At 45.0% G+C, this 144,179-nt stretch overlaps 3 protein-coding genes across 10 annotated transcripts in view; all 3 read right to left on the reverse strand.

Moving 5' to 3' along the window:
• Positions 1-11,579: 11,579 nt before the first annotated feature.
• On the reverse strand, positions 11,580-48,359 carry SERPINB1 (serpin family B member 1). 2 transcript variants are annotated; one of them, XM_050787252.1, is made up of 7 exons: positions 48,159-48,359; positions 19,452-19,627; positions 17,292-17,429; positions 16,634-16,751; positions 14,556-14,698; positions 14,304-14,471; positions 11,580-12,568 (listed from the first exon to the last, which is right to left on the reverse strand). In XM_050787252.1, exons 2-7 carry the CDS (start codon positions 19,617-19,619, stop codon positions 12,164-12,166), a joined length of 1,140 nt encoding a protein of 379 aa, XP_050643209.1. In that variant the 5' UTR covers positions 19,620-19,627; positions 48,159-48,359; the 3' UTR covers positions 11,580-12,163. The 2 variants fall into 2 exon arrangements, with proteins under 2 accessions (XP_050643209.1, XP_050643208.1); XM_050787251.1 differs by lacking the exon at positions 48,159-48,359 and adding an exon at positions 20,821-20,934.
• Positions 48,360-51,469: 3,110 nt separating this feature from the next.
• SERPINB9 (serpin family B member 9) lies at positions 51,470-84,983 on the reverse strand. 3 transcript variants are annotated; one of them, XM_050787262.1, is made up of 8 exons: positions 84,743-84,983; positions 78,660-78,837; positions 74,274-74,411; positions 73,286-73,403; positions 71,370-71,512; positions 69,812-69,967; positions 61,207-68,589; positions 51,470-52,395 (listed from the first exon to the last, which is right to left on the reverse strand). In XM_050787262.1, the coding sequence occupies exons 2-7, from the start codon at positions 78,825-78,827 to the stop codon at positions 68,182-68,184; spliced, it is 1,131 nt and encodes a 376-aa protein (XP_050643219.1). In that variant the 5' UTR covers positions 78,828-78,837; positions 84,743-84,983; the 3' UTR covers positions 51,470-52,395; positions 61,207-68,181. The 3 variants fall into 3 exon arrangements, with proteins under 3 accessions (XP_050643219.1, XP_050643218.1, XP_050643220.1); XM_050787261.1 differs by lacking the exon at positions 84,743-84,983 and adding an exon at positions 81,869-81,967; XM_050787263.1 differs by lacking the exon at positions 84,743-84,983 and adding an exon at positions 81,865-81,967.
• A 39,025-nt stretch (positions 84,984-124,008) lies between these two features.
• SERPINB6 (serpin family B member 6) overlaps positions 124,009-144,179 on the reverse strand; it is a 24,835-nt gene continuing 4,664 nt past the window's right edge. The window contains exons 1-8 of one of the 5 annotated variants that reach the window (XM_050787256.1): positions 138,407-138,498; positions 136,249-136,363; positions 135,149-135,323; positions 131,487-131,633; positions 130,565-130,682; positions 129,020-129,162; positions 124,760-124,915; positions 124,009-124,544 (exon numbers count right to left, since the gene is read on the reverse strand). In XM_050787256.1, coding sequence (XP_050643213.1) covers positions 124,143-124,544; positions 124,760-124,915; positions 129,020-129,162; positions 130,565-130,682; positions 131,487-131,633; positions 135,149-135,313 — 1,131 coding nt within the window. In that variant the 5' untranslated portion in view covers positions 135,314-135,323; positions 136,249-136,363; positions 138,407-138,498 and the 3' untranslated portion in view covers positions 124,009-124,142. Of the gene's footprint in view, positions 124,545-124,759; positions 124,916-129,019; positions 129,163-130,564; positions 130,683-131,486; positions 131,634-135,148; positions 135,324-136,248; positions 136,364-137,543; positions 137,605-137,978; positions 138,499-144,179 lie in introns of those variants that run through there. The other 4 variants (XM_050787258.1, XM_050787255.1, XM_050787260.1 and 1 more) reach the window with 4 other exon arrangements.

Genomic DNA, 144,179 nt, shown 5'->3' on the forward strand with positions numbered 1-144,179 from the left:
GCAATAAATCTGTATCACACAACTGCATTTGTACCCCATACATCTACAAAAATAAAAATTAAAAACATAAATAAATTGGGCTGTTTGTCTTCGTATTATGTAGTATTCTTTATGCAGTCTACATACAAGTCCTTTGTCAAATATATGTCTTGCAAATATTATCTCTATTATCTCCTAGTTTATGGCTTGCTTCTGAGGAGAAAAGAGTTTTTGGTTCTGATAAAATCCGATATACTGTTTTTTTAAAAAATAGTTTGATTGTTTTATATCATACTGAAGATTTCCTTGACAAACCCAATGTCACTAAGATTTTCTTATATATTTTATTCTAGAAGTTATGCTTTTTTAAGCTCTTGCATTTGGGTCTATGCTTCATTCTGGAGTTCATTTTTGCATATTAAAATTATACACAAGGAATAGTGTTGAGATTCATATTTTTGCATATGACTGTCAAATTGTCCCAGAACCATTTGTTGACAAGATTTTACTTTCCCCATAGAATTGCCTTGGCACACTTTGTAAAAATCAATTGACCGTATATGTGTGGGTCTATTTCTGGACTCTCTATTCTGTCCGGTATGTATATATAATATGGAATACATATATATACGTGTACATATATATCCTTAATCTCAGCATCACACTACTTTGATTACTGGATCTTTATAACATGTCTTAAAAGAAGGCATTTTAGGCTGGGCACAGTGGCTCATGCTTGGAATCCCTAGACAACGAGGGTGCTCACATGAGGGACAGTCTTAGGGTCAGTGTTTTCTCCGGAGTTTGCGCTTCAGGCCTGTTATTTTGTCATTGTATCCAGAGTGCAGAGACTTCATTCTGTGTTTCTTGCCACTCATATCTCGCTCTCAGAGTCTTCATTCCTACAAAGATATAAATGACTAATCTTTACTAAGATGTAAAAGGTGGCTAAAAACCATCATTCCTGTAGTAAGCATTTTTATAGTAAAGAAGACTCAAGATTTTAAGGTAACAAGGTGTAGCTTCGCCATGGAATTTCAGGCATTAGTCAGAGGATAAGCAAGATCTCCGGAAGCAAAGGAACTGGACTCCTCTGGGAATCGCTGTAGACTATCGACATTTCTTCTTGGCTTAGATGAGCCTGGTTTCAGGTACAATAAACACTCAGTGTTCCCAAATCCTCCAACATTTTCACACTCTGTAAAGGAAACACGCCTTGTTGATTTGTGTTGAAAATTCAAAGGTTATCATAACCTTCCTGCTCTCCAGGAAAATCCAGTTCTGACCGAATCACTTACAGCACACGAACCTGAACTCTGAAATTTTATCTTTGCTTTCCCCCAGTATACCTGCTTGCTCTGCCACGGGCCTCGCAGGTAGCGTTTTCAAAAATCATTAGGAATTTTGACCCATAATGCTTCAAACTCGGGCCAAAGCTGAGACTGCGGAAATAGCAGAAAAACTTCCAGAATCTTATCTTATAATTAAGCCTGATGAATCTATCACCTTTCCTTCTGCTGCCTCATAATTCAGGAATGTAAAGGGATTTTATCTTGTGTGGGAGAGAACAGAATATGGATAGATTTGCTGAAATTACCGAGACAATGATAAGAGGAGAAATGAAATCAACAAGGAAGTTGTTGCCCAGCAACATGGTTGTCAAAGAGACAGAGCAACCTTCACCAATAACCACGAGCAATCTGTAATAATAACTCGTGAATCCCTGAGTTAGAAAATATATATGTTGTGATTGGGTTACGCCAAATACTTTCGCCCAAAAAACCAGAGCATCTAACTGTCCCGTTCTATTCCATAAACATGAACTGTGCTTCCTGTCCAAGATCCCTTCCATTTGGAGTGCAGTCTCTTTGCTAGCTGGGACATTTTGTGGCTTTTGCTTTTTTATATTTTGTTTTTATTACATGCCCGGGCTGTGTGTAATATTCTTACTCAGCACAATGAACTGCAGTGATGTGATGTATCCAAATTATGCCAGATACCTTGTTTTGCCTGCCTGGGGAAGCTTTGCTGGTTTGATCACCAGCATTTGGCCAGCGTGTCCCATCCCTTAACAGGATCATGAACACTAGTGAGGACCACAGGGTGGTATAGCTTGAAGGACCCTTACAGAACATTCTTCATTTTTGCCCATGGGGAATGTGGCTTCTGTGTCTGATACGCTAACGACCATCTCCTTTTGCTCTTTGAGTCAACAGCTCCAAATAGAATCTGGTCCCTATGTTCAGAGTCTTGTGCAGTCGAGCTCCTCCTGCCCTGTCTTTTTCCTCTGTTAAAGGACTTCTTGCCAGCAAGGACTCCACTATACTTATTCCTGGTCCCTAGCCACTAGCAGTTTCCAGGATTCAGAAACATTAATACGTGGATCTGAGCAACAATCTTCAAGATGCATAGTAGACTTTGGTCTGCCACAGGCTGCCTTGAGCACGTGAAGAAGTGCCACTCCTCCCTTACCAGCCTGTGTTATGCTGGGGGCAGTAAAGTGGATAAGAGCACAGACTTTGCAAAAAACAACGGACGCTGGTAAGGCTGAGGAGAAAAGGGAAAACTTATACACTGCTAGTGGGAATGTATATTAGTTCAGCCACTGTGGAAAGCAGCTTGGAGACTTCTCAAAGAACCTAAAACAGAACTACCAAGTGACCCAGCAATCCCATTAGTGGGTATATACCCAAAGGAAAACAAATCAATCTGTGAGAAAGACACGTGCACTCGGATGTTCATTGCAGCACTATTCATAATAGCAACGATATGGATTCAACCCAGGTGCCCATCGACAGTGGATTAGATCATGAAAATGTGGTATACACACACCATGAAATACTACTCAGCCATAACAGAAAAAATAAAGTGACGTCTGTTGCAGCAACATGACTGCAGCTGGAGGTAGTTATCCTAAGCGAATTAACACAGGAATAGAAAACCGAATACCGCATGTTCTCACTGGTAAGTGGGAGCTAAACATTGCGTACACATGGTCATAAAGATGGGAACAATGAACACTGGGGACCACTAGAGTGCAGAGGAGGGAGAGAGTAAGGACTGAAAAACTATCTCTTGGGTACCATGCCCACTGCCTGGGTAATGAGATCAATCGTACCCCAAACCTAAGTATCATGCAATACATTCATGGAACAAACCTGCAGATGCACCCCTGAATCCAAAATAAAAGTAAAATTATTATTATTATTATTATTATTTTGAGACAGAGTCTTGCTCTGTTGCCCAGGCTGGAGTGCAGTGATGCGATCTCAGCTCACACCATTCTCCTGGGTTCACACCATTCTCCCGGGTTCACACCATTCTCCTGCCTCAGTCTCCAGAGTAGCTGGGACTACAGGCGCCCGCCACCACACCTGGCTAATTTTTTTGTGTGTTTTTAGTAGAGACGGGGTTTCACCATGTTAGTCAGGATGGTCTCGATCTTCTGACCTTGTGATCCACCTGCCTCGGCCTCCTAAAGTGCTGAAATTACAGGCATGAGCCACCAGGCCCGGCTGCAAAATTATTTTTTAAAGGATGAAAATAAATAAGTGAATACAGATTAAAAAAAGAAAACAGCATAGGCTTTGGGGCCAGACAGTCTAGGTTGAACCCTGGCCCTTTGTGACTGTTGGCAACATACCTAACATCGTGTGTCTCAGTGTCACCATCCATCAAACGAGGACGCAGGTCACACCCAACTCATCAGATTGTTGAGAGGATTAAATACGCTCCTAGAACTTAGAAAAGTTCCTGCCACCTCAGCACTTTGTAGTGTGAGATATTATCTTCCTCTTAGAGTTCAATCTATGTCAATGTCATCGTCGATCATGTCAACACAAAGCCTCCACAGGGTGACAGATTAGAATTTGGAAGGGCTGTGCTCAAAACTGAAGCCAAAGGAAACAGGGAGTGGGTAGGCTTGGGGGAACACAGGCACCGTTCCTTTTCTTCAGGGTTTTTAACTTTCCTCCCTTGATCCACTTGATTGCTGGCGTGGTGATTCTTAGCAGAAGAAATTAAGCAATTGTTTGTCTTTTCTTCACTGTGGTTTTCTGTGTCAGTGTTGATTTTGACATGTAATAAAAGTAAGCTTTTATTTTTTCTAAAAAGTAACAGGCAAAGAGGCCTTCCTGAGAGTTTGATGGGTCATCATGACAAAACTGTGGTTGAACCGTTCAGGAAGAGAATGGTTTCCTGCTTAACTGGTGCTGGATTGCTCACATCTAGAAGGGTTTGTTAACATCCAAGAGAAAAGAGCAGGCTAGGGAAAGAAAAACCAAAGATGGCTAGAATTTGCTACGAACTTATATCCACCTAAAAGCCAAATACAGAACTTCAGTCCTAAAGGATTTACTTTCTTTACAAGGGTAGTTGGTCATTCAAAATAGATTGATCATGGATGCCACACACATGTATACACAAAATATAACAGTAATACATTTAAGACAGTATATAGATAAAATTTTTCTATGCTCTTTAGAAGGAGTCTCTGGTCCCCAGAGTGCTGGAAGAATTCGATTTCTTGATCTGGGTGCTGAATGCATGGGTGTGTTGATTTTTTTTTTCATTTGTTTGTAAAGAGCTTTCTAAGTTTCATGAAGTCAAATAAAAGCATTCCCTTGCTAGAAAAATGGATGGTTGCAAAGATTAAATAAAACCAACATCATCAAACAGCAAAGAGGGCCAGGTGCAGTGGCTCACGCCTGTAATGCCAGCACTTTGGGAGCCTGAGGTGGGCAGATCACGGGGTCAGGAGATTGAGACCATCCTGGCTAAGATGGTATAACCCCATCTCTACTAAAAATACAAAAAATTAGCCAGGCGTGGTGGCGTGCACCTGTAGTCCCAGCTACTCAAGAGGCTGAGGCAGGAGAATCACTTGAACCTGGGAGGAGGAGGTTGCTGTGAGCCGAGATCGCACCATTGCACTCCCGTCTTGGTGACAGGGCAAGACTCCATCTCAAAAAAAAAAAAAGCAACAAAGAGAATTATAGTAATGTGTAGAACCCAGTTCCAGGCTTAACTGACCTCCCCAGGGCAAAGTGAGTCACTTCCCACTTTGTGCTGCAAAATGCAGTGGATGTCCCTGCCTCCAGCTTGTGGTATTTATCTCCCCAGATAGATGACCACCTTCCAAAGGAACCACCTTTTCTTACTCATAATGCTAATCTTCAGCATCTAGGGCAATGAGGGGTAGACAGAGGACTTACCATCTTGGTCCTGGTGAGGCAGCTTCCTGGGATCACAGGACCACAGGGACAAAGGCATCTGAGGGGTCGTTCACACAACCTCTGTCCCCGATGGCGGGACACAGTGATCGCTTCTCCTGGCACATGTCTCAGGGGTACCACACCTTTGTTACATATTGTGCAATTATTTTATATGGGTAGTAGAAAAAATTTATGGAATCAAATCTTTAAATCTCTACTTTATGGCTAAATTTCTACTTTCTGGATCTTTTGTCTTCTTTGAGAAGTCCTTTCCCCACTCAAGGATTTAAAATATATTCTCCAGTATCTTGTTCTAGTACTTTTGTGGCTTTATCTTCTAAATTGATCACTTTGATCTTCTGAAATTTGTTCGGGGTACAAAGTAGAGAACTACTTCTTCCCAATGAACAGCCTCAATACCCACTTAGTCCACCCTTTCCCCAAATTTGAGGTGGCACATTAATCACAAAATGAACTCTCACAGATTCTCACAGATTTTATTACCTGATGGTTTTTTACTCTATTGGTTTGTCTATTTCTGAGTCAGAGCCACAGTGTTTCACTGAGGACTAATTCTTTCTCATTTCCCCCTCTTTCAAAAATACTTTTCCTATTTTTCTCATTTACTCTTCCAGAAAAGCCTTAGAATTGGTTTGTCAAATTAGGATTGGAATTACATCAGAACTACGGATTAATTTGGGGAGATTGGTGTCTTTGCCATTTTGAGTCTGTCTTCTAATAATGTGGTGCTCTACTCACTGTCTTCTGTACCTTTCACTAACGTTTCGTCCTTTTCTTCCTACTCTTGCACCTCTCTTAATATCTAGATTTTTTTTCTGATATGGTAAATGGGATTTTTTTCTAATTTCTACTTTACCACTACTGTTATATAGCAAAGCTACTAATTTTTAAACAGTTACCTTGAATCTTGCTATCCTATTGGTCTCCTTTATTCGTCATAGCAGTTTATTAATTGATTCCCTAATTTTCTAGATATTTTCTTTATCTTTTTCTAATATTCATACTTCAGTTCTCTTTCTTGACTCATTTCACTGTCTGCAACATTTAGAAAAATTTATTGCTGTTGGTGATAGCAGGTATCCTTAACAAAGGTCTTGACTTTAATGGAAATGCCTATAATATTTTACCACTAAGCATCTTGTTATGGGTTTCTAGCAAAAGTTCCTTATCAAGTTAGCGTGTTAAGTGTTTTCAAATGCTTTTTCACCGTTTGTCATAATGATTATAATTTTTTTCTCATTATATTGTTTTTCTTCATACTAGATTGTCTAATGCTGAATAGCATTTGCTTTCATGGCATAGAGCCAACTCAATTATATCCATTAAACTGCTTTATCTTATTCTCTGCAGTTTTAGAATAAGTCTTGATTCAGTTACGACCGTCTTCTTACTAATTCTTCTTCCAGATTGTCTTGGGTATTTTTGACTTTTACATATTTATATAACCATTAGAACAACTTGGCCGGGTGCAGTGGCTCACGCCTGTAATCCCAGCACTTTGGGAGGCCGAGGCAGGCGGATCACGAGGTCAGGTGTTCGGGACCAGCCTGACCAACATGGTGAAACCACATCTCTACCAAAAATACAAAAATTAGCTAGGCCTGGTGGTGCGTGCCTGTAGTCCCAGCTACTCAGGAGGCTGAGGCAGGAGAATCGGTTGAACCCGGGAGGCAGAGGTTGCAGTGAGCAGAGATCATGCCACTGCACTCCAGCCTGAGTGACAGAGTGAGACTCTGTCTCAAAAAAAAAAAAAAAAAAGAACCACTTGCCATATTTCACAGAAAAGAAGACCAAACCAAACAAAAATAACTACTGCGTTTTTTATTGGGATTGCATTGATTCTATAGACCAATTGTCTATTTTTTTTTTTTTTTTTTTTTTTGGACAGGGTCTTGCTTTGTTACCCAGGCTGGTGTGGTGCAGTGTCATGATCATAGCTCATTGCAGCCTCAAACTCCTAGGCTCAAGTGATCCTCCTGCCTCAGCCTCCAAAGGAGTGGGGATGGTCACGTGTCACCATGCCTGGCTAATTTTTTTGTTTTTATTTTTAGTAGAGACGAAGTCTTCTGCCCAGGCTGGCGTAGAACTCCTGGGCTCAAGAGATCCTCCCCCCACAGCCTCCCAAAGTGCTGGGGTCACAGGCGTGAGCCACCATGCCCAGCCCAATAGACATATTTAAGGTATTGCATCATAACTATGGCATAGCCCTTCATTTTTTCAGATCTCTTTCATTTATTCTCAATAACATTTATAGTTTTCTGTATAGAGTCCCAAACAACTTGTTGGATTCATTCCTAGACACTAAAGTATTTTTTGATGTCATTATAAATGGTATTAAAATTTTTTAAACTGCAGATGTTACCTAGAAATACAAACTAGCTTTATAATTTAAACTTATAACCAGCAACCTTACTTAACTTACTTAAATTATAATAATTTAGATTTTCTATAAAAATAATCTGAAATATTGTGAGATTTGTTCTTTCTTTCAAATCATTGTATTTTTTTTTCTTGAGTTAGTGTATCAACTAGGATCTTCATTAAATTATTAAGTGGTGATAGCACATCCTTGTCTTGTTCTCAAACTTCAGACCAATTTCTCCTTTAGTTTCTTTCTATTTTTGTTTTTTCATTTTGAGGGCATGTTGTTGGGTATATACAAGTTTAGAATTGTTACATTTTCCTAGTGAGCTGAATCTTTTTGTTGTTGTTATGAAGTGTCTGTCCTTATCTCTAGAATAGGAATAGGAAATATGTAATTGTAATTGTACTTTATTCTCTTCCCAGACAGTGCAAGGACTTTAGAACTTTTAACCCCATTTCCCTCCCCAACTTCTATGTTATCATTTATTTTAATTCTGGATATATTTGAGACTCTGTACATTATCACTAATGCCGTTATGGCTACACTTACTTTTATGGTTAGCATTTGCATGATATGTCTTTTTCTATTCTTTTCTTCTCAAATTCTCCCTAGTCTTATGTTTTATATCTATTTCCTCTAAATAGTGTATAGTATTTTTTTCAATCCAGCCTGATCATCTTTGTCGTTTAACTGGAACGGGGACATTTACTCAATGTTCATTTTATTTAGAGTCTACTATACCATCTTGCTAGTTGTCATACCTGCTCTTGTATCATTTTCTTGTCTTTCTATTCTTCTTTCAGACAGATGATGGTATTCTTTGTCATTCTTTATCAACCTCTAATGTAATTGTAATTGTACTTTATTCTCTTCCTAGACAATGCAAGGACCTTGGAACTTTTGACTCCATTTCCCTCCCCAACTTCTGTTATCATTTATTTTAAGTCTGGATATATTTTAAACTTCGTAGCCATCACTTCTGTTTTACATGGTCAATATTCATTTAAACTTATTATATTCACTAATTTTTCTTGCTCTTTTTTTTGTTGTTGTTAGAACTCTGACATTTCTTGTGCATAAAGAATCTCCTTTAGACTTTTTCTCAGGGTAAGTCTGCTGATGGTGAACTTTCTCAGTTTTTGTCTGAAAATATCTTGAAGGATGTTCTTCCTGGGCATATAATAATTCTAGGTTGGCCGGGCTTTTAGGTTTTGTTTTTTCCAACATATTGAGAGAATCATCCTATGGTTTTCTGGCTTTTATTATTTCTGTTGACATATGTGTTGACATTGTAATCACTGCTTCTTTAAAGGTACTTTGGCCTTTTCTTCGGTTGCTTTCATTTTGTGATTTTCCCTAGTCTTTGGATGAATGCAGTTTAACTAGGATGCGTCTAGAGATGGATATCTTTGTATTTTCCTGCTTGGGGTTTGAGTAGGGTTTCCACACTCTGTGAATTGACATTCTTTATGTGTTTTAGTATAAACATTTGAATGTTAGATTTTAAAATATGATTCTGATGCCAGGTGTGGTGGCTCACGCCTGTAATCCCAGCACTTTGGGTGGCCAAAGTGGGAGGATCGCTTGAGGCCAGGAGTTCGAGACCAGCCTGAGCAAGACAGCAAGATCCTGTCACTGCAAAAAATAAATTAAAAATTAGTCAGGTGTGGTGACACACTCCTGTGGTCCCAGCTACTAGGGAGGCTGAAGTGAGAGGATTGCTTGAGCCCAGGAGTTCAGGGCTTCAGTGAGCCATGAGGACCACTGCACTCCAACCTAAGAAACAAAGTGAGACCCTGTGTCTAAAAATTAACAGTTAATAATAAGTAAATAAATAAAATATGATTCTGCTCTATACTTTCTCTTCTCCCATTAAGCATCTTCTTATTGACTACCTTAGGTCTCTTATCCTCTCTTTTGTATTTTCCATTCTTTTACCTTTTGAGGTTTCATTTATCATATCTGTCTTTCTAGAAGAAACTATGAATAATTTCTTTGAACTTTAAAATTCACAAATTCTCTCTTTAGCCATCTAATTTTTTGTTAAATCTTTGAGTTCACTTATTATTGTATTTTTGAGCTCTGGAATTTCTGTCTTATTTTTATTCAAATATGCAGTGTCTCTTTTAAGTTTCCAATTATCTGCTGAAATGTTAAACCTTGTCTTTAATCATCTTGATCATAGAAAACAGTGTTCTTTTCTGTTTGTGTGTGACAATTCTGGTATTTGGAGCCCCTGTACTGGGGTTTCTGTTGTCTATCTTTTGTGCTGGTATTAGTTTACATTGTCATGGCTCCTCAACTGTCCAATTATCTTTGATTATGTGTCAGATATTGTATTATAAAAGCTGATGGTAAACATGATTTGTGGTTTATGGGTAATTTTCCCCAAAATGTGATTTTTGTTTGCTTCTGCAGTGTGCCCATGAGTAGCAGCAAACTAGAATGAAAATAATCTACTTCTAGGGATTGGAAATTTCTGGGCTCTCCAATGACTCATCGAAGGGCTGCATTCTGAGCTGACTCTGTCATACCCATAGGGCATAGGTCTTAAAATGCCAAACAAAAGCAGAGGCAGTATAATGGGGCCCCCACTCTTGAGGGGCTCAAACTCTGTCTACCACTTCTCATTTCCCTCTTCTGGATGGCAGATGGCCCTGGGGCAGAAGTGGCCCCAATTTCCAGATTCACCTCTCTGAATTTCCAATTTGTTCTGGATCTTGGCCCAGTAATTCTTTATGTTCAGATTAGCCCTCCCTTGCCTTTGGGCTGATGCTTGTTTTATTTGTTGGGTTTCTAATTGTCTTCAGAGGCCTGAGGTAACTATCTCGCCACTACATAAATTAGATGCTCTCCACATAAAATGCGAATTGGATTCTAGTCTCTGCCCTGGAACTCACCAATTGTTTTGACCTTCAACAATGTACCTATAGCCTATAGGCCTGTTCCCTCATATATAATTTGAGCAGGCTCACTTGGGCCCCTACAATTCAGTTTCTACGTAATGAACATGATTTACTCCAAATCAGAGTGGATTTTAGGATGAGGAACCAAAAGAAAAGACTTACAGAAGGCAGTGCTTTTCCTGAAAACCTGAAATATGGTAAGTATTTTAAGAAAGGGGGAAGAAAGAAAGTGTGATGACAAGAGAGTTGCTAAAATCTTGTTGTTAACCTATGGAATTCCTTACTCCCAGCAATGTTGCAAGGCCAAGAATCCCCACTGGCAGCCTTCATTTGTCGAGGATAAGAGCAGTAACAAGAGGCCCGAGACCAGGCTGGCTTGCAGAATCCTCGGACATTTTATTAATTCGTGGTGCCCACTATCCTTGTGAGAGCAAGAAAATGCAGTGTTTCAAGCCCCATTCAAAGAACTACATTTGACAAAGTTTTATATTAGTCCAAGAGCCCCCACCCCATCTCCCCACATAGCCCCGCACAATACCATCTTATTGGCATAACAACCTGTATGGATGAAGGAAGTCAAGAGCCTTAATCAGAAAACACATGAGAAGGCCACGCACGGGAGCTCATGCCTGTAATCCCAGCACTTTGGGAGGCTGAGGTGGGCGGATCACCTGAGGTCAGGAGGTCAGGACCAGCCTGGCCAACATGGCAAAATCCCATCTCTACTAAAAACACAAAAATTAGCTGGGCCTAGTGGTGCACGCCTGTAATCCCAGCTACTCAGGAGGCTGAGGCAAGAGAATCACTTGAACCCAGGAGGCAGAGGTTGCAGTGAGCTGAGATCCTGCCACTGCACTCCAGCCTGGGTAACAGAGCAAGACTCTATCTCAAAAAAAAAAAAAAAAGAAAAAAAAGAAAAAAAGAGAAAATACATGTGAAGGTGGCTAACAATAAAACCTTTGTTCAGCAGTTTATCTTACTACATGGTTATTTTTGTAGACTCTTGGCATCTTTTATCCTAAGACACCCACTTCTTGATTTCATGCACTGCCACATTAACTACATATTATACATAAAGAAGAACAAAAAAAGGAATGCAGGTTATTACCATTGGCCCTTTAATTGAAGAGTCTAAAAACTAAAGGGCTGTAACAGAATACTAATCCTGCAGAACAACGGATAGAAACATCAGGCGAGACAAGTTTGTCTTCATAACCTGGGCTCTCAGTTGGGGTGCTCTCTTATATTTCAATTGAATATGTGTTTTTAAACCTCCCTTCAACAGTCAGGGTGTCTGTCTATTTCACGGCTCCCAAAATTCTAACTGCAAAATAAATGACCATCTTATCATGTTTCCCCATAGCTGTCAGGAGGATATAGCAATTTCATAGATCACAACATGGTCAAGAATCTACACATCTGATGTATTCTTTTTTTCTCTTTTACTTGATGCATTCAAAAGCAACCACTGGATTTTTTCTATGTAAAAAAAGAAAAGTAGATACCCATGCCAAAATTCATGGGTGTAAACAGCCAACAGAGCCGAACTTAAAAAGAAAATAAAAGATTTGTTTCTGGATATTGGTTTTATTGGTAAAGATAGAAGAACGTTGGCACCATTAAAAACTCAGGTAATAAAGCTCTAAGCTTGATTTTTGTATTGCTACAGTCTCTTTCTTCTAAGGGGAAGAAAATCTGCCCAAGAACAGGATGCTACCTGAGGAATTGTGCCGAATAAAGAAAAGGAATGGATGGTCGGCAGTGAAGTATTCCTCTGGCATCAACATGCAGAAGGTGGCGACGCCCGCTGTAGCGGCTGCCGCCTCTGTTCCCTCTTCATTCACTTCCACGAAGGACTTGTGGACAATTTTTGATATAAAAATATCTCTGGCTCCTGACATGCCAGACAGATCAGCCTTGCTACTGTCAAAGAGATCCTGTACACCTAGGAGGGCAAGGTCTGAGTTGAGGGTGTAACTCTCTTCCAGTTTGAACCTGGGCAAGCTGACATTAACTTCAATGAAATCAAGATTCTCAGGTTTGGTCCACTCGTGCAGCTTTTCCAAAGTCAACTGTTCCTCAATCTGCAATTAAAATGAGGCGAAAGAAGAAGTGATATCAATTTTACATAAGTAAGGCAATAAAGTATTATTTGAATCAAAGGACCCATAATATCAGTTGCTAGTTAGTTTCCTTCATGTTTTGTACCAAAACAGATTCCATTTGGAGAATTTTATTTCTTTCTGGCAATTGATGAAATAGGGCAGAGGTGGTGTTCCAAGTCATCAAAGGTTCAAGTACAGGAACTTTGTACATTGGGTCCATCATCCACTCACTCACTCATCCATCCATCCATCCACCCAGCTACCCAGCAACACAGTCACTCATTCATCCATCCATTCATTCACCTATCCACCCACCCACCCATCCAACAATCTATCTACCTATCTATCATCCATCCACCCATTTACTCATCCACCCATCCACCCATCCATCTACCCATTCATCCATCCATCCATTCATCCAGGGTTTACTAAACTCCTACCACAATGGATTACTGTGATAGGCCATGACAGCTGCTATTACTTCCAGGTCGAGTAGTGCTAGAAGAAATTTAAAGTATTTCTTCTATTTAGTCTGGATCCCACTGAAGCTGTGGTAATCGGTGAACCTCACTGGAGCTGAAGTAATATCTAATAACTTTAGCTCCTAGGTAAAAATTTAAAAGGCAGATTATGCACTGGATCTAGTTCCTCATCTGAAATGTGACGTGGACATTACTTATATCTACCTTATAGACGGTCTAGAGCATTAAATGAAATGATGTATATAAAGTACTTGACCCATAGTGCTATATAAATGTCAGCTATTATCATTACTATTGTTATAGCTATTGGACTGGAACAGAATCATCACTCTACTTGTTCTAATGGTGCTGATCATTCCTTTTATGAGGCTAGAGATTTTCACTTTACAATCAGAAAAAAAAACTAATGCAAAAATACAACTGAAAGAAAGACCACATTGATTTTTATACAATATATTAAAAGTCTGTACATGCAAATGATTAATATTAGACCCCCTTCCTGATGGCAAGTTTAGCTGGGGAGGAGACAGAGAATACAGAGCAGGCTAGGGTCCCTACACATAATGGAAACCTCATACAAAGTTCACATGAGTAAATAGGCCTAACGTGTCACATGAGGCTTTTTCTGTCTTGTACCCATTGAAAATTTAATTCACTGTCTACATGAATTGTGATGAGAATGAACAGGGTAATAATAGAATTGTATAGTACATGATGAAGATAGAGGCTACACTATTTGGGGCTTTTCAATCTTTTTCCTCAGTAAAACAATCCTCATCTTACTGTAATTTCCTCTAAAGTTAATTCAAGAGCCTGTCCATGGGCTGCCACTAACCAGTATTATATTTAGTATAGATCTTTGATGACCCCATCACAAGGGTCCACTGAAAGTAGCTGGCCGTCTTTCTTGAAAAATGAAACGTCAGCCGGGCACAGTGGCTCCCAGCTCTAGTCCTAGCTACTCAGGAGGCTGAGGCAGGAGGATCGCTGGAAGCCAGGAGGTCTAGACAAGCCTAGACAACATAGTGAGACCTTGTCTCTATAAATAAATGTAAAAAATAAAAAAAAAAAATTAACTTGGGCTTTGGTGTAGCAAGTGTTGATGGGCTACATTTACAAAGGAATGACAAACTATTGGAAAATGAGCCATCAGTGAACACTTAACAAGCACCTGCCTACCATGCAACACACACACCGGAGGAACCACAAAGCACAAAGCCCAGGAGCCATACCTTCTTCAGGCCCGTGGACTCGTCCTCAATGTCATCCGGCAGCAGGATGACCATGCTGAGCTCCTTGCCTTGGTAGGGCAGTTCCAGCACACGGCACTTAAGGTCTTCGATGTAGCCATATGCAAATTTTTTCTTCTGATACATCATTTTCACAGTTTTTGTGTCTTTCTGAACAGTTAAAACAAATCACTGAAATTATTCTCTGCATTCTTTTAGAGCAACGCATGACTCTGTACAGTTACCTCACCTCACCTTATTCAGTCTGAATGGTGCATTCGTCGTGGCCTCTTTCATGAATTTATCCTGCCAGTTTCCCTTGAAATAGATGGCATTTACTAGCACAAGTTTAGTCATGTCATCAACCGTGCCTGAAGCCAGCAGTTCTGGGATTTTCCCTAAAAAAAATCAAGTTAGCTTAAAAAAAAATCCAAATTGGAATTTCAAATTTGAACTGACAATATATTAGCACGGAAATGCAATTCAAATATATACTTTCTACTTAATTTTCATTTAACAAGATACTAAATTAGGAAAGCCCTACTCACTAACACGTCTCTACTTTACATATAACAACCTGTGGGGCAGACCAGGATGACACACAAACTTCCCACAAAGGACTTGACATTTTAAACCAGTCAAATGTGCTGAAAGACTAAAGACAGGAAAATTCTCCTTTTCTGGACTGTATGATAAACAATGAGCCTTATTTTGTAACAACCATTCTTTTTCAGAAAAAAAAATTCTTAATGAAGATGTCTTTAGTCATCAGTAAATCACTTCTTCAAATCGCTGAGTAGATGCCTACTCTCACAAAAAAAATTTAAACAATATCGAAAAGGCAGAACAAGACCAAGCATGGTGGCACACACCTGCAATCCCAGCGCTTTGGGAGGTGGAGATGAGAAGATTCCTTGAGCCCAGGAGGTCGAGGCTGCAGTGAGCCATGATCGCACCACTGCACTCAAGCCTGGGTGACAGAGCAAGACTCTGTCTTTTTTTTTTTTTTTTTTTTTTTTTTTTTGAGACGGAGTCTCGCTCTGTCGCCCAGGCTGGAGTGCAGTGGCGCAATCTCGGCTCACTGCAAGCTCCGCCTCCCGGGTTCACGCCATTCTCCTGCCTCAGCCTCCCGAGTAGCTGGGACTACAGGCGCCCGCCCCTGCGCCCGGCTAATTTTTTCTATTTTTAGTAGAGACAGGGTTTCACCATGGTCTCGATCTCCTGACCTTGTGATCCGCCCACCTCGGCCTCCCAAAGTGCTGGGATTACAGGCGTGAGCCACCACGCCCGGCCGACTCTGTCTCTTAAAAACAAAAAACAAACAAACAAAAAAACCCAGCAGAACATACTCCATGGAAATAAAGGTCACCTTGGTGACCACAAGTATGGCCGGGAACAATCTGCATAACGGAAGACACGCCTACTGGAGTGGGTTGACTAATACAGGACTAGATAAGAAGAGAGATGTAGTAAAGAAATAAATTGCACCCTAAGAGCAAGTCAGTCCCCACCTACCACACCTTTTTTACTGGACAAGATGTTGGCAAAAAATTTATGACCACAGTAGTTTGTGAATATTGATTTCAGGTATTTCCGTGAAATTCCAGGACATTTCTTCCCATATGTGTATTAGGTAATTTTTGGCAGGCTGGATTCTCCTCAAAATTTTAATTCCTTTTTTTTGCTGTGTTCAGTGTTGGTTTTAACTTTATGTTTTATTTTTTATTATTTTTATTATTTTTTTTTAAGATGGAGTCTCACTCTGTTGCCTAGGCTGGAGTGCAGTGGCATGATCTCGGCTCACTGTAATATCCGCTTCCCGGGTTCAAGAGATTCTCCTGCCTCAGCCTCCAGAGTAGCTGGGGTTACAGGTGTGCGCTACCACACCCGGCTAATTCTTTTTGTGTTTTTAATAGAGACAGGGTTTCATCATGTTGGCCAAGCTGGTCTTGAACTCCTGACCTCAAATGATCCACCTGCCTTAGGCTCCCAAAGTGCTGGGATTACAGCCATGAGCCACCGTGCCCCGCCAATGTTGGTTTTAACTTTAAAATGTAACTTTAAAAGTTTTGGGGAGCTGGTAAGAAAAAAGAATTTAGCTGCTTGAGTGAAATCATGTTTAAGTTTCCTCTCTGGTGAACTTCTAACATGTGAGAGCTGTCCAGCAACGTGCAGTGCAGAGTGCACACACCGGGAGTGTCCTCTGACTGTAATCACAATGTGTGCCAGGACTGTGGGAGCTGGGGAGGGAATAACTGCAGGTGTGAAAGGCGGACTGAGGAAAGGAATGACACGACCAGCGCATAATGATTCCATTCTGCCCAGGCGCTCACCTTCTGTCTGTCCTTTGACCCACTGGTTTATGGTCTTCCTTGCCTCTTCAGTGGCATGCTGAAAATCCACACTGGCCAGGTCAGCACCATATGTTTTCTGAGTCGAAGCCAAGAACTCCTATTTAAAAAAAGAAAAAGGAAATATACTCCTACTCCATGTTGAAATTGTTTTCTACAATCCCGAAAAGCAACAGAAATTGTCCTAAAAGGCTACAATTCCATATAACACAAAATTTCAAACTCTTATAGTTTTTCTTATAGTAGTAAAAAACATTTAACATTAAATTTAGTATCTTAGCCATTTTTAACTGTGCATTCCAGTAGTGGTAAGCCTAACCCTTATACTGCTGTTGTTATATAAAAATTACCACTCTTTTCTGATCTTTGACTAAGATTTCACAAATACTGATTGTACTCTTGCTTCAGTAAAACCTCCAGGAGCTATGTTTTCACTAAGACTGTAACACAAAATCATCAAGTCACTTAAAGTTTGCATTCTGTCATGTTTGCCTTCCGGATTGTTTTTGCCATGTTTGCCTTCTGTATTGTTTTTCTGAAAGTTTACAAATATTAAAACTGACTTTCATGACTTGATTGTGCTAGAAAAATATCTGCACTGTCTAGTGGGGTTTTAGAATGTGAAGGGCAAAGTACTTACAGGGAGGAAATTGTAAGTTTTCTCTCCATATAATCTATTAGCAAGTTTCAGAATATAAGACGCTCCAGGTTTGTTGATCTCAGCGTTCAGACTCTGGAATCTTGAATGAATCTCTTCAACCGTGTTGAAATGAAAAGTCTAAAATAAAGAAAACATTTCTACAGCCATTTATTTTGAAACTATAAAGTGATTCCTTGGTGTTTCCTTCTATCAAATTAATGTGTTTTTATTACTAATTATTGATGATCCCAAACCCAACACTTCATTAATTTGTCACTGCAGAACAAACAATAGGAAATCCAAAATGTATGACTTTGTGAGACAGAATGATTACAACTTTAGACATTGCTTTTACATCACTCTTTGTTACACTAGCAGGTCCACAAATGTGGGTGGTTAATACACTAAATATTTATATATGTCTGCCTTTTCCAAAGAAAATAATAAATGGTATGTTCATATTTATATTCTGTATCAAATATAATTTTACTGAACGTTCCCAGAAATAAGCAGTAAAAATAGGATTCATCCTCTATTCAGAACCACAAAGATATTAGACTGAGGCTTTTAAAATTTTATTACCCTATTAACATCAGTAACTCACTTATTTTAAAATAACTTCCTTAAACTTAACATTCTGGCAAAAGTTTAATTCTCCATGTATCAGTTACAAATCAAGTGGCCCTTTGTGGTTTTATGAGACCTAGGCTGGTTCCTTTATGATTATGACACAAAGAACAAAATTGCGTAGGGTAGGAAGTCCACATTACTCACTGAGATATGGAATGTTTGCACTGTGCCTATGCTCCATCTGCTTTAATGGAAATGAGGGAGGAGTCCTTAAAACTATTCTTTGCTGAGGTTTTCAAGTCCCTGGAAAGCCTCAACCTAGCAACTGATATAACCCCGCAAGAAGCAACTAACAATGAGTAACAGAGGTTTTTTTTTTTTTTAAATGGATTTAAAAATATATTTAGGCCGGGCGCGGTGGCTCAAGCCTGTAATCCCAGCACTTTGGGAGGCCGAGACGGGCGGATCATGAGGTCAGGAGATCGAGACCATCCTGGATAACCCAGTGAAACCCCGTCTCTACTAAAAAATACAAAAAAAAAAAATTAGCTGGGCGAGGTGGCGGGCGCCTGTAGTCCCAGCTACGCGGGAGGCTGAGGCAGGAGAATGGCGTGAACCCGGGAGGCGGAGCTTGCAGTGAGCTGAGATCCGGCCACTGTACTCCAGCCTGGGCGACAGAGCGAGACTCCATCTCAAAAAAAAAAAAAAAAAAAAAATATATATATATATATATATATTTAAAATGCTTTCATATCTAACGCGATGAGTAATAGAAGCTTCGCAGCCCCTTGAACTTGAATCCCGGGCTGCACCTTGTCAAGTAACAGGGGCCGTGTCATTCACAGCAGGTATGTTAGAAGAGCCCCTACTTTTACCACTCTTTTCTGCTGGCCTTCGAGAGAGCGAGCTAGAGTTCTCTTCTCAGAATTAAAGAGTATCAAACACAGAAGGACAAGAAGTGACCTGTCACATTGCCAAGGGCTGGGTCCTGCTCCCAAAGCTGCTGGGTGTCCCCCTCACCTCCCCTGCAGGGCGTGCTATGCCACAGCCCACTAAGCCATGCTCAGCACCCTGGGACTATAGAACCACAGGGTCACTTTTTCTCTTTTCCTTGGAAAAAAGCAATGCCACTATCTCCACTATAATGCATTCCCTATGTCTCACTCCTCTCATTATGCTTGAATCATGTTACGTAACAGGCAATATTTATGAGTTGCATATCATCCATCATATGCAAAGCAAAAACTGGAAGCTGCTAGCTCAGGAGGATGTAGTATGGCTTTCAGGAAAGTTGCCAGGTTCATCCACTGGAACAGAAGACTCGCCCTGCAGGGATTTTTGTCAGCTTTGCTCACTGCTATCTCCGCAGCAACACAAAAAAACAGTTCCTGGTATGTGGTAGGTACTTAGGAAAAACCTGATGATGAATGAAAGCCTGCCTACAAGTGTGACTTTTCTGACAGTCTGATCTCATAAAAATACAGTTTCGAAAACACACTGTAAGGGCTCAAAGGCACAACCTTTCCATAAAGACCGTCCATTCGTAGGGAGATGGAAGGAAAGCAGACCCTTTCTGTCGTTTCTGCTGACCTTGGACAGCTGTGCTGCCGTGTTCCCTCTGGTCCCCAGAAAGACCATGGCCATCGCAGATGAAATGCTGAAGGGAGAGATGAAGATATTTCCAGCCGGATTGTGCTCACTCAAGGCCAGGAACAGGTCCAAGGCGAAGCGGGTGTTTGCTGAGCTCAGCTGCTCCATGGTGAAAACTGCAACACAGAACAGGGTCCCCCTGGTGCCCACTGCCCATGCCAGCAGATTAGGCAGCACTCGTTCCCCCAGAAGCTTCCTCCACTTCTGCCAGCCACCCTGTGGCACCCTTGATCTTGTACTTTCTCTCCGCCTTTTTATTCCAGCAGGGCAAGAACACTTTCCCAGGCCCACAAATGTGGGACCATGCTGGCCAAGGATTCAGCAGTTACAGGGGATTTTAGGGCACCCAGGGGAGCCCTAAAGGGCTCTGGCCTTGCGGACAGGTGAGTCTGGGGGGTGGGGTGGGGTGGGGCAGGCCCTAGCCACCCCAGCTTTAGCATAGCCACCCAGCCCTGGGTCCTCCCAACCTATGTTTGGGAGCGCAGGTGCTTCTGAGCCTTTGATTCAAGTCTGATTCACTGAGCAATGAATCCATTGCCTACCTTCACCTGAACTAACAGCATTCTATCAGAGACTCATAGCTACCTACTATGCATTAAAACTCTGGCAAAGGTATCACTGTAATTATTATAATAATATAAGTCTTCCTTATTTTTGAGGTTCAAAAGGCATAAGAGGTCCAGTGCCCAAAGTCTCAGAGCCGGTGTAGGATGTGCCAGTTTGGAAACCCACCACCGTCCAGGGTCTGGCGGTGCAGCATCCCATCCGCCACCCACTAGCCCATCTGGATCTCCACTCTCAGAGCCCTAATTTCCCCAAGGACAGGCAAAGAAGAACGGTACTGCCCGCTGGGCAGCTGACTTCTCCTTGTTGTGCAATCGTCTCTAGAATCGCACGGGGTTCCTCCTCTCTCTCCCTGCAGCTGCAGATAGGAGCAGTGCTCGACCCTGAGCTGCCTGGAAACTGTCACAAACAGCTCTGGGAGGAAGGGAATTCAGGGAGAAAGGACAACATTCTAATCTCGGGTTTCAGTCTTGCCCTTCCGCCTGCATCTGTCGTCCTCCCTCCTCCCTCCCAGGCTGGCCGGGCCTGCGCCCAGGCAAGGGCGGGGGATCAGAGGTCGCCTGTCTCAGACGCGGCGCCCGGAAGGGATGGGGGCGCCAAGCGGGTGGGGGGCGCGCAGGGAGCTTCCGGGCTGATGGGCCTGAGCCTGGGGCGGGGGTGGGGTGCTGGGCTGGAAGCTGAGCGAGGGGGCCTGGCCTCTCCCCCCAGCTCGCCGCCGCGCCACCGCTCCGAGTCCCGGCCTTACCCGATACGCTGCCAAGGCACGCTCCGGGCTCCGAGCTGGGTGCGAGCTGTGGGAGGAAGCACCGAGGGCCGCTGCCCTTATACCATGCGGAAGCGCCAGACCGCATCCGCGCCCAGAAATGAGTTGGCTTCAGTTCAGTTAAGCCTTTCCCGGAATCGCTGGCAAGGACCTGAAGAGCTTTTTCTTACTAAGGTGTGAATGACTGACACGACATAGTGTGACACCTCTTAGAGGGCAAATGACTCCCTTTGAGTCCTATCTATATTGGAAGCTTTCTTTGAGAGAAGGAAGAAAATTTGGGGATCTTGCATAGGGAAAAAGAGGGACCCCCAGAATCAGATAAAACAGAACCAGTTCCAAACACCTGCTCTCTGTTTCCAAGATGACAGCTTGCTGCTGCATCCTCAATGGTGGAAAGTGGAAGGGCAAAAGGGGCCAAATCCCATGTGAAGTCTCTTGTACAAGGGGCTAATCCCACTCATGAGGAAGGTGTCCTCATGATCTCATCACCTCCTAAAGGCACCACCTCTTAGCATTGCATTGAGGATTGTTTCAGCATGAATTTTGGAGGGGACACAGACATACAAAGCATAGCATTTTGCCCCCAAAATACAGTGGTGAGACAGGCATAGGACGGACATTCCCATTCCCAAAGGGAGAAACAGGCCAGAATAAAGGAGTATCTGGTCCCAAGTAAGTCCAAACCCAATAAGGCAAACAGCATTACATCTTGGGGCTTCAGAATCATCTTCTTCGATGCTGTGTCCCCCATTCCGAGCACATGGGGGTGGGGACTGGGTCCCCTAGGCCATGCAAAACCCATCAGCATCCAGTATGTAAAATGTCAATCCAGTATCAACTTTAAAATGTAAGTCCAAAGTCTCTTCTAAATATCTTCTAAATTGGCCGGGTGCGATGGCTCAAGCCTGTAATCCCAGCACTTTGGGAGGCCGAGACGGGTGGATCACGAGGTCAGGAGATCGAGACCATCCTGGCTAACACGGTGAAACCTCGTCTCTACTAAAAGATACAAAAAATTAGCCGGGCGAGGTGGTGGGCGCCTGTAGTCCCAGCTACTAGGGAGGCTGAGGCAGGAGAATGGCGTGAACCTGGGAGGCGGAGCCTGCAGTGAGCCGGAGATCACGCCACTGCACTCCAGCCTGGGCTACAGAGCAAGACTCCATCTCAAAAAAAAAAAAAAATTTCTTCTAAATTAGAAAGGCATAAGATTCAAGGTACAATTCATCCTAAGTGAAATTCCCCTCCAGCTATGAGCCCGTGAAATCAAACAGGTTACATGCCTTCAAAATACAGTGGTGAGACAGGCATAGGACGGACATTCCCATTCCCAAAGGGAGAAACAGGCCAGAATAAAGGAGTATCTGGTCCCAAGTAAGTCCAAACCCAATAAGGCAAACAGCATTACATCTTGGGGCTTCAGAATCATCTTCTTCGATGCTGTGTCCCCCATTCCGAGCACATGGGGGTGGGGACTGGGTCCCCTAGGGTCCAGGGGGCCCACTCCCATGGATTTGCCCAGTGCAACCCATGCAGCATCTCTCACAGATTGAAGTCTAGGCTCTCCCAGGATAGACTTGCATGCTCGTGGCTGTACAGTTCTGGGTTCTCAGGGACAGCCCTGTTCCCACAGCTCCACTAGCTATTACCCTAGTTGGGGCTCTCTGCAGTGGCCCCAATCCCACTGCTCCACTAAACATTGCCCTAGTGAGGGCTTTCTGCAGCAGCCTCACCTCAGTGACAATTCTCTGACTGGGCCCCCGGGCTCCCCAAGACATCCTTCAAAATCTAGAAGGAGGTGGCCGTATCTCCACAGTTCGTGCACTCTGTACACCTGCAGAGTTAGCATCTCGTGGACACGCCAAGGCTTACAGGAAGGGTAGCCTGACAAGGGCCTGCATGAGCCACACCTGAGATGGTGGCCAAAGAGTGCTGCACCAGAATGTGGAGGGACGGGGGTGGGCAGAGACTTGAGGCAGCCCTAGGCAGCAAGCCCCAAGGTTCCATGGTGTCCTGAGTCCTCCCTTAAAACCGTCTGCCCTCAGGATCCTGGCACTCTGAGATGGGGATGGAGATCCAGCACCGGTAACCTCTGAAATGCCTTTGGGTTCATTCTTCCATTGTCTTGATAAATGGCATCTGGCTTCCTTCTATACATACTCACCTTATTATCAAATGTGATCCTGACCACACTCTTAGTGTTCTCTCCCAAACATGCCTTTTCATTCTTTACATGGCCAGGCTGAGAATTTTCCGAATCTTTAAGCTCTGCTTCCCTCTTGATTATAAACTCCATTTTTAATTCATTCTCTCTGCCCACATTTTACTATAAGCAGTCAAGAGAAGCCATGCTGCACTCTCAACACTTTGCTCAGAGATTTCTTCCACCAAATATCCTAGTTTATTGCCTTTAAGTTCTGCCATTCAGAAAACACTAGGACACAGACACAATTCAGCCAAATTCATTGCCACGGTGTAACAAGGATGACCTTTCCTCCAGTTTCCTTTTAAGATCTCATCAAAACTGTCTTTACCATCTATACTTCTAACTGCATTCTGATCATGACCACTTAATTAATCTCCAAGAAGATTTAGACTCTCCCTACAGCTCTCCTTGTCTTCTGAGCCCTCACCCTTAATTTCCCTTAATGCTCTGTTCATGTCTATATAGGCTTTTTCCAGCATGCATCTCCAAATTTCTTCCAGCCTCTACCCATTAGTCAGTTTCAAAGCTGTTTCCACATATTTAGGTATTAGTTATAGCAACATCCCACTTCTCAGTATCAATTTCTGTCATCATCCATTTTTGCTGCTATAAATGAATACTTGTGATTGGGCAATTTATTAAAAACATAAATTTATTGCTCACAGTTCTGGAGGCTGGGAAGTCCAAGAATAAGGCACCAACATATTTGGTGCCTGGTGTGGGCTGCTCTCTGCTTCCAAAATGGCACCTTGTTAATGCATCTAAGGGGGAAATACAGTGTCTTCACGTGCTGGTGGGAGGGATGGAAAGGGATGAATGCACTCCTTCAGGGGCCCAAATTCCACCCACGAGGGTTCTGCCCTCATGACTTCATCACGTCTTAAGGCTCTACCTCTTAATATTATCACATTGGTGATAAAGTTTCAACATACGAATTTTGGGGAGATACATTCAGCCCATAACATCTCTTCTGCCATGTGAGGACACAGCACTTGTCCCTTCTGCCTTTCCCACCAGATGAGAACACCACAAGAAAATGCCTTCATCAGACACTGAGTGCGCACCTGCAGATCTTGAACTTCCCAGCCTTGGACTTCCCAGCCTCCAGAACTGTAAGAAATCCGTGTCTAGTGTTTACAAGGTGCTTTGATAAAGCAGCAGGAAAAGACTACGACAAGGGCTCTTCTTGAGAAGCTGGTCTTGTTCTTATCCCCCTCGTCTAGGAGAAATGTGTGGACACTGCCACATTACTGCCCCCTTGAGTCTTCCTAGCTCATCTCATCCGACAATAATACGGAGAAGTGTCAGTCTCCTAAGCGTTTTTCCTTATTCTCCTTCACCTGGAATTATTCCTGAATTATTCCTCCTGCTCCCAGCTCCTGAAAGTAGAACTTAGACTTTTTCTGGCCCTTCAAACTAGCTGCTACTGATCACCCAGAACTCTCAGAAGCATCTTGAGAATTTTTTTCTTCACTCTTCAAAAGTCATTTTGAATTAGCTTGTTTTCTTGTTCAGTTTAAGAAAGTGCTATTAAGTGAATTGTGACACTTTTAGTAAACTTGCAGCATGGTGAAATTAAAAGTCTCACAATAGAGTTTTGTAAATATGTTAAATATAATTCTTGTGGGTAAATTTTTCCATATTGTGCTCGCTGGATAATGTATTTTATTTTAGGTGCTCAATTCCTCAAAACACAAAATTTGTAGTAATCCACTAGCAGTTCAGCAATTGGAAACATTTTAAACTAAAGAAAAAGCAATTTTTATGTGCCATAGCCTGTATTTACTATAGCAAAGGAGAAATATGAAAATAATTATTAAACTTATTTTAATAAATAATTTTTCCAGCCTGGGCAACATAGGGAGACCCCATCTCTAAAAAACTTTAAAACTTAGCTAGGTGTGGTGGTACACACCTGTGTCCCAGCTACTTGGGAGGTTGAGGTGAGAGGATCACTTGAGCCCAGGAGTTGCGTGAGGCTGCAGTGAGCTAGGATCGCGCCACTACACTCCAACCTGGGTGACAAAGTGAGAACCTGTCTCAAAAACAAAAAAACAAAAAACACCAAAAAACTAATTTGTAACTTATAAACACAACTAGAAAAATAACACAAAATTATTTTACAGATAATGTTTTCTTATAACAGTCTGAGAATTTTGGGTGAGACTAATTTCATGACAGTGAATAATTTTGGCCCCTGGACAGTGGTTGCAGATAACAAGACACTCCAGGAAAGTCTAAAATCAGTTACTTTTTCCTATCTTAAGCAGCTTACGTGATTGAAATGAAAGAAACAGATAAAATAATCTCTCAGGGTTTCTTCTTTTTTCTTTTTTCTTTTTTTTGAGACAGAGTCTCGCTGTGTTACCCAGACTGGAGTGCAGTGGTGTGATCTTGATTCTGCTCACTGCAACCTCCGCCTCCCAGGTTCAAGCGATTCTTCTGCCTCAGCCTCCTGAGTAGTTAGGACTACAAGTGTGCATCACCATGCCCAGCTAATTTTTTGTGTTTTTGGTAGAGACAGGGTTTCTCCATGTTGGCCAAGCTGTTCTCGAACTCCTGACCTCAAGCAATCTGCCTGCCTCAGCCTCCCAAAGTGCTGGGATTACAAGCAGGCCACCGCGCCTGGCCAGGGATTCTTTTAGTCCTTTTATTTTCTGCCAAATAATGGAACAAACCTAGCATTAAAGTTTCAGCTGTGCAACATAGCTTCATCCTCCAGAGGGCAGAATTCCATCATTTATAAAATACAAATCACTGGCTTCTGCTGAGACGTAAATGCCAGGACATCATGTAATTTTTCCTCTTCAGTCAAGCTTGGTCCTCTCACTGGGGTAGCTAGAAGGTCTATAATTTAATTTTCTATTGCAAATATCCATGTAAGCAGTCCACTGGGGACTTCCTCTGACCTTGCATCCTTTTCCTTTCCCCCTCATTTCACCAGCTTCCTTTCAGTGTCTCACCTTAGAAGGCTCATTTTCTTTCAGATCTTTGTCCCTGATATTGCCTCTTTCTAGATGGCTCACCCCTTCCTCTAATTCTGGTCTCGGCTCAATGCCACCTCTTCCCTGAGCTCTTCCCTGGCTTCTGTTCTCATCCCGAGTTACTTTCTGTTTGCTTTGTAGCCTCAGGCACCATCAGAAACTGGTTGCCTATCTCCTTCAAGAGAACATAGCATCAGGAGAATAAGACTTTGACCCAGTTGTTCACTGCTGCATCCCCAGTATCTAAAACACCTAGCATATAGTAGTTGTTTAGGAAAGTTTGTCGAATAAGTGAATGAAGGTTATAGCTCAGAACAAACCAAGCCATGTGGACAGATGATATGGCATTGCTCAGTTCAGTTTCTTGATGAATAACAAGGAGAATAAAAAGCTCTCTAAACTGCGTGGATAGAATAACCAATTTGAATGAAAATGGAGCTTCAACAAGAGGAATTCAGGTCCCAGTATAAATAGCAAGATACCGGAAACAAAGGACATGACAGAAACGATATGCATGGCACAATCATCGTGCAAAAAGTCTGCCTAGGAATTCAGAACGAAGAAAGAGGCATTTACCGAAGCCTCCGATTATTACTCTGAGGACAAGATAAACAAGAGTAAGCTGATGTTGGAATAAAGGATTGACCGGGCGCGGTGGCTCACGCCTGTAATCCCAGCACTTTGGGAGGCTGAGGCGGGTGGATCACCTGAGGTCAGGAGTTGGAGACCAGCTCGGCCAACATGGAGAAACCCCATCTCTACTAAAAATGCAAAATTAGCCAGGCATGGTGGCGCATACCTGTAATCCCAGCTACTCAGAAGGCTGAGGCACGAGAATCGCTTGAACCCGGGAGGCAGAGGTTGCAGTGAGCTGAGATGGTGCCTGGGCAACAAGAATGAAACTCCGTCTCAAAAAAAAAAAAAAAAAAGGATTGTTAGCTGGCTATAGAAATGACCCAAAATTGCCAGACGTGGTGGCTCATGCCTGTAATCCTAGCACTTTGGGAGGCTGAGGCAGGTGGATCATCTGAGGTCAGGAGTTTGAGACCAGGCTGGCCAACATGGTGAAACCCTGTCTCTACTAAAAATACAAAAATTAGCTGGGCGTGATGGCATTCGCCTGTAATTCCAGGTACTTGGGAGGCTGAGGCAGGAGAATTGCTGGAACCTGGGAGGCAGAGGTTGTGGTGAGCCAAGACCGCACCACTGTACTCCAGCCTGGGCAACAGAGTGAGACTCTGTCTCAAAAAAAAAAAAAAGAAAGAAAGAAAAGAAGTGACCTAAAATTGTGGCTCACTTGGGAGGGAGGTGTCTGAAGGTATACCAGGGGGCTCTGCCTGTGTGTGCTCCTGTCTCACCCTCTCACAAACAACTCTGATGGAAGCGTAGCGAGCCACGAAGAGGAAATTTTCAGATCGCACAGGCCTATTGCAGTGGATGACAGAATCGAGACTTGAAAGAACTCCACTAGCTGAAATGTCATCCCAGACCAATACGAAGAAATGTAATAATGATAATATAGATGTTTTAAATTCAGATTTTAAAAAAATCAATTCTGCCAATGACAGAAATGGGGGGCCTATTTTAGTAGCACTTCACATGAAGAAAAATCTGAAATTTTAACTGTTCACAAACTCAATATTCACCAATATGGTGAGGAAAGTTTTAGCACTGATAGAAGCATAGCAGCCACATCCAGTAAGGGGGGAGGGGCCATGCCCCACACTCTGGCCTGACCTGACCTGAGATGGCTTTCAGATAAGGGTGCCACCCGTAGTCAGAGGGAGACGAGGGTGATATTCTGTGGGGGAATTTCGGAAGGAATTGGATTTGCTTCATTCAGAGGATAAGATGCTGAAATGAGAGAAAACCATCAGGAAGATCTGGACAACACAATACGGAAATTTGAAGGAAGCTTTCGTGGCAAGAGGACCTGGGTCTGAATCCCAGTGCTGCCTCTTACAGGTTGGGTCCTTGAGGCGAATTTCTCACATCCTCACAGACCCGGCTGCATCATCTACGATTGGGGATAGTAACGGCAATCTCCTAAGGTTTTTGGGTAGATTAAATGAAATGTCTGTAAAGGTTAGGATCAATCTAGACACAGTCCAGAAGGTGCAAGAGCACTTGCGTCGCCCGCAGTCCACGTGCAATAACTGCTTGTTGGAGCTTAGGCTGCCTAAGCGTGTTTCAGGTATGGCAACAGGAAGCTGAATGCAAATGAGAGCACGGCCCAGGAGCCACAACCTCTAGCCCCACCCACTGGCGACACACAGCACAATTCACGACAGACACTTACCAACCAGTGAGATTAGATGACAGACAGACCAGAATGCTTGTTCCAACACCACCTGGGTGGGGAACACCTAGTCAACCTTCCACAAGTGTAGGTGCTGTCGCATGGAGCACCGTGTCATGGCCAGCAGGCTCCTTCTGCGTGGCTCTGGGGACTGATGATGGATGTGTCAGAAGCAGTGTGATGTCAAGAACTTTCTCATACACGAACGGGAAGCCCTCCATGGAAATGCGATGCTCGTTTTTGTCACTGAAGCCAACTTGATAATCTACTCAGGGATAGTGAGGAGGAAATTTTTACTTTGGACCAAGAGTGAATGAGTTAACATCAAAGTTCTAAATGTTATTCTTAATTCTAAATTGTCTATGAATTCAGCAACTTGGGCTACATTTTTGTAAGGAACCCAGCAACAGCCCAGCACTCCGGACAGATGCAAGGGACAAAGCAGAGGCGGACGCATCTGCTTTTTAAAAACACCTGGGACCGGGCGCGGTGGCTCACGCCTGTAATCCCAGCACTTTGGGAGGCCGAGGTAGGTGGATCATCTGAGGTCAGGAGTTTGAGACCAGGCTGGCCAACATGGTGAGACCCCGTCTCTACTAAAAATACAAAAAGTTAGCCAGACATGGTGGTGCATGCCTGTAATCCCAGCTACTCAGGAGGCTGAGGCAGGAGAATTGCTTGAACCCAGGAGGCAGAGGTTGCAGTGAGCTGAGATCAAGCCCCCTGTGCTCTAGCCTGGGCAAGAGAGTGAGACTCCGTCTCAAAAAAAAAATTATCTATCTATCTATCTATCTATCTATCTATCTATCTATCTATGCACCTGGGAGCCTTGATGTAGGACTCTGTGTAACAGCAGCATTGTAGGGGATGGCTCAGACCTGAGCTCCACACCAGGGTTCTCAGCTCCCACCCCAAGTGTTGACCTGGTGATCTGCCAGGGGACAGCCTTTGGGACCCTTTCCCTGTCTCTTCTGACATTTCCTTTACAGGAAAAGCAGAGCAGAATATGTAACTCATTTCATTTCCTTAAGCACTTTCTCCTCGGTATATGTTTTTTAATAGTTTTTAATTTTTATTTTAGTTTTTTGAGACCAAGTCTCACTCTATTGCCCAGGCTAGAAGGCAGTGGCACGATCTCAGCTCACTGCAACCTCTGTCTCCCAGGTTCCAGCAATCCTCCTGCCTCAGCCTCCCAAGTAGTTGGGATAATTTTTGTATTTTTTAGTAGAGACAGGGTTTCGCCATGTTGCCCAGGCTGGTCTCGAACTCCAGAGCTCAGATGATCCACCCACCTCGGCCTCCCAAAGTGCTGGGATTAGAGGCATGAGCCATCACACCCAGCTTGTTTAAGATATTATGAATTTCAAGGGTACTTATAGTTTCAGTAAGTTCTAGCTAAAATGTAAAAATTTAAGCCATTTTTTTTTTTTCTTAGAGACAGAGTCTTGCTCTGTCAACCAGACTGGAATGCAGTGGTACCATCATAGCTCACTGTAGATTGGACCTCCTGGGCTCAAGTGATCCTTCTGCCTTAGCCTCCTGAGTAGCTGGGACTACAGGTGTACATGCCTGGTTAATTTTTTTTTCTGTACAGACAGTATCTTGCTATGTTGCCCCGGCTGGTCTCAAATTTCTGGGCTCACGTGTTCCTCCCACTTTGGCCTCCCAAAGCACTAAGATTATAGGCGTGTATCAGCCAGTGTGCCAGGTCCCTATACTCATTTAAAAAAAAAAAAAGAGACAGAGAGGGACAAATAAAATTTAGTCATGTAAGCAGGAATGACCTCAGTGTCTAATCCCTCTCCCCTCTGCAGAGGTCGGGTGGGGCTGAACATTCTGGCCCTTTAAATATGGACTTGATCTCTCTGGCATGGCCAGCCCCTCTCTTGAAGCTCTCTAAAGGCCACTTTGAGGCACCTCGTTGGCATAAGCTCAGGCATAGTCAGAAGGAGCTCCTTACAAATAAACAGACACCCTTATCACTTGGGAAATTCCAGGAAGTGTTGAAGCTCTGTGCCAGGAACCAAGAACTAAGACCAAATATATTTTCGTTTTTATTTTACGTATTTATTTATTTATTTTTATTTTTTGAGATGGAGTTTCACGCTTGTTGCCCAGGCTGGAGTGCAATGGTGCGATCTCTGCTCACTGCAACCTCCACCTCCCAGGTTCAAGCGATTCTTATACCTCAGCCTCCTGAGTAGCTGAGATTACAGGCACCTACCACCACGTCTGGCTAAGTTATTGTTTTTTGTTTTTGTTTTTTTGAGAGATGGAGTCTTGCTCTGTCACCCAGGCTGGAGTGCAGTGACACTATCTCAGCTCACTGCAACCTCCACCTCCCAGGTTTGAGCGATTCTCTTGCCTCAGCTTCCCAAGTCACTGGAACTACAGATGTGTGCCACCACGCCCAGTTGATTTTTGTATTTTTTAGTAGAGTTGCAGTTTCACTATATATTGGCCAGCGTGGTCTCAAACTCAGGTGATCTGCCCACCTCGGCCTCCCAAAGTGCTGGAATTACAGGCGTGAGCCACCACACCTGGCCAATTTTTGTATTTTTTGTAGAGACGGGGTTCCACCATGTTGGCCAGGCTGGTCTTGAACTCCTGGCCTCAGGTGATCTGCCTGCCTGGGCCTCCCAAAGTGCTGGGATTACAGGCGTGAGCTACCACACCCAGCCCAAATATACTTTTCAATATCCCACGCCTACACTCCGGGATAACTCAGCTCTTTCAGGCACTAATCACGGATCAGACCGGCGCTGTCTGTTGGAAGACCTGAGAACTCATGAAACAGAACACTTTACAGTCTCAGAAGTCCTTCGCCATTATCCAGTTCAGCCCATTTAATTTGACAGACACCTGGCGAATGAGACATGCCGGGACTCTTGTCCACCTTTGCCCAGTTGGCTGATAGCACAACGTACAAACTCTGTCTGCAGTAGGTCATCATTTCACAGCTGTGCCACATGCATCTATATCACTGTGTCAAGCATGTTCAAATAGTATGGCGCTGATACATGTTGACAGGGTGTGGTACGGACCCTCTCTATGAAGCGTGTTCACATGGTGCAGTGACCCATATGAAGCATGTTCACACGGTACAGTGCCGACCCTCTGTAGGAAGCGTGTTCACACGGCGCAGTGCCGACCCTCTGTAGGAAGCGTGTTCACACGGCGCGGTGCCAACCCTCTGTATGAAGCGTGTTTCACACGGCACGGTGCCGACCCTCTGTAGGAAGCGTGTTCCACACGGCACGGTGCCGACCCTCTGTAGGAAGCGTGTTCACATGGCGCGGTGCTGACCCTCTCCCTGGCCATCTCCTGAAGTCCCCTCCCGTGGCTCTCTCCTGGGACCCCCTCCTCTTTCCCTAACCCTCTCCTGGGACCCCCTCCTCTTTCCCTAACCCTCTCCTGGGACCCCTCCCCTTTCCCTGACCCTCTCCTGGGACCCCTCCCCTTTCCCTGACCCTCCCCTGGGACCCCTCCCCTTTCCCTGACCCTCTCCTGGGACCCCTCCCCTTTCCCTGACCCTCCCCTGGGACCCCTCCCCTTTCCCTGACCCTCTCCTGGGACCCCTCCCCTTTCCCTGACCCTCCCCTGGGACCCCTCCCCCTTTCCCTGACCCTCCCCTGGGACCCCTCCCCTTTCCCTGACCCTCTCCTGGGACCCCTCCCCTTTCCCTGACCCTCTCCTGAAACGCCCTGCCTGTACCATCGCCTTATATTTTTCTCATGGTTAGACAGGGGTTATGTTTTTTCCGGGAAAGGCCACAGAGGTCAAGTGCCATGTCACATCCAGGGTATATGCCATCAACATGACTAATCAGTGCTGACGTGGTGATGACCTGGGGGACGCAGCGTTTCTCGGGTTCCCCCACTGCGCCTCCGCAACTCCAGCAGTGACAAACCGCTTCACAACCCACCATCCATTTTCTTAATTGTTCAGCTGCTAGTATCACATTTCATCAAGAGACGCACAGCAGAGTCCAACCAGGACTCCATGATAGGGAAACCAGGCAAGAAATACTGTCTAGTTGCAACTTGAGGAGACAATATTTCCTGCCTGGTCTCCCTATCATGGGGAGTGAAAGCCCCGAGTCTCCCACAGTTTCGTTTCCCCAATCGAGCTAATTACTGAGGTTGTTTAGCAGCCTTGGGAGTGATCACAGCGGAACCTAACATTAGGGAACTTTGAATGTCTCTGTGAAATACCGATAGTAAATGTTTCGGCATCTCCAAAACATTTAGAAAATTCCCTGTAAAGTTACCAAAGTGAATCTGAATCTTACCCTACGGAAGTTAAACTGCTCCCTCTTCCAGGTAAAATTACCTTTGTAATTTCTTTTTATAACCTACAGCCTATTGCGCTTGGGTTTCCAAACGGTTTCAAGTTCCCTTGTCCCCTACTTTGTGTCAAGGGGGTGTTTGTGCCTTAAAGGGAAGATCCTATACCTTAAAGGAAACCAGAACTGATAGTCGAACCCGAGCAGAAGTGTTGACCAAGCACTTCCCTCCTGGGAACGCACCACGATACCCCCGCACCGCAGGCCGGGCTGGCAAACAGGGACGTGCACGCCGGGGAGACGAGAACTTCTCCCGTGAGAAGCAGCACAGCCCAGCCCTACGAAGCCCAGTCCAGGAAGTATCGTTCACTTTGACTGTTCTCTCTTAGGAAAGGGCATTCTCAAAATGTTTCCCAACAAGCAGATCATCCCTTTTATTTTCCCACATCCTCTGTCTCCTTTCCTTCTGCTTTCACAATGTTTCAATGTATTTCCAAGAGTTCAGCAACGGAGGCGTCTTTATCCGGGGTCTTTACCCACAGGGCAGAGGCCAGGAAGTCGTCACTACAGAGGTGAAGCGATGTATGGTTGGACCCCGTGGAGGACTTGGTTAGGGTGAGGGTGTGAATCCCAGGGCAGTGGAGGGGTAATCACTGGAGAGGAAGTCTGGGGACAGTTAGGGAGCGGCCAAATATAAAATAAGCATTTTCTTTCTAAATCCAAATGAACATTCTACGCTGCTGTAATCTCCAGTGTACCCCAGAGATCCTAGTTTCCTGAAGTTGTTTGAAAGTCACGGCCTGTGTAAAGTGAAAGTGCACACGTCTGTAAGCTCCGCGCTCAGGATTTCACATGAGGTCTTTTGTTCAGGGGGCAGGGGCTTCTCCCTGCTGCTGGCTGAGGTCACTGCATTCACAGGGTGACAGGAGACAGCACAGTACAGCAAAGCAGCTGGAGGGATTGCCTTGTAGAGCGGAGAATCTTCCGCAGAACAGAACGCTCTCTGTCCTGTTGTGCTGGAGAACGAAAAGGGATGGGTGGCCTGAGCGAAACCTCTCTATGGGGCTTGCGCGTTCTGACACCGTGACCACCGAGGCCACAGCTGCCTTTGTGCCTTCCTCTCTGACCTCCATGAAGGGCCAGCACACAAACTTGGACAGGGACGGCTCTATCTCTTGGGTGATATTCTGGAAAAGTCAGTCTTGGCTTAGAAAAAGGCATCAGTAATTCCCAAACAGCTGAGAGCAGACGCCATGCTGCAGCTTTCTTCTAACTTGAACTGAGAAGACACTTCCACATCTTTGCTATCCATTGCGCCTGGCTCTGTCCACTCGCTGACTTCTTCATATATAAGCTTATTTTCCACCTGGAAGAAAAGCGGAGAGAGCCCTAGGACCCCAGCACTGGGTCAGCACCGAGGCCTACACTGCTCCCCGCATTCCCACTGAGGACCATGGCATCCGAGTCCTCTCTCGCTGTGGGAGGCTTTCACAGAGGTTCACATGGGCCCAGGCCACCATGATTTTCTGAGTCTCCTTGTTTAATAAAGAAAATGAAGTGCCAAACATTGTGGTATGTTTTAAAATTTTGTATTTAACAAGTGATCTTTCAAAAATGCAATGCAATCTAATTGTGCTATTCCGAAGTTAAGCATAGGCTTTAGAAAACATTCTTATGGCATTTCTTTCATGGAACATGAGCTTAGCTTTTATCGTTAAAGTAATCCTTTTCTGTCCATCTTTTCAGTGTATCTGTCTCTGAGACTCTTTAGTAAGATCACTAGGAAATAGTTTTAACATTTTAACTCTGAGGCCCTTTGTGAGGCCCAAGATAAGCCCCACGCACCCTCACTCCCAGCCACAGGCTCTGCTGCCTGGCACCTCAAGGTCTGGACTCTGTACAGGGCCCCCACATGTCCTGACACAAGATCCCATGTGTCACCTGTGCCTAGTAGAGAGGTGTGTATTGCAACAAAAACTACAAATCAAAATGGAGCTGCAGCTCAAGAATCTTCAAGTTTCCTGTACCACACTGCTGGTTTAAGACAAGGATCAAGTTCATTTCAAGTAACCCATTAATTGGTGGTAATTTCTTTTTTTACTTTCTTTTTCTCTCTCTCTCTTTTTTTTTTTTTTTTTTTTTTTTTTTTTAAGATGGAGTCTCACTCTGTTGCCCAGGCTGGAGTGCAGTGGCACGATCTCGGCTCACTGGGAGCTCCACCTCCGGAGTTCAAGCCATTCTCCTGCCTCAGCCTTCCAAGTAGCTGGGACTACAGGTGCCCGCCACCACGCCTGGCTAATTTTTGTATTTCTAGCAGAGACAGGATTTCAGCATGTTGGCCAGGCTGGTCTCAAACTCCTGACTTCAGGTGATCTGCCCACCTTGGCTTCCCAAAATGCTGAGATTACAGCTATGAGTCACTGTGCCCGGCTGATAATTTCATAGATTATCAGCTACCCTGCACATATTCACGTATTGCTGGTCAGCTGACAAGAAAGAGTCTTATCTTACTGGCCAAGAATTTAGTCGGCATCTTTGATCCCATCAGCAGTTTTGCACTTGATATTTGAGTAGTTTCAAAATGCTAGGAGGCTTTGATATTTTCTTTCATCTCAAAAATGAAAATGAAACATGGTCCAAAAAGTTTACACTAAGACCAAATGGCCGGTGCAATTTGTACAAAGTTAACACTGTCCTTTTGGATTTTGGAAAGAGAGCAAGTGACCTTTATGGAGACTGAAACCACAGCCGTTTCCATGGAAGGTTGGGGCCGGAAGCCCTATTTTCAATTTGCTCACACGGAGGCTCTTCATGGGCAGGCCAGACTGCTGTGGAAGAAACACACGGCAGGGATGTATCTGAACACTCCTGGCCTGTGAAACAGACCAAGAAGTCCCCTTGGAGAAAGAGGGGCCTCTGTGAGCCCTGAGAGATGCTGGAGCCCGAGGAAGACATGGGAGGAGGCACTAAGCAGTGTCCCAGGAAGCCACATAAAGAAAACAGCATTGGCTGCGCTGCTCCAAATCTGTGTCTGGGAGTTTGGGCCAGGGCGAGAGGGTTGCAGGCTCTGAGCGAGGTTTAGGAAGCAGGAAAGAGGAGTGGACCTGCTGGAAGCCAGAGGACAAGGTTGGCGGGGTACAAGGAAAGGGGTCCACCAAGGGCAGCCTGGGAGGACCCGCCCCGATCATGAAAAAAATGAGCAAAGGGGCACAAATGTCTTTTCAAAAAAGATGCCTACGGTTGGCCTCAGCAAAGTCCCCTGAAGCATCCCCTGCTTGCTTTCCCTGAAGAGCTGGACTCTGCGTGTGGGGTGGGGCATCCAGACTGTGGCCTTCCTTTTGAGCTTTCCCCACCTGAGTCATCTGCAAAGGGCAAGGCTGTAGGTGGGAGGGACCAGTGTGACGTGTGACCGCCAGCCACGGTCCCCACACCCCTCTCTGAGGGCAGTCCCCTCCACCCCATGCCATGACAGGAAACTTTATGACCTGTTCACCAAAAAGTCACTTAAGGATGGGAAAGCACCTGTCTATAAATAAAGGCAAGGGGGCTGCCATTTTAAAATTGGGGGTGAGACTAGCTGTGTGCTCTCGAGTGGGCAGGGACCCACAGTAACTCAGAGGCAGGGCAGATCAGGACCTGTACGTGAGCAGAGGCCCGGGAGCTTGGAGGCCAGCCAGTGCTGGTGGGCCGTCCTGAGGACAGGGTATTTGAGACACAGAACAACAGACATAAGCAAGGTTATGATAAAGCTGCAAACTGTTTTCCTGTTTTCATGGGGGCATAAAGTGAAAGCAGCACTGAATTAAACTCTCGAAGTGGGAAGAGAGATCACTGTTGAGGCGGGAGAGGGGATTTGGAAACGTCTGCATTAGGACTCAGCTGTGTTTGCAGCCAAGGCAAGGGTAAGTAATAGATAACAGGCCTTAAGAATTGCTATCTTTGCTTCTCTTCCTGTCTCCCCCTCTCTCCCTCCCCTTGACCTCCCCCTCCCTCTCTATTTCCTTTACTTCTTTTTTTTTTTTTTTGAGTCAGAGTCTCACTTTGTTGCCCAGCCTGGAGTGCAGTGGCGGGATCTGGGCTCACCGCAACCTCTGCCTCCCGGGTTCAAGCAATTCTCCTGCCTCAGATTCCGGAGTAGCTGGGATTACAGGCGCACGCAATCATGCCTGGCTAATTTTTGCAATTTTAGTAGAGATAGAGTTTCACCACATTGGTCAGGCTGGTCTCGATCTCTTGACCTCGTGATCTGCCCCCCTCGGCCTCCCACAAGTGGTGGGATTACAGGCATGAGCTACTGTGCCTGGCCCCTTCTTTCTTTTATCATGCTTCTAGAAAAAGAGAGTTCTGCCTCAAGGCCTGGGAAAAATAATTTGGTTTGTTTTCTCCAACTGACAGTGGTTCTCCAAGTGAATGCCCCTTTCTCACGGCCCCGCCTCTGTTCGACCCACCCTGCCTCTTCCCCCACACCCAAACCAGCCTCCTTCTGCTGCCAGATCATCCTCGGAGCCAGAGATCGCCTCTGGTTTGGACAGTAAACATTTGTTGTGCACTTTCTACTACAGAGCCAAGTATCAGGTTAGGTTCCGGGAAGATGAGAAAGGACTAAACAGTGTCCCAGCCTCCAAGGAGATCATGTGACTCCACTGATAATAAATGATGGTCCTGGAAAAAGTTCCAACTCCTCTTCTGTATGGCTCCAGCCCAATGGCTCTGTCCCCTGCCCCTTCTCTGTCTGGGCTGGTCCCTCCCGTAACTGTCTTACGGGTCTTCTCTCTCCGCACGGTCGCTCATGCAGGCCCTTCCGCATGGTGCAGCCTTGACGATTCTCAGCTCAGCAGCCCTTTGCTTGAGCTTTTGGGTTTAACCTCCATCCTCTTCCTGTTGTCTGTGTCTCTGCGTCATCAGACATCTAAATTTAAGTCTACTATCTGTGTGATCTTAGACAAGTGTCTAGTGGAATATTAGGCAGGTTTCTAAATCTCTTTGTCCTCGATTCCCCATCTGTGAAAGGAAGGTAATGGCTTCTGCTTTGCCCACGGCTTACAGTTGTTCTAAAAATCAAATCGCATGATAAATAAATTAAAAAAAAAAAAAAAAAACAAATAATGAAGATAACAAGGGCTGGTCAGGATGTGGAGGAAGGGAACACCTGCACACTGTTGCTGGGAATTTAAATTAGTACAAGCATTCGGGGAAACAGTATGGAAGTCCCGCAAAAAATTAAAAATAGAATTACCATACTATCCAGCAATTCCACTACTGGATATATCTCCAAAGGAAATTAAATCCTTACCCTGAAGTGGTATCTACACTCCCATGTTCACTGCAGCACTATTCACAATGGCCAAGATGTGACAACAAGCCAAGTGTCTGTCCATGAATGAATGGCTACAGAAAGTGTGGTGTACATACAACTGATAGAATATTATGCAATCTTAAAAAAAAGAATATTCTGTCATTTTTGACAACATGGATGAACTTAGAAAACATTATGCTAAGTGAAATAAGCCAGGCCCAGGCACAGAAAGACAAATATGGAATGACTTCATTTATATTTGGAATCTAAACTAGTAGAACTCATGAAAGCAGAGAGTAGAAGGGGGCTTGCCAGGGGGTGGGGAACATGGGAATGAGGAGATGTTGGTCAAAGGGTATAAAGTTTCAATTATGGGCTGAGCATGGTGGCTCACACCTGTAATCTCAGTACTTTGAGTGGCTGAAGTGGAAAGATCACTTGAACGCAGGTGGTGGAGGTGGCAGTGAGCTGAGATCACACCACTGTATTTCAGCCTGGGTGACAAACTGAGACTCTACCTCAAAAAAAAAAATTTAAGTTACTCAAAATTAACACATTTTCGAAATCTAAGGTACAGCATGGTGACAAAAGTTCATGAGAATGTATGCTTGAGATTTGCTAAGAGAGTAGATCCTGAATGTTCTCATCACACACACACACACACACACACACACACAATGATAACTATATGTGGTGAAGGATGTGTTAATTTCCTTGACTATGTGATCATTTCACAATGTATCTGTGTATTTCTATGGTTTGAATGTTTGTCCCCTCCCAAACTCATGTTGTAATTTATGAGACCTTTAAGAGGTGATCAGGTTATGAGGGCTCTGTCCATATGAATGGATTAATGCATTTATCTGGGGGGTGGGTTCCTTATAAAATGACAAGTTGGGCCTTCTCTTTTCTCTCTCATCCTCTCTTGCTTTCCACCTTCCACCTTCCACGATGGGATGAAGCAGCAAGAAGGCCCTCACCAGATGCCAGACCCTCAATCTTGGATTCCCTGCCTCCAGAACTGTGAGGAAATAAATTTCTGTTCTTTATAAATTACCCAGTCTGTGGCATTCTGTTATAGCAGCACAAAATGGACTAAGACATATATCAAAACACCACATTGTACATTGCAAATGTATACAATTTTTGTTTGTCAACTATACCTCAAGAAAACTGGAAAAATTCAAATAGTCAAATGGATCTAAAGTGTTTCTAAGTAGCAAAAGGGCTTTACACACCTATTTTGTTACCATGTTCTATGCCATATTGAAGGTGGACTTGCCCTTCCATCTTTGGAGTGGATCGTAAACTCCTTGAATAATGGTCTTCCCACAGTATTCAGCACATAGGAGTACCCAAGACATTTGTGTAGAGTTCCTCCGAATTAAAACTGATATCAACAACACTTTCCGTGTCACCGGAGGGTAGGCAGGGCTGCAGAGTCACCCACCTTCAAGGATGATGCTCCAGTCACACCCAATGTGAAAGGTGTTCTCTGGAGCCATGCAAGCAAATGAGGTGGCCCCAAGAACAGGATCCTGACATCTCAGGAAGTCAGTTGGCCTTGCTTGGCCACAACTTGAGTTGCACTTAATTTTTAAACTATCACTAATCCCCCAAAACAGGTGGTGAGAAGAGTGTATTTTCTATATAAGTGTAACGGTTTTGTTCTCATTCTAAAAGAAAGCGGATGTTATTTAAATCAGATGACCACAACCAGAGGATGGAAAGGGGAAGGCAAAATGTTTTAACTTATTAAAAATATAAACCTGACTCAGAATCCTCATGTGATTCAGCTAAAGAGAAAATCATCTCTGGTGTTCATCTCATTTGCATTTAAAAACCCAAAAGGAATCATTGTGACTGATTGTTGATATTAATATTTGTATTAACTGTCTAGGGCTGCTATACATAACAAAGTACCTTAGGCTGGGCAGCTTAAACAACAGAAAGGTATTTATTGTCTCAGTTCTGAGGGCTGAAAGTCTAAGATCAAGGTGTCAGTAAGGTAGGTACCTTCTTGGGACTCAGAGAGAGAACATGTTCCAGGCCTCTCTCTTTAACTTGCAGATGGCCCTCCTCTCTCTGTAGCTCTTTAGTGTCTTTCCCTCTGTACGTGTCCGTGTCCAAATTACCCCTTTTATAAGGACACCACTAATATTGGATGACCTAATGACCTCATTTTGCCTTAATTACCCCTGTAAAAACCCTGTCTCCAAATACAATCACATTCCAAGATACCGGAGGTTAGGAATTTAACATATGAATTGAGGGCAATGAAGGACAACCCAATTCAGCCCATGACAGTGTCCTAGTGTTTCAAGACAGTTTCTGCACAGATAGACATCATTCTAGCCTTACCTTGCTAATTTTAAAAGACTCCCCACTCCACACACAAGTTGATGCTGTTGTTTTTTTAATAAAACTGTGTAGATCACTTTCCCTTGAAACATTGATGGACAGCTGTGGAAGGTGGGGTATCTGGGATTACATGCCAACATCCAACCTCGCTGGACCTATCCTGCTCCAGGCATTGCACCAATGACTCAGACACACTCACGGATTTAATCCTCCACACACATCTTCTAGGAGGAAGGCCATACACAATCCCCCCAGGATGAGGCCTCTTAAGGCTCCCCAAGGGGATGTGGGCTTGACCCATTGAATGCAGGATCACTCCCAGTTGTCCTGTAAGCCAAAGAGTTTACCACGCAGAATTATCTTTTCATCGTTATATCCCCAGGACCTGGGCCAAAGTCAACATTCCTACCTGTTTATTAAACTAAGCTGAACTGGAAGAAACTGCTCCAAATACCACTGGATTCTTTGGCTGCCATGCCCTGAGCTATGAGGCATGTGCCCTCCTCCATCATTAAGTAAGATGTAACTAAAGAAATGTGCAGGTGCAGTGGCTCACACCTGCAATCCCAGCACTTTGGGAGTGAATCACTTGAGGACAGGAGTTTGAGACCAGCCTGGCCAACACGGTGAAATCCCGTCTCTACTAAAAATACACACAAAAAATTAACCAGGCGTGGTGGCGCATGACTGTAATCCTTGGGGGGCTGAGGCAGGAGAATTGCTTGATCCCAGAAGGCGAAGGTTGCAGTGAGCCGACGAGGTTTAAAAAAAAAAAGAAATGATTTGCTGATGACTATTGTTCTAAAGTCTTGTTTTGTGTCTCCCAGAATAATTAAAAATTGATTGCTTTTCCTTACCTAATAATTTTCTTATCTATCACCTGGCAATTTATACGTAGTAGAAATAGTTGTGGAAATAAATTTCTGTCCTTTATATAGTACAATGTTGTTAACAACACAAAACAACATAAAAATTAAAGACCCCACCCTCTGCTGCTTTCACCACCTAGGCATTTGTGTGTGTTGCATGGACGCCTCTGCGGCCTCCACAAAGGATGGCCCCTCTGGCTTGGCCTGATACGATTTCTGACACGATTCTTTAAAGTTTTGGGGGGAAGACCCATCCTTTTTATGCCTGCATAGGAATGAGAATTCTATTCATTGCTACAATCTTTCTTGTTTCTCCATAGTCAGAAACAACTTTTCTGAGAAATGAAAACCCTAAAAACTGTCCTGAGAGAGTCAGCTACCAACAATCCCAGAGTGTTAAGGAGAAGAGAGGGCAATAGCAGCAATGGACCGGGCATCACCAAATGGAGACGGGGCAGCCTGTTGTGGGAGGGTCAATCCTAAAATAATCATCCCATCCGTCCATCTTATTCCATGACCAAATTTTAAGCTCCTTAAAGATGGGATTCTATCATGATTGTGTGACCCCTCCCTTCACCCAGCAACACCTAGGATAGAACTCACTGAGCATTCCATCATTCTGAGCAAACTGTCGCAAGGACAGAAAACCAAACCCCGCATGTTCTCACTCATAAGTGGGAACTGAACAATGAGAACACCTGGACACAGGACGGGGAACATCACACACCAGGGCCTGTCGTGAGGTGGAGGGAGGGGGAGGGATAGCATTAGGAGAAATACTTAATGTAAATGACGAGTTAATGGGTGCAGCACACCAACATGGCACAGTATACATAGGTAACAAACCTGCACGTTGTGCACATGTACCCTAGAACTTAAAGTATATATATAAGAAAAACTCACTGAGTATTTGTCTCTGAGGAAGAAAGGAATCTTTCTCTTTCCCTTTCCTTCCTTCCCTCTCTCTCTCTCTCTCTCTCTCCCCCCCCTTCCTCTTTCTCTGCTTCCCTTCCCCTTCCACCCCTGCACTCCCCTCCCCTCCCTTCCCCTCCCCTTCCCTTTCTTTCTCAGGACCTCACTCTCACTCAGGCTGCAGTGCAGTGGTGCAACCTCAGCTGACTGCAGCCTCAGCCTCCTGGGCTCAAGCAACCCTCCCACTTCAGCCTCCTGAGCAGCTGGGATTACAGGCATGCGCCACCACGCCCGGCTAACTTTATTTTTTTGTAGAGACAAGTTCTCACTATGTTGCCCAGGCGGGTCTCAAACTCCTGGCCTCAAGTGGTCCTCCCACATTGGCTTCCCAAAATTCTGGGATTACGGGTGTGAGCCACCAGTCCGGGCCAGAAAGGAAATTTTCATCTGAGGAATGTGAGCCCCTTTAAGTCATCAGGTCCAGGCAGGCACTGAAATGTGACAATAGTCACACCTCACTCACCACTTGAGCTGTGTATGTATGTAATCTGCCTGCTATGTGGACTCTTGACCCAATGCCACCACCAATAGCTACAAATTAACCTAACGATGGCATATGCTGGACAACATAACTTATACCCTATAGTGCAACAATGCCTAGCCGATCACTAATCAATGTTATTTCTGTAAACCAATGAGAATTCTTAACCAACAATGTTGGTAATTGCCTCCTCTCCTGGTTCATCCTTTGTTCTCCGGAGCACTTCCCAAGACAACTTGAAAATGTTTCCCAAGCAGCTGTTCTCAACCCTGGCCCAAATAAACTCTCTATATTCATTTTGCCTCAGTTTCTTTTCCTTTAAGTCGACAACTCCTAACTAGTTATTTTCATCCCTTTTCAGGCTTCCTAAGAGGTTACTTTCATTTAGGGTCGTGATATGATAAAAAATATACCTGGTGTTTATCCCCAGTTCCTGGCACAGAGCTCCTAAAACCCTTGGAATTTCCTGAGTAATGGGAGGGTGTTTTGCTATTCAAAATGAGTCCCTTTAGCTACACGTGAGTTTATGCTGATGAGGCGGCTCTTGGTGATCCCCTGGGGAGGGAAGAAGGGCTGGGAATTGAGTTCAGCCACCAATGGCCAATGAATTAATCAGTCACACCTATGTAACGGAACCTCCATAGAAATCCAAAAGACCAGGTTGAGGGAGCATGTGGGTTAATGGACAGACAGAGGTGCTGAGAGGGTGGAGTGCCTCGAGAGGACATGGAAGCTCTGCACGCACCGCCCACCCCCCTTAACGTGCCCTCTGCATCTCTTCCATTGGTTGTTTCTCCATTGTAGCCTTTATAATAAACTGGTAATAATAGTAAATTGCTTTCTTGAGTTCTGTGATTCATTCTAGTAAATTATTAAGCCTGAGGGAGGTTATGGGAATCCCCAAATTTGTAGTTGGCCAGGCAGCAGCGTGAATAGCCTGGGAACCCCATTTGTGACAGGTGTCTGAAGAGGGGGCTGTCTTGGGGGGTGAGCCCTCTAACTGGATGTAAGTATTGTCAGAATTGAAATGAATTGTTGGACACCCAGGTGGTGTCAAAGAACTGATTGGTGTGAGGAATAAAACTCTTAAATTTCTTTATTCCCACTTACTGATAGTGTTGGTAAGTTCATAACACCTTTTTCTTATCAGTTATGGCTTCATTAGGCTTGACTTACCCGTCTTACTTGCCTAGATTGGTCTTGAACTCCTGGGCTCAAGCGATCTTCCTGCCTTGGCCTCCCAAAGTGCTGGGATTACAGGTGTAAGCCACCATGCCCAGCCTCAGTATTTTTAATGCACACGATAAAACTTATTACCTTAAAAATTAAACTTCTCATGTTAGTCTGAAAGAAGTTCCAAATGAGTTAATGCAAAAAACAAAATTATAAAAGCTCTAAGGCAAAAGACAAGTGAATATGTATATAATCTGAGTGTCAAGAAGACTTTCTGTGCAAGACTCTGAAGGAAGAAAACATGAAAAAATGGTAAAGTGGACTATTTAAATAAAAAGTGCTTTACTTAAAACATTAATAACACTAAAATGCAAATTAAAAGCACAGGAATTATCTTGCAATATGTATATAACATTGAGAAAAATCTATTGGTAGAGAGCGCTTAAAAACTACAAGAGAAAAAAATGAATATCCCAAGGACAAAAGTAGGCAAATAATAAAAATAGGCTAATTCTAAAAGAAGTATGAATGACTAATAAACAAATGAAAATTTAAATAATGGTGACATGCGATTTTCCTCCCATCAAATTATCAAAGTGATATTTGTAATGGTAAAAATATAAATAGCTGAAATGTCTATCTTTACATAATTGAATAATACATTATAGTTAAGTTACCTAATGGAACACAAGGTAGCCATTGTAAATGATGCCAGAGAGACGTATTGACAGATATTTAACAAAGTCCATGTGATTTTCTGTTGCATGAATTATGCATAGGCACAGTGTCTCTGATTTCACAGTTAAAGACACGAAGATCCAGACATATTTTATTTCATGCATCTTTTCTTCCAACCCTATTCTGGCTGAAATCAACTAAAATGAATACCAACAGCAACCTTGTTCATGGGATATTGTACAAGAATGAGCTCTTAAGTCGATGTGCCAGAAAATGAAGGAGACAGAATGCTCAGAGAAAGTGCTCTGGATTAAAAGAGTTTTAAGCAACATCACAATGAAATTTGATGCATAACCCTTGAATGGATTCTTGTTCAAATAAACAAGCTATGAAAGGTATCTCCAAGACTGTTGTTCAAATAAACAAGTTATAAAAGATATCTCCAAGACTGCTAGAAAATTTGAATATGGATTGAGTATGAGAAACTAACTGTTCATTTTAGTAAGTGTGAGGTTAGTATTATGGTTATATAGGAAAATGTCCTTTTAAAAAATAAGAAATGCATACTGAAGTATTTAGGGGTAAAAAGTAATGATGTGTATAATTCACTGATTTTTTTAAATGTTCAATCCAATATTAAGTTCATCTGCCAAATGTTTCATTTTAAATGTTTCAGTTTTAGAATTTTGTTGTTGTTGTTGTTTTGAAACATTGCATTCCAGCCCGGGCGACAGAGCGACAGATAGAGCTCTGTCGCCCGGGCTGGAATGCAGTGGCATAATCTCGGCTCACCGCAAGCTCCGTCCCGGGTTCACACCATTCTCCTGCCTCAGCCTCCCGAGAATTTTTTTAAGTTTCTATGTTTCTGTTGAGGTTTTCTATCTGTTCACTCACTATGCCATCTACTCCTTAAATCCTTTAATGTATTTATAAGAGCTGCATTGCAGTCTTTGTTAATTTCAACATTTGTGTCACTTTAGTGTCTGTTTTTATTGACTGCTAATTTTTCCTGGTATAAGTCATATTTACTTATACTATATAGGCTTAGTGACTTTTTAAAATATGCTGGACATTTTGGCATTTAGTTGAGAGTCCAGAAGTCTCAGGCCTTAGGACTAGCGCTAGTATAGCCCTAGAAGATTACTCTAAACTATTCCTAATAAGACCAAGCTTCCACAAGATCAAATCAACCACCAGTTGTTTCATATATCTTGTCCAGTTTATAGTTAGTAACAATGAGAGGGTAAATCTGATACTTGTTATTCCATCTTGGCTGGAACTAGAAGTAACATGAATTTATTAGGCTCTCAGCCTCAGGTTCATTATCACCTGTGGCAGGAGGGGTTGGGCTAGATAAGTGTTTCTCAACCCATAGCATGCATTAGAATCACCCACCCGGAGGTTCCCATTCTCAGAGTTCCTAAAGTCTTGGGTGCGGCTTGAGAATTCGGAGGCCTGACAAGTTCTCAGGCAATTCCAATATTGCCCATACAGAGAACCACACTTTGAGAACCACTGGACTAGAGCCAGGTTTTTCAACCCTAGTAGTACATTGAAACCGTCTGGGGAAATTTTTAAAAAATACCAATGCTTAGGCACCAGTCTAAAATAATTAGACTTTTCAGTGGAAAGTAGGATTTTTGTTTGTTTTTTCATATAAGGGCAGTCCTTAAAATTGGCCCATTCACGCTCACTCTTGTGTCTGGGAGGCCAAAGAGAACTGACCTCATGTGCATATATAATTATTTTCTTTTTATTGATTTAATTACATTGACTGTTAAAACTACATGCAAGACAAATAAAAATGCAAACACTGCAATGAGTACACTGAAAACAGAGAAAATATCAAGGCCTAAATAGAATTAATAGCTCCCTCAGCGATTTTTTTAATGTAGCTAAAGTTGAGAACCCCTGGGCTGGATAGTCTCCAGTATCCATTCAGCTCTGACTTCCTACAATTCCAGGAGGGAAAGCAAGTTGATGGGACAAGGGAAGTTTGTCAAATAGAGTCCCCAGTTCCAAAAGACAGGGCATAGGAGCATCCCAGCAGAGATGGCATCCAAGAGAGGACCCTCGAAACTACATCAGTTTCTAATTTGGCAGAAGGTTCTCACATTCCTGAAGTTGTCACCTACAGTGTATGGTTCTGCCAATAGTTAGAATTATTTCTCAGATCAGGCACGCTTTCTCCATCTACAATATGAGTTTCCAGTGTAAAAGTTGGATTCATTCCCTTGAATGTACTCTTATGCAATCACGGAAATTTTTTGAGCTAGAAAATTCTCCAGAGACATAGCCAACATTTTCTTGCTACTAGACAAGCATATTACAGTTTATAAAGCACTTTCACATATGTATTTTGCTGGATTACAAACACCTCATGTGTGGTAGGCCAAGCTGATATTTTCTTTTATAAGGCTCTGAGAAGTTATATGGCTTAGGAAAGATTCCACAGCGAATCAGAGACAGTACCTGGACTTCAAAGCTCATAGGGCTGGGTGCGGTGGCTCACGCCTGTAATCCCAGCACTTTGGGAGGTCGAGGCGGGTGGATCACGAGGTTGAGAGTTTGAGACCAGCCTAGCCAACATGGTAAAATCCCATCTCTACTAAAAATACAAAAATTAGCCAGGTGTGCTGGCATGCGCCTGTAATCCCAGCTACTTGGGAAGCTGAGGCAGGGGAATTGCTTAAACCCAGGAGGTGGAGGTTGCAGCGAGCTGAGATCACGCCACTGCACTCCAGCCTGTATGACAGAGCAAGACTCCATCTCGGGGAAAAAAATAATAATAAAGGAAAAAATAAAAAAAGCTCATCAACTCACTCAAAGCCGACTGCCTTCCCACAAGGCAATGAAACCTTTGAGTTTATATAAAAAGTGAGCCATGGAAGAAATTATCACAGGTCTGCAAAGTCCTAACACATTTTTCACTTCCTTTCCTATTCCAGCAGCACTGGCAAGAGCGCTCATGAGTCGCTCCATAACCTGTGGAAGGAAATATCTAATCTGTATCAGTCAGGAGAGGCTGGATTACTCTGTGGTAACAAAGAATCCCCCAAATCTCAGTGGTTGCAGATAACAAGGTGTCAATTTGTGCTTCAGGCTATAAGTCCATCATGAATAGGCAGGGACACTTGGAGACCCAAGCACGTAGAGTAGTTATCACCTCGTATGTGGCTGATGTCATGCTAGAGGGACAAAAAGAATTCTAGAGGACCTCAAATTTTCCATTAAATACTTCAGTGTGTGTCACTTCTACACACAACTTGTTGGCCTGAACTGGTCACAAAACCCCAAAAGGGAGCCAAAAAGAACCATCCTACTGTATTAGTCCATTCTCATACTGCTAACAAAGACATACGTGTTCTCATGCTGGGTAATTCACAACGAAAAGAGATGTAATTGACTCACACTTTCACATGACTAGGGAAGCCTCAGGAAACTTACAATAATGACGGAAGGGGAAAGAAACACATTCTTCTTTACATAGCAGCAGGAGAGAGAATGAGAGAAGTGCAGAGCAAAAAGAGGAAAAGTCCCTCACAAAACCATCACATCTCATGAGAACTTACTATCATGAGAACAGCATGGGGGAACCACCCTATGATTCAATCACCTCCCACGAGGTCCCTCCCCTAACACGGGGGGATTAAAGTTTGGATTACAATTCAAGATGAGATTTGGGTAGGGACACAGACCCAGACCTTATCACTTACCATGTGCTGGAAGGGAGGAAATCCAGAAATTTCTGGCAAACAGCTCTAACGGCTACAAACAATTCCTCCTCCTTATGCAGTGGAGGTCTCCTTGTTTAGGCCATTTGGGCGGCCACATTTCCTTCCACTCCCAGGAGGAGCATGGCCAGAGTAGAGGAGACGCTCGGGATAGACAAAAGCACATTGAATGAAGGGTTTTCTTTATATGGCTCCTTTAAAAGATGATGGCTGGAGCCATTTGCTTCAGAGAGGGTTCTCATGGTGGAGGGTCTGGAAACAGCACAGTGAGGAGTGTTTGACAGTTTGTCATCCTCAAGGAGAACAAACAGCTTCTCAGATGGAGCCAGCAGAATGTTGGAGGGGTTGGGAGAGGAGGAGTAGCTCTTGGCTGTTGCACAGCCTGGGGAATTCGGGGGAGGAGGGGGTGACTGAGAAGCAGACTCCTCTCTTCTTCACTCACAGGCAGGGCGGAGGGACCACTAGACAAGGCTGGGTGGCAGGGAGGCAGGAGGCTATGCTTGCCAGGGGGACAGCAATGCGACTGACAGCTTCCAGAAGCCACCTGACGTCCGGGAGGAAGAGTAAGGCCCGTTAGAGCCAAAATCACTGCTCCTTTTTCTCCCCACTCACTTGCAGCCACACTTCTCCCCCGTCCTGCCCAGCACTCAGGACCTTCCCTTATGCCGCCTCTGCTGTCCAAAGACACCTCATCACATGCTCCAGAACCATCGCCTCTGCCCCAAACACCTGTATTAACTCATTAATTAACTACTTTTTCTTCCTCCTCCTCCTTCTTTTCTTCACCACCTTCCCAGAAAATTTCATTCTCCACTCTCTGTAGCATTAACTGCACATTAAGAAGACAGCAATCTGATTAAACTGATTTAAAATAATCACAAACTAGGCCAGGTGCAGTGGCTCATGCCTATAATCCTAGCACTTTGGGAGGCCAAGGTGGGCAGACCGCTTGAGCTCAGGAGTCTGAGACCAGCCTGGGCAACGTGATAAAATCCTGTCTCCACCAAAAATACAAAAAACTTGCCAGGCGTGGTGGTGCGTGCCTGAAGTGCCAGCTACTCAGGAGGCTGAGATGGGAGGATCGCTTGAGCTGGGAGGCAGAGGCTGTAGTGAGCCAAGATTGTGCCACTGCACTCTACCTGGGGTGACAAGAGTAAGACCCTGTCTCAATTTTTAAAAATTAAAAAAAAAAAGTATATAATAATAACAAACTTTTATGTTGAGCCCTTACTACGGTCCATGTGCTGTTGCCTAAGTACAGTATGTCACAACCCTAATTCTAAATACAACGCCTTTGGGGTATCCTCCCAGATGAGGAAATCAAGTGTGGGGAGCTGTAGTCATTTATCTAAGAAGGTTTAATTTGTAAGCGGCAGAATAAGGGCCAAACACAAGCCCTCTGGCTACAGAACTCACACACCTAACTGCTATGCCATGTCTCACCCATACTGACGTCGGGTAGCATGACAGCTGTCATCAAAACACTCCCAGGGGATCTTGATTTCGGGAATTTCAGGCCACTCGGTGGGGACGTTCTACAGTAGAGGTTTGCTCAGTCCCTGGCAGAGCATTCTCAGACCAGGGTCTCTGGCAAACCCCAGCTGGCCTCCTTCCATGCCCAGACCCTTCTTCTCCTTCCCCTACTTAAGCCCAGAATTTCTCCCCATCCTTGTCTGTCCAGGACCTGTGTTCCTCCCAGCGCTGGCCTCCATCCTGGTCCTCCTGGATGGCTTTGATGAGCTGATGCCTGTCTGAGGGCTCCGCTTCCCCAGGCTTTGGCCAGAGACACACAGGGCTCTTCCCTGGGAACCTAACTCTGGGCTCTCATCTTCAGCTTGTGTCCTGGGATGCTCCACCAACTCGGAAAAGGTGCCTCCTAGGAGGTGGGAGGCGGTCACAGACGGGAGCCCCAGAGTAAAAGTATCCTGGGCACTGGCCAGTTGGAAGAAATGTTGATGGTAACAGCCAGTGAGGCAATACCAGTGCATACTTGTGAAATGCTGGCCCGTAAGTCAGTCTTCCCCGCAGGTGACACAGCTTCAATATCAAAGTCACTGTTCATGCCAGGACATCACATCGTGGCTCTCATGGTCTCCCCACCCTAACCCTCCCCGCTTCTATTCCGGGGTTCTCTGGCGACTGGGCTCAATAAGTAGGAATCGAACCACGCCCGTAAGACAATGGACACCGATGAGCCATCCCTGCTGGTTCACCTACATTTACACACCCAGTTACACATCCAGTTTCACACTCTGTATATTTTCTAATCCTAGGTATACACCATATTCCTAGAACCATTGGTCTTTCCTTGCCCTCCTCCAAAGGCAAAATAAACTTAGGGTCCCAGAGATCCCTAGGGAGACACGCGGCAGAGGTGACCTAAACCCAAAGCAATCGCCTGGCGTCCCTCTCTCCCTCCTAAGCCTTCCAGTTAAGGCTTCTGTTCTTCCAGGGTCAGGGCAGCTAGGGGGCCGGCGCGCTAATAAAGCTAGGAGGCTTCGGGCAAGGCAGGCTGGAGATGCCAGGGCAGCCCTAGGGCAGCGGCTCATGTCCTCCCCCGTCCCCAGTTCTCCCCTCCCCCTCCCCCATTCTCGGGCCCTCCTCCAGCCTCTCTCCGCGAGGGTGGACGCTGCATCCAGCTCCAGCGCTGCGCTGCCCAGGGCCGCACAGGGCTCTGGGGGAAGCTCGTTCCCACCGCCAAGCTGCTCGCCCCCCGTTCTGCCACCCGGAGTTCTGGGAAGAAATCACATCCTGGCCAGGGGCAGGGGCTCACGCCTATAATACCAGCACTTTGGGAGGCCCAGGTGGGCGAATCACCTGAGGTCGGGAGTGAGACCAGCCCGACCAACATGGGGACACCCTGTCTCCACTAAAAATACAAAAACTAGCTGGGCGTGGTGGTGCGAGTCTACAATCCCAGCCACTCTTGTGTCTGGAATTGGTTCCTTCGAGTGGGTTCTTGGTCTCGCTGACTTCAAGAACGAAGCCACAGACCCTAGCAGTGAACATTAAAAGTTCTTAAACACGCTGTGTCTGGAGTTTGTTCCTTTAGATGTTCAGATGTGTCCCGAGTTTCTTATTTCTGGTGGGCTCGTGGTCCACACTGTTTTCAGGAGTGAAGCTGCAAACCTTGGCCGTGAGTGTTACAGGTCATAAAAAGCAGTGCAGACCCAAAGAGTGGACAGCAACATTTATTGTAGACGGCAAAAAAACAAAGACTCCACAAAGCAGAATTAGACCCAAGCTGGTTGTCACTGCTGGGGACGGAGGTGGGGGGGCCCGCTTTCCGTCCGTTATTTGGCCCCACCCACATCCTGCTGATTGGTCCATTTTACAGAGAACTGATTGGTCCATTTTACAGAGTGCTGATTGGTCCGTTTTACAGAGTGCTGATTGGTCCGTTTTGACAGAGTGCTGATTGGTGCGTTTACAAACCTTTAGCTAGACACAGAGTGCTGATTGGTGCATTTGCAATCTTTTAGCTAGACAGAAAAGTTCTCCAAGTCCCCTACCCCATCCAGAAGCCCAGCTGGCTTCGCCTGTCATTCTAGAGGCTGAGGCAGGAAAACCACTTGAACCCAGTAGAGGCTGCAGTGAGCCGCGATGGCGCCATTGCACTCCAGCCTGGGGGACAAGAGCAGCTCAAATAAGTAAATAGGAATCACCCCTGGCCAAACCTGGCTGAACTCCAGGCATTCCCCACCGGGGATACTGCTGGGTGGTGTCCCGGGATCCAACCCTCCCAGGAGAAGTCCCGCTTCCGAGATCCCAGCTACCCGCTCCCTCCCCCCGCCCTCCTGGCCAGAAGCCCCCGAGCAGTTGGGACACATTCCTGTTTGAAGAATACAAGAGGAAGCGCCTGCAGCGCTCAGTTTCCCGGCAGAGCAGCGTGGCCGCCGGGTGGGCATGGGTGGGCGGCCAGGGTGGGCCGGGGACCGTGGACGGTGGGTGCTGCAGGGGACCCACCCACACACCCCCCAACTCGCTCTGCCGGGGGGGTGGGGGGGGGGCGGTGCCAGCCTAGGCTACAGGTGGGGAGGACTCCCGGTGGCCTAGTGGAAAAGCTGAAAAGCTGCCCTCTCTCACACCCACACTCGCCATGGGCATGAGCACCTCTACAGCTCTTTTGTGAAAAATGTCTTTGCCAGTACTCTGTCAAAAGCTTCTCTGAATCCGCTCATCTGAGAGGTCGAGAGGATCTGGGCCATTCCTTTACAATCTGCACAAGGGGAGGGAGGTCAGCTACACCCTCCCTTTGCCCCCCTGTCCTTCCCGTAGCCCTAGAACCATTGGTCTTTCCTTGCCCTCCTCCAAAGGCAAAATAAACTTAGGGTCCCGGGATCCCTGGGGAGACACGCGGCAGAGGTGACCTAAAGCCAAAGCAATCACCTGGCGTCCCTCTCTCCCTCTTAAGCCTTCCAGCTAAGGGTTCTGCTCTTCCGGGGTCAGGGCAGCTCGGAGGCCGGTGCGCTAATAGAGCTAGGAGGCTTCGGGCAACTCTGTCAGGCTTCCTGGTGGCACCCTGGCGCAAGCGACAGCTGGACCCTGAGCCTCAAGTGACCTTCGGAGGCCAGGCACCCACACCTGACACACTGATGACAAATGAACTTGGTTCTGCCCCAACCAGAGCACTAGAGTTAGATGTTTTATGGACACAGCCACCAGAAGCTGCCTTTTCCCAGCCTTTACAAAGCTCAGGACTCTGCCTCTCAGCATATTTCTCCATGAACTGCTGACCGTGCCCTGGACTGACAGGTCAATGGCCTTGGCTTTGTCCTTCTTTCTGTTATGACACATCCATTGTGTGGGTGTTTGGGGCAAAACTGAAACAGAAAGATTCTCCCTTTAACATCCTGTTGTGAGGATTTCAGGATCATGGCAAACAGGAGGCAGGACTAGATTGCAACTCTGGACAGAGCAGCCTGCAGAGACTCACAATGAATTTTAGCTCCAGATCAACTGCAAGAACAAACCAGCAATCCTGAGAGGACCCACAGACCCTCTGAAGGAAGCAGACTGCTCCTGCAGGACCCGGGAGACGCCCCAAATACTGAGTGCCCCAACTGTGGAAGTGGGAAAGGGAGAACCTCGTCTCCCAAACACACACTCCCACTGGAGAAGCTGAAGGTCTGTTTGCGGAGAAGTTTCCAACTCTACCTTGGGCAGAGCCAAGTTAGAGAGCTGAGGGAAAAACAGAGGGAGAGGAAGCAGCAGTAAGGCCCTGGGAGCTTGCTGGGTCCCCTAGCAGCCCATTCCTGCTTGGCACCACCGGGATCCTTTGGGAGGGCGGCCTGAGGAGCAGGGGGTAAAACTCCACAGGGAGAAGGATTTCTCTAGCTGAACTTTGTAACAATTTGAAACCCACTAGAAGCTTCCTGGCCAGAACTCGGAAGAGGGCTCGAATCCAGCCTGCAGACTCCGCGGGCAGGGGAAGAACTAAAGCCTTTTTCTTTCTCAGCTGGGAGGTGGAAAGCCTGAGGCAAGTTTTCAAACCCATCTTGCCTGTCACCTGGAAACAGATGCAGGGCTGTCGTGGAGGGCACGGTGGGAGTGAGACCAGCCCTTCAGTTTGCATGGGAGCTGGGTGAGGTCTGTAAGTGCCAGCTTTTTCCCCACTTCCCTGACCCCTGCATGACTCAGCTAGAGGGAGTCATAATCCTCCTAGGTACACAACTCCAGTGACTTGGGAATCTCACCCCTATCCCCCACAGCAGCCCCAGCAAGACCTGCCCCAGGAGAGTCTGAGCTCAGACACGCCTAACCCCGCCCCCACCTCGTGGTCCTTCCCTACCCACCCTGTTAGTGGAAGACAAAGAGCATATCATCTTGGGAGTTCTAGGGCCCTGCCCACCACTGGTCCCTTTACACACTACTACAGCTGATGCTTTCTAGAAATCACTACCTCCTGTTAGGAGACCAACCAGCACAAAAATAGAGCATTAAACCACCGAAGCTAAGCACACTCATGGAGTCCATTGCACCCTCTGCCATCTCCACCAGAACATGTGCTGGCCACAGCTGACAAACCCATGGACAACTCACATCACAGGAATCTGTACAGACAACCCCAGGACCATCCCAGAGCCAGTTAGACTTGCTGGGTGGCCAGACCCAGAAGAGAGACAACAATCACTGCAGTGCAGCTCACAGGAAGCCACATCCATAGGAAAAGGTGGAGAGAACTACACCAAGGCAACACTCCATGAGACAAAAAAATATGAACAATAGTGATCAGCCCTAGACTTTCCCTCTGACAGAGCCTACCCAAATGGGAAGGAACCAAAAAACCAACCCTGGTAATATGACAAAACAAAGCTCATCCACACCCCGCACCCTCCCAAAATCACACTAGTGCACGAGCAGTGCATCCAAACCAAGAAGAAATCCCTGATTTACCTGAAAAAGAACTCAGGAGGTTAGTTATTAAGTTAAATTAGGGAGGGACCAGAGAAAGGCAAAGCCCAATGCAAGGAAATCCAAATATTTAAGGAAATAGATAGCTTAAAGAAAAAAAAAAATCAAAAATTCAGGAAACTGTGGACACGCTTTTAGAAATGCGAAATGCTCTGGAAAGTCTCAGCAATAGAATTGAACAAGTAGAACAAAGAAATTCAGAGCTCAAAGACAAGGTCTTCGAATTAACCCAATCCAACAAGGACAAAGAAAAAAGAATAAGAAAATATGAACAAAGCGTCCAAGAAGTCTGGGATTATGTTAAATGACCAAACCTAAGAATAATCAGTATTTCTGAGGAAGAAGACAATTATAAAAGTTTGGAAAACATATTCAGGGGAATAATCAAGGAAAACTTCCCCAGCCTGGTGAGAGACCTAGACATGCCAATACGAGAAGCACAAAGAACACCTGGGAAATTCATTGCAAAAAGATCATCGCCCAGGCACATTGTCATCAGGTTATGCAAAGTTAAGAAGAAGGAAAGAGTCTTAAGAGCTGTGAGACAGAAGCACCAGGTAACCTATAAGGGAAAACCTATTAGATTAACAGCCAATTTCTCAGCAGAAACCCTACAAGCTAGAAAGGATTGGGGACCTATCTTCAGCCTCCTGAAACAAAACATTTATCAGCCAAGAATTTGTATACATCGAAACTAAGTATTATATGTGAAGGAAAGTGACAGCTGTTTTCAGACAAACAAACGCTAAGAGAATTCGCCACTACCATGCCACCACTACAAGAACTGCTAAAAGGAGCTCTAAATCTTGAAATAAATCCTGGAAACACATCAGAACAGAACCACTTTAAAGCATAAATCACAGAGGACCTATAAAGCAAAAATACAAGTTAAAAATCAAAAACAAAACATGAAAAAAAAAAAAGTACAGAAGCAACAAAGAGCATGATGAATGCAATGGTATTTCATATTTCAGTACTATCATTGCATGTAAATGGCCTAAATGCTCCACTTAAAATACACAGAACTGCAGAACAGATAAGAACTCACCAACCATCTGCTCCCTTTAGGAGACTCACCTAACACATAAGGACTCACTTAAAGTAAAGGAAGGGGAAATAGGCATTTCATGCAAATGGACACCAAAAGTGAGCAGGGGTAGCTATTTTTATATCAGACAAAAAAACTTTAAAGCAACAGTGGTTAAAAGAGACAAAGAGGCCGGGCGCGGTGGCTCACGCCTGTAATCCCAGCACTTTGGGAGGCCGAGACGGGCGGATCACAAGGTCAGGAGATCGAGACCATCCTGGCTAACACGGCAAAACCCCGTCTCTACTAAAAACACAAAAAATTAGCCGGGCGAGGTGGCGGCGCCTGTGGTCCCAGCTACTCAGGAGGCTGAGGCAGGAGAATGGCGGGAACCCGGGAGGCGGAGCTTGCAGTGAGCTGAGATCGCGCCACTGCACTCCAGCCTGGGCGACAGAGCGAGACTCCGTCTCAAAAAAAAAAAAAAAAAAAGAGACAAAGAGGGGCAGTATATGATGGTAAAAGGCCTTGTCTAACAGGAAAATATCACAATCCTATGCATGTATGCACCTAACACTGGAGCGCCAAAATTTATAAAGCAATTTTATAAAATTTATAAAACAATAGACCTAAGAAATGAGATAGACCACAATGCAATAATAGTGGGGGCTTCAATACTCCACTGACAGCACTAGACAGGTCATCAAGACAGAAAGTCAACAATAACAACAACAAAAACAAATGGACTTAACAGATATATACGAATATTTCATCCAACAACCACATAATACACATTCTATTCAACAGCACATGGAACTTTCTCCCAGATAGACCATATGATAGGCCATAAAATGAGCCTCAGTAAAATTAAGAAAGTTTAAATTATATCAAGCACTCTCTCAGACCACAGTGGAATAAAACTGGAAATCAACTCCAGAAGGAACCTTCAAAACCACACAAATACATCGAAATTAAATAACCTGTTCCTGAATGAATTTTGGGTCAAAAAATGAAATCAAGATGGAAATTTAAAAAATTCTTCAAACTGAATGACAATGACACAACCTTTCAAAACCTCTGGGATACAGCTAAGGTGGTGCTAAGAGCATAGCCCTAAACGCCTACATCAAAAAGTCTGAAAGAGCACAAACAGACGATATAAGATCACACCTCAAGGAGCTAGAGAAAGAACAAACCAAACCCAAACACCAGCAAAACAAAGGAAATAACCAAGATCAGAGCAGAACTAAATGAAATTGAAACAAAGCAAAACAAAAAATACAAAAGATAAATGAAACAAACAGCTGGTTCTTTGGAAAGATAAATAAAATTGATAGATCATTAGCAAGATTAACCAAGAAAAGAAGAGAGAAAATCCAAATAACCTCACTAAGAAACAAAACAGGAGATATTACAACTGACACCACTGAAATACAGAGGATCATTCAAGGCTACCATGAACACCTTTACACACATAAACTAGAAAACCTAGAAGAGATGGATAAATTCCTGGAAAAATACAACCCTCCTAGCTTAAATTAGGAAGAATTAGATACCCTGAACAGACCAATAACAAGCAGCGAGATTAAAATGGTAATTTTAAAATTACCAACATATAAAGTCCAGGACCAGGCAGATTCACAGCATAATTCTACCAGACATTCAAAGAAGAATTGGTACCAATCCTTTTGACACCATTCCATAAGATAGAAAGAAGGAACCCTCCCTAATTCATTCTACAAAGCCAACATCGCCCTAATACCAAAACCAGGAAAGGATACAACCAAAAAAGAAAACTACAGACTGATATCCTTGATGAACATAGATGCTAAAATCCTTAACAAAATACCAGCTAACTGAATCCAACAACATATTGAAAAGATAATCCACTATGATCAAGTGGGTTTCATACCAGGGATGCAGGGATGGTTTAACATATGCAAGTCAGTAAATGTGATACATCACATAAACATCATTAAAAACAAAGTTCACATGATCATCTCAATAGATGCAAAAAAGCATTAGACAAAATCCAGCATCGCTTTATGATTAAAACCCTCAGCAAAATCGGCATACAAAGGACATACCTTAATGTAACAAAAGCCATCTATGACAAACTCACAGCCAACATAATACTGAATGGGGAAAAGTTGAAAGCATTCCCTCTGAGAATGGGAACAAGACAAGGATGCCCACTCTCACTAGTCCTCCTCAACATAGTACTGGCAGTCCTAGCCAGAGCAATCAGACAAGAGAAAGAAATAAAGGAAATCCAAATCGGTAAAGAGGAAGTCAAACTCACTGTTTGCTGATGATATGATTGTTTACCTTGAAAACCCTAAGGATTCCTCCAGAAAGCTCCTAGAATTGATAAAATAATTCAGCAGTGTTTCCGGATATGAGATTAATGTACACAAATCAGTAGCTCTTCTATACACCAACAGCGACAAAGCAGAGAATCAAATCAAATCAAAAAGAAGAAGTGAAACTGTCACTGTTTGCTGACAATATGATCGTTTACCTTGAAAACCTGAAGGATTCCTCCCGAAAACTCCTAGAACTGATAAAATAATTCAAAAGTATTTCCTGATATGTGATTAATGTACACAAGTCAGTAGCTCTTCTATACACCAACAGCGACAAAGCAGAGAATCAAATCAAGAACTCAACCCCTTTTACAATAGCTAAAAAAAAAAAAAAAAAAGGGAATATACCTAACAAAGGAGTTGAAAGACCTCTACAAGGAAAACTAAGAAATAAAAAATAAATTAAAAAAACACTGCTGAAAGAAATCACAGATGACACAAACAAATGGAAACACATCCCATACTCATGGATGGGTAGAATCAATATTGTGAAAATGACCATACTGTCGAAAGCAATCTACAAATTCAATGTAATCCCCATCAAAATACCACCATCATTCTTCACAGAGTTAGAAAAAACAATTCTAAAATCCATATGGAACCAAAAAAAGAGCCCACATAGTCAAAGCAAGACTAAGCAAAAAGAACAAATCTGGAGGCATCACATTACCTGATTTCAAACTATACTGTAAGGCTGTAGTCACCAAAACAGCATGGTACTGGTATAAAAATAGGCACATAGACCAATGGAACAGAATAGAAAATCCAGAAATAAACTCAAATACTTACAGCCAACTGATATTCAACAAAGCAAGCAAAAACATAAAGTGGGGGAAAGGATACCCTTTTCAACAAATGGCACTGGGATAATTGGCTAGCCACATGTAGGAGAATGAAACTGGATTCTCATCTCTTACCTTATACAAAAATCAACTCAAGATGGATTAAGGACTTAAACCTAAGACCTGAAACTATAAAAATTCTAGAAGATGACATTGGAAAAATCCTTCTACACGTTGGCTTACACAAGGATTTCATGACCAAGAACCTGGAAGCAAATGCAATGAAAGCAAACATAAATAGCTGGGGCCTAATTAAACTAGAGTTTTTGCACAGTAAAAGGAACAGTCAGCAGAGTAAACAGACAACACACAGAATGGGAGAAAATCTTCACAATCTATACCTCTGATAACGGACTAATGTCCAGAATCTACAAGAAACTCAAACAAATAAGCAAGAAAAAAAGAAACAGTCCCATCAAAAATTGGGCTGGCATGAATAGACAATTCTCAAGGCTGGGCGTGGTGGCTCACACCTGTAATCCCAGCACTTTGGGAGGGCGAGGCAGGCAGATCACCAGGTCAGGAGTTCAAGACCAGCTTGACCAACATGGTGAAACCCCGTCTCTATTAAAAATACAAAAATTAGCTGGGTGTGGTAGCGTGTGCTTGTAATCCCAGCTATTCGGGAGGCTGAGGCAGGAGAATCATTTGAACCTGGGAGACAGAGGTTGCAGTGAGCGGAGATTGCGCCACTGCACTCCAGTCTGGGTGACAGAGTGAAACTCCATCTCAAGAAAAAAAACAATGAATGAAAGAAAAAATGCTCAACATCACTAATGATCAGGGAAATGCAAATCAAAACCACAATGCAATACCACCTTATTCCTCCAAGAATGGCCATAATCAAAAAATCAAAAAACATTAGATGTTGACATGGATGCAGTGATCAGGGAATACTTCTAAACTGCTGATGGGAATGTAAACTAGTACAACCACTATGGAAAACAGTGTAGAGATTCCTTAAAGAACTTAAGGTAGAGCTACCATTTGATTCCGCAATCCCACTACTGGGTAGTGGGATTCCCTCTACCCAGAGGAAAAGAAGTCATTATTCGAAAAAGATACTTGCACAGGCATGTTTATAGCAGCACAATTCACAATTGCAAAATCCTGGAACCAACCTAAATGCCCATCAGTCAACGAATGGATAAAGAAACTGTGATATATATATATATATATGTATACACACGTATATATATACACACACACATATATACATGTGTGTATATATGTATGTGTGTATATATGTATATGTGTATATATACGTATATATGATGGACTACTAGTCATAAAAAGGAATGAATTAACAGCATTTGCAGTGACCTGGATGAGATTGGAGACAATTATTCTAAGTGAAGTAACTCAGGAATGGAAAACCAAACATCATATGTTCTCACTGATATGTGGAAGCTAAGCTATGAGGATGCAAAGGCATAAGAATGATACAATGGACTTTGGGGACTTGAGGGGGAAGAGTGGGAGGGGGACGCGGGATAAAAGACTACAAATATGGTGCAGTGTATACTGCTCAGGGTGATGGGTGCACTAAAATCTTACAAATCACTGCTAAAGAACTTACTCATGTAACCAAATACCACCTGTACTCCCGACAACTTATGGAAAAATAAAACAAATAAACAAAACCTGTTGCAACACTATTCAGAAAAAAATGTGGCCTCTCTTTCTCTTTCCAGCCAAGAATTAGAAAGTTGGATGTTATCTCAAACCTTAGGTCAATGACAAAAGCCACAGTGGATGTTTGGCTTGTGTGATTAGCCTTTCGTAGGCAGAGCTGGCTTCAGAAGCCTGTGATCTGTGTAGTTCCCAAAGACCTCACCCTCAGGAGGGCTCACCCTGGAGTTGATACGCTGCTGTTGGTGTCCTAAAATTCTAACAATGGGCCTGTCATTTGCATTTTGGGCCTCGTAAGTGATGCCACTTATCCTGGTGCTAGGTGTGGAGGGTACAGCTATGGGAAAACTGCCCTCAAGTTCACGATCATGTGAGGGTTAGCCAGTGATATGGGGTGCGGGACTGGAGACTGGTGGAGGGGAAAGAGTGGAAAGGAAGGGGTTTCCAGGTAGAAGTTGGAAAATGCAAAGCCCAGAGGTGAGAGAGAGTATGGAATCATCAGGAAACTCCAAATAGTTCAGTGAGGTTGGAGTGGAGGGCTGCAGTGGAGAAATGGCAAAGGTGGGAGAGGAGAGCCAGTTAAATCAGGAGCCGCCTTGTTATCTCCTATAAAAGAGTGTGATCTTTATCCTCAAAGCAATGGGAAACTACCAAGGCTCGTCGTAAGACCCAGGTTCTCTCCCTGGGCAGGCACTGGATCACATGTTCTAGGCTCCTTGAAATCAGGTGTGGACCTGAAACTGAGTTCTCACCAGTGGCCTGCAGGTAGGTGTGATGTGGGCCAACACCAGGCATGGCCCTCCACACTCTTTCTTCTTCTGCAGCATCCTTAGAAGGCATTGGTGAATGCTTGTGGATCTTAGGTCTCTGAATCACCACCTGAAACAATCATTTTTTATTTTATGTGAGCAAGAAATAGATTTCTATTGTGTTACACTATTGAGACCGCAGGTTTATGTTGCAGCAGCTAGGATTACCTAGATTTACTTTCAGGAAAGACTTCTCTGCAAGGAATGTGGAGAATGGGTTGGAGGAGGCAAGAAGAGGAAGGAAGACAAGTGAGAATACATGTGTAGGAATCAACTGAGTGATTGCTATAGGCAACCTATAGGCAGTCTCAAAAGGTGCTATTTAAATTTGCGTGACAGAGTGACAGGGGGAAGAAGGTGTCCTATAGTCCAGCTTGGGTAACTGCACGGATTGTCTTGCCTTTCAGTTTAATGCAACTGATAATTCATAAGGAGCAGAAGACAGTGGGTGAGGTGTCCAGTATGCAGAGCTGATAAAGTGAACTCGATTCCTGCTCTGGTGCATCCAGTCCTAGAGCTGAAAAATTAAAGAAGGTGTGTTGGGAAGGTGGGTAATAATCTTGGCTTTGGATACATTGAGATAGAGATACTTGTTGTGTGTCCAAATGGAAGGGTGGGATGAGCAAGTAGAGATTTGGGTCTGCAGCTCAGGAGAGAGATCTGAGCTCTGGGCTGGCAGTCAGGCCATGGATGAGGGCCAGACCAATTTTGGAGAAAGTGGATGAAAGAAGACTCAGGCCAGCCCCACAAGGGATAGCAATATTTACAGCATGGGCCAGGGAAAGGGTAGGACAATGAGACTGAGCAAGAGAGGCCAGGAAGGTAGAAGGAAGATCAGGACCCAAAACAAAAAGTATTTCTTAGGGAAGAAGTCTCCAAAAGGGTCAAATACTGCCGAAAAATCAGGTTTCTATTGAACTTAGGAAGAAGGAGGGTGTTGGTGACCATTTGTTTAGTGTCGTGGTGGAGCACAAACCAGATTGGAGTTGGCTGAGTAAGAAGTAAGCAATCACACAGCCTGGAAGCTAGAAGATTCATACATTTGACTACATAAAAGCTCTTCTTTTTAATTTCACATGGTGAAAACACTGTAAACAAGATAAAATACAAATAACAATATATGCATATATTTATGACTCATTTCACAGACAAAAGGCTAATCTCTTTCTTACCTTTTTTTTTAAGAGATGGGGGCCTCACTACGTTGCCCAGGCTGAAGTGCATTGGCTATTAACAAGCACAATCACAGTACACTACGGCCTCCTGGGCTTAAGCCGTCCTTCTGCCCCGGCCTCCTGAGCAGCTGGGACTACAGGTACGTGCCCCTGTGCTCGGCTTAATTCCTTGAATACATAAAATGCTTCTACTCATTCATGCATAGTAGACCTACACTCCCAAAGAAAAATATGGGCAAAGTATATGAAGTCAGTTCACAGAACAGGAAATAAAAACAGCTCTTAAACAAAAGAAAAGCAGAAATAGACTTTACTCATGAAAAGAGGAAGTCAATGTTCAATTGCCATTCTCATTAAAAACTCTTATAAAAACCAAGGATAAAAAGATATTTTCAAAACCCATTTATATGGATTTTATTTCAATTTCAATACCATGTCACTTAGTATTAGACATGTGGTTGTATAATGGAGTTCTTCTTTCTTTAGATTATGTGCAGACTACAGAATTAGATTTTCCTTGTTAAAATTTTAAATATTACAGAAATATAGAAGGCAAAAAATGGAAGGTTTTTTCCCATATCTCCTTCCCCAAACCTATCTCAGAGACAACCTCTGTTAGCAGTGAAAAGTCTCACCTTTTAAACCTCTTCCCATAGATTCACATACATGAATGTACATATACAGGGTTTCATTCATATAAATGAGATCATATTATACACATTGCATTGCAAGTTACATTTTTCACTTAATTTTTCATGGTTTTTTACAATAAGTGCATTTGAACCTATTGTGATTTTTTAAATTCTGCATAGTTCATACTACAATTAAATTATTCTCCTATTGAAGGAAAAATTAAAATTGAATTAATTCCACTTCATTTTCTTTGTTTTTTCCCTCCCTCCCTCTCTGCCTTCTTTCCTTCTTTTCTTTTTCTTTTTCTTTCCTTTTTTGCTATTCAAAAATAATGCTAACTGTATGCTTAGAAATGGTTAAGATGGTAAATTTTGTTTTTCTTTACCACAATTTTTTAAATAATCCTACAAAAATGCCTTTAAAAATACTACAGAGAAAACCTCAACATATCTAAGCATGTATGCAAATACTTATGTAGATCAGACATCTAAAAGTGAAATGCTGGCCCAAAAAGAATGTCCATTTAAAATGGAAAGGCTGCCCACTTCCTTTCAAAAACCCTTAATCCGCATTCCCACACACAAGGTAAGTATGCCTGTTTTCTCATATGCTCACCAACACTGGATATTATCAATCTCTAAATTAAAACAGAGCAGAACAAGAATTTCTGTCATGATTGTGCACTCTGTGTCTTGGTTCATTTGTGTTGCTATAAAACACACACACACACACACACACACACACACACACACAAGGCTGGGTAATTCACTGGCTCACAGTTCTGCACACTGTACAAAAAGCATGGCACCAGTATCTGCTTCTGGTGAGGCCTCAGGCTGCTTCCACTGATGGCAAAAGGTGAAGGGGAACTGCCATGTGCAGAGATCACAAGGCAATAGATCAAAAGCAAGAGACAGAGGGCAGGGGTCAGGTTTTTTGTTCTCAGGGGAACAAATAAAGCCAGAAGTCACTCATTACCTCGAAGATGGCACCAAACCATTCATGAAGGATCTGCCCCCATGATCCAAATACTTCCCATTAGACCCCATCTCCAACATTGGGGATCATGTCTCAACACGAAATGTGGGGGTACAAACATCCAAACCATTGTATGTTGTCTCATAATGGCTAGGTAATGCAAAACAGATGAACACAAAACAATAAACAAAAAACAGACACTAGAGGCGTATCAGTTAGAAGGATGTCCTCTTTCTTATTTGCTTATACCATTACATACATAGTAAAGATCATTTGCCTATTGCAAAATCATATAGCAGAAACTCCAAGATGATTTACTGAAAATTCTTAAATTACCAAAAGAATATACCAAATTGGTCATGCACAAGATAAATGTATAAACGTCAATGGTTTACTTATATGCCATCCATAATCAGGTCGGGGGAAATGCTATTGTTTAAAATTGTTACTAAAGTTTAGAGATAACCATAACAAGAAAAAAAAAAAAATGTGTAGGATTTATATTGAAAAAAACTCAAAAAAAAAAGTCTTAATAAAAGTAGTATAACAAAAGGGCTTGAATAAATGGAGACTCTTCTCATTTTCCTTAATGAGATGACTAAACATTGTAAATACATCAATTTACCCAAGTAATTTATATGCTTAATGTCATGCTAACCCTTCCCCCCAAAACACTCTCAACAAGTTAAAAAGATTACTTGGGGTATTAAAAAATTATTCTAAAGTTCACTTAGAAAAATAAAGATGGAAAAATAGGAATGAACACTAGGGAAAAATAGATTTACAAATAATATCCAGAAATTGGCTATTAAGAAATAAATGAAATTATGCTTTCTCCTGACTGTCAATAACACAAAATCAAATTCCATGTGAATTAAATCATTACAAAAATAAAAGTTTAGAACTTTTATTTAACTAGTTTATGAATGGAAAAGCACTTGTAAGAATGGAAGTGGTGTCAGAAATCACAAAGGGAAAAAGCTAGATTTGATTATAGAGGAAAACAAAATGCTGTTTATTAATGAAACATCGTAACAAAATTTAAAAGGCAATACAAGAATGAGAAAAAATATAAGACGGAGGGATAATATCTTTAATAGGCAAAAAGATATGTAAAAACCGAGTAGAAAAGTAGGTGTGTGAATGACAATTCATAGAGGAGGAAATTCAAGAGCCAATAAATGCATAAACACTTTCACCACTAATGAAAGAAATGCAATAAGTAAGTATCCCCATATGATACATAATATCATACTATGTATGATATGTATCATATTATGTATCATATGCATAATATCAAAAGATACTGAGCTAGGGCTAGGCTCAGTGGCTCATGCCTGTAATCCTAGCACTTTGGGAGGCCGAGGTAGGCAGATTGTTTGAGGCCCGGAGTTCAAGACCAACATGGCCAACGTGGTGAAACCCCGTCTCTACTGAAAAATACAAAATTAGCCGGGTGTGGTGGCAGGCACCTGTAATACCAGCTACTTGGGAGGCTGAGGCAAGAGAATTGCTTGAATCCAGGAGAAGGAGATTGTAGTGAGCCCAGATCATGCCACTACACTCCAGCCTGGGTAACAGAGTGAGACCCTGTCTCAAAAAAAAAAATAAAATAAAATAACTGAACCAGGCACTTGACCTCCAAGATGTCCACTTGGCCACTTGGCCCTTTTCCAAGTGTACTTCACTTTCTTTCCATTCCTCCTCCTCTAAAGTTTTAATAAACTTTCACCCCTGGTCTAAAACAAACAAACAAACAAACATCTTTCATCTCATTTTTTACTCAGCATTATCTATCAAAGGGACTGGATGTCCCATCTAGTTTGTACTTTACTTTCTAGCTCATTACATAAGAAATGCAAATAAAAAACACAATGAGATACCACTTCACATCCACTAAGATGGCTATAACATATTTTTTTAAAAAAGGAAAAGGAAAATAGTAAGTACATTCCCATTGCTAGTGGGAATGCAGAATGGTTCAACTGCTGTGGAAAGCAGTTTGTCTGTTCCTTAAAAAGCTAAACATAGAATTACCATATGACCCAGCTGTTCCACTCCTAGACGTATACCCAAGAGAATGCAAAATAGGCACTCAAACAAACACAGGTACACAAACATTCACAGCAGCACTATTCCCAATAGCCAAAAATAGGAAACTATACAACGTCCATCAGTGAATGAGTGGACACATAAATTGTGCTATAAACACATAGTACAATATTATTTGGCCATAAAAATGAAGTGTTGATACATGCTCTTATGTAAATAAATCTCAGAAACTCGTGCTATGTGAAAGAAGCCAGACACAAAAGGTCTCAAACAATTCAATTTATATGAAATATGAAGAACAGATAAATCCATAGAGACAGAAAGCAGATTGGTGGTTGCCAGGGGCTGGAGGGAAGAAGAAATGGAGCGTTATCTGCTTAATGGGATGGGGTTTCCTTTTAGAGGAGAAAAATTTTTTTGGAACTTTAAATAAAGATGGTGGTTACACAACGTTGTTAACAATACTAAACGGCACTGAACTTCTCACTTTAAAATAGTTAATTTTATGTTATGTGAATTTTACCTCAATAAAAAAATTCTTAAAAAACAATAAACTCAAGTGATATCCAGCCATTAAAAAAATAAGTTACAGGCCAGGCGCGGTGGCTCACGCTTGTAATCCCAGCACTTTGGGAGGCCGAGACGGGTGGATCACGAGGTCAGGAGATCGAGACCATTCTGGCCAACATGGTGAAACCCCGTCTCTACTAAAAACACACAAAAAAATTACCCGGGCATGGTGGCAGGCACCTGTGGTCCCAGCTACTCGGGAGGCTGAGGCAGGAGAATGGCCTGAATCCGGGAGGCGGCGTTTGCAGTGAGCCGAGATCCGGCCACTGAACTACAGCCTGGGCGACAGAGCGAGACTCTGTCTCAAAAAATAAAAATAAAAAATAAGTTACACAGCTCATATATAACCCACTTACTTATTACTGCACTATGAGGGGCACCCAAATATGTAAGACAGAGTCCCAACCCTTGGTTGTTGGAGGACTATCTAAGGATACAGAGATTAATAAAAATAAAAGAACTACCAAGAAAGAAGTGCCCGCCATCCTGGCGAACACGGTGAAACCCCGTCTCTACTAAAAATACAAAAAATCAGCTGGGCGTGGTGGCGGCGCCTGTAGTCCCAGCTACTCAGGAGGCTGAGGCAGGAGAATGGGGTGAACCCCGGAGGCAGAGCTTGCAGTGAGCCGAGATCGCACGGCTGCACTCCAGCCTGGGAGACAAAGCGAGACTCCGTCTCAAAAAAAAAAAAAAGTGCCCTCCGAGTGAAAAATTTGTACATCTGGTTGTGGAGAAAGGAAAAACTTCTCAAAGAAGAATTTGAAATGAGCTTTAAGTGTTGAATGGGATTTTTACTGTTAAGACTTAGAGGTAGAGAAATACAGTATCATAAAGAAAGATGTGATCCCTACAAGAGGATTACATCATACCTTGAAAGACATTAAAGAGTCCAACCTGGTCATTGTCAAAGCTGTGTAAGTTGGGCACAGAATTGAAGACCAGGTGTAAAAGGAGGATAGCTCCGTCCCCTTCGCATCCCCAGTGCCAAATGCAGTGTTTGGTGCGTGGTTGGTTATTGGTAGATGTCAAAAAGAAAAAAAAAGACAAAATATACGTGTGCACTTTAAAACCTTTTTTAAAAGACTAAGCACCAGGAAATCTATAAACTAGTAGCAATATCTAGCAGCATTTATTACCACTGAGGCAGTGGGTTAAGGCATGTATTTGAGGTCTCAGGAAAGCACGGGGTCTCCAGAGTGAATTGCTTGTGGAATTCTAGAAGAACTTTGCTTGCCATCCTATGGGATTTGGGCTGCAATTTTAATACAACAGGGAATCATTATGGTCTATTTTCTCAAGATTCTGATTAAGTAGGATAAATGAGTGGTCAGTATGGAAGAGCTGAGTGTAAAGCATCACGAACTTATGCTGGCAAATCATGAGGGCAGACAGGTAAGGAATCTGCCCTCATCTTTGCACTTGGCTTTCTAGGCCCATCCTCTTGGAGCTGTAGTGGGGATCTGGGGACACAGCAAGAGGGAAATGGCTGAGTGCAGAGTAAGTGCACCCTTTATGGAGATGAGAACCTGCCACAGAACAGAAGGCTGTTGGCTCTGTTGTGCCTGATGAAGAAAAGGAAAGGGTGGTCAGCACAGAACCTCGGGCCAGATTCCATGCAGCACTCTGCAATCACAATGCAGCCTGAGGCTGCTGCTGCCTCGGTGCCTTCTTCATTAACCTCCACAAAACTCTTGTGCACGAACTTGGACAGACACAGGTCTCCCTCCGCTGACATTGCCGACAAGTCAGCCTTGCCCTGTTGGAAGGCATCGACCATTCCCAAACGCCGAAGCACAGACTCCATGTCATAATCCTCTTGCAGTTTAAATTTTGGAAGGAGAACTTCAACCTCGGTACTCTTCATACAGTCTGGCTTGGTCCAGGCTGTGAGTTTCTCAAAAGTGAGATTTTTTTCCACCTGAAATACCAGAAATAGACTTTAAGATTCCGACTTCAGTGCACATCTACAAGCACACAGGCACTCACACAGTCCCTTCCTCCTCTTGCACGTAGGTGTTGTTTGTTCACATAGGATCACTGGCCCCTTCATCTGCCAGAAGCGTGTGAGCGCTCCTACTTGTCCTATGTCCCATGTGCCATCCCATGCGCCACTTCCTTGACAAGGGGGAGAGACACCGAGCAGCCAGAGGCAGGAAGGCTGTGGCTGTCCTCTCCTTACCCAGCAACTCCAGAGACACCTTGTATTGTGACAAGCGTCCATGCCCAGGCGACTATGTTTGCTTTTCAAACATAGTCTTTTTAAAGACAACAAACCATTGCTAGTAAAGAAAAGGATTGGAAACGAAAGGGTTCTCAGTGTGAGCCACTCCAACGGGATTATCCGCCCCGGATGAGATTCTGCATAGTTTCCTGAGCAGAGCGGTTACAGTCAGGCAGGTGGGCAGAGGCAGAGCCAATGGCTGCAGCACACACAGACCTCTTAAGTCATGGGGTTCCACTGCCTGCCATTTGCCACGGGTGACTCTCTCACCGCAGGGAGAAAGGAAGCCGAGTGCCTGGATGTGCCATCAGAGGCTGTCTCTGGTCCCACCCTCTGAGCACTGGACTTCACACCTCCCCGGATGCCACGATCCCCCCTCCCAGCCTCGTTAGGTGAAAGTTAAGACTTCCTCATTCTCTATTTCAGGTTCTTAGACTTTCAAAGCATAATGCTAAGAATGATGATTATAATAACGGATCACATTTGTAGAGAGTTTACTATTTGCCAGGCAAGGTGGTAAGCTTGTTACCTGAATTAGCCACAGTTTATCCTCATCATAACCCTACCGGGCAATAACCCTAAGCTGTCATTTATGCTTTTACAGTTAAAAGTCTGCCATTCATCAAACTAGCAGGATTTTTATAAGTTTCCTCCTACCGGATTTATTTTAAAAGGCATTTTAACCGCCCCTACCCCTTCTAGCGATGAAAACACAGAAGACTGAGATGTGTAATTTGGCAGATCACGCAGACAATATTGGGAAAAGTCAGCCTTGAACCAAAGTTTGAACCCAACGCCAAGTGCCTGCACAGTGTGCGTCTGCCACATGGCCAACTCGGAAGGTAAATACAAGAGGTGCAAGTGGCGTTCGAGTTCTGCCCGCAAAGGCGTCCCTGGGTTCTTCCCGCCCGGGTCTTACCGTGCTGAGCTCCACGCCGTCGTCAGGCAGCAGCACGAGCAGGCTCAGCTCCTCCCCGGCGTAGGGCAGCTCCAGCAGCTGCGCGCGCACCTCGCCCACGTGGGCGAGCTTAAACGTGGCCTCCTGATACATCATCTGCACTGGCCTTTGCTCCTCCTGGGGGAAGGATTATTAAAAGAGGCAATTAAAAGTTTCAAAAGAGCTGCAGTTGCCTCCGATAGTGTTTCCAGCACCTGTGATGGAAACCGCCACATTCATGCCCCAATTAACACTAAAAAAAAAAAAAAAAAAAAAAGGCAACCAGTTCCTTCCTATCATCACTGCAAGCAGACACAGTACTTCCCTGGGAAAGCTTTTTTCCTGCAAAATAAAATGTGATACTCTGCATTTTCCAGAGGAGAAAGATTTTTCTCATTTAATTTGTGCTTAGCAAATAGATCTAAGAAAACAATATAATCAAATGAAATTAAATACAAAGTTGTTTTGATTTAATTAGAAAAAAATGTGTGTTGTTTTTCCTATTTATCCACCCCAACATATGAGAAAAAAATCGTAAAGTGGGATCAAACTTATAGTTCCACAACAGCATGACAGGGAGTATAAATGGGTACACTCTCTCAGAAAGAGTGATGACCTACGACCTACGTATATAGTAATCTATTTTAACCCAACCTTTTCAATTATGATACTCTAAGGAAATAACTTTTTTAAAATACAGAAGAGGCATATGCACACAGAAGTTCAGCAAAGTATTACATTTACTAAATTCACTTTTAAAAATTGATACAGGTCATCTATTATAAAAATTAAAATCATTCTAAAACCAAGATTAGAAGAATTCTCCTCCTCCCACCCTTTGCAACTAGAGAACTAATTTTTTTTTAAGTTCAAGTACACCTTACAAAAGATGCGGGAGGGTTACCTGCTTTCGTTTTCTAATTGCATTAAAATGGTATCTTTTTAGGGGCTGGAGGATTATGGAAAATTATTCTAATGCCTGCCTTAAGTTTTACTTCAATGTCAAAACTAAGGTCTTTGTCATGAAGTTTTAATATTAAAAAGCTGGAAATACTGAATTAATGATAGTTAACAATTCAAATCAAAACTTACTTTAATTTTAAAAATAACTAAAGACATATGTTTTCACCTTCTCTCCTTCTACCCTGCCCTATACTGCCCCTCACTCCCACTCCCACATATCACACCACCTTAACACCTTTTTTTTTTTTTTGCTTTCTAGCCAAGTAAATTGGGCTTAAAGGAAGATCTTTAGTTTCCAAAAATAGGTGGCAGCAATGGTTTATAAGAAATTATCAAAGGTAGTTAAGAGCAGTAATAAAACACTACATATATATTTTATATATATATATATATATATGCAGCAAATATCTTTTATTCCTTCAGTTTTCTTCTACTGAGTTAATAAATTCATTCAGAAATACTTTAAGTTTCAAATTCCTTTTGGCTTACACTTACGTCACTTATGATTTTACAAAGTTAAATCTTTCCATTCAACTTCTTCATCAAAGTAGCAGGATGTTAAAAAGCGTCCCCCTACCTGCTTTATTTTAAAAGGCATTTCCCTTGTGTACGTTTCGTCAAACTGTTCATCCCACTTCCCTTTGAAGTAGACGGCATTGACAAGAACCAGTCTGGTTTCCGCATCAATGGAGCTGCCTGGCAGCAACTCTTCAATTTTACCTTTCAAGAAAAGTAGAGACTACATTCAGTTGTTTTTGTAAGAACCTGATGTATTCGATGATCCTGGGTGACCAGTTGAGAAGCAAACTTCTGTTTTCAAATTTGCTGAGTGTGGGTTGTTACGTACAGAAATAAAAACAGCACGTGTGAGTGGCATTCATGATTACCGACGCCTTGAGAACATCCACCAAGTTGAGGATGGTGAAAGACACCTAAGTCACTCGAGGAAAGCAGGTTGGTAGAAAGTAGAAAAATTACACCAGGTTGGAGAACAAGACCAGCAGGAAATGTGATAGGCTGAAGGGGTGTTTGTCTCACGTGGTTAAATGGAGTGTTTGACCCAACCCTTCGTGATCACACCCAGTTCTAAACTGGATGGCTCAAAGCGGGAAGAGCTGACATTGGGCACATGGGGAGTTTCTAGAAGCTTTTGGAGGAGATCTTCCTGCTGAATCCCCTCAACAAAGCACCAGACGTCTCTGGAAAAGAGAATGTGGGCAAGCAAAGATCCCCCTTCTTTCCCTGGAGATCAAGTGGTACTTTTTCAATGAACTTCTGCTAATTCGCTGCCTCAAGAGAGCATCCGTGGCAAATACTCCAAGCAGGAATGGGGGAACAATTGCTGAGACTTTAAGTGAAGAACATCTCCCAGTCTTTACCGTCTCATTTATTCACAGAAATAGAAATGTTCCTAGTGGTATTAAGCATCATTGGTGCAGAGGAGTCTGCATCGTTCATCAGACCATCATTGGTCTTGGAGGCCAAGACTGGAACATGTCACTTTCTGAAATGTGGATGAATAAGGTGCAACCCCAAATAGAGGATATTTTCAGTCTGTGGAACTGATCAGCCCTGAGAGAGGGTCTGCAGTTAACCAACCAAATGTAGGCTTAGCAAGACAAACTAAAGGAGCTTAAGTGGAAGACATGAAAAGTCAGAAGTGACCTTAGCAGGTAAAGGTGATGGTGATGGAGGTCCCCCAGAACCTAGGAAGAGGCAGCCCAAGTGTATACCTCAGGCAAGGTCTGTCCGTCAATCTCCCTCTCACAGAGACAATGGAGTCACCTGACATGTGAATGTCACAGGCCAGGGAGAGTATATTTTAATGTAAGTTATTAAACTGGAAACCTGGCCTGAGATTCTTTTGACATTTGTTTTTTGTTTGTTTTTTGTTTTTGAGACAGGCTGGAGCGCAGTGGCGTGATCTCAGCTCACTACAACTTCTGCCTCCCAGGTTCAAGTGATTCTCATGTCTCAGCCTCCCAAGTAGCTGGGATTACAGGCATGGGCCACCACGCCTGGCTAATTTTTGTATTTTTGTAGAGATGAGGGTCTCACCATGTTGGCCAGGCTGGTCTTGAACTCCTGACCTGAAGTGATATGCCCACCTTGGCCTCCTAAATTTCTGGGATTACAGGCGAGAGCCACCATCCCTGGCCCTCTTTTGACATTTGTATCAGCTACTCTGGTCCTGGAAGAATAGAAAAAAGTAAATCTCTGTTGTTGAAAACCTGAATGTCTGATCAGAACCTTTATGAGTCCATCAAGGTTCAGTATGCCAGGAGGCCCTGCCAGTCAACACTACTCTGACCATCTGAAACACCCGTGAAATTAGAGGGGCCGGAGTGGAGAGGTGGAGGTGGGTGAGCAGAGACAAAAGGAGGGATAGGAGGGAGAGGAGGAGGAGGGAGGATGTAAGAGGAGGGAAGGAGGAATAGGAAGAGCTGCAGGAGGAGGGGTTGGGAGGAGGGTGGAATAACTTGTCATTCTGACCTTCCGTCTTCTTTGAGACCCAAGTGTTGATGTGTTCCCTGGACTCTTCTGCAGCTTTGATAAAGGAAAGCTCCTCCAGCTCAGCATGGTAGAATTGAAGACAGGATTCCTTAAACGTCTTTGGAGAGAAAACGTTCAGTGAGCCTGCATTGCTAAATACAAATGTCAACAAACTTCCAAAAATTCTAAATATGTTATCTCTTTTTAATAAAAAGAATACACACAACTCTTTAAAAGTGATCATATTAAGATATGTTAAATTATCAGAGTTTGTGAATAGGTATGCATTGGACCCTGAATAACCAGAAATGAACTTGAGAATTTTACCTTTCAATTTTACCTTTCAAGAAAAGTAGAGACTGCTTTTGGAATACTAATGCAAGGTGTAATTATAGAATTGTGGTCTTTAAAGAAAGGAAGTAGCCGGGCACGGTGGCTCAAGCCTGTAATCCCAGCACTTTGGGAGGCCGAGACGGGCGGATCACGAGGTCAGGAGATCGAGACCATCCTGGCTAACACGGTGAAACCCCGTCTCTACTAAAAAAAATACAAAAAACTAGCCGGGCGAGGTGGCGAGCGCCTGTAGTCCCAGCTACTCGGGAGGCTGAGGCAGGAGAATGGCATGAACCCGGGAGGCGGAGCTTGCAGTGAGCAGAGATCCGGCCACCGCACTCCAGCCTGGGTGACAAAGCGAGACTCCGTCTCCAAAAAAAATAAAATAATAAAATAAATAAAGAAAGAAAGAAAGGAAGTTTAGGTTGGGCATGGTGGCTTACATCTGCAATCCCAGCAGGCAGGAGGATCACTTGAGACCAGGAGTTGGAGACCAGCCTGGGCAACATAGTGAGACCCCATCTTAGAAAAAAAAAAGTACAATTTTTTTAATTGGTTAATGTAAGCTTCTCAGTTTCTCTAGGGTCTTTCTCCCAGACTCTATATCACCAGATATGTTGAATACAACTTTTATTGTTCTATTGATTCAACTTACTGAGAGAAATTGACACGTTTTCTCTCCAAAGAGCCTGTTGGCTGTTCTCAGCAGGTACTGTGTGCCAGGCTTGTTCACTTCAGCGAGAAGCGACTGGAAACCTCGATGAATGTCTTCCTCTGTGTTTAAAGAAAGTGCCTGTTGTGAGAAATAATTTCAAAGTTATCAAGATAGCTCTTTGGTGGATGGGGAAAGGAGAGAGAGGGGACAAAACAGGCGAGTAAAAGATGTAGCCATCCTGCCTGAATGGATCTCGCTGGTTTAAAGGTGAGTAACAGAAAAAAAATGACAAGGGTGAGAAAAGCTCATAAAAGAGGGTGTGATAAAATCTGGCATCCAAAGGAAAATATAAATGTGCCCTAAGTGGTGGGAAAATTACCTCTAAGATTTATAGAAAAACAAAAAAGATGCAGTTAAAAAGTTAAAAGCAGAAAAAATGCAAGGAAACATAGACAGAAATACAACCATCAGAATCCTCAAAAGGAAATAAGGATATTAAATGAGCAATGTGATTAATAAGACAATAACACAGTTATTAAAATTGTACCCTATAGTGACTATATGTGTGTGTGTTACTTAAATATTTCAAAAAATATAACACATATTGGACCATAAGAAAAGTCTCAAAGTCTCAATACATTCTGAAATACAGAAATTATATAGATTATATCCTCTAACTTCAATGTAGTAACAAATAATCAACATTATAAACAAAATGCCAACAAAATGAAAATGACATACAAAATATTACTGAAAACACTTTTCTAAATAATTAACTCTTCAAAGTAACAATTAAAATACTCTTCCAAGCCAGGCACAGTGGCTCAAGCCTGTAATCCCAGCACTTTGGGAGGCTAAAGCAGGAGGATTGTTTGAGTCCAAGAGTTTGAGGCTAGTCTGGGCAACATTGCGAGATCCCATCTCCAATTAGCTGGGCATGATGGTGTGTGCTGTGGTCCCAGCTACTTGGAAGGCTGAGGTGGGAGGACTGCTGGAGCCCGGGACTTTGAGGCTGCAGTGAGCTGTGATCAAGCTGCCACACTCCAGCCTAGCAAGATCATGTCAAAAAAAAAAAAAAAATCCCTCTTCTAAACAAATATTTAAAATATTCTTCTAGGCTGGGCACAGTGGCTCATGCTTGTAATCCCAGCACTTTGGGAGGCCGAGGCGGGCAGATCACTTGAGGTCAGGAGTTCAAGACCAGCCTTGCCAACTAGGCGAAACCCTGTCTCTACTAAAAATACAAAAATTAGCCAAGTGTGGTGATGCTTGCCTATAATCCCAGCTACTTGGGAGGCTGAGGCAGGAGAATCACTTGAACCCAGGAGGCAGAGGTTGCAGTGAGCCGAGATCACACTATTGCACTCCAGCCTGGGCAAAAGAGCAAGACTCTTCCTCAAAAAACAAACAAACAATATTCTTCTAAATAAGTATACGACACATAATTTAGAAAATAATCAAAATATGGGTGATATATATTAGACCAAAGAGTTCGGCCAAAGAAAGTTAAAACATAGCATTGTTTTCAATATTACCAAGAAAATAATAAAATGCTAAAACTTTACATCATTATGTTAGAGAAGATACAGAAAAACTCCTAAGGAATTTTGGAACAAACACAAAATGATCAATGAATCCAAGAGCTGGTTCTTTAAAAGAAAACACACATACATACATAACAGACAACCACCCACCACATATTAAAAAAAGCACTCCAAAGGAAAGTTGTATGTGAAAAAGAGGTTACAGCAATATAAACAATGGGAATGTTAAAACAAAAACGCTATATAATTATCTTCAGTAAAGTACAGATTATAAGTTATCAAACGCCAGTCAAAAATATGAATATTAGCCAGGCATTGTGAAGTGTGCCTGTAATCCCAGCTACTTGGGAGGCTGAGGCATGAAAATCACGTGAACTTGAACTCCAGAGTTGGAGGTTGCAGTGAGCTGAGATAGCACCACTGCACTCCAGCCTGGGTGACAGAGCGAGACTCCATCTCAAAAAAAAAAAAAAAACCCCACAGAATCTATCAATCAGTCACAATGCACAATGAATGAACAAAAAAAAAGAGAGCGAGAATTACTTCTAAAAAGGCTTAGATGATCTTTTGAGGGATTTTTTTTCTAATATTCAAGCAATTTCTATTTCTCATGCAATACACACTGTCCTATAACATAGAAAAAAGAGGAAGCTTCTAAATTTATTTTAGACAGCTCATAGACTATTGATAAGAAATCCTGTCAAAAATAGAACAAAACCAAAAGCTAAGACAAATTTCACCCAAGGCTGTGACACCACTATTACTATTCACAGCCAACACATGTTGAGCACTTGCTTTACATGGCCTGTCTCACCGAATCCTCACATGAGCTGAAAAAACAGTTATAAAAGTAAAGATACCATATAATCACCAAAGTACAAAATGTCAAGTGAAAATGGGGAAATAGAATCGGGCGCGGTGGCTCACGCCTGTAATCTCAGCACGTTGGGAGGCTGAAGCGGACGGATCACGAGGTCAGGAGATCGAGACCATCCTGGCTAACACGGTGAAACCCCGTCTCTAAAAATAAAAATTAGCCAGGCGAGGTGGCGGGCGCCTGTAGTCCCAGCTCCTCGGGAGGCTGAGGCAGGAGAATGGTGTGAACCCGGGAGGCGGAGCTTGCAGTGAGCAGAGATCGTGCCACTGTACTCCAGCCTGGGCGACAGAGTGAGACTCTGTCTAAAAAAAAAGAAAGAAAGAAAAAGAAAATGGGGAAATAAGAGTGGAGGAAGATGCTTTACATTATCAAGGGTGGTTGTCTCTGCGTGATGGATCCATAAGGATTTTTTTTCCTCCCTTCTACTTTTTTTTTTTTTTTAATTTTATAGTGGACTTTTACCAGTTATATAATGAAGGAAAAATAAATAATTCTTTAAAGTATTTCTGCTGCTATTAATGCTTCCCTTCATGTTACAGGTAGCAATGTGTACTCAGTATGTCTGGTGTCTCACGAGTATCCAGGTGAACACTGGAGCCATGGAGAGCTCCGTGTCACACCTAAGACGGTACCCAAACAATTTTGGTGCTCTCAAAAAAGCTTCCTATAAGGGTTTATCAGTGAGTCTAAAATATAGAAAAAGATCATAAGATTTAAGCATAAGGAACCTCAGAACCAAAATGGAGTCACTAATGTTAAAAACAAAAACTAAAACTAAAACTAAAACTTTGACAGAGACAGCGAAGGCCATGAAGAGAGGGTTCTCACGCTTGAATGCCTGATAACAAAACTATCACAAAGGACTCCGTAAAAAACTACACTCTTGCACAAAGGCCATCACAGCCTTACACAACAAAATACTTGTACAAGGATGTCTACCCAGGAACTCCCCATCCAGTCTCACACTGGCATCACCTTCGTTATTGATCTTTTTGCCAAAAATAACTATTTCAAAGGGATTATGTAATCCTCTTTACTTTTTCCTTTAAAAATCTTAGTGTTATTTCACCTCCCTGAATACACACATAGCTTGCTATGGCATGCGTATTTTCATTGTAATGCCCTTTTTCCAAATGTATATATTTTAGAGAGCTTCTCTGTGCTTATTGTTAAGGCTGGTAGCCTTTATACATAAACCTTCCCTCCTTCACACAATGAGCTGGGAAATTATTAAAATGAGTAATTCACTACTGAAAAGTGTCATCAAAGGAAAAAAAAAGAGTCATATTGAACAAAGGACAACTCCCATGATGAAGGCGTGTCCAGGGGCCTGTGGTCAGGGATGGTGCAAGCTTTCAGTTTCATCTCAGGTGTATGTCCCCTCTCCTTTCCACAAACGTCTGGGGACAAGCACTGATCTTGAGTCATTTTCAGAGGTTCTCTGAGCATTGGTGAGACTAAGCTGAGCAGTACCTGCACGGTGTGCAGCGGTAACTAAGCACTTGCCCTGGAATCCTTCTGGCAAATTTCTGTCGATGCCCTCCCTGAGCTGTTGGTACAGAAACAGCTTGAAACAGGTATTAACCCTCCTTACCAATGAAAGCTGATGGTTACAGTCTCTTGCTGCAAAAAAGAAGTAGGTCTTTGCAACTTATGTTTCAAATAATTTCAGTATCATTTTCTAAACAAAGATTCCGTGCCAGGACAAGACAGCTTGGATGGTCTTTTCCAAGGGATTAACGGAGGAAAGTTTCCCCCAAATAAATCTCGGTGGAGCAGAGTTCCTGCCTCCCTGCCCTGCCCCGCTTCTTCCCCAGCGGACCCCCGCCTCCCTGAAATGGCCAGTGCATACTCGGGCCCCAGTCCTGCCCTCCTTTCTCAGTGGCTGTGGAGTATGAGTGTGATGCTGGTGACAGAACACGCAGCCCAGGCCAGTCCCTGCTCCTGGGACACAGGCAAGCTTACCTGGGCCATCTGGGTTGCGGTGTTTCCCTTTGCCCCTAGGAGAACCATGGCCAGGGCAGAGGAGATGCTCACAGGAGAACAAAACACGTTGCGCGTAGGGTTGTCTTGACATAGTATCTTTAAAAGGCGTATGGCAAAGGTACCACTTGCATTAGAAAGAGTTTCCATGATGCAGGGCCTGGAAGTGAAGAATAAAGAGAAATGCAGTTTTGACACTCCCTGAATGTTACTGACCTACTTACTACAGGGCAATTTTGGAATCGTACTTTTTGTTTTCTTCTCAAAGTTCATAAGTATTTCAAGTTGGAGAAAAATTTATTTTCTGTTAGTCTCCAGCCAAAAACTAAGGGAGGAGGAGGAAAATGCTGTTCTTATTCTTGCATGCATTTACAAAGAGTTCTTGTGAGATTTTCAACTGGGGACCAGCAAATATTAAGGTAATTAGCTAAGTGTGGTGATGGCAGCAGCTCAAACCAGCAATAGCAACAAAACTGGCTCGCCTGCAGAGCTCTCTCTCCCTCTCTCTCTCTCTCTCTCTCTCTCCCTCTCTCTCTCTCACACACACACACACACAGAGAGAGAGAGAGAGAGAGAGAGAGAGCACTGGGAGCAGTGAACTCCAATTCTTTCCGTAAGGACCTGATCGTCCCATCTGAGGAAGAGAATGGGCTCAGGGAGGAGGAGGAAAATGCTTTTCTTATTCTTGCATGCATTTACAAAGAGTCCCTGTGAGATTTTCAACTGGGCACCAGCCTGTGGCCTCCCTGTCATTCAGCTGATACACAAAAGACACTGAGAGGCTGAATCTGGCCCAGAGACAGACAGCTGTGAGGCAAGGAACTATCATCCACAGAGGCAAGTGAGTGTGTGCTGGACAGCTGGGATGGAACCAGTCTGCTCCCAGTCAGCCGGCCTGACATCCCAGTAACTCCATTCAGAGCTCCTGCCCATCACTAGCTTCTGGACATCATGTGACCCTTGAACACTGAAAGTGGGACTTAGACAATTGTGTGTTGTTTTGGCTTCGTTTTGTTTTGGTTTTAATGTGCTTGCTAACTCAGAAACATCTATTTGGGAGCTTTACTCATTACTCCCAGCAAAAGCCATGAGTGTAGATTGTGCATGAGAGGAAGGAACTGGTCCCTGCAGAACTCCAGAATGGAAAGGCAAGAAACAGCCCAAGGTGAGGAGTAAAACGCGAGAACAAGGGAGTGGTGCCTGTGAAGCCACTGGAGGCCAAAGCGTGAATGTGAGGGGGTGGGTCTCTTCGCCACAGGTCTGAAACCAAATGAACCCCACCCCCAGGCTGCAGTTCCCAGTGCCCTTGGAAATGAGACCCTCACTCCTCCAGGTGAGCCTGGGAGACCTCCCTGACCCCTTTCCATCCCCCTCGTCCCCCACACCCAACCCCAAGGCTTGCACTCTGTGTCCACATTTCTTTCCACTTTGGATCCTGTGCCTGGCCTAGTGCCCAGGCCCCCTCCCGAGCCTCTGGTCTCCTAGAGCCACTCCCCATTGTCAGAACACCTCATGTGTGCTCCCCAAAATGCCACACAAAGCACTGGAGAGCCTTGGACACTGAACACAACCCACTTCCCCCAGCCACCACCGGGCCACAGCCACACAACATCCTCAGAAAGCGGTGTCTTAATCCTCTTGTCCTTCGTCCTAAATCTCCCGGGACTCTTAGGATCCGCTCAAAGCCACCTTGTTAAAACGTTTCTTCGGCCGGGCGCGGTGGCTCAAGCCTGTAATCCCAGCACTTTGGGAGGCCGAGGCGGGCGGATCACTAGGTAAGGAGATCGAGACCATCCTGGCTAACACGGTGAAACCCCGTCTCTACTAAAAATACAAAAAACTAGCCGGGCGTGGTGGCGGGGCCTGTGGTCCCAGCTACTCGGGAGGCTGAGGCAGGAGAATGGCGGGAACCCGGGAGGCGGAGCTTGCAGTGAGCTGAGATCCGGCCACTGCACTCCAGCCTGGGCGACAGAGCGAGACTCCATCTCAAAAAAAAAAAGAAAAAAGAACGGTTTCCTCTCCACCTGCCCCCTCCCTTGATCCAGCCTAGCTCAGGTCACAGCCTCCACCTCTGGCCATCCTGAACCCCTCCCAAAGTCACCTCTTCACAAACTCCTGGTCCCCCTTAGAAGGCCCCATGTCCATCACGGGATTAATTCTACTCACCCTCAAACACCGCGGCCTGGAGGCTTGATTCCCACCCTAAAGGAGGTTCCCTTGACCCCGCCGGCGCAACCCTCCCCAGCACGACCGTTCGTCCCGAAGGTGACTCCTCATCTTGCTGGCGGTCCCCACAGACCGCAGGCCCTGCAGGCGACGGCTGAGCCTGGCTCCGCGGATTCACAGTCCCTGGAGGAATGCTCCGAAGAAGGACGGGCCCCATCCGTTTCGCTGAATTATTGAAAGAATTAGGATGGATAAGAGTGCTCGGATTTGGAACTCGAGACTGGTGGCTTTATTTTTTTGTTGTTGGTGGTGGTGGGGTTTTTTGTGTTTTTGGGGGATTTTTTGGTTTAGCTTTGTTTTGAGAGGAAGTCTCGCTCTGTCGGCCCGGTTGGAGTGCAGTGGCGCAATCCCAGCGCACTGCAACCTCCGCCTCCCGAGTTCAAGTGATTTTCCTGCCTCAGTACGTAGCTGACATGATTACAGGCGTTCGCCAACATGCCCGGCAAATTTTTGCATTTTCAGTAGAGACCGGTTTTCACCACGTTTGTCAGGCTGGTCTCGAACTCCTGATCTTAAAGGATCCGCCCGCCTCGGCTTCCCAAAGTGCTGGGATTACCGGCGTGAGCCACCGCGCCCGGCCGAGACTGGTGACTTTAAAGGACAGAGAAGAAGCAGGACAGACGTCATCCTGCGGCTCCCAGAGCAGAGAGGAGCTGTGAGAAAACAGGGCCGGCAGGTGGGGAGGAGGCTGCAAAGCAGGGCTTCCGCCCGGCAAGGGCAGCGAGGAGACCTCGGAGAGGGAATGGCCCGCGCTGGCTGTGGGCCGCCAAGGCGGAGGCCGGCTGCGCGCTCCAGGGCACCCCCGGAGACCGTTGCTGACCCCACCGAGAAGGCACCGCCTCTCCGGGGCTCTTGGCTGAGCGACCGCTCCTGCCCTCCGGTCCCACCTCTCCGTGGCAGCCGGGTCTTGAAGCTCGCCACTCCCGTGCTCCGCCCCGGCCCCGCGCGGGGACGCCCGCACCTACCACCTGGTCCAGCGCCGCCGCCGTTTCCGTGCCGCGCTCCGAGCCTGGACGCCGATCCCGGAGGCGCAGGACCCGGCCCTGCTGCTGCGCTCGCCGCGGACTCCCACTAGGGCCTCTGCGGGCACCGCTTTTATACCGCAGGGTCGGGCGCCTCCCACTCTTTCTGCCTTCAGGCGGAGCCTGGCGGGACCAGCGGGGGCGGCGCGCGTGGTGGCCGAGGTCAGGGCTAGGGGAAGGGGCAGGCCAGGGTCCCCCAGTCCTCCCGGCCCAGGGCGAGGTCCGCGAATGCTCCCGCCAGCCTGAGGCCAGCCAGGTCCCCAAGGCGCGCGCCCGGCCTCGGCCACCGGCAGCGCCACGGCCGCTTCGGGATCGGGTTCTGAACCCAGAGAAGTTCTGAGCCCAGAGAAGTGGGTGGGAGCCTGCGGGGCCCAGGGCCTCCGCGCCAAGAAACAAGGGGTCTGCGGGAAAGGAGACAGAGCCTGGAACCCTGGGCTTTTCTACCTCAGGAAGCGAAGTCGGGTGACAGCCAAGCTCCATGTTCCAGTGGGAAGGCCCCATGGGTCTGTGTTTCACGCCTCTTGTCATGAATATGAGGGATTCACTTAGAACCAAAGCGTTTGTTCCAGGTCCCACCACTAACTAGTACCATTTGTTCCAGGTCCCACCACTAACTAGTACCGGTCCCGGGCCCAGAACCAGGCTCCTCACTCCTGGCGCCCGAGCCCCTCTCCAGCCACAGGTGCTTGGGCTGCGGTGCGGTGTAAGCAGCCCCATTTTCCCGCGAAGTGATGGGAAGAGACACTGAGTCACATGGGCTCCGGACACTCCTTGTGTCCTCTCTCGGGGGTCCAGAGGCAGGGACTCGGGGGAGTTGATGCAGCAGTTCGTAATGTCACCAGATATCCCCCCCACCCCGCTCCATCCTAGGCTGGACGCAATTGGAAGCATTTCATGTCGGCACGGTGACGTCCAGAGGAAGAGAACGGACCAAATGCCTCTCTCTGGAGCACCGAGTGTCTCCCAGAAGCCGTGTCCTCCTGTTTCGAACTGACCAGAATTAGGGCTTTCTCCTGAGGGCCTGAATTAGGGAGAGCCAGGTGCCTAAGGCACAACATTTCAGGAGGGCCACACTCATAGGTGCCAGCCCTGCATTTGTGTGGCCCTGAGAATCAGAGCCTCCTTCAATTTTATACCCTAGGTGCCTAGCTTGTTTTTTAAAATAAGACCTTTATTAAAAGACAATTCACGGACCATAATATTCGTCCTTTTAAAGCATACAATTCAATAGTTCTTGGTATGTTGACAAAGCTGTCCAGCTCTCACCACTGTCTAACTCCAGAAGGTTTTCATCCCCCTAAAAGGAACTGTGATACCCATTAGCAATTATTCTCCATTTCCTCCTCCTCACAACCCCTGGCTTCTGGGGGACGCTCTGTACTCCACAGATTTATTTTCTGGCCCTGTGGATTGACCAACTGTGGAGATTTCATGCAAATTGAATCCTACAATATGTGGTCTTTCGTGACTGCCCTTCTTTCACTGAGCAGAATGTTTTCAAGGGTCATTCTTGATGGTTCCAGGTAGCATTTATCAGTACTTATTTATTTTCATAACTGAAAAATACTTATAAAAATATTATAAAATCAAAAGGGAAATTAGAGTGTATTTTGAAATTAATAAAAAATGAAAATTAAAACATCAAAATTTGTAGGATGTTATTAAATCAGTACTTTGGGGAAATTTTACAGCATGAAATGCCTCTATTAGGAGAGGAGAAAGGCTTCAAATCAGTGACCTCAGTTTCTGCCTTCAAAAACTAGAAACAGGCCGGGCGCGGTGGCTCACGCCTGTAATCCCAGCACTTTGGGAGGCCGAGGCGGGCGGATCACAAGGTCAGGAGATCGAGACCACGGTGAAACCCCGTCTCTACTAAAAATACAAAAAATTAGCCGGGTGCGGTGGCGGGTGCCTGTAGTCCCAGCTACTCAGGAGGCTGAGGCAGGAGAATGGCGTAAACCCAGGAGGCGGAGCTTGCAGTGAGCTGAGATCGTGCCACTGCACTCCAGCCTGGGCGACAGAGCGAGACTCCGTCTCAAAAAAAAAAAAAAAAAAAAAAAAAAAAAACTAGAAACAGTATAAATACATCAAACACAAAATCTTAGAAAAGAAGAAATAATAAAGATTAAAGAATAAGTCAATGAGACAGAATTTATAACGATAGAGAAAACTGATTAAACAAGAAGCTGTTATTTATTTATTCATGTACTTTTTTTTTTTTTTTTTTTTTTTTTGAGATGGAGTCTTGCTCTATTTCCTAGTCTGGAGAGCAGTGGCGTGATCTTGGCTCGCTGCAACCTCTACCTCCCAGTTCCAGTGATTCTCCTGCCTCAGCCTCCCAAGTAGCTGGAACTATAGGCATGCGCCACCATAACCAGCTAATTTTTATATTTTTAGTACAGACGGGGTTTCACCGTGTTGGCCAGGCTGGTCACGAACTCCCGACCTCAGGTGATCCTCCCGCCTCAGCCTCCCAAAGTGCTGGGATTATAGGCGTGAACCACTGCGCAAACGTATTAGCTGCCTCCGTGCTCCAAGGCCAGAGGAAAAGTCCTTTCAATCCAAATCATATGACCAACCATGGAAAATGGGTTTAGCAAAGGATAAAAAAAACAGAACTATGAAAACAAAAGTGATTTTAGTTTTTCCTTTCCTTTCTCCTCTTTCCCCAACAAAAGGTTATACGGGGGGCATGAAATCTGTTCAGAAATAGCTAAGAATCAAGAGATTTTGCAATTATGTATATTTTTCATTTAAAATCTCTTCTACTTTATTACTTTAAGAAAGTCACAACATATCACAAAAATATTTCTTTACCTGATTGCTTTTAACGGTTTTCCCAGATGGAAGATACACAGGGCCCCAGAGGAAGCATTTTTCCAGGATTTTCCAACACTGTCCAGAAGAAGGGAGTCTTTGATCCTCACACCAGGTCCAAGGATTTCTCAAAAATCACTACTTCATGAGCAGACAAGCACTAGAGAAATAACAGAATCCTGTTGCTGGCCTGAAAACCTGGCAAACATGTGTAAGCAGACCTCCATCACTGGGCCGCAGCAGGACACAGGGAGGACCCGCCCAGCAGCAACTTCCTTCCTAACTCCAAATCCACTGCAAATAAAGTCCCTCACCACCAATGACCCAGCCGTTGTGCGTCTCCGGGCTCTTCTGTATCTTTAGCAAAGGCCACGTTTTCCAGCTCTGCCTGTGGGCGTCTGACACACTTCCTTAAAGGCCTGGAGAAAGCAGGATATGGAGCGTGGCCCTGTTCACTCTGCAAAGGTGTCCACAACCTTGAAAACATTTCCCTGCCTCCAACATGTTCCTACCATACATGTGACACGGTCAGGCTCCATTCTAAGACTTACGCATTCAGTTAACAAAAAATAATTGGCTGCCTGCCCTGCGCTTGGCTTGGCACTTGCTGAGTACTTGGTACCAAGTTGAAGAGACAGTATCTGGCCCAAGGGGGCTGCAGTCTGAGGGAGAGATGGCAAGCACACCGAGGTACTTCCAAGGTGCCCTGAACACCCCCAGAACGCCCCAGCCCAACACTTAAGCTCCATAGGGACTTTCTGTTAAATGTTCTGTCTCCCACACTGGACTGTGAGCCTCAGGACAGCCTAACCCTCCTTTACCAATTTTTATATTAGCACACTGTACATTTGGCCTCTGGTACCTGCAGGTTCCGCATCCACAGATTCAACCAACTGCAGATGGAAAATATTTGGAAAAAAAGTAAAAAAAACCACATCAATAAAAAATAATACAAATTTTAAAACAATACAGTATAACAGCTATTTGTACAGCATTTACACCGTATTAGGTATTATACATAATCTAGAGATGATTTCAAGCATATGGGAGGATGTTACACAGGTTACATTTGCATAGGTTATATGCAAACACTACACCATGTTATATTAGAGACCTGAGCATCTACAGAGCTCAGTGTTCACTAGGATCCTGGAATCAGATACCAAGAGACAACTACATTTGTTGAAGCCCATTTGTTGAATGATTGAGAGGCTTCATACTGGGATTAGATGATCAAGAAATAGAGATCTACAAGCGGGCGAACAGGGAAACGGCATCATCGAGGTGGCTGGAGAGAACAGGGACCAAGGAAGGTCTCTGAAGATGGACTTGGAAGGGTCTGGAGGGTGTGTGTGTGTTTATGTGCTCGAGTACGTGTGTCGGGAGGGGGATAAGAAGAACACAGCAGCAGGAGAGGAGCCCTGAAATGTATGTTGAGGTCAAATCGAAAAGGCCTATATGCAATACTTTGAAGCCCAGAGCCGACTCCCTTCTATGCTCCCCTGGTTTCAGCTATAATGGGCTTGGCACGAGGCTCCCATCCTCTGCCCGGATTCCTGTTCTCAAACAATCTTGCTTCTACAGAAGAGGATGTGGATGGGAGAAGGGGCTAGGCAACGAGAAAGGTGGCCGGTGGCCCCCTGTGTCCCCAGTATTCTCCAATTACAATAGTCAGAGAGCAGGCCAATGTTCAAAAATGATTCCTCGGATCACTGGTGCTTATCTAGCCAAAGGGCCCAGAATCTGCCCCGGTGGGATTTAAGCCCAGAGCAGGCAACCTCCACAGGACAGTCCCCGGCAGCAGTGATCACAGGGATGTATTTGGATCTTACACAAGAACCCTTGGAATCCAGCCAGTCAGGTGGCCAGGATCACCCCAGGCAGCTCACGGATCTCAAATAACATCATCCTGCATGCTACGTGGTAGAATGTGTTTGAACCTCATGTATTGCGTTATGGAAGGGTTTTTTCTGGACTGTAAGTACATGTTTAAGTAAATAGAAGCTACTCAAATTTAAAGCCTCAGTTTAATGAACAGATGTTTTATTTACAAAAACTATTCTGTCAGTAATGGGGGTTTATGAGATAAGGGGAGGTTTCAGGCTGGGCTTGGAGAGAGTGGTTAAGAGGCAGTTAAGATGGTAGTGTAGAAGCTGAAGGGGGATTGTGAACCCAGGCAGTAGCAGAGATGACTCAGAAAGGGGGCAAATGTAAGAGGCCTTGAGAGGAAACCAGTCCAGCACCCAGAGGTGAGATGGGGGAGGAGGCCCGGATGGCTGAGCCTTGTGCTGCATGCTGGAAGACAGGGTTTAAGGAAGAGAAGCAGATTTGGGTGCAGGAGAATGGACGTATTGAAATTGACATTGGAAGAGAGTTATCAAAAAATAAACAAGAGAGATGTAATTTAGAAGCAATATTAAAGATCAAAATTAGACCAGGCGCAGTGGCTCACACCTGTAATCCTAACACTTTGGGAGGCCAAGGCAGGTGGATCACTTGAGGTCAGGAGTTCAATACCAGCCTGGCCAATATCGTGAAACCCCATCTCTACTAAAAATACAAAAATTAGCCAGGTGTGGTGGCATGCGCCTGTAATCCCAGCTACTCAGGAGGCTGAGGCAGGAGAATCGCTTGAACCCAGGAAGTGGAGGTTGCAGTAAGCCAAGATCGTACCACTGCACTCCAGCCTGGGCAAAAGAGTGAGACTGTCTCAAAAAAAAAAAAAAAAAAAAAAGTCAAAATTATAATTACACAAGTGCAATTCTAAGTACATGTGACGGCAGTAGAATTATGTGTATTCTCTACTCTTCTGTAGTTCCTCTTTTATTTTCCTTTTCATTGATTGTACTACTTACTAAAACATGTTTTTTCTCCAAAGTCTGTCAGCAATTCTAAGATATGTTCACTTCAATGGGAAGTGACTGGAAGTCTTGGTGAACATCTTTCTCTTTGTTTAAACAAAGTGCCTGGTAATACTAAACAGCAACGTCAACTTTGAACATTGCCCTCTTAATTCCCCTAAAGAGGGACCTCCAAATGAATCTCTACACAGAAAATTAGGTAGGCTCCTATAGTGAAATGATTTAATTGTCTAGCGCAGGGTTTCTCAACCGACGCATTGCTGACATGTGGAGCCAGATCATTCTTTGCACTGGGGACTGTCCTGTGCAACGTAGGATGTTCAGCAGCATCCCTGGCCTCCACCCGCTCCATGCCAGGAGCACCTACCCCTCAATAATGACAAGCAAAAATGTCTCCAGACATTGCCAAATGTCCTCCAGGCTGGGGCACAGTTGCCCCCTAGGTAAGAACCATGGGTCTGGCAGGTTTATTCATGCTAGGAAGCCTCGATAACAGGAGGAAGACAGAACAGAAAAAAAAAAAAAAAAGTCTTCAGATTTAAATCTAACATGGCCCCAGGAACAAAGAAAGAGCAGACATCAAACTGAAAATGTTTCACCAGTAATTTTACAGAAGTTCTCTAGGTAACACTATGATTTAAGTGTCAAGCCACAGTGAAAATGAAGGTTGTTCCTCTATCTCCCTCCCACCCTTAGCCCAAAGGCCCTTCCACCAGAAGCTGGAAGAAACAGCTGCAGGGGGATCTTCAGCTGGGGTCTGTGGATGCAGTTGGAGAGGTCAGCCAGATACCGCTAATGTGACTTGCACAACAGTGCACAGGTGGTAACGCGCCGAGACACTTCCCCAGATTACTGAACAAACCTGAGACTAAAAAGGTTAAGGACTGCTTCCCTAAAGCAGTAGTCACTACCTCATTTGTACTTATCGTCCTCATCATCCATTTTGGAGCAGTCAGAATATATTTGCCCTCTACGCTCCAGAAGATACACGTTCGCATTTGTGTGTTGTTTTTTTTTTTTTTTTTTTTTTGAGACGGAGTCTCGCTCTGTCGCCCAGGCTGGAGTGCTGTGGCCGGATCTCAGCTCACTGCAAGCTCCGCCTCCCGGGTTTACGCCATTCTCCTGCCTCAGCCTCCCGAGTAGCCGGGACTACAGGCGCCCGCCACCTCGCCCGGCTAGTTTTTTTTTTTTTGCATTTTTTAGTAGAGACGGGGTTTCACCGTGTTAGCCAGGATGGTCTCGATCTCCTGACCTCGTGATCCGCCCGTCTCGGCCTCCCAAAGTGCAGGGATTACAGGCTTGAGCCACCGCGCCCGGCCTTCATTTGTGTTTTTTCTTCTCTTTTTTCACGTATTCATTATCATCCACTAAAAATAACCCATTTTACGGAATGTTTATTGACAGCTGCAATTCTATTTTAAACACATTTTTTAGCAAAAGTTTAAAACATAAAATTGAAATTCTTTGTCTTTTTGTGGAATAGCTTTTCCTTACTTATCAAAGATGCAATTTTGCTATGATTTATGGATGCTTTTGTCTAGAGAAAAGAACTTCATCACTTGATGGAGATTCCTCATCCTGCACAGTTCACCTTTCTATCCATGTCTGCCCTCTGCTATCATGAGGTCCTTCCTGCCACCTACAGGCCACCCCAGCTTTCACCGGCTGATGTGAAGGTATGAAAAGGCCCCACTGTGGAAACACAAGAGAAAACTTGCCGTCATTCTCCCCATGTGATAGGTACACTGCCACCTGTCCCCATGAGGACCATGGCCATGGCAGAGGAGATGCTCGGGCAAGAAAAACACATTTCATGAGTTGCTCTCATCACCCTCCTCCTTTATAAACTGATGGCAAAAGTGCCATCTGGGCAGGGCACGGTGGCTCACATCTGTCATCCCAGCACTTTGGGAGGCCGAGGCGGGTGGATCACTTGAGGTCAGGAGTTCAAGACCAGCCTGGCCATCACGGTGAAACCCCGTCTCTACTAAAAATACAACAAATTAGCCAGGTGTGGTGGCACACACCTGTAATCCCAGCTACTTGGGAGGCTAAGGCAGGAGAATCACTTGAAGCCAGGAGGTGGAGGTTGCAATGAGCCAAGATCACGCCACTGCATTCCAGCCTGGGTGAAAGAGTGAGACTCTGTCTCAAAAAAAAAAAAAAGTGCCATCTGCACCTGAATTCATCCATCAGGGAAGGTCTGGATCAGGAGCACATCAACCAAGCCCTCTATGGCCACCTAGTCGTCAGTCCCCAGTCAGTGGGCACTGGGGTGTAGCCGGCAGAATAATGCCCCTTGCCAAAGATGTCTTACCTCCTAATCCCCAAAACCGGTGACTGTCTTACATGGCAAAAGGGATGTTGCCGATGTGATCACTCTAGTTAAGAATCTTGAGATGGGAGACGTGCTGGTTATCTGGTATTTTGTTCATTTTAATTGTTACTGTAATCGGGTTCTTGTGTGGCCTGTGTGCTAACTAAGATCAAAGTCAGGTTTCACAATGACCCAGTAACCAATGTGCAATGCTTAAACATGGTTTATTGCCAGAGACTCACATATACCCAATCAAGCACACATTCACAATACAATGTTTTTTCATTGTTTATTTTCCCGTGAGTGATGGGAATGACATGATCCGATTACTAAAAGCAGTAATGAGGGGAATGGCAAACCCAAGCAGTGGCTCAGAAGGCTAGCACAGCAGACACTCCTCTCACACACAGCCTCTGGGCAGCCGCTGTCTCCTCCGGAGGCGGCATCTAAGTTCCTACAGGCAGGAATTCTCAGGATGCCTCTGGCAGTGTCAGTTCCTTGCTGTTTTTATGGTTTTCCCCAGGTGTGTCCATCAGAGATTTTCTGAATCAGTAGAAAGGAATGTCTGGATGATGATAAGGGGCTGTGGACACCAAGGTTTTATCATGCAGGCGAAGCCTCCAGGCAGCAGGTGTCAGAGATAATAAACTGTAAATGTTTCTTACCAGACTTAAAGCATCGGCTCTATCAGTAATTCCAAAAGGGCAGAGTGTATAATGAAGCATGTCCGGCTCCCCTTCCCATCATGGCCTGAACTAGTTTTGCAAGTTAGCTTTGGAATGCCTTTGCTGAGAGGAGGGGTCCGTATAGATGACTGAGGGCTTAGAATTTTGTTTTTGGTTTACACACATGACAGAAGCCACTCCATTTTTAGACATTAGGATCACAAATCATTCTTACAGATCATCTGGGTGGGCTCAGTGTGATCACAGGTCCTCATGAAAGAGGGAGGAGGGTCACATCCAGAGAAGGAGATGTGAGGACAGATGCAGAGGTCAGGGCAATGTGGAGCCACACGGAACACAGGCAGCCTCTAGAAGTTGGAAAAGGCCAGGAAGCAGATTCTCCCCGGAGCCTTGGGAGGAACCAGCCCAGCTGCCCCATTCTGGAGTTCCGACTTCCAGAGCTGTATGGTGTAAAGCTGGATTGTTTTCAGCCATTTGAGGTTTGAGGTAGTTTGTGATGGCAGCAATGGGAAACAAATACACTGACTTAGTCACAGAGTAGCCAGTACGGGGCCTCAGCAACAGGACTGCTGCCGGGCTCACAGGCACCCTCAGAGACCAGCTGGCTGCACCCGCCGCTAGTGCAAACAGGCACTGCCCTAAGTTCTTCACGTGCATCTCAGCTAACCCTCACTACCACACACTGAGGCCCTGCAGTGAGAACCCACCAAGATGAGGAGACTGAGTTTGTCCCAGATCTCCAAGGTGGTTGCTGTCAGTGAAGTCAGGGCTGGAAACTGTGGTTTGATTCCACAGCCTGCATCCTCGATCATTCCATAAAATCCCCTGATTGCTGCTAGCTCCTTCTCAATTTGGTGTCACTAATAAAATTTATAACCACTATTCTGTGAATAAAGAATGTAATTCTCTGTAAATAAAAACTATATATCTCTCTCTCTGTCTTTTTTTTTTTTTTTTTTTTTTTGAGACAGCCTCACTGTGTCGCCCAGGCTGGAGTACAGTGGCGCAATCTCAGATCACTGCAACCTCTGCCTCCCAGGCTCAAGTGATTCTCCTGCCTCAGCCTCCCAAGTAGCTATGATTACAGGCATGCGCCACCAGGCTAATTTTTGTATTTCTAGTTCAGATGGAGTTTTGACATCTTGCTCAGGCTGGTCTTGAACTCCTGACCTCAGGTGATCCACCTGCCTCGGCCTCCCAAAGAGCTGGCATTACAGGTGTGAGTCCGGTCAAAGCTACATTTCTAAAAAATAAAACTAAACACTACATCTCTGTCACCATGTCATGTGAAACAGCTGGACAGTTTTCACCAAATCTGAAGGGTGCATTTGAAATGTAAAATATGGTCTATGTTGAAGAGATGGTTACTTTAAATCAGGGAGAGTTCACAGAGAGGTACCATCTCCCCCGGAGTTGCTGGAACTAGGCGAGGCAGCTGTCCAGGGCAGCCTTGGCATAGACATCAAACACGAAGCCCAAATCCCACGTGGAAACTTGAGTTGGAGGCGTTGATTTGCAGCCAGCCAATGCATCTCTTGGGGCAGGTCCAAGAGGCGTGCCTCCATGTGAGAGCGGCTGGATCACCCATGTGTACCCCGGAAACTAGAAGGAAAAGATGTGCCTGAGAGAAACTTCATTACTAAATCAAAAGTTACTACAAGTTACTATCAGTTAATATAATTTTAGCAAATTTTTGTAAGTCCAACATTCATTTTTTTTTTTTTCCTAGACAAAGTCTTGCCCTATCACCTAGACTGGACTGCAGTGGCATGATCTCGGCTCACTGCAACCTCTGCCTTCCGAGTTCTAGCAATTCTTCTGCCTCAGCCTCCCGAGTAGCTGGGATCACAGACCTGCACCACCACGCCCAACTAATTTTTGTATTTTTGGTAGAGGTGGGGTTTTGCCATGATGCCCAGGCTGGTCTCGAACTCCTGACCTAAAGGATCTACCTGCCTTGACCTCCCAAAGTGCTGGGATTACAGGTGTGAGCCACCACACCTGGTCTAATCATATCTTTCTATTAAGCCTTACCTAATAATAGTAGGTATTCTCTTCGGCTGGGTCACTATTCAAGAAAACATTAAAATTCATCCATGTGCCTCTGTCTCCCAAAATCTCTTTGCTGTTACTATTGAGGACATTTTAGGAAATGAAGAGACGAATCATCCACAATCCAATAACCCTGCAAGCTATATTTCTATATTATGTTATCCTCTCTTTTTTTCATATGCATGTATATTTTGCTCACATTTTTTAATGAGAAATATACGTTCCCATTTGGAAAATTAGAAAATACGCAAAGCAAGAATTATGGAAAACTCCACGCAGAGATAAGGATCATCATGCACATGCTGACTTTTATAAACAGTTGTATCATCCCCTGATCTTCCTTCTTCCAGATCCCCAGAGGACTGCACAGTGCCTCACCCTACATTGGGAGGCTATACTCCCTTAAGCCTTAGCAGGGGTCTTCTGAGTCTCTCAGGGGCACGGTGGGAGGAAAAAGGAACTGAGTGGATGGGGCGGGAGATGGGAGGCAATTATTTCAAAGAGTGCACCTCCACTGTTAGATGTTTTGTTTTAGCTTCCTGCTAAAATATTTTTTTTTAAAGGGAGTGCCTCAAACTTAAAAAAGGTGTGAAGGCCATTTTTAAATACACAATAACCAACAGCCCAATCAGTGCAAATTCTTTTTCATTTCAATGAGTGAAAATGTCAGCCAAGAAAATGCCATCATAGTGATATTTACACAAGAGTACCCTACACATAATAGGTCACATAATGACCTAGAACAAAATGTGAAAGTTCATGCATTGTCCTCAAATAATCAAGCCTCTCGGGAGCCTTCCAGGGCAGCGGCTGCTAGAAGGTTGGTATCTGTCGTGTCCCCAGCACAGCAGGGTCTGGTCTGTGTCCAGGCTGCTTCTGCCACGCTCAATCTCACCTTACTCTTGAAGGAAGTAAAAGGCTAGGAAGCCAGAAGAAATACTCACACTAGAGGCACTGGCCCACCAGGGATGGCAGCAGCTAAAGAGACTCAATGAGGAAGAGAAGTAAGTAAAACAGAGATGACAGAGACCCAAACACCATTTGAATTTGACTCTACCTGCAAGTGGAGCTTTGCCATCCAGGTGAGGCAGTCATAAACCTAGGCTGGAGTGTGTGTGTGTGTGTGTGTGTGTGTGTGTGTGTGTGTGTGTAATCATCCTGTCCGAACAGGCAAAGGAATGAACTGGAGTACTCGTCAATGTTGACTCTCCATTAAATTGCTCTTAATTCCTTACAGTCACTTACTTCTGGCCTCTCCTGTCTTACCTCTTCCTCCCTCTCACTTCCTCGCCTCTTTCCTTTCCAGCCTGTAGGTACTGGTCATTATCTCCCCCACAGCAATGACACACACACATGCGCACACTCACACATAAGTGCACCTTGGGGGTGTGTTCCAGTTCACACTGATGGTCAGGCTGACACTGGAGGGAGACAACAGGGTGACTCTCTTCTCCGCCTCTCTCAGGTTCTTCTTGGGACTCCACTCCCGTTTGCACATTAAAGATTGTAAGAGAGTTGGAACTTTGGACGTGGATGGACCTCTCCCAATAAATCTGGAAGGCATTCATTCTAACAGCATACAAAACAATACTGGTTGTGCCCACGCCACAACACTACAGCACCATAAGCATACTGCAATAGGAAAAGTTTGATTTCCAGCCATTGAAATTGAAATTGAAATTCCAGCCTGGGTGCAGTAGGATGAGCCTGTAGTCCCAGCTACTCTGGAGACTGAGGCAGGAAGAACACTTGAGTCCAGGAGTGCAAATCCAGTCTGAGCAGTATAATAAGACGCCCTTCTCTAATAAATAAGTAAATACATACATTGGCATCAAACTAGTTTCCTTTTTACACATAAAAAAACAAGGCGTCTGCACTCCTCTCTCCCCACACACACTCCTGCCGATGAGTTTATTCCAAGGGCACTGATACAGACCTTCCCTCACATTTTTGTGGGGGAAGAACATGATCTGGAGCCCACACCAGAGGGGAGGGTGCATACAGGAATTTGCCACTGTGGGTCAGCCACACACTCGCCCGCAGCAGGAAGAGCCAGCTTTGGGGGAGCCAAGGTCTGCTGTTTCCTGTCAGAGGGGCAGTGGCGAGACCCACGGGAAACCCCAAACTTCCCAGGAACCCTCTTGGCAGGGCAGCCGGCTTCAGGCATCTGAACTCTATCTGGAGTCGTCTGGAGAGTCATGAGTGCTTTTAAACAAATGTTGGATGCAGTTACTTTGGAGTTTTAGGGAAATCGTATGGACGGCCGTCTGGTGTGGAAAAGCTAGGGCGCCTGTCAGCAGTGCGCGGCCATAGACCTGCAGCTGCCGGGATGCAGCTGGAGAATTAGGACACGAGCTGCTGCCATGACTAGCACAGGTCAGGGGGCGGGCGGAGGCGGGGACTGCTCTGAGAGGCTCCAGCAACATTTACACCCAGGGCAGCCCCGTGGGAGTGGGGGTGTTCCACTGGAGGCACGTGGGACATCCCAGCTGCACCTGTAAGCAAAGACAACCCAGGATAATCCAATGTAAATATAGGTAGTGTCAGAGGAGTTGGAACCCGAGCAACTCCATCTTGAAAGGGGCTGGGTAATTTGAGGCTGAGACCTACTGGGCTGCATTCCCAGGTATTTAGCCCTTCTCAGAAGGCCAGCACAAGATACATGTCACCAAGACCCGCTGATAAAACAGGATGCAGGGTCCGGTGCAGTGGCTCACACCTGTAATCCCAGAACTTTGGAAGACTAAGGCAGGTAGATCTCTTGAGTCCAGGGGTTTGAGACCAGCCTGAGCAACATAGCAAAACCCCATCTCAACAACGACAACAACAACAAAAATTTAAAAATTAGCCAGGCGTGGTGGCACACGCCTGCAGTCCCAGTTACTCAAGAGGCCAAGGTGGGAGGATCACTTGAGCCCAGAAGGTTGAAGCTGCAGTGAGCCATGATTGTGCCACTGCACTCTAGCCTGGGCAACACAGTGAGACCCTGTCTCAAAACATAAGTAAAAACAGGATGCAATAAAGAAGCCGGCCAAAACCCACCAAATTCAAGATGGTGACAACATGACTTCTGGTCCTCCTCACTGCTCATCATCCACTAATTATAATGCATTAGTATGCTAAAAGACACTCCCACCAGTGCCATGGCATGCCAATGCCACAGCAAGAAGTTACCCATGTCTGGAAGTTACCCTATGTGGTCTAAAAGGAAGAGGAACCCTCAGTTCCAGGACATCCCTGCCCCTTTCCCAGAAAACTTATGAATAATTCACCCCTTGTTTAGTATATGATCAAGAAATAACCATAAAAATAGCCAACCAGCACCCGCTGGGGCTGCTCTGCCTATGGAGTAGCCATTCTTTATTCCTTTACTTTCTTAATACACTTGCTTTCACTTTACTCCATGGACTCACCCTGAGTTCTTTCTTGTGCAAGATCCAAGAACCTTCTCTTACGGTCTGTCTCAGGACCCCTTTCCAGGAACAGTAGGGCGTTGGCATGAGTGCCAGTTCTAGAGAGAGACCTCGGATGCCACCTGCATCCCTGTGCCAGGAAGTTCTATGTAAGTGGAGGAAATTAGTTGGAGGTTATAGTGGAGACCCAAGAGAAGAAATCCAGCCAGTTCAGGAGAATGTCCAACATTTGAAGTTGGCTGGGTACCTGAGAGAGTGTGCGGCAGCCTGAGAAGGAAGGTTGGGGGAGGTCAGGAAAGCCCCTGGTGAAGTGAGATGTGGAGGGAGGGGGCTGCTGGACGCCACACGAGGGCAGCAGGGAAGAGGCGTGTTTCCAGCTGAGGGGAGCTGCCAATGAAGAAGGAAGATGAAAGATTTTTTTTTTAAAAAAAAAAGCAGTAGCAACATATCAACCAAAAGAGTCAACCTCTGTAAAATATTTGAAGAGATTTATTCTGAGCCAAATATGAGTGACCATGGCCCATGACACGGCCCTCAGGAGACCCTGAGAACATGTGCCCAAAGTGGTTGGGGCACAGCTTGGTTTTATACATTTTAGGAAGACATGAGACATCAATCAATACATGTAAGATGTACATTGGTTTGGTCCGGAAAGGAGGGACAACTCAGAGTGGCGACCTCCAGGTCATAAGCAGGTCCAAAGATTTTACAAATCAACAGAAAGGAATGTCTGGGTTAAGATAAGGGGTTGTGGAGACCAAGGTTTGGTCACACAGGTGAAGCCTCCAGGTGGCAGGCTTCAGAGAAAATAGATTGTAAATTTTTTAAAAATCAGATTTAAAGTAAAATAAATGTTTTTGTTTGTTTGTTTGTTTGTTTTGAGACGGAGTTTCACTCTGTTGCCCAGGCTGGAGTGCAGCGGTACGATCTTGTCACTGCAACCTCCGCCTCCTGAGTTCAAGCAATTCTCCTGCCTCAGCCTTCCAATTAGCTGGGATTACAGGCACCATGTCCAGCTAATTTTTGTATTTTTTTTTTTTTAGTAGAGATGGGGTTTCACCATGTTGGCCAGGCTGGTCTTGAGCTCCTGACCTCAAATGATCCACCCACCTTGGCCTCCCAAAGTGCTGGGATTATAGGTGCCTGGCCAAGTAAATGTTTCTTACCAGATTTAAAGAATCTGTTCTATCAGTAATTCCAAAAGAAAGGAGGGTATAATGAGGCACGTCCCGCTCCCCCATCCCATCCTGGCCCGAACTAGTTTTTCAGGTAAACTTGGGAATGTCCATGCCAAGAGGAGGGGTCCATTCGGATGGTTGGGAAGCTTAGAATTTTACTTTTGGCTTACAAACATGAGACGGTTGCTGTAGACTGTGGGCGGTGAGCATGTCAGGACTTTCCCTCCTCCTATCCGGTGACACCTTGGCCCACACCAACCCAGAGCAACAAGACCCACTGCCCCTGCTACCTGGGGCCCGCACGTCATGTCTGAGCAATGAGCCCATCCTCGCTGCCTGCTGCCCAGCTGGCGGACCCTGCCCGGTGCTGTTCCTACTACTGCTATGGCCACTCCCCAGCCACCACACCCACAGCAACTCCATGCCAGTAGCTCCTCCCCACCCAAGGCTTCTCCCTGCCCACAGCTCCTCCCTACCTGTGACTCCTCCTCTCCAGCAGTTCCTCCCTGTGACCCCTGCACTTGGAGCTTTCCCTCCACTCCCCCGTGCCTGCCTCAGGCCTCAGTCTGCTTCCTTTCCTTTCCCTAAGCTCACTTGGAGTCCTAGCTCGCCCATGGCACCCACACTTCCAAGACTCCAGCACTTGGGAGGTTCCTGCCACTACCATCACCATCACTGCTGCTACTGAAACACCAGGGGTTGAGTCTAGATCCTGCTGTTCGCTGCTCAGAAAGCCAATGTCTGAGACAAGCATTGCCAAGAAAGAAAGCTTTAATTGGGTGCTGCAGCCAAGGAGATGGGAGATCCATCTCAAAATATCTCCTCGACTGACTAAAACTAAGGGTTTACATAGCAGGGAAAAATGGACTATGTATGGGAAACAGGAACTCGGGAGGGATAAAGAAGCAATCATGATGAACCAGAGGTTTGGTGTCTGATTGTTTGCATACAGCAGTCTGATCAGTTTCAGTCCTTTGATACCTTCTGAGAGGCCTAGGGGTCCTTTCTTGAGGAAGGAATTCAGATAAAACAAATACAAGTTTCAAGATTTATGATCAGAGGGTCAATTTCCATGTTTACACAAAAAATAAAAACAAAAATAAAACAAATACGAAAACAAACAAACAAAAAAACCTGTCTGTGGGACTCTTGGTCGGTTTCAGTCCCACTTTTCTACTGATCAATTCCTCAACCCTGGGGAATCTGGCTGTCGATCTTTCTGGCTGCTTCATGCTGAGGAGCGGCATTGTGGGCAGCTCCATACCAGGGGTGACCATGTGGCCACCCAGAAATCAAAGGTTAACTTAATACAGGGTTTTCTTCTGAAACACAATCTTTCTCTCTCCAGGCCTCACTTCCACCAAAGACAAGTAACAGCAGGAACAACCTACAGGCAAAAGAAACTTCAGTCCCGTACAGGTGGCCTGGTTACCCACACAAAGCACAGCAAGAATCCTTGTGCACATAGGCTCTCCTAGATTGGACTGACTGGAACCTCTCACAAGGCCGTTTCCGTCAAAGCCCTGGGAAAACAGCCAGTTCCTCCACTGCGTCCCAGTATACAAGAAAACAGATTCGAATTGAAGTTATGCAAACAAACGCATTGCCATGAATTAAGAATATTCATCAATGAATTACAAATTCTGGAGAAATTAGGCAGAGAACACAATATGCCTTAATTTTAGTTTACAAAAGTATAATCTTCTCAATTGTTAAAGGCTATAAATAGCTCAAAAGGAAAAATGTTCTCCAGACTCTGAAGAATCAGCAATGCTTCAAACAAACAAACAGAAAAGGCCATAAAAAATTATTTCAGTCCTCCGTTAGTTCAATCCATGCAATCAACTCCTGCTCCGCTTCATATTGAGTTAGCAATCTTTATAAGCACATCAGCCTTTCAACTAGTACCCCGGAAATATCCTCTCTAATCCGATGGTACAATCTTCAAAGTTAACAGCAACCTGCCTTCAAGAGTTCTTTTCATGAACTTCTCCAAAGAAGAAAACCCTGGACTATAGCCGATTAGAAGTCACTTTTTGAGAAGGATCAAAGCAAAACAACAATTGTGAATGACAAAAGTCTTAAGACAGCTGTAAAGATACAGTTGTCAATGACATTTGGTTATATCTGTGGCATACAACAATTTAACATAATAATCATAATTCTTACTGACAACATATACTAAGACAGATCAGAATTTTAGGAATCTTACACAATCCTGGAACGCATATTGACAACATATCTATATAAATATAACCCAAAGGAAGCTAAACACCACCTCGGATTTGACAATGCTTTCTGAATAATTCTAACATAAGAAATAAGCCTAAATTGTCTTTCTTGGGCTTTAGGGAATCTAATATTCAAAAAAGTCAGTTCGAGGTGAAAAAGACTGAATTTAGAACTTGAAATTTTGCTGTTAGAAAGTTTGCCAAATATCAGTGTTAAGATACTTGATATCTGGCCGGGCGCGGTGGCTCAAGCCTGTAATCCCAGCACTTTGGGAGGCCGAGGCGGGCGGATCACGAGGTCAGGAGATCGAGACCATCCTGGCTAACACGGTGAAACCCCGTCTCTACTAAAAAAAATACAAAAAAATAGCCGGGTGTGGTGGCGGGCGCCTGTAGTCCCAGCTACTCGGGAGGCTGAGGCAGGAGAATGGCGTGAACCCGGGAGGCGGAGCTTGCAATGAGCTGAGATCCGGCCACTGCACTCCAGCCAGGGCGACAGAGCGAGACTCCGTCTCAAAAAAAAAAAAAAAAAGATACTTGATATCACAAAATAGAACCACAGGTCACTATAAAATAGTCATTTATTTAGCCAAAATGATAAAACAAAAACATTTACCTTTTGATGGAGAGGAGATTCAGCTTCCCAAACAATAAAACCTAATAAACACAGCATGAGGCCAACTCAATCTGCCTCTCCCCCTCCGTTTTTTCCCTTTGGTTTACATAAAAGGTATACAAAAATCTTTTATCTCTCACTAATATTACACAAATATTTTGATCAAAAGAGAACATCAGAATTTTACCTTTGTATGGTATATTATTAATGTTAAAGCTAATTTTGATAAAACCTTACAAACAAATCTAATTTTAATCAATTTGACCATAAGGTAAGATTACCATATACTTTTTATAACCTTTTATGATTTTCTATTAACGAACAGATCAATGCTCCAAGAAACCCTGTTATTCAGACATATGGGCCTAGATGCTAGCCTTGTGCCAGTGCGCTTTTGATATTAATGTTTAATTTATAGAACTAATGTTATCCCTCAGAATTGGCCCTTACAGTCTCATAGGCTCAGCTCTTCTGCAATAGTCCCTGGGCCTAGAGGGGTTGAAGAGTATTAATTTCTGGCCCTGTGTCTCACAAAAGCAGTTCATTTTGATTGTCATCTTTTCCCCGATCTGAGGGTCTGAAGATGAGGCTTTGACAGGTATCAGTGCTCAAAATTTAGCAGGGGTTGGTGTCTTTTTCAGACCCCGGAGTCAAAGACCTGTAACTTAACAGCACAAGGATTAGTTAAAGGGATATTATTTAGACTACAGAAAGTTCTATCATTCTAACATGTCACAAATTAAAATATCGTGATTTGGCATTCAGTAGTTACTGCCTGCACGCTCCAAACCACTGTATTAAAGTAGTTAGGTTACTCATTGCATGTATCTAGTTGCTAGCCTTCTAGTGACAGAACTGTGACCCAAAGTATCCAAAAGTGATAGGTCCTATGCCAAACGTATCAAAACAACTACCTTGTCTTTTCTCTCCATCGTTAAAAAATGGTAAATGCAAATATCGGTTTTGGAAATTCAATGAGGATAAATAAGCTCCTTTCACTTAAATAGTATACAACAGAGCCAAAACGAGATAAGAGCAAGCACACAGTAATTTCATTTCAGGTATGCTTAAAGTGCATCATCACATATTTCCAAGATTGGTTCCTAGATACAGTACTGAGAACCAATTAAGTAACTTTCACCACCAAGATCTTCAAACCAGTGCAACACTTATACATATTTTTTCCAAGTGCAAGCCCATCAGTGATAAACCGTTTGAGATCAAAAGTCACTAGAAAGTCTCACCTTTTTATTACTACTTAATTCAAGTGAATGTCAACACAACTAAATAATGGCCAATATGACAAAATTTTAATAATGGTCAACAAACTAAATTAGTTTCAGAAAAATCCTAAGCAATACAATTTCATTAAGGATACAGCCAATCTTTCCTGAACATTAAAATGTTGTATCCATATCCAGCGTTTCCTCAATACCTAAAGGAAAGATCTGAAACCACCTGAAATTATTGACTGAATTGAATTACCTTGGAAATAAACACCATTTAAATATTTTCATTCTCACCCACTTCTTCAAGTAACAAAATAAATAATGTGCTATTATAATGTGCAGAACTTGCAAAAATAAGTCTTTTTTTATATTTTTAGGAGCCTTTATATATTTTAGGAGCCTTAAAGATCTTGTAACTTTCCCCATCATCAAGCAAAACCAACCAAAATTTAAATGGCTGATGTCCTTTATCAATTCTTGGATGCTTGCCAAAGGGGCTTAGGAATTTTAGATAAATAAAACAAATGATGAATTGTTGGAAATGCATAGGAAACAAAATGACTATTTATAGAACAAAATAAAAGACTTCCATTGGAAACTTAAAAACATCAATGGTTTTATATATGCATATATATGTAAAACCCAAAGGAGAACAAACAGCTAGTAAATGAAAATTAGAAGCAAAAGGAAATAAACAGGAAACTAAGCTCAATTGTTCTCCTACTCAGTTTATCTTAGAGGCTAAAGTGTTAACCAGTGTCTTAAAGAAACACATAATGGATATTTTGTTCCTGATATACAATTCAATGTATTTAAGTCTATCAGTAACATGATATATTTTGTGCAATTAAGGAATTCACTTTGGGTATGTAACCAGTAATTACTTTAGTGCTAGTACTATCTATGCAGAATTGCAAATATAGTGTGAAGCAATGCAAGCATGTGTGTGAAATTTGGCTCCACGGTAATCTGGCTTCATGCTTAACTACATTTAAAAAGAATTGCCACACTGGCAATGTATTTCTTTGTAATATTTCTTATTTTGCCTACATCAAGACTAAGAGCTTTAACTATGAACAATATTAATTAGCCAAACGTCTTCAATTTTATATCAGGTTTTAAAGAATATTTTACCTAAACTTTTTCAACTTTTTTTTTTTTGGTATGTGCATGAAGACAGACACAGAAACAGAAAAAAATTACATGTGATTTAAACAGACCATCTATGACATCCTTGGATATTCCATTTTATCCTAAATTTTCTCTCTATTTTTTAATAATGAGTCATTTTACTTTAGGACAAAAATTCACCATACAAGATCCTTTCTCATACAAAATTATTATTTTTCTTTATAACCTTCCTTAACAAAAATACATCTTCACATACATAACTTTCTTCCCATCTTTCTTCCCTACTTACTCGTTCCTTACTACGCTTTTCATAAATAACCTCTTCAAGTCCATAATTTGAATTAACCTTTAGATAACTTCTAAATCAGACAAAATTATTCTTTATCTCACTAAGAACACATCTTCTTTGGCACATTTTATATACAGAATTATATATTAACTATAATTCCTATCCTCGGTAACCTTCAATTATAGTGAGAACCTAGGAAGCTGCCTATCAGATATTAGCATTTTATAGATGAGAACCATTTGACAATTCGAAGGGGCCCAGCCCCTCCACACCTGGGGGTATTTCTCGTCAGGTGGGACGAGAGACTGAGAAAATAAATAAGACACAAAGTATAGAGAAAGAACAGTGGGCCCAGGGGACAGGCACTCAGCATACAGAGGACCTGCACGGGTGCCGACCTCTGAGTTCCCTCAGTATTTATTGATCATTATTTTTACTGTCTTAGTGAGGGGAGTGTAGCAGGGCAACAGGTGGGGAGAAGGTCAGCAGGGAAACATGTGAGGAAAGGAATCTGTATCATGAATAAGTTCAAGGAAAGGTACTGTGCCTAGATGTGCACGTAGGCCAGATTTATGTTTCACTTTACACAAACATCTCAGTGTAGCAAAGAATAACAAAGCATATCTCGCCCCTAGCCACAGGACATTCCATTCCCAGGGAGGGGCAGGAGACAGAAGCCTTCCTCTTAATTGCAAAGAGGCCTCCCTCTTTCACTGCTCCTCCTCAGCACAGACCCTTTACGGGTGTCGGCCTGGGGGATGGTAAGGTCTTTCCTTTCCCGCGAAGCCATGTCTCAGGCTGTCTCAGTGTGGGGAAAACCAGGCTTTCTTGGGCAGAGGTCCCTGCGTTTCTGCAGTGCATTGTGTCCCTGGTTTAACTGAGAATGGAAAATGGCTATGACTTTTACCAAGCATACTGCCTGCAAACATATTGTTAACAAGGCACATCCTGCACAGCCCTAGATCCATTAAACTTTGATTCAACACAGCACATGCTTCTGTGAGCACAGGGTTGGGGCTAAAGTTACAGGTTAACAGCATCTCAAAGCAGAAACAATTTTTCTTAGTACAGATCAAAATGGAGTTTCTTATGTCTTCCTTTTCTACATAGACACAGTAACAGCCTTATCTCTCTCTCTTTTCCCCACAACAATTTTTAGAAACATGTTTCCCCATATTGAAAACTGGCTAGCCGTATGTAGAAAGCTGAAACTGGATCCCTTCCTTATACCTTATACAAAAATTAATTCAAGATGGATTAAAGAATTAAATGTTAGACCTAAAACCATAAAAACTCTAGAAGAAAACCTAGGCAATATCATTTGGGACATAGGCATGGGCAAGGACTTCATGTCTAAAACACCAAAAGCAATGGCAACAAAAGCCAAAATTGACAAATGGGGTCTAATTAAACTAAAGAGCTTCCTCACAGCAAAAGAAACTACCATCAGAGTGAACAGGCAACCTACAGCATGGGAGAAAATTTTTGCAATCTACTCATCTGACAAAGGACTAATATCCAGAATCTACAAAGAACTCAAACAAATTTACAAGAAAAAAACAAACAACCCCATCAAAAAGTGGGCAAAGGATGTGAACAGACACTTCTCAAAAGAAGACATTTATGCAGCCAACAGACACATGAAAAAATGCTCGTCATCACTGGCCATCAGAGAAAAGCAAATCAAAACTACAATGAGATACCATCTCACAGCAGTTAGAATGGGAATCATTAAAAAGTCAGGAAACAACAGGTGCTGGAGAGGATGTGGAGAAACAGGAACACTTTTACACTGTCAGTGGGACTGTAAACTAGTTCAACCATTGTGGAAGACAGTGTAGCGATTCCTCAAGGATCTAGAACTAGAAATACCATTTGACCCAGCCATCCCATTACTGGGTATATACCCAAAGGATTATAAATCATGCTGCTATAAAGACACATGCACATGTATGTTTATTGCAGCACTATTCACAATAGCAAAGACTTGGAACCAACCCAAATGTCTATCAATGATAGACTGGATTAAGAAAATGTGGCACAGCTGGGCGCGGTGGCTCACCCCTGTAATCCCAGCACTTTGGGAAGCCGAGGCAGGTGGATCACAAGGTCAGGAGATTGAGACCATCCTGGCTAACACAGTGAAACCCCGTCTCTGCTAAAAATACAAAAAATTAGCTGGGCATGCTGGTGGGCACCTGTAGTATCAGCTACTCGGGAGACTGAGGCAGGAGAATGGCAGGAACCCGGGAGGCGGAGCTTGCAGTGAGCCGAGATTATGCCTGTGCACTCCAGCCTGGGCGACAGAGCGAGACTCCATCTCAGAAAAAAAAAGAAAAAAGAAAATGTGGCAAATATACACCATGGAACACTATGCAGCTATAAAAAAGGATGAGTTCATGTGCTTTGTAGGTACATGGATGCAGCTGGAAACCATCATTCTCAGCAAACTATGGCAAGAACAGAAAAGCAAACACTGCATGTTCTCACTCATAGGTGGGAATTGAATAATGACAGCACCTGGATACAGGAAGGGGAACATCACACACCAGGGCCTGTTGTGGGGCGGCAGGAAGGGGGAGGGATTGCATTAGGAGATATTCCTAATGTAAAAGACGAGTTAACGGGTGCAGCACACCGACACAGCACATGGAAACATATGTAACAAACCTGCACGTTGTGCACATGTACCCTAGAACTTAAAGTATAGTAAAAACAAACAAACAAAAAAACCATGTGTCAAATTTGTAAATAAAGGACTATATATTAATTTTGTAAATAAAATGAAAAGACAAGTATATGTGAAAAAAAAAGAAACATGTTTCCCCACATCATAACCTCTTCTTAATTGGAAATGTTCCAGACATCCAATGAGCATCAAAAATAATTTTAAGATTTTAAATTACAAAAAAGATCACTTGCAACATTTATCCTATATACATGTACTCAGTTATTTCATTGTAAACAGTTTACCTAGATGACTTCTGAAAACTGAGATGTTAGACACAGCTAGTCATCATTTAAAGTTAGTAATTTCCTTGTTAATAACTTTTTTAACAGTCAGTGAATATCAGGCGTTCACAGAAGAACCTTAAAGTTAAATATTTGGATATTTTTGCCAATAACTCAGAAGATTTAGCTAACAACATTAAATTAGTCTTATTTATCAAAAACGGCACACAAACCAAGATCATTTCATTTTGGCTGGGTTTATTGTTTTATAACCCTCTATATCAAACTATGACACCTCCAAATATCTAGTAGAGACAAATATAAAACGCAGGCAGAAATGTATGCTGACAATTCTGAAGATATTTGAAAGCCAGCTTGTTTAGTAAAGATTTTTTTTTAAGTCACATAAACTTGAAAAAAATACTTTGGATTTACTTCTGAGCACTCTTTCATTTATAAGCCAGTTTGGTAGACGCGACATATGACATAATAAATGTACATATGTAAACACATTTAGACATATATACACACACATAAACAAGAATCCAATAGCTTTTACCTCAGAACTCTAGTCATGAGATAGCAAAACAAACTCACTGGTTTCCATGGCTACACTTTTTTTTCCTGGATAGGTAAAAACAAACTCACTGGTTTCCACGGCTACACTTTTTTTTCCTGGATAGGTAATCCAATGAAGGCTGTGAACCGAGATTTTGAATAAAGCAATTTTCATGACAGTTTGATTTTGAAAGGCCAAAACCTCCTCAGACTCTAAAGAACACTGGGGGCAAACAGCTCCACAGAAGAACAACACCTGAAACCTGCTAACCAGGTCCAACCCCGCTTAGAACAGCCACGTAAACACCTGCATACAGGGGACCTCCATCCCACTTTCTCATTCAACAGCAAACTCCAGATTCCAAAGAATATTGGGGTTAAACAGTATTACAAAAGAACATCAGTTTATCAAATTCAAATTTCCCAGGACTGTATCGACACACACCAAACAATCACCAAAACACAATCCAACTGATGCAGCAACAAACAAGCCCCAAGTGTCCACACTGAAGCAGCTGGGTCAATCCAACTGATGCAGCAACAAACAAGCCCCAAGTGTCCACACCGAAGCAGCTGGGTCAATCCAACTGATGCAGCAACAAACAAGCCCCAAGTGTCCAAACCGAAGCAGCTGGGTCAATCCAACTGATGCAGCAACAAACAAGCCCCAAGTGTCCAAACTGAAGCAGCTGGGTGCTTCCTGTCTCCATTGGCTGGGCTTGATCAATCTGCAAACAAAAATTCATTTGGAATTTCTCACTTGAGAGGAGCCAATCCTGTTGTCTGATACCCACAAAAGACATTCACCTGGCTGGGCACAGAGGCTCACGCCTATAATCCCAGCACTTTGGGAGGCCGAGGCGGGTGGATCACTTGAGGTCAGGAGTTCAAGACCAGCCTGGCCAACATGGCAAAACCCTGACTCTACTGAAAATACACCATTGCAGTTGGTGCGCACCTGTAGTCCCAGCTGCTTGGGAGGCTGAGGCAGGAGAATTGCTTGAACCTGGGAGGCGGAGATTGCAGTGAGTTGAGATCACACCACTGTACTCCAGCCTGGGTGACAGAGCAAGACTCCATCTCAAAAAAAAAAAAAAAAAAAGACACTCACTTTCTCAGACACACACACAACACAGAATTACACTCAAACCCACAAAAGTGGGTTCTGTGGCCCAGGCTGGAGTGCTGTGTGCGATCATAGTGTTACTAGAAAAAGAGATCCTGATCCAGACCCCAGGAGAGGTTCTTGGAACTCATGCAGGAAGAAATTCAAGGCAAGTCTCAGGGTGCAATGAGAAGACATTGTTCATTGAAAGCTACTCAGATGCAGAGTACAGCATCCTCAGAAAGCAAAACGAGGGACTCATCTTTAAGTTTTTCTTATATAGCAGGTCTTGTCTATGTAAAAGCTAAGCTAAGCCATGTCTATGTGTGGGTAGGCTGACAGCATGACAAAATTTATTATTCTGTTGATTTAAAGAAAACTATCCTTGTTTTGTTTTTGTTTTTGTTTTTTTGTTTTGTTAGTGTGTACATACATCAAAGCATAAATATAATTATCTTGAAAGTGGCCAGGTGTGGTGGCTCACGCCTGTAATCCCAGCACTTTGGGAGACCACAGCAGGCAGATCACGAGGTCAGGAGTTCAAGACCAACCTGGCCAACATGGTGAAATCCTGTCTCTACTAAAAAATACAAAAATTAGCCAGGTGTGGTGACATGCGCCTGTAGTCATAGCTACTAGGGAGGCTGAGGCAGAAGAATCACTGGAATCCAGGAGGCGGAGGTTGTAGTGAGCTGAGATCATGCCACTGCATTCCAGCCTGGGGGAAGGAGCAAGACTCTGTCTCAAAAAATAACAATAATTATTATCTTGAAAGCATATATTGCTGTGGGCATTGGGACATCTTGACTTTCTCTTGCTGTAGGACTCTGTCCCTGTGGGTGTCTTTAAGCCGTTTCCTTAAGTGTAAATATCTTATGACTATGGGTGGTGACTGGAAAGGAATGTGTCTTGTTAGTCTCAAAATGAAGCTGAACTTAAAATGGCATTATTCTGGCTCTCCTGGGCTCCTGCTTACCTGACAATAGCTAACTTCGGGCTCAAACCCCTGGACTCAAGCAATCCTCCCATCTCAGCCTCCCAAAGCACTGGGATTATATGGGTTGATTTAAATAAAGTAAAAACATTGATAAAAGTTTACTAAGCCTTGATGTTTGATGGCCAATCTACGTCTAATTATAATATTTAAGATTATATATATTTATATTTTAAATTATTTAAAACCAACCAAACCTCTTCTTTTCAGAAGAGCTTTTTGTTTGTTTTGAGATGGAGTCTCGCTCTGTCGCCCGGGCTGGAGTGCAGTGGTGCAACCTCAGCTCACTGCAACCTCCCCCTCCCAGGTTTAAGCAATTCTCCTGCCTCAGCCTCCCAAGTAGCTGAGATTACAGGCACACGCTGCCACGCCAGGCTAATTTTCTGTATTTTAGTGGAGACGGGGTTTCACCGTATTGCCCAGGCTGGTCTCAAACTCTTGAGCTCAGGCAATCTGCCCACCTCGGCCTCCCAAAGTGCTGGGATTACAGGCCTGAGCCACCACGCCCAGCCCTTGGAAGAGTCTTTTAAAGGTTATAAAATTACATTTCCAAGTGTTAAAAATGAGTATATGAGTTTTAACATCGTTTTGTAGCAATAACGTCATTTAACAAGCGAAAGAAAAACGTCCAAATACGTGTTTTAAAATGATCACTCCACACTCTTTCAAAAAGCAGTTCTTTTCTTACTCATGATAAGATGCATCTTTACCCACAAGGGCAATCAATTGTAGTTTTTCAAAAATATTTTCTAGGTATCCCACTAACAGCCACTTTACACAGAACAGATCATTACATTTGCCTATAGTCCCAGCTACTCTGGAGGCTGAGGCAGGAGAATTGCCTGAACCTGGGAGGCGGAGGTTGCAGTGAGCTAAGATAGATGCCATTGAACTCCAGCCTGGGCGACAGAGTGAGCCTCTGTCTCCAAAAAAAAAGCAAGTATTATTGAATACTTGCTATTCAAAAAGAAAAAAAAAGGTAAATATCAAATTAACGAACCTTCTTTTTAGAGAACATTAGCAAATGAAAGCAGGTCACTCAAGAGAAATGCCAGAGAATGCTTGCTGACCCGGGAATGTGTGGAACCCAGTGGTCCTCAATTCGAAAAGCATCACATTGATTAGTTTGTCGGGTTTTTCTGTTTGAAGGAGCTGGTGAGAGAAGCAAGTGTTTCAGACATGATCCCACCTGGAAGCTGCCATTAGTGTCTCCTTAGTGCCTTGTCGAATGAGAAGCCCTATTAATTCCAGGGGCATTACCTGGAAGGATTAAATGACAAAGAGTTGGGTGGCAGTTAGGGAGGCCTGTTTGTCTTCTAAATGTATCCATTCCTTTACGGGGTGCTTTGATTGGATGCAGTGCAGACAGGAAAATTAAATAGGAAATATAATCCTCATCTCCTCTTGGAATACGGCATATCAGTAGGATGACCATACAACCAACTTGGCTTGTCTGGGACAGTCCCAGTTATACCTGTTGCGTTGGTGTCCTGCCTGGGTCAGCATTTGTCACAGGCTTTTCATTTTCAATGAAGTATTGTTAGTAACAGCTACAGGAGGAGGGTTGATAGGCCTTTACTTTGTGCTGTGAGCTCCCACTACAGTTACACCTGTCAGGGTCCACTCAGGAGACACAGCCACATCAGTTATGTGAACAGAGGAGAATAGAAAGGATTGTTAGTTAAGAAAAGGGGCACAAAGTAGCATGCGAAAAAGGAGCAGCTGTTACCCATAGGCTCAATGAGAGTGGATGAGGAAAGACTAAAGTCTTAGGAGAACTTCACCCCACCCCCACCCTGCACACACTTCGGGCTGAGACTCAGATCTTTTTGAAGAGGATGCAGCTGCCACAGAAACATGCGGCTGCCGCTGGCAGAGTCCATGGGTCAGAGTGGGTCACCAGGAGCTGTCTGCCATTGCCAGAGCCATGTGCAGAAGCAAAAGGCCAGGTAGGGACACAGCTGCCTGAGGTTGCAGCTGTTGTGACTGCAGAAAAGGCTGTTGCGTGGAGAAAGAATGAGAATGTGGCTGGAGATGGTCCTTGTGGGCTGCTGGACCCTGCACTGAGTGGTCACAGGAGGACCAGAACCTGGAAGGACAGTGTCTTCCTACTGGGCTTTCCTGGCAGTGTCTCACTGGTGTCCTCTAGTGACGAAGCGTAGCATTGTGTCATCCAGCGAAGTAATGGCAACTCCAGGGTTGCAGATGTGTCCTGTGAGGAGGCTCTGGAGCCAAGAGACAATAAATTGGTAGGTGACTCACAGGCGTAGGATGCTCACTTTAATCTGTGGTTAAATCTGACAGGCAACTTCTGAGTCTGATCCTTTCCAGAAGTCTCCCCCTTCAAGGACAGGACATAGGAACTCAGTCGCTGATAAAACAACTTAATCCTTGTTCACAAGCAGCTAGGGACAGCTAAGTCCTTCTGGACTCTAGTACTGAGGAGATAATTATTCAGGACTGCTTTTCCCCTGAGAGCCACTTGGTTGTAACGTGGCTCATGCTGTGGCTTTTGAGAAGTCATCATTTGGCAGGGTCAGTTGGAAACGTGGAAAAGTATAGTTTAGGTACATAGTTTAAACTATAATTAGGCATATTTAAATAGAGGCTCTATAAAATAGAGGCATATTTAATAGTGGAAATAGAAGCTATAAATTATTATAGAAAAAAGCCCAAACTCTCTTGCTACAGTGGTTTTGTTATTCATTATATAGGAAAATCTACAGCCATTTATTTATTTTATTGTTTGACTATACTTTTTAACTTTATTTTATTTATTTTGAGACAGAGTCTCACTGTGTCACTCAGGCTGGAGTACAGTCGCACCATCTCGGCTCACCACAACCTCTGCCTCTCAGGTTCAAGCGATTCTCCGGCCTCAGCTTCCCGAGCACTGGGATTAGAGGCACCTGCCACCATGCCTGGCTAATGTTTTATATTTTTAGTAGAGACACGGTTTCGCCATGTTGGCCAGGCTGGTCTCGAGCTCCTGACCTCAGGTGATCCACCCACCTTGGCCTCCCAAAGTGCTGGAATTACAGGCAAGACCCACCGCGCCCAGCTTGTTTGGCTATACTTTAATTTTGCAATAAATCCTTTTAGCAAACAGTGAGCTCAAAAATTAAGTACTGAATTTTCATATCACAAGAGGTGGAATGTTTAGTGTGCACAAAATGTTGCTGCTTACCACCCACCAGTGGTACCATAGTGCTATCTCTGACCATGTAAAAACTATACGATGCTAATCTATAAGGAAGTACTAGCACCTCCTTCAAAAGTTAGAAGTTATTTTAAGAAAATTCTGGCCAGACGCGGTGGCTCACCCCTGTAATCCCAGCACTTTGAGAGGCCGAGGCAGGTGGATCACAAGGTCAGGAGTTTGAGACCAGCCTAGTCAATATGGTGAAACCCTGTCTCTACTAAAAATACAAAAATTAGCCAGGTGTGGTGGCAGGTGCCTATAGTCCCAGCTACTCTGGAGGCTGAGGCAGGAGAATTGCCTGAACCTGGGAGGTGGAGGTTGCAGTGAGCCAAGATAGATGCCACTGAACTCCAGCCTGGGTGACAGAGTGAAACTCTGTCTCCAAAAGAAAAAAAGAAAGAAAGAAATTTCTGTCCAAAGATAACAATCTATCAAGTACATTGCAGAGGATATATTTATACATTAGTTTGTAAAGCAGGCTGTTCATTTTATCAAATGACTGTTATTTGAAGTTAATTTCTGTCATTTTCAAAAAGTAAAGCAATACATGGAAGCATTGACTCCATTAGCAGAAGAAAATCTTTTGTTTTGTTCAAGTAAGTTTCATCAGATGTTTCCAATTAAAAAGCAGTGTAAGTTTTTCATCTAATTCATGGATAGAATTAAAAATAAGCTTTTAGAAGTTCCCTTTCCTACAGGGAAAATATATAATATGTTGTGAATAAATGCTGTTAAAAATTTAGTTAAGCCTGGGCAACAGAGTGAGACTCCACCTCAAAAAAAAAAAATTACTTGGCCGGGCACGGTGGCTCAGGCCCGTAATCCCAGCACTTTGGGAGGCCGAGGCGGGCGGATCATGAGGTCAGGAGATCGAGACCATGATGAAACCCCGTCTCTACTAAAAAATTAGCCGGGCGTGGTGGCGGGCACCTGTAGTCCCACCTACTCGGGAGGCTGAGGCAGGAGAATGGTGTGAACCGGGGAGGCCGAGCTTGCAGTGAGCCAAGATGGCGCCACCGCACTCCAGCCTGGGCAACAGAGTGAGACTCCATCTCAAAAAAAAAAATGTAGTTAAAATGTGTATCAGGGAAGATTTTCATAGAGTCATGTAAATCAAATTTTGATGAGTCACAACCCTGGAGTTGGTTAAGACGAACACACATTTTGAATTTTATTAATGAAGCTGCAATATTCTTCTGTTTAAAATAGCATTTATAGTTACCAAAATTTACAAATTTCCTTTATATAGTTACAACTACAAAATATTTGTGATGAAGCTGCTGATAAATACAAATACGATATGATATTGGTGATGTATTGATGGCAGCGCCTGCTTTTCCTCTTTGCTGCCCACGAGCAATTGGAATGCAGCTGTGTGTGCTTTTTTGGAGCACGATTCTAAATCAGCCTAAAAGTTCTATCATGTTATTAACCTTCTTTGAACTGAGTCCTCTAAATTTCAGGTGCATTTTGTTTAAAATCAGTTAGGAATATTTAGTCAAAATATTCAGAGTGAAGCCCCCAAAAATTTAATTTTGGAAGCTTTTAGTTACTTGAAATCATTGAAAACAAAATTTGCAAACAGGAAGATATTCAAAGTTCTACGAAACCAAAGGAGAAACTAATTAAACAGCATCAGCTTAATAGTATATAGGACTTAACTTTCTGAAATTCTATAATTGAGTTTTGGCATATCTTGATTTGGAGGAAGAATCTTTAGATGGGCTTCCTATTTTCAGTTGGATAAATGTATAGGCTATACTAGAATGCAGTGAAACCGGGATGTCCAAAATGTTCACTGCACAAAAATTTGGTGAAAACTTCAAAAGGATTATTTAAGTCAGTCAGTTCATAAGCTTTGTCTGATAAAAGTATCTGGAAAAGAAACACATTGTATGCAGGCAAAAAGATTGTAACTGTGGAAATATTCAGACTGAAATACTTGTACATTTTAATATAAGAAAAAATAGAATTGAGACAGTTCTTCGTTTGTCAGAATTTGCTCTGGGCTTACCACATCTCTCAGCTCCTGAAGAATGCTTCCTCCATAAAAATGTCATAGTCTAACAGCAGGAACAGCTACATGATTTGCAGGGCCCAGTGCAAAACGAAAATGCAGGATCCTCTGTTCAAAAACTATAAATAATTTCAAAATGATGACAGTAAAACATCCATCCAAGTTTGTGTCCCTGTGAGTGAGGAGCCCTGCATGGCTGCATAGGTCACACAGGACCTATGGTCAACAGACAAGAGTCAATTGACCATGATAGTAATTTTACATTTATTGACAATAAAGTGCATTTTATAAAAATTTTCTTAATAAGATCCTATTGAAAAATACCTTATTGAGGAAAAATACCAGTGATGTTTGATAAAGGTAGATTCAGCTAAGGGATGAATTACAGTATATGAATATGCACCAATAATACTGTCTTAGTAAGCTTAGGCTGCCATACAAAATACCATAGATTAGGCAGCTTAAACAACAGAAATGTATTCGCTCACAGTTTTGGAGGCTGGAAAGTCCAAGATCAGGATGCCAGCACAGTAGGTTTTTGTGATGGCTCTCTTTTTGGCTTGCAGACAGCTACCTTCTTACTGTGTTCTTACATGATGGATAAATTACCTAAATTACCTCCTTGTGGGCCCTAACTCTCAACACGATTACATTAGAAGTTAGGGCTTCAACATATGAATTTGTGGAGGGGAGAGGAGCACAATTCATTCCATAGCAAATAATTATTCTGTACTTTAAAAATATTTCAATAGTCAACATATTTTTAAACTTTTTGATTTTAAAAAATAGATGCGTTGAATTTAATCTTTTGGAAAAAATGTATTTTTAAAGAATATTTGACAAGAATTATTTTTAGGTCCTCTTTAATAAAAATTGCTCTGGCAGTCAACAATTTTTTAATTTTTAAAAAATTGACACGTAAAAATTGTATAGACTTTTAATTGTATATGTCAGGGTATACGATGTGATGTTTTGATATATGGATACATGGTAGTGAAACGGGAAAAGTTCCCTTGTTCCCCTTGCAGAGCGTGTGCTGGGGTTGTGGCTCGCTTCTTCAGTGCCCTGCTGCTCCAAACTTTAGGGGAGAATACAGACAGGCAGGCTGTGGGGTCCAACTCCGGCAGTGCCTAGGGGTGAATGTTCACCCTCCTGAAGCCCCAGTGGGCATGTGTTACAGGGTGCTCTTTTAGCCATCCATAGGCGGCTTGTGTTAACCAGCTCAGTCACGCCCCTGCCTTATCGCAAGGACAGAGGGCTTTCTGTATCCCCGGGTTCTTGCCTTGATGTACCAGAAGAATCGGATCACATGTGGGCTTGGAGAATGAGTGCAAGGTAAGCCTGGCGTCCCAGGCTCTCCTCCGCCTGCCCCAGCCAAACTCCACGTTGTTCTGCCGGCCGATGGCCTGCCTGCATGCCAGTACTTGTCAGTGCGTCCCATTCCTCTCAACGTCCAGCCGCTCATGTATTCCTCCACTGATGTGCTCCTCTCGATGTCCAGCCACCTGTGTGTCTGCCTGTTAGGGTCTCAGGGGGTTTTACAGGCACACGGTAGGGGCGTGGCAGGCCAGGGTGGTCTTGAGAAATGCAACATTTGGGTAGGAAAACAAAATGCCTGTCCTCAACTAGGTCCATGGGCACAGGCCCAGGGTTGGAGCCCTAGCCAGGGACCACGCCCTTTCCCCCCTCCATGTCATTTAAAGGGAGCACATCCTTCCATATCAGTGGAATGGCTAAAACAAGCTAATTCACATATGCGTTACCTCATCTGCATTTTTGTGTGTGTGATGACAATGTCAGAGTAGGCGGTTAGACGTGAGCAGGGCACGCGAGGGTCCCCAAGAATGTTGGACATTTGTCAAGCCACGGTCTGACAATTATAAATCTGTCCCTCCGAAATAATGAGCAGGACAAGGAGGGACCCCAGAGCTGTCTGGTTCTCATTGGGACGGGGACAGAAGGGCATAAAACTATCTCTCTAGGGTAATAAGTGGCCCATGACTGGCGCTGGGAATAACAGGAGTCTTGCAACAGACAGAAGACACCTGGAGTGAGCAAGCCACAGTCCCAGACAGGGTTTTGAGCATGTGCAGTAATAGCAAAGGGTGACATTTACCCGGTATATGACTTTCCTCTAGGGGCGCTCGACCAGTAAGGGCGAATTGCGTCTAATGGGCATGCGCACGACTTCAGTAACTCTACTGCGCCTGCGTCTCCTCCCAAGCATCCTGCGCCTACTGGCAGGGCTACTGGGCATGCAGTAACTGAGGGACAGCCCGCCCAGGGGAAGAACGAAGAGCAGAGACAGAGAGCCTGGAAAAGGGTAAGGGGTATAAAAATCTAAGCAGGCCGGGGTGGTGGCTTACGCCTGTAATCCCAGCACTTTGGGAGGTCGAGGTGGGTGGATCAGGAGATCAGGAGATCAAGACCATCCTGGTTAACACGGTGAAACCCTGTCTTTACTAAAAATACAAAAAAATTAGCCGGGCGAGGTGGCATGTTCCTGTAGTCCCAGTTACTCAGGAGGCTGAGGCAGGAGAATCGCTTGAACCCTGGAAGCAAAGGTTGCAGTCAGCCAAGATTGCACCACTGCACTCCAACCTGGGCGACAGAGTGAGACTCCGTCCAAAAAAAAAAAAAATTGAAGCGGAAGAAGCACCTGATTTTTCAGATCTCCTGCTTCCAAGCCTACTTTCTCCAATAAACTCTCACATTGCTTAAAATAAACGTTCCCTTGTGCTTTAACCCTTGTCTGTCTCTCATTTGAGTTCTTTCCTTCAGAAGTACAAAGGACCAAGATTGCTGCAAAGTCGCCACTCCCGAGTTCCTCCAGATAGCTGCAGACACACGTCGTTAACAAGAACACTTCAAATCTCTTAGTCATTTTCAAGTATATAATGTGTTGTTTTTAATTATAGCCAACATGATTTATAATAAATAAATTAAAAAAAATAAAACAACCCAAGTTGGGCGTGGTGGCACATGCCAGTAGTCCCAGCTACTTGGGAGGCTGAGGTGGGAAGATTGCTGGAGCCCAGGAATTTGAGGCCAGCCTGGGCAACATAACAAGACCCCATCTCTAAAAGTAAATAAATAAAACCTTAATTGTGTTCATTTTCCCCTTTCATTTTCAGATTTCCCATTTTGGCTACACTTCACATGCAGCACATTATATGGAAGTACACAGCAGTTCCCCCCTTATCTGCAAAGGACATGTTCAGAGATCTCCAGTGGATGACTGAAACCATGGAGAGTACTAAATCCTATATATACAGTGTTTTTTTCCCTATACATATATATGATAAAGTTTATACATTAGGCACGGTAAGAGATTAACAACTCATAATAAAATATGAGTTAAACTCATATGCAATATAATATATGCAATAAAATTGAAATACGGTCAAACTCTGTAAAGTATTTGAAGAGATTTGTTCTGAGCCAAATGTGGGTGACCATGGCCTGTGACACAGCCCAAGAAGATTCTGAGAACATGTGCCCAAGGTGGTGGTGGTCGGGGGGAGGCTTCCAGGTCATAGGTGGATTCCAAGATTTTCTGGCTGGCAATTGGTTGAAAGTTTATCTAAAGACTTGAAATCAGTAGAAGGGAGTGTGTGGGTTAAGATAAGGTGTTGTGGAGACCAAGGGTCTTATTCTGCAGATGAAGCCTCCAGGCTTCAGAGGGTATCTATTGTAAATGTCTCTTATCAGACTCTCCTGGATCAGGAGAAAGACCCAGAAAGGGAAGGAGATTCTCTACAAAATGTAGATTTTCCCCACGAGATGCAGCTTTGCAGGGCCATTTCAAAATATGTCAAAGAAATATATTTGGGGGTAAAATACTTCAATTTCTTTCAGGGCCTATTGTCTGTTATGTTGGTAGCTTATTGCTAGATAGAGTCTGTTTTGTCAGTGTTAAGGTCTGTTTTAATGTAATTGCTGGTCAGCTGTGCCTGAATTCCAAAGGGAGGAAGGTAGAATGAGGCATGTCTGAGCCTCTCCTCCCTATTTCACATCGCGGCCTGAACTAGTGTTTCAGGTTTACTTTAGAATGCCTTTGGCTGAGAGGAGGGGTCCGTTTGGTTGGGACACTTAGAATTTTATTTTTGGGCCAGGCACAGTGGCTCACGCCTGTAATCCCAACACTTTGGGAGGCCGAGGCGGGCGGATCACCTGAGGTTGGGAGTTCAAGACCAGCCTGACCAACATGGAGAAACCCTGTCTCTACTAAAAACACAAAATTATCCGGGCGTGGTGGCGCATGCCTGTAATCCCAGCTACTCAGGAGGCTAAGGCAGGGAATCGCTTGAACCCAGGGCCATTGCACTGCAGCCTGGGCAACAAGAGTGAAACTGTATCTCAAAAAAAAAAAAAAAGTATTTTATTTTTGGTTTACAATAACATGCTGTAATAAAAGTTATGTAAATATAGGCCAGGCGCAGTGGCTCACACCTGTAATCCTAGCACTTTGGGAGGCTGAGACAGGCAGATCACTTGAGGTCAGGAGTTCGAGACCACCTGGCTAACATGTTAAAACCCTATCTCTAGTAAAAATACAAAAATTAGCCGGGCATGGCGGTGCACCCCTATAATCCTAGCTACTCAGGAGGCTGAGGCAGGAGAATCGCTTGAACCAGGGAGGCGGAAGTTGCAGTGAGCCGAGATCACACTGCACTCCAGCCTGGGAGACAAGAGCAAAACTCCGTCTCAAAAAAAGAAGTTATGTAAATATGATCTCTCTCTCCTTCTCTCTCTCACACACACACAGAACTGTTCTCACCTATTTTTGGACCATGGGTAACTGAAACACTGGAAAGTGAAACCTTCAATAACTGGTAACTACTGTGTAGATGCCATGTAGGGTTTGTGGAGTCCTAATAAGGAAAAAGGAGTCAGGCTGGCAGGACCAGGGGAAAGCAAAGAGAGAAAGCAGATAAGCTGTAGGTTTGCTTTTCTTTCTGGCCCAGGACATACGGTCCTCCTGTGCAAATAATGTACATAACTCACAAACGTCCTGCTTATCATCAAGCACTTCAACTTATCATCAAACACCTCTGCTGACAGAAGAATGCAAGCAAGCTGCCTACTGCCTTGGTGTTATCAGTCAGCCCGAGAACCATCCTCTAAAACCCTCAGCAAGCCTTTGTTCCCTGCACTCAGCTCCTCTCCTGCTGATTCTGCTCATTTCGACCTTGCGATGTATATCCCACTTTCTCTAATAAATCTGCCTTTCTTTACCTACAACTGTCTTGGGAAGTTCTTTTACCCCAGCACCAGTGGCCCTGAAAGGTGCTGCTCACCCGCGACAGGGTTCGTATACTGAAACAAACGCAAGCTCTGACTATGTTTTCAGAAAAAAAATCGCAGATTGTTCTTTAATCAGATTTCTGCTGAGCGCTTATCTGTTTCCTCTAAGAATAAGGGGGAGAGGAAGTGTTATTTCTAAAAAGGATATTTTAAATGACCTCCAAGTTCACTGAGAAGCCATAGCACTTCCTTTCAACTTTAATTTCCCTTTGTGGCCCCTCACCTTTTAGCAAAGTCACATGAGTGTGCATCTGGCTGCCCTGTGCACAGAGACAGGGGCTGGGGGCGGGCATGGGAGGGCCTGAGAAGCTAAGTCCCCAGCTGCCCTTGACCACCAGCAGGGTATATTGTAAGAGCTAAATTAGGAGGTTCTGGGTTTTAATTAAGAAAGGAGAAACTGGCTGAGCACAGTGGCCCACTCCTGTAATCCCAGCACCTTGGGAGGCCAAGGTGGGTGGATCACTTCAGACAAGGAGTTTGAGACCAGCCTGGCTAATATGGTGAAACCCTGTCTCTACAAAAACAATGCAAAAATGAGCCGGGCGTGGTGGCACAGGCCTGTAATCCCAGCTACTACTTAGGAGGCTGAGGCACAAGAATCACTTGAACCTGGGAGGTAGGGGTTGCAGTGAGCTAAGGTCGCACTAAGGAAGGAGACCACTACTACTTCTGCTGCCTCCTCCCCCTACCTTGCCTAGTTCACAAGACAGGAGGAAAGAGAGAAAGAAACAAAAGTAAGATAAGTAGCCAGACAACCTTGGCACCACCACCCGGCCCTAGGAGTTAAACAAAGTAATAATAATAACATCAACCCCTGGCCTAAACTACTTGTGTTATCTGTAAATTCCAGACCCTGTATGAAAAAAGCATTGTAAAACTTTCTGTTCTGTTAGCTGATGCATGTAGGCCCCAGTCACGTTTCCCACGCTTGCTCGATTTATCACGACCCTTTCACGTGGACCCCTTAAAGTTGTAAGTCTTTAAAAAGGCCAAGTATTTCTTTTTCGGGGAGCTCAGTTCTTAAGATGTGAGTCTGCCGACGCTCCCGGCCGAATAAAAAACCTCTTCCTTCTTTAATTCGGTGTCTGAGGAGTTTTGTCTACGGCTTGTCCTGCTACAGCACCACTGCACTCCAGCCTGGGTGACAGAGTGAGACTCCGACTCAAAAAAGAAAAAAAAAAAGAAAGGGGATATTTTACTAGAAACATGCATAAAGTTACCGTGTTTTCAAGTTTGCCAAAAATTGAACTTGAACTTGTATGCATGGCCAGATGAAACGGCCAGAATAGACACGATTACCGGCCTAATGGCTGGCCTGTCCTTCCAGAAAGTCTCCAAAAATGACACAGAAAAGTGAACTCAAACTTCACTCTTTCATTTATTCTTTTCTTTAAGGTATAGTTTTCTGTCCCAAGTGTATAATTGTATAGTCGTGAAATTCAAGAATAATGGTAACATAATTGCCCTTGATTCTATAAAAGTATCTAAATGACTAAAAGGTTAGAGAACACTTTTGTAAGGATAAAAAAATTCATCCAAACTTTTGTCTACAGATTAAAAACCACAATAATAGAGCTGATATCCACCTCAAAAGGTTGCTTTGGAAATGTAATTTTACTCAGTGTATGTAAAACCCTTTGCATTTGGCAGGGCTGACTGAAAAAACAGCCCTATCAATTAATGGGACTGTGGCTTGTGTCTATCGGCTGCCGTGTTCTCCTTTAGAATGAGAGAGCTATTTCTGCATCAAGGGATATGACCCTACGATCTTGTTTCTTTCTTCTATAATGGAACAGATGGCATGCATTTTATCACGCTGCATCCACTTCATATTCCTGGGTTAAGCTTACTTCCCATACGTAATTCCCTTCCCATACATAATTTCCAAACACAACCTTATCAAGGTTGTGCTCGTCAATATGCAATCAACTAAAGAGTGTTTCCTCCCTTTTACTTCTTGCATCTGTTAAGATTGGAATGATTTGTGTCCTGAGAGCCACACACAGTATCCATGTGGGAACTGGATGTGTGCCCTGTGCATCCAGATGCAAACAGTCTCAGTGTGGGAGTGAATAGAAGCAAGGCCCAGTGTGTGCGCAACCTAGGCGGGCCTGAGCCAGTGATTCCATTTTCCTTCCCCGAGACTATCCACCGCAGCTTCAGGAGGAACACTACGAGGTCCAAGTCCCTTACTGAAGATGAGTGCACCCAAGGATCCCACCACCATCTGCATGACCACGGTCAGCCGCCTGGCCGAGCTCAGAGGGCCATCCAGCCCAGGACCCTGCCTGCACAGACTGGTGAAGGCTAAGTCCTTTCAGGGAGAGTGAACTGAAATGAGAAGAACAGCATGAACCCAGGGGAGAGAAAGGTAAGGGTGGGAGCCACATGAGGAAGAGCAGGTGAGGATGCAGTGAGTGGCAGAGAAAGAACAGATCTCCCCTCGCACAAACAATCCCACAGGATTTGCATATAATAGAAACCCTTACTTCGCTGTACACAGTTTAAAGATATTTTTCTGGCCGGGCACGGTGGCTCACGCTTGTAACCCCAGAACTTTGGGAGGCTGACGCAGGAGGATCATTTGAAGTCAGGAGTTTTAGACCAGCCTGGCCAACAGGGCGAAACTCCATCGCTACTAAATATACAAAAATTAGCTGGGCGTGGCATGCCTGTAACCCCAGCTACTCGGGAGGCTGAGGCACGAGCATCGCTTGAACCCAGGAGGCAGAGGTTGCAGGGAGCCGAGATTGAACCATGGCACTCCAGCCCACATAATGAAGCGAGACTGTGTCTCTAAACAAATGAATAAATAAATAAAATATTTTTCTGATTATCCAAGAACACATGTTCACAATGGAAAATTTTAAAATTAAACAAAAATCCCCCCAAGGCCTTCTTGTGCCATTTCCTAAAAGATGTAGAGGCATTACTCAGACGGTTGTGCCTTTCACTGTATCTTAAAGTGACAGAAAATCCTTCAAAGGTGATGTCACGACAGCTAAGGGGCGGTAACTCAGTGGGAACCCGGGAGCCTTCCAGAGCAGGATGTGTGGTGTTGGTTGTTCTCTTCCCCTGTCAGAGGTCAGTAACACACGGGACCCTGAATGTCACCTTAACTCACTACTGATGCCATCCTTATCCCGGGGAAAGGGAATGATACCATGATACCTGGATGGTTAGAGACTATTCCACTTACCCCACTGCCTGCCCCCATCCCTGCCCCTGAGCAGACCCTAAGGGGATGCAGACCCTGTGCCTCTCCCCAAGAACTGGGCACAGGGCGGCGGCTGCCAGCTGCGGTGCAGCGGCCCTCTCCGTGGTGCTGGAAGCATCACATAAACGGACCCTGCCCCACCCTCAGAACCCTTGTTCCACGTCCTCTTGTCCCCATTCTTTAAAAACTACCAGGAATGGGCCGGGCACGGTGGCTCATGCCTGTAATCCCAGTACTTTGGGAGGCTGAGGTGGGTGGATCACGAGATCAGGAGACTGAGACCATCCTGGCTAACACGGTGAAACCCCGTCTCTACTAAAAATACAAAATCCGGACGTGGTGGCGGCGCCTGTAGTCCCAGCTACTCAGGAGGCTGAGGCAGGAGAATGGCGTGAATCTGGGAGATGGAGCTTGCAGTGAGCCGAGATCCGGCCACTGCACTCCAGCCTGGGCGACAGAGGGAGACTCCATCTTAAAAACAAAACAAAACAAAACAAACAAACAAACAAAAAACAGGAATGGACCAGGCATGGTGGCTCATGCCTATAATCCCAGCACTTTGGGAAGCCAATGTGGGTGAATCATGAGGTCAGGAGTTCAAGACCAGCCTGGCCAACATAGGGAAACGCTGTCTCTGCTAAAAATACAAGATGAGCTGAGGCCGGGCGCAGCGGCTCACACCTGTAATCCCAGCACTTTGGGAGGCCGAGGCGGGCCGGATCACCTGAGATCAGGAATTCGAGACCAGCCTGGCCAATATTGTGAAACCTCGTCTCTACTAAAAATGCAAAAATTATCTGGGCATGGTGGCACATGCCTGTAATCCCAGCTACTCTGCTCGGGAGGCTGAGGCAGGAGAATCGCTTGAACCCAGGAGGTGGAGCTTGCAGTGAGCCAAGATCGCGCCACTGCACTCCAGCCTGGGCAAGAGAGTGAGACTCCACCTCAAACAAAAAAACCAACAATAATGCTGTGCAGAGCAGGGAGTGTGAGGGACAAAACCAGCACTACCCAGCCTTTCTTTCCCCTGCTGTCCCACTCATCCTTGCCACATCTCCTGCTGCTCCTGAGTCCCATCTGTCACCCCAGCCTGGACACTAAGGGGAAAGAGGACCAGGAAGAGTGGGAGCACAGCTGCACCAGGTAAAGGAGGAGGGGCAGGCTCCCACTGCCTGCAAAAGAAGTCCTTCCTGCCTCCCTGGGACACTGCGTGGCTCCTCCATTGGAGCCTGACCCGCCCTTCTGCTCCTGGATGGCTGGGTGCAGGGATCACATTCCCAGCAACTAACACAAATGGCCCCAGAAACCTTAGCTGTCTTTTCTGTCTGTAATACTTGAGTGAAACAGAAAGGCATCTGGTGCTGACTCGTGAAGTCGCCATAAACTCCGTTACTATAAAGGGAACACTACCATCATTTGACATTTTCAGAAGTGGGCAGTGTGTGTGTGTGAATAGGCATGTGACCCAGCAGTCCCCAGGAAAGCAGAAACACCCACAGGGCAGGGGACTGCTGTCACCCTCGTCTGGCTCACCTGCTCCTCCAACCTCCGTGCAGGCTTCCAGAGAGCTTGTGGCAGTTTTGGAACTGAGCTCCCCGCACCTCCTTGCAGCACCCCATTTCCCCCCTTTCTCTCCCTAGAAGTGGGATGAGACTCCACTACCGAGTAGAGGAGACAGAGAAGCACCATTTATCTTCTTGAGCCCAGGAAAAGTCACACCACCGCCCTCAATGGCAGCTGCCTGCCCACAGTGAAGTCATGGGGTCCCCATGGCTGTGGGGGGTGGGCAACACCTTCCCCAGGCAGGGGTGAGCTAAGTGGTCACTGCCGCCCTAACGTGACCCAGACCCAGAGCAGCCATTTCAGATCCTAGGAAACATCTCCCACGCGGGCACACAAACACACAGAGTAAATGCGGCATCCCACCATCGGGCCCTTTATTTCTGAACTGCCACCACGGCACGGATAAGGCCACTTGGGTCGCAGGCACACTGTGGAGTGTAGGGGACAGAAAGGAGAGGGGCTGCACAGAGGCCGCCCTGTCCTCAGGGAGAGGAAAAGCGGCCGCAGAAGAGAATCCCGTTGGTCTTGCTGTGCTGGATGAAGAAAAGGAAGGGGTGGTCGGCGCAGAAGCGGGGGACGAATCGGGCGCACCGCATCATCATGATGGCAGCTGTGGCGGCTGCGGCCTCCGTGCCCTCCTCGTTGACCTCCACAAAGGACTTGTGCACGACCTTGGACAGACACAGGTCTGCCTTGGACATTCCAGAGAAGTCTGCCTTGCCCAGCTCGAAGGCGTCGGTCATGCCCAGGCTGCACAGGACGCTCTCCATGTCATAGCTTTCCTCCAGTTTAAACCGAGGGAGGGACACCTCCACCTTCTCTTCATCCATCATGTCCAGCCTCGTCCATTCCACGAACTTCTCGTAAGTGAGTTCTTTCTCCACCTAGAGGGAGACAGTTGAAGACTTTAAGACCTAGGGTGCTGCTGCCCACCAGGGCCCTGTGCTGTGCTGCGGATGCCGGACACCGGTGGCAGCGTGGCTATGGTCAGCAGCGGTCTGGTGTTAAATGGCTGACCGCGAAGTGGGGAAAGCAGCCACGGCAGACACCCGCGAGCGGCTCCCTCGCTAGCACGCCTCTCTCACAGCTTAGCTGTTACCGTTCTCAAGTCGGTGGTCTCGTCCGGAAGCATGATGATCATATTCAGCTCCTTGCCAACATACGGAAGCACCAAGATTTGGGTAAATATTTCTCCTATATAGGTCTTCTTAAAAGTAGACTGCATAAACATCATTTGCACAGGTTTCTCCTCATTCTACAAAGAAAACAGATAAACATTAAGCTGAAGCAAGACCCCACTGACACATGGGACAAACCTGTCGGAGCCGGCCACTCTCTGCAGGGAGGAATGCAGCTCGGTTTCTCCCCAGCTTCCAGAACACACGGCAGCACCTTCTCTGCCATCTTCATCACCGCAGCCTCCAGGAACCGGCGTGCCTGGGGCCCAAACCCGACATGTCTTTCCTCTCATTGCTCTCACTCAGCCTCATGACTTTAAACACAATATCACACCAAATTTACCTCCAGCCTGGGCCTCTGCCCTGTCCTTGGGACTCCTGCATTTTACTGCCCACCTGACACCTACGTTTGGACATAAAAGAAACTCCCGATGCCACCTGTAATGTGGCGCTCCATAGATCCTTCAGGTCAGCTCTGTCTACTACAGCTCTGCCCATCTCAGCTGAGGGCAGCGTCACCGTCCAGTGGTCAAAAGCCCTCGAGTGCCCTGACTCCTGTCTTTCTCTCGCACCCTGTGTCTGACTCACTGGTAAATTATATTGGCTCTATCTCGAAAACATAACCAAAATCTGACCTGTTCCTTCTGCCTCTGCTGCTGCCAGCCTAGCCCTGGAATATTGTGATAATATGATTGTGACCGTTCCCGGCACAGCGGCCAGAGGGACCGGGTAGAACCTAAGTCAGATCACATGGTTCTTTGGCAGGATACTCTTCCCTGGCTCCCCGTTTACCCAGAGCAGGAGCTGAAAGTCCCTAAAACGACCTGGAATTGTGATAGCTCATCTCTCTTTAATCACTAACAAGATGTACGAGGGCTTTGTTTGACTACAGGTAACAGAAACCCCAGGTCACCGTGGTTTAGCTGCTAGGAGCTGAGCCCAGTTTCCTCTCCCTTTATCTGCTACAGTCACAGAGGCCTCCTCACAGCACTGACAGCAAACCCGGTTCATCTCATCTCTACACAGCAAGCTTGTCCTCCAATACCTGGAGGGTGAACTTCGGCCTCTTTACGGTCTTTGTTCAAAAATCACCTTGGCAGAGAAGCTGTCCTTGATCATCTTACCTGACACTACACCCCCACCCCAAAAACAGCTTCCTATCCCCTCCCTTGGTATATCTCTGTAGCATTTACCACTGTCTAATACACTCCTATTTTCTTATTTATGCTTGCTGTCTCTCCCCCAAGAAAGCATAAGCTTCACCAGGGCAAGCATGCTTTGCTGGTTTTGTGCATGGCTGAAAAATACCTAGCACCATGCCTGATGCACAGAAGACACTCAGTCAGGTTGGGCATGGTGGTTCATGCCTGTAATCCCACCACTATGGGAGGCCAAGGCAGACGGATCACCTAAGGTCAGGAGTTCGAGACCAGCCTGGCCAACATGGTGAAATCCCACCTCTACTAAAAATACAAAAATTAGCTGGGTGTGGTGGTGCACTCCTGTAATCCCAGCTACTCGGGAAGCTGAGGTAGGAGAATCACTTGAACCTGGGAGGCAGAAGTTGCAGTGACCCAAGATTGCACCACTGCACTCCAGCCTGGGAGACAGACCGAGAGTCCATCTCAAAAAAAAAAATAAAAATAAAAATAAGGCACTCAGTCAACCTCTGCTGAATAAATCATAAATGCATAAATGAATTAATGAGCTGGGATGCTGAAAAGGCCAGGCAACATTTACACATCTCACCAGAAAAAACTGCACTGGTCACCAACCCCAGCCAGCCAATGAGAAAGGCCGGAGGCCAGGAACCACACCCCATCCACCAATCCTTCTCATTTCCTGACTCCAAGCTGCTCCTGTGAGTTGAGTAAATACCCTGCAACAGGCACAGTCAAAGATGCTGCATGGTTTCCAGTCTCTGCTGTAGCACATTCTTCTGTGTTAAATTGAACAATCAAAATACACTGCAGCGGCAGCTTTCTGCTTTCACGTGGTAGAGGCTCACCTGGGCTGGCCCTTAGCCTTTGGCTAGAGCAGTCTTCCGGGCCTCGGTGGCCCCACTCATTTCCTTGGCCAGCGGTAGGCATGTTTTTTCCGTAACTGACCAGACAGGAACTATTTTCTGGTTTGTGGCTACATATACCGTCTCTGTGACAATGAGTCAACTGCTGTTACAGGAGGAAATAAGTAAGTAAATAAGCAAGGGCCATGCACGGTGGCTCACGCCTAATCCCAGCACTTTAGGAGGCCGGTGCAGGTGGATCACCTGAGGTCAGGAGTTCGAGACCAACCTGACCAACATGGTGAAACCCCATCTCTACTAAAAATGCAAAAATTAGCCGTGCGTGGTGGCACACACCTGTAATCCCAGTACTCAAGAGGCTGTGGCAGGAGAATCTGGGAGCGGAGGCTGCAGTGATCTGAGATCACACCATTGCACTCCAGCCAGGGCAACAAGACAGAAACTCTGTCTTGGAAAAATAAAAGTAAAAAAATAATAATAACAAAAATAAAAATAAAAAAATAAGCATGGCTGTGTTTCAATAAACTTTAAAAAAAAACAGGTGGTGGCCTGGCTTTGCTGTAGGCTGGAGTTTGCTGACCCCTGCCTTCAGTAATTCCTCCCTGCACCGCTTCAGGGTCCAAAGCCTCCAATCTTGTAATATAAAAAGATCTAACCTTAGTGACTGAATGATTCACTAAATACACAATTATGTAGACAAGTTCCATTTTATATAGAAGTAAATGAAATTAAGAATCTGTGTCAACTCAAAATCTGTTCCCTTGGAGGGACACTCAATACTGCAGCCCCTTCTTCATCCTTCTTCACTGCAGAGCTCAGAAAGCCCGGCAGGATTCCCCATCTCCCCAAACCCACGGGACCTATAGCTCTGGCCTACACCATATAGAAAGAAGCTTTCCCTTTCTGAAAGGCAGAACCACCAAGGTGAAGGTTTAGGCTCTCCTGCCCTTGCTCCTTCCCGTCCCTGCCACCTGGACTGCTGAAGCCAGTTGAGCCATCTTGTGACCATGAGGAAGAAGACCACATGCTGAGGATGGCGGAGCAGACTCCCTGGGATCATCAGCTGGTGCCAGACCAGCCCAGGTCTCACCTGCCTCCAGACCTCCTGGTAGGGGAGATGAGCTCCTAGGAACTAAACCATGGTGAACTGCGGTTTCTGTTACCTGTAGTCAAACGAAGCCCCTGTACATCTTGTTAATGATTAAAGAGAGAAATAATTTTGCCAGGGGAAAATAGGACAGTTCATTTCAGAACAAAAGTTTGAAAGAAAATAATTCTTTCTGAATTGCAAGGAGAATAAACAATGAAAATTAATTTCTTGAGAAACTGAAGGCTCAAGTTCAAGTTAGCCTGGAAGATCTAACTGTGGTCAATGATCAAGAATACACTGTAATTAATATATTCTGTCTACTCTGTCTATGTTCAAAAATTTCTATAGTGAAAGATAAACAAAACCAGAGACAATAAAGTGGATTCAGTGAGAGGAAGATAAAGGGCCATCAGCAAATGACATCTTCCAAGCTGGAGGTGGTTAATCTCCGTGTCTATCTACATGGTTGGTTTGGTTGTTTTAAAACAAAAATCTGTACTCATCCTTACTATCAAGAGAGGACTGAGTATCAGTCATTGGTTTGGCATTTGCTAGGCACCAGCTACGTGTCTGGCACTTGTCAGACGTCCTCCCTGCTCAGCCTCAATTCAGCAGGGAGAGTGGTTCCGCCCCTGCAGTGTGGCACGGCGGCCAGCAGGAGGCGCGGTAGCGGCGCAGAGGAGCCGTGTGCAGCGCGGCGGGAGGGCTGGCCCGGGGCTTCCCGGGACGCCGCCGGAGAGAAAGGAGCGTGTAGGTCCGGGTGAGAATGACGCTAGAGATCAGGGGGAAATGTCCGCTAGAAGACGGCACACCGTATCTGGAGTCTGAGCTTGAGGACCTTGATGGAGCCTGGGGGCTGCAGCTTCAGACTTGCCCTGTAGGTGGCAGGGCGGATGCCAGGAGCCCAGGGACAGCGGCCACCCGATGGATGGCAAACAGGAGGGGCAGGGGCGGAAAGGGCCCGTGGAGGCCCTCGGCAGGCGGGCCCCGAGTCCGGGACGCTCGTGTGAACGCAGGCGCTGCTCCGGGAGTCGCCCCCGTCACCCGTCACGGCACCTTACTCGCCTTGCTGACTTTAAACCGCCTCTCCTCGGTGTTCTCCTTGTCAAACTGTTCATTCCAGTTTCCTTTGAAATAGACAGCATTCACCAGAACCAGCCTCGTCAGTGGATCCACTGAGCCCGGAGACAGCAACTCCGCAATTTTACCTGAGCAGAGAATTAAAGACCGCGTTAGGCAGGAGCGGCTGCTGATCCCGGACACACCGGGAATCGGCTGAGGCCCTCTTCAGCAGTCAAGTGCACGGATAGAGAGTTCCACTGTACCCCAAATATAAAGGGATGCGTGTCCTGAAAGCAAAGCAACAAAAACTTCTGATAAGAAAAACATCACCATTTGAATAAAACACACAAAGTGAACAAATACATGTTAATTATGCAGGATGAGTTCATAACACATGAGATAGGAAGCAGTCGTGGGTGCCTATGACTTAAAGACAGGAAGTTAAAGGATTGTCAAAAAGGTGGGCAGTCAAAAGATGTTCTTTATAAGCTTAAAGAACAGGTTAGGCCAGGCACAGTGGCTCACACCCATAATTCCAGCACTTTGGGAGGCTGAGGTGTGAGGATCACTTGAGGCCAGGAGTTTGAGACCAGCCTGGACAACATAGTGAGGCCTCATCTCTTTAAAAAAATATTATTAAAATTAGCTGGGCATGGTGGTGCTACCTGTAGTCCCAATTACTTGGGAAACTGAAGCAGGAGGACCGCTTGAGCCCAAGAATTGAGGCTGTAATCTCAGCACTCTGGGAGGCCAAGGCGGGCGGATAACGAGGTGAAGAGATTGAGATCATCCTGGCCAACATGGTGAAATCCCGTCTCTACTAAAAATACAAAAATTAGCTGGGCATGATGGCACACACCTATGATCCCAGCTACTTGGGAGGCTGAGACAGGAGAATCGCTTGAACCTGGGAGGCAGAGGTTGCAGTGAGCTGAGAGCACACCATTGCACTCCAGCCTGGGCAATAAGAGCAAAACTCCATCTCAAAGAAAAAAAAAAAAAAAGAATTGAGGCTGCAGTGAGCTGTGATTGTGGCACTGCATTCCAGCCTGGGTGACAGAGGGAGACCCTGTCTCTAAAAAAAAAAAAAAATGTTTAAATTAAGAACCGTAGATAGACCAGGGCATGACCCGGTGTCCCACGCAATGCATGAAAACTGTAGACCGTACTACCCAAGAGCGAGGCAGCTTGAGATCCATACTGAATCTTTTATGTTACTTATGAAAGGGAAAACTATATTAACATGAACCCCCTCCTCAAAATTGAAATGTGGATTGGTCCAGAAGAGGTGTACCAAATACTGAAGGACATCACGGGTACGCTGAGGACGCAGGGAGAAGCCAGAGACAACAGCACACATCCAGCATTTCCAAAATGTCAAATAATGGCAACTGATTTCAGAAGCAGATTTTTTAAGTTTGCAGTTATTCAGAGAAAAAAAAACATCATTCCTGTTTAGAATCTTGTGAAGATTGTGAAGTCTTGTGAAGGAACTGACAATAAAATGGGTTCAGATGCTGTTACGAGTAGAAAGCAATACATTTTCACCTTCTGTCTTTTCCGCTACCCAGGAGTTGATGTGTTTTCTGGACTTCTCTACGGCGCTGATGAAGTCAAGCTCCTCCATCTCTGCTTGGTAGAATTTTTGGCAGGAATCTCTAAAAGACTAGGATAGACAGAGTGACGTAACTGCCTGGCTACAAAAATGATGAACACCAACGGCCTCCTTCTTCATTGCACCAAATCAGAAAATCTATAATTTTATGATTGACATACATAATTTACAAATAAATATGAGGACTTAACCTGAAATACAACTTCCTAGCTTTAGCTATATTTAATCCTAGCTTAAAAACGAAGTCAAGGTCAGGTACTGTGGCCCACACCTGTAATGCCAGCACTTTGGGAGGCCGAGGTGGGTGGATCATGTGAGCTCAGGAGTTCGAGACCAGCCTGGCCAACATGGCGAAAGCCTGTCTCTACTAAAACTACAAAAATTAGCTGGGCACGGTGGCGGGCGCCTGTAATCCCAGCTACTCGGGAGGCTGAGGCAGGAGAATCACTTGAACCCAGGAGGCAGAGGTTGCAGTAAGCTGAGATCATTCCACCACACTCCAGCCTGCACAACAGAGCGAAACTCTGACTCAGAAAAAAAAAACAAAAAAAACCTAAGTTGAATCAGTCTCTGAATATCAAACAAACTTCACCAACTGCTGGATCCTTTAAGGGAGCAGCCATGCATCAAAGAGCTGCCTGACAAGATGCTGACAAGACAGTTCAAAAGCATGAAGTAGACCTACCTTACTGAAATGCAGAGAATTTAAAACATATTGGCAGGTGAAAAGAAACAAATTACAAAAGCTTACGTATGGCATAGTGGCATTTAGAGCCACACGTTTCCTGCTGGACCCCAGCCCCCACCACCTGGCCACCTTTCTTTCTTTAGTGAATAACAGCAAGTATGACTTACTGAGAGGAAATCACAAGACTTTTCCCCAAAGAGCCTGTTGGCCGTCCTAAGCAAGTACTGCGTGCCAGTCTTGTTCACTTCGGTGAGAAGAGACTGGAAGCCCTGATGGATGTCTCCACCACCACCACTTTTATTGAAAGAAAGTACCTGAAATCAAAAACAGAATGAAAACACATCATTCCTGTATGCTCTGACTTCAGGAAATGAGGCAACCCCAAACTCAGCCTAACAACCATCCAGACCCTTACTACTGCTTAAAAGATCCATCCAAGGCCAGGCACGGTGGCTCAGCACTTTGGGAGGCCAAGGTGGGCGGATCACCTGAGGTCAGGAGTTTGAGACCAGCCTGGCCAACAAGGCGAAACCCCATCTCTACTAAATATATAAAAATGAGCCAGGCCTGGTGGTGCGTGCCTGTAATCCCAGCTACTCAGGAAGTGAAGGAAGGAGAATCACTTGAACCCAGGAGGCAGAGGTTGCAGTGAGCTGAGATCATGCCACTGCACTCCAGCCTGGCGACAGAGTGAGACTCCCTCTCAAAAAAAAAAAAAAAAAAAAAAAAAAAAAAAAAAGATCCATCAGATTAAAGGCCAGAAGGGTCTTGAAAGCCCCTCCCTGTACCCTGTCAGTGCTGGCATGAGCTGCAATGCCCTCCACAAACCCAGTCTCCTGATGCTCAGTACTTGGAGTCTGGTGGCAAACAAGGGTGCCAACCAGACCTCCCATCTATGCAAACGCAGGCCGCTCCTGACGTCAGAAGGGGCAGGCTCCCTCCTGCCCATGGGTCTGGAATGGCCCTGTCACTGGCTCTGACTAATGATACAGTAGGTAGAATTCAGTAGAAGTGATGCTGTTCCAGGCCTAGGCCCTGTTTAAAAGGCCTGCCAGCTGCCATGTTCACTCTCTACCCTGGCCACCATGAAAGAAGGAAGTCCAAGCTATCCTGCTGAAGGCCACATGGAAAGCCCTGGAGAAAGTGCCACCACCTGTGGGGAGAGTTGTTTGAAGAATCAAGGCCTCCAGCCAGGCGCGGTGGCTCATACCTGCAATTCCAGCACTTTGGGAGGCCGAGGCCGGAGGATCACCTGAGGTCGGGAATTTGAGACCAGCCTGACCAACATGGAGAAACCCCATCTCTACTAAAAATACAAAATTAGCCTGGCGTGGTGGTGCATGCCTGTAATCCCAGCTACTCGGGAGGTTGAGGCAGGAGAATCGCTTGAACCCAGGAGGCAGAGGTTGCAGTGAACCGAGATCACACCATCATGCTCCAGCCTGGGCAACAAGAGCAAAACTCTGTGTCAAAAAAAAAAAAGAATCGAGGTCTCAGGGGTGAGAGAGGCCTTCTTGAACCTTCCAGGCCAGGTGTCCACTGAAACAGCTGCATGAGAGACCCGCACTGCTTCCTGGGAGCAGTCCTGCCCACTCAGGCCACAGAATCTGAGAAATAATCAATCATTGTCATTTCCAGCCACTAAGTTTGGGATGGTTTGTTCTGTGGCAACAGGTGACACATGCAGCCATCCCGAAGTGGAATTCTGCCATGACCAAAACCTAAAACATGTGGCCCTGGCCTTGGACCCAGCCAGACCCTGACGGACAGGACGAAATGACTCCTGGGGGCTGGAGAAAGGGGGCCGTGCATGTACCAGCTGAAGAAGTAGAAAGAAGGTCACCCGCAGTGACAGGGAAGATGGGGTGTCTCCCCTGTGAACTCCAGCATCTGGCTAAGGGGTCCAGGATGAACCTGGCTTCTTTTTGCTGCCTAGGATAACACATGGGAAGAGAAAGATGAAAAGAAGGAACTGTTCCATTTTCAAGCAGAATTTAAAGGAACTGTTTCCAATCCAGGATGTGCTAGGTGGAGAATAAAAATGTTTCTTCTTCCCAACCTCTCCAGCTGGCAAAAGATTCTAAAAGAGATGGCCTCAGGGCAAAGATCAAATCCCAGACACTGGCCTCAAGGGTGAGGTCCAAATCCACTTCGTTAAACCTTAGAAGATTCAGGCAGCATCTTACAGACCCTCTGGCAGGCTCTCCCGTGGCACCCTGACTCCCAACCCAACACAGAGCACTCAGGATGGGGGTGGGGGCAGGGGGGCATTTTTGTCCAGGGAAGCAGAATTCTAAGTTGATAGAAATCCCACAGTGGTTTTCAAGCACTTGGAACAGCTTGGACTAAAAGGGAGAGACGGCTCAAAGTGCAGGGAGGCCTCTGGGTGCCCACGTCCTACAGGTGGGAGGTAGGCTGGGAGTGCAGCAAGCACGGGCCATTTCCTACAGAACAGGAAAGGAGCTGCCAAGAGCGACAGCAGGACACAGAGGGCAGAGCATGGCCAGGGCAGCAGCGGACAAGGGACAATTCCCGGAAGCCGCAGTGAAGGCTCATCAAGGCTCATCAAGGAACGCCCTGCAGCCAGGGCTGAGGGGTGGACAATAGGTGCCCGGCTCGGCTTGGGAATTGCCACGGTGCAGTGATGGCCACATGCCTCCCACGCCTACTGTGATGGGCTACATGTGTCCCCCCAAATTTACACACTGAGGTCCCAACTCCAGTGTCTCAGAATGGAACTGCATTTGCAGAGAGGGCCTTTACAGGGGGGATTAAGGTAACAAGGCCATTAGGTTGGGCTTTAATCCAATAGGACCCATGTCCTTATAAAAAGAGGAGATGAGGTCACAGACGCACACACAGAGATGATCACGTGAGGACACAGGGAGAAAACAGTGTTTACAAGCCGAGGAGAGTGGCTGCAGGAGAAACCAACCCTGCCCACACCTGGATCTCAGACTCCCAGGGAACCACCAGGTCCAGAGGGCAGACCACAGCAGTCATGGGTGGCCCCAACCAGCCACGTCTCTGGTGTGCACACCCTCGCTCAGCCCTCAGACACAGAGATGCGCCTGCCTTTAGCACTGGGGCCTTGGCAAGCAGGACGCACGTGGAGGCTTGATAGGCCCTTGTCTCAAGCCTGTCTTCTGGGAGCACTTCCACTCAGAACCCAGCCGCCTGGCCTGCGGGAGCCCAGGCAACCCTGCTGAAGGAAGCGTGTGGAAGGCCCCAGTGGAGAAGGCCACAGAGAAGACGCCCCAACCCCCTACTGAGCCCCTGCTGACGTAGCCCCACAAGGGACCCACCCAGTGCCAAGTGGTGCAGAAGCACCACTCAATCCACCCGGATTCAACAACCAGGAAAGCTGCTGAGCTGGGAGAGCTGGTTACACAACCTCAAATAACCAGAACACTACTGAAAACATGTTTAGCTGACAAATGCCATTCTAAGAAGGGTTTACACGCAAACGAGAAAATAAAGACCCCTAACAACCAAAAACCAGATGACAGCACCCAAAGATCATCACAGGACTCAACCTGAACCTTGTGACTTTACAACCATCTACAAACTCATGAACAAGCTAAGCCATGTGATGATGAAATCATTCATTCCCCTGAATCGGGCACCCCCTCTCCACCCCTATGGGTCAGTGAGGGTATTGTCCCCAGGGTGCTCCAGCATGGGCGGCATGCCCTTCCCTGCACACTCTCCATCCACACCCTGCGATACTGCACAGTCATCCGTCTCCAGCAATCCCTCTGCGATTTGGAATGTGGAGGAGCAGCTCACTTGACAGTGAATAGCACCCGTGGCTGCCCTGAAGCTGTACCTGGGCCATCTGTGCAGCGGTGTTTCCCTTTGCCCCCATGTAGACCATGGCCAGGGCACAGGACATGCTCATGGGTGAGAAAAACACATTCTTCGAGTTGTCTTTACCCAGCGTTTTCAAAAGGTTTAAGGCAAAGGTGCCATTTGCTTCTGCGAGAACATCCATGATGGCAGACCTGGAACAAGATTGAAAATCAGAATCACATAAGCACAGCTTCCACGGGACTGCATCTCACACGCCTTACTGATAGTCACCGCCGACGCTGTGGTTCGGCGGGCAAACAGACACACACACAGAACTCTGGGTGTTTCTTTTTAGGACCCTCCAAATTATTGTGTGTGTTTCTAATGTTAAGTGTGGAAAACAAGAGTTCTATGTGTAATGCAGCCCTGTTTTGTGAGGACTCCTCCCTGCACGCCTGCCCGTACACGGAGAAAGTGCGGGAGGAGGCACCCTGTCCCGGAGTCACTTTCTTGGGATGGAATTACAGAAGGGTATTGCCTTTGGCTTCTACGTTTGTATTCTTTGGTGTGTTTTGTGGGCTTAAATGTACTGTTTTAATTTGAAAAATATTCAAAATGATAAATTCACTGACAGTTACACAAGAAAAGATGGCCAAATGTGTTTATAAGGAGAGAGAGAACCCCATTTCAGGGTAACAAGAGCCTTAAAATAAAAGAAGATAAATCAAGCCACACACAAAGATGCGTGAAAGCCTTTCAAATGCCTCCTGACCCTTGGATCTCCTTCTAGGAAATCCCTGCAGGTGGCAAAGCCCCAATCTTAGACCACGCTTGGAGACCTCCTGCTGCCACAAGCCAGGCCTTCCTGCTCCTGAACTCACAGCACACTCAGGGCACCACCTTGCCTCCCGGGCTATGGGGGCGTGCCCATCTCCACCTTCAGAGACAGGCGCAGGGGTAGGGTCAGGCTGCACACATCTCTCTAGCCCCGCCGTGCAGGGGGTGTGGCAGCCCCAGCAGGGTCCAGAGCAGGAATACAGCTGGATCATCGGGGCGGGGGAGCTGGGTATCTTCAGGCAAGTCGGAATCACAGAATCACAACGTGTTAAAGCCCAGTAAGTCCTTAGAGAGACCTACCTTCAATGCCCCTCTGCACTAGAGAGAAGGTGAAGTCGACAGAAGTGAAGCTAAGAAGTAGCTGGGCTTGAAACGCAGCGCCAACGCCCTGTCTGGGCTACTGCTCAAGAAGAATCTGCAGAATCAGGTGAGAGGACAGGGGCAGGTAAGGACCCCACAGGCAGTCAGGTTGGGGAGGAGGGGACGCGGGAATACAGGGATGCGGGGCCTGCCTGCTCTGACACAGTTCTCAAATGTTTACCAAATGAATATGTCCCACTCGGAGAATGCCAGCATTCTAAGACAGTCCCAGTGACTCACTTGAGCAGTGAGTGGGAACCCACAGAACAAGGAAGGCGAGAAGCTGGAGCAGATATTTCCTGGAGCACATAGGAGAGGGAAGGAGGTGTCTACTGAAGGCCCTGTGAGGAGATGCTGAATTAACCAGTTCTCCACCATGCATGCCTTTACATTCATAGCTGGGGTTGGCTGAACAAGTGCCCCAAAGATACCTGGGTCCTAATCCCTGGGACCTGTGAATGCCCTCTTACATGGCAAAAGGGACTGTGCGGCATGATTAAATTCAGGCTCTTGAGATGGGAGATTATCCTGGAGTGGTCCAGTTGGCCCTAAATGTAACCACAGGTGTCCTTCTAAGAGGGAGGCAGGGGGAGATCTCACGGGAAAAAGCAATGCAAAGAATAAAGCAAAAGGCCCCTCCACTGGCCTTGAAGATGAAGGGGCCTCAAGCCAAGGAGTGCAAGGACCGCAGCTGCAGTAGCTTGGGTGCCCTTATGATTACATATATGGAAAAGAATGTTGATTCTGTTCATTCTAATTTCACTCTGCTGTTACTGGTCTGTGTTAACTGTTTCATGCTGAATTGTAATAAAATGCATTGGAATTGGCCTTAACTTAAAATACTTAGTTTACATAGTCGAGTATGACCAAAGAACTTTTCTCTTTGGTGGCACCACATCACAATGGATGCAATTACTCAGATACGGTCCTGCAATGAGAACACAAGCCATCTATGCTGATAACAGCAGTCATTGGTGTTAATCCTAGCACACATAACAGCCCCAGCAATACAAGGCCGGCCCAGGACCTTAACTAGAAGGTCACTGAACACATCAGATCTCATCTCATCAGGCCTGACCCACACCAGAAAGGATGCAGGCAGCTGCAGGGTGTATCCCTGTCATTAGGCACAAGGGCATCCCAGAAAGCAAAAGTGCCCAAAAAATGGACTCAGGTGCCCCCTCGCATCTGAGTATTCGGACAGCATGTGAACATTAATTATTAATTTTCTGTACCTCAGTTTTCCAAAGCCAAACTTTAGGTAAAAAAAAAAAAAAAAAAAAAAAAAAAGAAGAAGAAGAAGAAAGTAACTTAAATGCCAATTTGTGGTTAAAGTTTCCTCTTTGCCTTGAAGACATCAAAGCTCGTAATAGTTTGCCTGTAGGAAGTTTAATTCAAACACTGAGCGGTAAGGAGATCCGGGCTGGACCACACGATTGTCTCCACAGGTCTGGGCGACCTGGAAAGGGCTGCGGAATCGGCCAAGCCCAGCACGGCCAGTCCAGGGAACGCACGCAGGGGACCGGATGGCAGCGTTCGGCGCCGATCCCTCGGCCTCTCTCCGCCTCCCGCCGGGCTCCCGACACTCGGCGCCCCAAGACTGAGCACGCGTCCTCCGGGTCGCGGAGCAGGCGAGGGGTCACGGAGGCCGCGGGGCCCACGGGGGTCACCTGTGGCCCGGGAGGCTCTGCGCCGCCCCCATCCCGCGCCGGCCGCCTCTTCCGTGGGCGCTGGGCCTGTGCGCCCGGGGTCCCCGCGTCAGCGGCGTCACCGGCCGAGCTCGCGGCCACGCACGACTCACCGGCCGCGTCGCCGTCCTCCGCAGCTGCGAGGCTCCGGAAGGGAACCCAAGCCGGACGCTCGCCCGGGCTCCCGCCCTGCTGGGACGGCGAGGGTCACAGCCCCGCGCGGCCACGCCCCATTCTCGGGGCTCCCGCGTCCCCGCGCGCCGTTGACCCACGCGCGTTCCCGGCCCCGCCGCCCTCTGCCCCGCCCCACTCCCTCTCCCGCCACACGCGCTCGCGCCCCCGGCTTTCCCGACTTGGGAGCGGCAAACCCAAGCCAGCGTGTCCGAGCGGCCCCCAAGCCAGACACTTACCCCAGGGCGGGGAGCGAGTGGAACGGCGGGTCGAGACGCCGGAGCCACCCCGGACCTCAAATACCCGCGGGGAGGCGGGCGGAGTCCCGGGTCCGGAGCACTGAGAGAGGCGGGGCGGGACGCGCGGGTCAACCCCACCCTGCCCGGAGGCCTTGGCTTTGACTAGTTCAGGGCCCCAGCGGCGTGTTTCTGGTGCCTCTAGAGAGACTGAATGCTGGCCTGGTTCCAGAAAAGGGCCAGCTCCTGATACACGGCCATTCACTGGGGAGTGCAGAGCACGCATTTAAAAATGAGCCGACTAGATACAGCTCACAAAGACTTTGCTGATAAAACAGCTTGCGGCAAAGAAGCCAGCCAGGGGCCAGCGCGGTGGCTCACCCCAGTAATCCCAACACTCTGGGAGGCCGAGGCGGGCGGATCACTTGAGGTCAGGAGTTCCAGACCAGCCTGGCCAACATGGCAAAACCCCGTCTCTACTAAAAATACAAAAATTAGCCGAGTGTAGTGGCGCGTGCCTGTAATCCCAGCTGCTGGGGAAGCTGAGGCAGGATAATCACTTGAACCCGGGAGGCAGAGGTTGCAGTGAGCCGAGATGGTGCCACTGCACTGCACTGCAGCCTGGTCCATCTCAAAAAAGGAAAAAAAAAAAAAAAAGCAGACTAAAGAGCTTTTGCAAGGCAAAAGGAATAGTCAAGCAGAGTACACAGACTACCCACAGAGTGGGAGAAAATCTTCACAATCTATACATCCGACAAAGCAGTAATATCCAGAATCTACAAGAAACTCAAACAAATTAGCAAGAGAAAAACAATCCCATCAAAAAGTGGGCTGGCATGAATAGACAATTCTCAAGAGTGTATACAAATGGCCAACACACATATGAAAAAATGCTCCACATCACTAATGATTAGGGAATGCAACTCAAAACCACAATGTGACACCACCTCACTCCCGCAAGAGTGGCCATCACCAAAAGGCAAAAACTCAAAAAACAATAGATGTTGGCGTGGATTCGGTGAAAAGGAAACACCTCTACACTGCTGATGGAAATGTAAACCACTGTGGAAAATAGTGTGGAGATTCCTTCCATAACTAAAAATAGAATTACCATGTGATCCAGCAATCCCACTACTGGATATCTACCCAGAGGAAAATAAGTCAATATACGAAAAAGATACTTGCACACACATGTTAGCAGCACACTTCGCAACTGCAAAAACATGAAACCAACCCAAATGCCCATAATCAAAGAGTGGATAAAGAAACTGTAGTGTGCATATACGATGGAATGCTACTCAGCCGTAAAAAGGAATGAATTAATGGCATTTGCAACCTGAATGGGATTGGAGACCATTGTTCTAAGTGAAGTAACTCAGGAATGGAAAACCAAAAATTGTATGTTCTCACTCATAAGTGGGAGCTAAACTATGAGGATGCAAAGGCATAAGAATGATACAATGGACTTCGGGGACTTGGGGGAAAAGGCTGGGAAGGGAGTGAGGGATAAAAGGCTACAAATTGAGTTCAGTGTATACTGCTAAGGTGATAGATGCACCAAAATCTCACAAATCACCACTAAAGAACTTACTTGGTAGGGTGGGGTGGCTCATGCCTGTAATCTCAGCACTTTGGGAGGCCAAGGTGGGCAGATCACAAGGTCAGGAGTTCAAGACCAGCCTGGCCAGCATGGTGAAACCCCATCTCTACTAAAAATACAAAAAAATTAGTCAGGCATGGTGGCACACGCCTGTAGACCCAGCTACTGAGGAGACTGAGGCAGGAGAATTGCTTGAACCCAGCAGGCGGAGGTTGGTTGTAGTGAGCTGAGATCATGCCACTGCACTCCAGCCTGGGCAACAGAGCAAGACTCCACCTCAGAAAAAAAAAAAAAAAAAAAAACTTGCCATGTAACCAAATACTGCATGTTCTCCAAAAACCTGTGGAAATAAAAAACTAATATAGATATATATTTTTTTAATTTAAAAATAAATTGTGTGTACTATCGAGCGGTGTGTTAAGGACTTCCGGTTCTCTCCAGGCCCATAGGGATTAGACCCCAGGGTACTGACAGGTTAGCCAAGGAAGTGTAAAAACTCCATTCCATCTGCCATCTCAGATGGAGCAGCCTTGGAAAACAGAAACATCTAGCGTCAATGGAAGTAGGGAAAATGCTAGCCAGGTATTTTACATGAATTCAATTTTGAGAACTCGAGCTGTTTTACTCCTTCTGTCCTTACCCTAAGGCGGAGTTTCTCAACATCAACACTGCTGACTGCATGAACCCCATAACTTGTGGTTGTGGGTCTGTCCAGGCATTACAGATGTTTCACAAAATCTCTGGTGGAGATCCACCAAGTGGATGCCAGTAGCAAACCACACGCCCCTCCCTAGTTGTGGCTTAATTAGTCTTTAGTGATATAAATTGCAAATATTTCCCCCAGCTTGTTGTCTGTTTTCTGACATTGCTTCTGGTGATTTTGGCATACACTCTTTTAATGTAGTCAACTTTAATGATTTTTCCTTTATTGTTTCTGAGTCATAGAAAAACTTTCTCTATTCACAAGGAGCAGTATCTTTTAGGAAAAAAAAAAAACCTCTAGATTATAGAGTTCACCAATGTTTTCTTCTAGTATTTGTATAGTTTTATTTTTTATATTTAGATTGCTGATCCATTTAAAGTTTATTCTGGTGTATGGGAGATATAGATCCAATTTTAACTCGCTTTCAAGTGACTTTCAGTTTTTCCACCTCTGTTTATTGAAAAACCATATTTTCACTAATGTCTTCACATGCCACATATGTTATGTATCAAAGAGCTACATATACTTGGGTCTGATTCTGGACTTTCAATTTGGTTCTACTGGTCAGATTCTTTCAATTTTAGAGTTTTCCTCATATGATTTAATATCTCGTACAGTGCGTTCTCCTTAGTGCTCTTCTGCTTCAGATTTTCCTGTCTATCCTTGCTGCTTTTTCTCCCATACAAACTTTTTTGTTGTTGTTTGTTTGTTTTGAGATGGAGTCTCACTCTGTCGCCCAGGCTGGAGTGCAGTGGTGTGATCTCGGCTCACTGCAACCTCCATCTTCTGAGTTCAAGCGATTCTCACGCCTCAGCCTCCCGAGTAGCTGGGATTACAGGCACATGCCACCACGCCCAGCTAATTTTTGTATTTTTAGCAGAGATGAGAGTTCACCATGTTGGCCAGGCTAGTCTCGAACTCCCGAACTCATGATCCGCCCTCCTCAGCCTCCCAAAGTGCTGGGATTACAGGCGTGAGCCACTACGCCTAGCCTCTCCCATACAAACTTAAGAGTCAACTTGTCTAGCTCTGGAAAAAAAAAAAATCTTGTTGGTGGGGCATGGTGGCTTACACCTGTAATCCTACCACTTTGGGAGGCCAAAACAGGTGGATCTCTTGAGGTCAGGAGTTCGACACCAGCCTGGCCAACATGGTGAAACCCCATCTCTACTAAGAATACAAAAATTAGCTGGACCTGATGGCGTGTGCCTATAATCCCAGCTACTTGGGAAGCTGAAGCAGGAGAATTGCTTGAACCTGGGAGGCAGAGGTTGCAGTGAGCCAAGATGGTGCCATTATACTCCAGCCTGAGTGACGGAGTGAGACCCTGTCTCAAGAAAAATAAATAAAAATTTTAAAAAATAAAATTCAACTATAGTCAAGCAGGCCAGGTGCAGTTGCTCATGCCTGCAATCCCAGGACTTTGGGAGGCAGAGGTGAGTGGATCACCAGAGCGAGACTCCATCTCAAAAAATAAAAATAAAAAATAAAAAGAAAATAAAAATAAGTCTTGTTGGTAATCTATTAGAAACATATTGAATTTACATATTACCCTGTTATAAACCAACATTTGTACTTTGATTTAGTTGTTCTAGCCAAGAACATGCTGGGTCTTTCTGTTCATTCATATAATTTTTTTCCTTTTTCCTTTAAAGTTTTGTTCATGTAAGATTTGCACATTTCGGCGAGGCGCGGTGGCTCAAGCCTGTAATCCCAGCACTTTGGGAGGCCGAGGCGGGTGGATCACGAGGTCAGGAGATCGAGACTATCATGGCTAACATGGTGAAACCCCGTCTCTACTAAAAATACAAAAAACTAGCCGGGCGTGGTGGTGGGCGCCTGTAGTCTCAGCTACTTGGGAGGCTGAGGCGGGAGAATGGCGTGAACCCGGGAGGCGGAGCTTGCAGTGAGCCGAGATCACGCCACTGCACTCCAGCCTGGGAGACACAGCGAGACTCCGTCTCAAAAAAAAAAAAAAAAAAAAGATTTGCACATTTCTTGTTTAGTTTATTCCTAGTTATTTTATCTCTTCGCTGGTATTGTATGTAAGCAAGTTTCTTCCATTATATTTTCCAACTAGCTTTTGTTTGTGGATGAGAAAATTAATTGTTTTTATGTATTAACTTTATAACCTGCTTCCTTACTTAATTTTTTTACTATTTGTATTTTTTTTTTTTTTTTTTTTTTTTTGAGACAGAGTCTCGCTCTGCCGCCCAGGCTAGAGTGCAGTGGCGTGATCTTGGCTCACTGCAAGCTCCGCCTCCCGGGTTCACGCCATTCTCCTGCCTCAGCCTCCCGAGTAGCTGGGACTACAGGCGCCCGCCACCTCGCCCAGCTAGTTTTTTTGTATTTTTTAGTAGAGACGGGGTTTCACTGTGTCAGCCAGGATGGTCTCGATCTCCTGACCTCGTGATCCGCCCGTCTCGGCCTCCCAAAGTGCTGGGATTACAGGCTTGAGCCACCGCGCCCGGCCTACTATTTGTATTTTTTATTGATTCTTTTAAGTCATCTATAGCTATACTATATCACCTATAAATAGAAATAGTTGTACTTCTTTCTCCAATGTTCATCCCTCTAATCGTTTTCTCTTATTTGATTGCATTGGCTGATACCTTCAATGGAGCAAATTGCTTGACCATTTGTGGTGTTAGTATCTACAAAATGAAAGGGTGAAGCCCTTTTGGCTTCACCAAAGGGCAAGTTGTTCGTAACTTAATTGCTTCTTCTCAAAATAGGTTTACTGGGCAGGGAGACCTAGGAAGGGGTTCTGTAGTCTGGCATTCTCTGCCGTCCCGCCTGGATTTAAATTAGGTTGAAGAACTATTTCCAAATTACATAGGTTAATAATTCTGGGCTCAGCATCCTCCTAGAGAGACATATCTGTCAAAAAGTTGTTTCGTACATGTTTATGACATTTTCATTACATCGTATCTAACAGGCTTATAATGAAAAGCAATCAAAACCAAAAGTAACCAGGTTTTTAGTAATAGATGAGTGCACAGTTGGAGAACTACTCCGATGAGTGGTTCTGATGCTCGTGGGACAAAGGCCTGGGTTTTCGTGAAAAAGCAGTTTGATGTGGCACCACTGGAAATGCATACAGGCCACTTTTCCCCTCTTTAGCCATTTTCAGAGGGGAAAGGAGAGGGGATGCCGGCATTCTCCAAAAAAAGACAGTTTTCTCCTGGAAAACCCGCCTCCAGAGCCTCACGCCTGAAGTTCTAAAGGTAACATTCAGGCTCTTCTATGTTTTTTCTCTTTCTCCTCTTTCTCATTTAACAGGGAATTGGTCAATCACGCAATGTACCCTTGGGGCTAACCTCCCGGTGGAGAGCCTCGCCCTCTCTCTGGACCCAGAGTGAGGAAGGAAAGATGAGCAGGGGTGAATCAGTGGACTTCTGAGTCTCATTTTAGTTTTCCTCAGAACTTTTCAGGGACTGGGCCTTCACTCAGGAAATGTCCCAGGCAGCTGT

The sequence above is a fragment of the Macaca thibetana genome, chromosome 4, assembly GCF_024542745.1.
Source record: "Macaca thibetana thibetana isolate TM-01 chromosome 4, ASM2454274v1, whole genome shotgun sequence".
Taxonomy (NCBI): Eukaryota; Metazoa; Chordata; class Mammalia; order Primates; family Cercopithecidae; genus Macaca; species Macaca thibetana.

Bases quoted from the DNA above. Each gene is read 5' to 3' on its own strand.
- SERPINB9 (XM_050787262.1), bottom strand. From the start codon at position 78,827: ATGGAAACTCTTTCTAATGCAAGTGGTACCTTTGCCATACGCCTTTTA. The intron at 73,404-74,273 runs GTAAGTTGAATC...TTCTCTCCAAAG, and splicing joins AAACGTGTCAATTTCTCTCA to ACGTTTAAGGAATCCTGTCT. The intron at 69,968-71,369 runs GTAGGGGGACGC...TCCTTCCCCCAG, and splicing joins TGCCTTTTAAAATAAAGCAG to GAGGAGCAAAGGCCAGTGCA.
- SERPINB1 (XM_050787251.1), bottom strand. From the start codon at position 20,926: ATGCGGTCTGGCGCTTCCGCATGGTATAAGGGCAGCGGCCCTCGGTGC. The intron at 19,628-20,820 runs GTAAGGCCGGGA...TCTGTGTTGCAG, and splicing joins GTGCCTTGGCAGCGTATCGG to TTTTCACCATGGAGCAGCTG. The intron at 17,430-19,451 runs GTCAGCAGAAAC...TCTTTATTTTAG, and splicing joins CGGCAGCACAGCTGTCCAAG to ACTTTTCATTTCAACACGGT.